General features: G+C 37.5%; 4 protein-coding genes across 5 annotated transcripts; 1 reads left to right on the forward strand and 3 right to left on the reverse strand.

Annotated features, from left to right (window-relative positions):
• Nucleotides 1-246: 246 nt before the first annotated feature.
• LOC120777955 lies at nucleotides 247-1,770 on the reverse strand. The gene has a single exon (XM_040109571.1). It carries the CDS (start codon nucleotides 1,423-1,425, stop codon nucleotides 289-291), a length of 1,137 nt encoding a protein of 378 aa, XP_039965505.1. The 5' UTR covers nucleotides 1,426-1,770; the 3' UTR covers nucleotides 247-288.
• A 749-nt stretch (nucleotides 1,771-2,519) lies between these two features.
• On the reverse strand, nucleotides 2,520-3,385 carry LOC120777332 (signal recognition particle 19 kDa protein). Its single transcript, XM_040108574.1, has 3 exons — nucleotides 3,227-3,385; nucleotides 2,984-3,161; nucleotides 2,520-2,922 (listed from the first exon to the last, which is right to left on the reverse strand). Exons 1-3 carry the CDS (start codon nucleotides 3,289-3,291, stop codon nucleotides 2,707-2,709), a joined length of 459 nt encoding a protein of 152 aa, XP_039964508.1. The 5' UTR covers nucleotides 3,292-3,385; the 3' UTR covers nucleotides 2,520-2,706.
• Nucleotides 3,386-3,754: 369 nt separating this feature from the next.
• LOC120777331 (geranylgeranyl pyrophosphate synthase) lies at nucleotides 3,755-13,537 on the forward strand. 2 transcript variants are annotated; one of them, XM_040108573.1, is made up of 7 exons: nucleotides 3,755-3,995; nucleotides 4,146-4,300; nucleotides 10,960-11,068; nucleotides 11,136-11,396; nucleotides 11,456-11,558; nucleotides 11,640-11,767; nucleotides 11,907-13,537. In XM_040108573.1, exons 1-7 carry the CDS (start codon nucleotides 3,912-3,914, stop codon nucleotides 12,030-12,032), a joined length of 966 nt encoding a protein of 321 aa, XP_039964507.1. In that variant the 5' UTR covers nucleotides 3,755-3,911; the 3' UTR covers nucleotides 12,033-13,537. The 2 variants fall into 2 exon arrangements, with proteins under 2 accessions (XP_039964507.1, XP_039964506.1); XM_040108572.1 differs by having other exon boundaries at nucleotides 3,756-3,995; nucleotides 10,924-11,068.
• A 2,303-nt stretch (nucleotides 13,538-15,840) lies between these two features.
• Nucleotides 15,841-85,671, reverse strand: LOC120778806. Its single transcript, XM_040110810.1, has 6 exons — nucleotides 85,014-85,671; nucleotides 29,636-29,811; nucleotides 29,424-29,556; nucleotides 19,997-20,282; nucleotides 19,644-19,924; nucleotides 15,841-19,551 (listed from the first exon to the last, which is right to left on the reverse strand). Exons 2-6 carry the CDS (start codon nucleotides 29,731-29,733, stop codon nucleotides 19,324-19,326), a joined length of 1,026 nt encoding a protein of 341 aa, XP_039966744.1. The 5' UTR covers nucleotides 29,734-29,811; nucleotides 85,014-85,671; the 3' UTR covers nucleotides 15,841-19,323.
• Nucleotides 85,672-144,179: the final 58,508 nt, after the last annotated feature.

Raw genomic sequence — 144,179 nt, forward strand, 5'->3', positions numbered from 1 at the left:
CTACAGGAAAGTTTAGATATCCAAAAAAGGGAACACAACGAGAAGAAAACATTTAAACCACTGTAGGCTACATGTATTTAAGCTTCATGATTACATTTCTGAGATGTGATGGCTTTATTAAAAGTAATAACGGTACAAAGTTCGTCAGTGTACATATTGCTACCATAATACTAGAAGTTCGTATACATATTCACCAATATAAGTAAATATTAAAAAATATTAATATTTCAATAAATAAAAGGGATATACTAAGTATATGAAGTGCTCTAGTGTTAGAGAGGTTCGGACTCAGTTAAGCGCCTGTTGCACATGTTGCAGAAAACGAACTGGACGGAACCAAGGCAGGAAGATATGCGGCGATGTGCGCGGTGGGACCGGAGATACCTCCACACTTGGTTCGGTGACTTGTTGACTCTTCAGCCACGTATCGAACACCTCAACGAAGTCGTTACGAAAACGTTTGGGAATCAGTTCTAAATTGCTGCTTTGAAATGTGTTCTGCAAGAGATCGCTGCTATCACGCAGTCCGGCGCGTAAGTTTTCGCCAAAGTCTGATTCCTGTATATTTCTGATGGTATTCTTTATTAGGTGTCCAACGCGTGGCATCGCAGTTTCCTCCGAGTTACGTGGTTCGTCTTCCAACTCTTCACTCATCTCTTGCTGGGGTTTATGTCGCCGGAAAATAGGCGCTGGCCGTAACAAACGATTGGGATGATCGCTAAACCATGAATTGGGCTTATCGCCTGCGGAGTCATCTTCATTGCGCTGCGTTTCGCGTTTCTTATTGCCGCCAGCGTCAGCAGCCTTGCGTAGCGGCGCAGGACGCACTAAAGTATTCGCGAAATCACTAAACCAATCTAGCTGATCCGTGGAGCGACGATTACGCGCTTCCATCGATCTGCTTGGTTTATTCTTCGCAGGCGTATATGGTTGATAAATAGCGATGGTGGAGCGCTTGGGTGGTGCATGGGTCAGCATGGCCGCAGCGCGCGCCTTGTCCATTTCGTATTTCATGGCGGTACGTATAAAACGCTCGCTACTTGGTCCTTGTATGAGTACATCGAAAGGCAGGCTTTGTTTGCGGGCTTTACTCTGCATTGCGGCAATGCATTCCCCCTCCGAGCGTGTGTTGACTTTTGTGCCGTTACGTTTGGCGCTATCTCCGCGATTGCTTAAACGCTTGTCATACTCACACAGACACTGCTCGCCGCAATAGAAACCCAGACAGCCACATTGTTCGCACAAAGACTTGCAGCTGCTCTCCAAGCGTTGCTCCTGCGCAGGACTCTTACCCCAATATTTTGCAAGTTTGGTGGATTTCTGTTCGCGCGGCGCCGCCGTTGTGATGACAATCACCCAAACTAGCAGCAAACCCAGCGTGTAAAGCCAAAAACAGCTGTTGGACATTGTCGCGGCAGGTGACATATTACAAGAAACGACACAAAATGAACCGTTATTCAAATTTCTGTTTTTTTAGCTTTTTGTTGAACGCTCGAGCGTTTGCGTTGCACTCCACGGTTTTTTGTCTACTCAATGTTGCTGCAATGCAATTAATTGATTTTATATCGCGTTCACAATCGTTGTGTTTTGGCCAATTGCATGTTCGTCAATTATATTTTTCACGTCATGTGTACTCAATGTTTATGAATTTCGCAATTTTCATATTAATAAATATTATTGTTTATTTTCTGTTTTCGTGTTGTCTTCTCAATGCTGTCTGAACCGAACTAAGCGTTCTGCTTTGAATATGCTTTTGGCTTGGCTCGACGGAGTGTTGGAGAATTTGTCGATCCAGCAAGTTGATATATTTGTGGAATTCACATATCGTTGGCCTTATGTTTAAATGGCTTAAGTCGATATAAGAAAAATTCGTAGTTGTTAGTTCTTCATGATTTATTAAGCTGTGAATGTTGTATGGTGTCACTTGGAATGAAGTTGTTAGCGAACAACAATGTTTGATAAACAGTTGTACACTAATACATTGCTCATTTGTCTGAACCGTTGATGTCCACTTCAATTTGTTTCAATATCCTATTGCACTTTTTGTACAATGGTGTGCAGTTTATGCACCGTATTTAAGATAAGGTACTGTTTGAGGCTTGAAGAACACCAGCAGTCGTGAAATCCATATTCACAATATTTTTGTAAAAGTTACAAAATACTGTCTATCTAAAATATTTCAGAAAATGTTATACCCAAGCAAAAATCAATGAAAACCTTACAGCATTCGAGCGACACTCGTTATTGACACTAACTGTTCTTACAAGGTGAAGATAGCGGCAAAAATGCGATACTTTTCATACAATCATGTTCAAGATAAAAATGCATATTTAAGTATAAGGTACTTAGACGTATGTATGTAAAGAAGCCAAACAAGATGCATTGTCACGTTTCTGTGATATTTCAATAAAAAAGTGCAAGTATCTGAACAAAACTTCCGAGAGGTTCTTAAAACACCATCAAAAATGCGTTAAGAAGTCTAGCTCTTATAATACACATATTTCACCAAAAGCACATCGAATTGTTCTTATATTTTATTCATAAAAAATAAGTTACAATAACAAATTGTAAATATGTAAAACAAAAAATGCGAATTTACTTGTTTCCGCCTGAACTTTCACATGTGCAATTTATATTTTTGTTATAATTGAACACTGAATGAGAAACACCCAAACAAAATGTGTATGAATGTCACTTTTTCCCTTTTTAACGCCTCTTGCCCTTGCCCTTTTTGCCACCGGCTGACTGTTGCGCTTGTACGTGCTGTTGATGATCACCAGATTTGCCTTGACGCGTTTTCAGTTGCGGTATTCTTGTTGATACATAACGCATCACATCTTCGCGGCTACCCAAATCGGGATTGCATGGCGTGCCATCGTCATTGCGCATTTGAACGCGTATGCGACCACGCATTTGTAGCTCCTTGAACCACAAATAAAAAAGTATTGAATTGTTTATTATCGTTAGGTAAGAGTTAATTTACCCTGCTGCGCTCCCTGGAGTACTGCTTGTTTTCCACAGCGACGCGCAAATTGGTCACCGATAGTACATCACGTATTTCCGCATAGGTTGGATTTTCAACGCAGATATCTTTTGGTAGACGACGTCCTTCTTGACGTGTCTTTTTACTATTTATATATGCGGGATATATGCAAATCCAACTGGAATGTGAAAGCAATTCTATAGTCAGGTGGGTTTAGCATGTGTAATATTAACAGTTGTTTACCGTTCAACATCAGTATGCTTTTTATTCGGATGCCAGTTTGTTCGTACGGGTTGTGACGCAGCCATTTTATTGTTTTACTTTTAATATTTTATTTCAATTTATTTAATTGTAATACAGAAAATCCAAAAAATTTGCACTTTTCAACAAAAAACTGACAGCAAAACAATAATTGACAACAAATTTATTTTGACACGTTGCATATACAAGTGCTGCCAGAATGAACTTTTTTATAATAAAAAAAATTTAAGAAGTCTACCATTGTTTTGGGAAGATGGTTATTGTTTCGCACTAACGCCTTTGTTATGATTTGTTCAAATTCGTCTTCTATATCGAGATTATCTTTAATTGCAATTTTAGTATTTTGGTACGACACTGTTATTTTGAGCATAAGTCAAATGATGAAAAAAGCATAATCAAAAACCTCAAGATTACGGCAACTCTACTTACCTAGCAACTGTCAAATTTTTACCAGTGACTCTCAAACTGCTTTTGTTTACATCGCAAGTAATTTGCTTGTCAAAGAATTATTTTTTCTCCATATATTTCTTTGCATTATTTTCTTCGGTCTACAATCTGTTCCAAGCAGACAAGTGTTGTCTGACAAGTCGATCAGTCGTGTGAAAATTAAGTGTTCTTAACACTCGCTAAATCAGTGTACTTATTTAAGTTATTTCATCGTTCTTAAATGCCAGTCATGAATAACATGGAAGAATTGTGCTCTATACTTGCGAAAACGCGTGATCCATCAGCGCAAAAAGAACAAGATGAGGTGATACAATTAGTGTTCATTCATTAACTTGACCTTTTACGCACCACTTTCAGATAACTTACATATATCCAAAGTGTGCGTTTGCGTAAATTTAAATCGCCTACGCTTACGTGTATCTTCCGCTTGTTTTTTTTGTTATCTCCTATGCAGATTCTGTTGCAGCCGTTCGCCTACATACAACAGATACCAGGCAAACAATTTCGCTCTGAATTGGCCTTGGCATTCAATCATTGGCTAAATATTCCGGCTGAGAAATTACACCAGATTGGCGAAATAGTGCAAATGCTGCACAATTCCAGTTTATTGTGAGTATTTATGTGTATTTTTAATGCATGTGAAATGCTGAACTTTAGCATACAAAACATACACTCTTACTAATTTAGTGTATGTATAATATTCAAGCGGTTTGGTTAATAGCCTCACTAGTTGGCCCTAGCATCCTAACCCACTAAATTATAAGCATGTCATTGTTTACGCTGCAGGTGTGAGTGAGTGGTATCACCAATGTGTGTGATTAGCGGCGCCGCACAAACTCATCTATATGTATGTGTATGAGTACAAAATATATATTTTTTGTGTATGTGCACAAATAATGATTTTTTGTTTAATATGTTGTTTATTTTTAGCTGCTATAATTTCCTTTGTTTATACGTTGCTTTTGAATTTGGCGGCTGGTTAAATTCGTTTCACACTGCGTCTTCTAATTGTTTACATTACGTTTTGTGTGTGTTGTTTTCCATTTTGGTTGTATAAAATACATGTGTGTTTATTATTTAAATTTAAATCCAAATTAATGAATTTCTAAGAAATCCTGCTGACTTTTCGGCGTTGAAAGATGCCGCGAATTTTACATGCAGCGCACATACCAAGTTCAATTGTTTTATATTTTAGGTATGGTTGTCATGCTTAAAAAGAATTGTTTAACTGTGATTCTGGGAATTGTTGCTTGTTTGTTTGTTTGAATTGATGTACATGCATGTCTTTATTTGTCAATAATCAATTGACGCGAGTCTCGGGCATTTGTAGGAATATGCCTTGATAAATGTTTTTTTATACATGAGTATTTATATATTATTGATAAAAATTAATTATTCTTTATGATATATGTATGTACATATATAAAAAAATATATACATATCGTCACCTGAAATGCAAAATAACGTAACAACATTTTCGGAAATTTACAGTGGCATGAATGAAACACGAAATAAAATGAAACATGAGTGAAACAAAATTTTAATATTGGTTAAAACTAGTTTATATTTGATCGGAGAACCAGAAAATGTTGAACATATGTAATATTATGTAAGTAATTTGAAGTAGTGAAGCGTAATCTATAAGACATTCAATTTCGAATTTTTTGATGATACGTTATTTTGCATTTCAGGTGACGATATGTACATACATGTGTATTTATTATTAGTATATTTGTGCCAACCCAAAAATCACAAGGAATAATATATTTCCAATTATTTATTTATTTATTTGTTCGTACTTTAAATATTTTCCACAAAAATATCAATATTTGTCTGTAAAGCAATATGCAAATACACCCAACCAACAGTCAACGTTCTGAAAGTACGACATTCGCAACTGGTTGAATGCATTTATTCATTATTCATATTCAATATACATACAAACATATGTACTACTGCTCCTAGTAGGAACAATAAAAACGAAGTTGCGGAAGCTGTAACAAATAATTGTACACTCTTATGCGTATGTATGTACATACATATGTATATATATGTATGTAGTTCAAATATTTCTCCTCGTCAAGCTGAATGAAGTATGTGTCTCATAGCAGCAGTGGCGACAACAATTAAAGCTATAAAATATGATAGGCGTCTGCATACGTTTGTGTATGGCTTCAAAATGTGGGTACTGAGCTCCATTACTACAAAAATGCCATATGAATAATAAAGAAAAACTAGCTTCCCCCACCAGCTGGTAACAAGCAGGCGCGTATATGTAGGATTTAAAAAATTCAATACAAAATATCAAACCCTGAAGGGAAATTGTAAGCAGTCAAGCTACAATATGCTACTGGAGTTAAAGCCATAAAATGAAGCTTGAGAGTATAACGCAAGTGTAAGACAGTCCGAAAGCATTCAAGAATTTTCAGAAGAGTTTGGTCTGCATAACCAGTTCTGATTATTAAGGGAAGGCTTCTCAATGTTAGCATAACATAAAAGATTTAGAATTCTCGGTTTAGATGACAGTTGGTTTGCATTTTCTTCGAAACAGGACTTAGCTGCTCGCTACAAGAACAACAACAGAACCCTTAATAAATAAATTAACCACTTCGGTACGATGATCGACGGCCATGACATGAGCCACGCGTTGACTGCAGGCGACAGCCAAGAATTTTATTTTATCTCTACGTTAAGCCTTTGGCACCTGCTCACAATTTCCTTGTGGGTACGTGCGTATGATAAATAATATTGCATTGAAATGTACATGCATCTATCTCCCTTAATGACTTGTTGAGGCCGTACGCAACGCATTTCAATTTTAATTCTTTGTCTTCAGCCGACTGAGCCCCCTTCGTCAATGATTTCATTGATCTGCCAGTTATGCTCACTTAATGAAATTCATATTTTGTTGTTATGTGCTGGCTGTGTGGCATGCATGATTATAGGTATGTACAATTTATGTTTGTATGCATGAATATATTTATACATACATATACATATGTATGTATATTATTATATAAATGCTTCGGGACGTTGGGACGTTTGAATTATTCTATACACTTTGGACAGGTTCCATTTGATGACTTGTTTCGACAGTTAAGGGATTGTGTGCTTGGCATATGAAAATGACTTTTGAGTAAACAAAAATTATGATAAAAGAAAATAATGATAATAACTTGTATCAACCTGGTTTTATGCATATTTGTATGTATTTGTTCTCTATTTATTCATCGCCGTATATGTTAAGATTAGCTGTGCATTAAAGTTATACATATATAAATATGATGACTAGTACTTTCTAGGGAACTTTATAAGCTTAATTTATTAACAGGGCATATTTGACAACCTTCACAGATAGTAAATTAACACGCTACGGTTTCTTTGTTGGAATTCTGTTTTTTTTTTTAATTTTATGTATTTAATTTCGCATTGTGTAAGGTTTTTGCACTTTGGCAGAAATGCAGATGTAAAAGTATATTTACGTACAGTAAATACGCTTTAATTGCTACTTAAAATAATTTTAGACGTTTATTGTGCTGAAAAATTAAACAGAAATGCATATAATTTTCAGAAAAAGTATTCTGGTTCACTAATCGAGGCCTCACAGTACATGCTTGAGCATATATGCATACACTTTTTTCCTTAACGTTTAATTTCACAGAAAAATTCATCAATTGGCATTCATGTTCATGCACATTTCCATACATACATATGTATGTATGTACATGCATAGACATTTCTACAATGGCATGTAATAGCTATTATAAGCAAAAAAATCACATTCATTGGTGACAATTCAATTGCATAGCTTTTAAGTCAGCCTTTTTCTTGTGCAGCCCATCTTTATTTCTTTGCTCTATTGTTAAAAAATCTTTTCTCGCATTTATGACTCATCCATTGTTTGCTAGCCAAGTGAAAAGCGTACACACACACGCCCACATTTAGTTATGCTTTAGAATGCGATATGGGTGATGACCATGAAAAAGTAAATTACGGTATATGATAAAAAGTAATGTTTTCATAATTAGTAGATACTGAAAAAGTTCTAGTGTTTCATTCGTTACTTTTTCAGGCGCCTAATTGTATGCAATTTCTTTTTAATTTTTTAATTTGTTATTCTAAAATTATTTTGAAATGTTTTTTGTGTGGTTAATTTGAAATTATTGTGGAAAATATATGAAAACAATGAATAATTATTCCACAAAAAATCTACAAAAGTATATTTCACGATCGTATTAATCCTTAAAAAAAAAATAAAATAAAATTTTTAATAAAAAAATAAAATAAAATTCCAAAAATTAAATACAAATAAAATTCTTACGGAAAAATTGAGAAAAAATATTGAAAAAATTATGATTTGTAAGGAAAAATTTAAATTTTTAAGAAATTATTAAAAAAAATTCTAAAATGAAACAAAATTAAAAATTTTAAGTAAATATAAACTTTGGGGAAGAAAATTAAAAGCCGCTAATCTAAAACAGCATTTCATAATCGTATTAATTCTTAAAAAGAAAAAAAAACAAATTTTAAAGAAAAAATAAAATAAAATTCGATAATATAAAATAAAAATAAAATTCTAACGGAAAAATTAAAATTATAATTTGTAAAGAAAAATTAAAATTTTTAAGAAAATATAAAAGAACTAAAATTAAAAATTTTAAGAAATTAAAATTTTGACGAAAATAATTAAAAGCCGCCATTCTATAAAAGTATATTCCATGATCGTACTGATTCTTAAAAAAAAAATAAAATAAAAAAAATGTTTTCGAAAAACTAACAAAATTTAAAAAAACAAAAAATTAAAATTAAAAAAAAAATCGTAAGGAAAAATTAAAATTTGAGTACAATAATTAAAATTAAAAAATATAAATAAAAAAAATAAAAAAATATATGTATATAAAAATTAAAAAATAATATGTATATAAAAAATTAAAAAAATATATATAAAAATTAAAAAAAAAGGAAAAAAAAAATAATTTTTTAACGAAAAACTTAAAAGAATTTGTAATTCGATATTTCGGTAATCACTAAATACACATTCAAAATCTAACTAAAGATAAAAGATTTTTATTCCAAATAGACTTCTTGCCTACACCAGCATATGATTATATGATGTATGATATATCCAATCCTCACTGCAATCCAAACAAAAAAAATGTCCTTAATCCGACTTAAAAGCTGTCTATTATCAATCTGTTTTTTTCGCTTCTACCTTACTACTAAGCCCGCTGAGCAAACTGCACACACACACACACGCACTTCTTCTGTCTTATGCTGCGCCTGACTAACTGGCTGGCTTGTTAACCAGCTGTCACTGTCGCCGACAACATGTTCCACCGTCGCTACCGGCTTTCGCACACAAGTGTTTGCCAGCTTCCAGAACATCTAATATTAGCTCATAGTAGTTTGCGAAGTGAATCGGCAATGTCTTTGCAGCGACAATGCAGATGTGTGCAAGATGGCGGGCGGAAATGTGTATGTGTTGCTGGTTGAGCAGGAAGCAATGATGCCTATAGACAGACCGACTATGCCAAAGAGTTCAAAGCAATATCTAAAGACATATACATATGTATTTATGTATATGCATACATATGTATAAGTATTGATAATGTTGTTTAAAATTTAAAAGAAAACAAGTTAGGAAGGGCTAAGTAAGCTCGGTTGCAACCGAATATTTTATACTCTTGCAGCTTGCCAGAATCAAAGCCAGGGAAATACCTTAAGGTGCAAAACGTCAACCAGAGGATTGGAAGTTCAAAATGGGGGTTCAACATATTCGGCACCCAGGTGCTTGAACGTTTTTTGCTGGACTTGGACTTGGAATTCATGGTCATAAGATGGCATACGCTAAAGGCATTATTCATGGAAAGCTTTATCGCGCTTTTTCAAAGTTTTCAGTGATTGGATTTGAACTCCTCTCTTCATTTATATTCATAATCCTATATCCATCTCTATTAGTATAGGTGATATGTAAATATTAGAATACTGTTTTTAAATTCGGTAAGGCAAATTTCTCTGAAATCGGCTTGAAATGTTCCTCACGGACAGACTTTCCCGGAGGTCCTGTAGCTAGGCTAAGGGGGTCAAGAGAATCTAAAAATTTTCAAAATGAAAAATACCTTTGTTGTCATAAAAATAGAGTTTCAACTGTTTTACTCTCCTAATTTGTTACCAATCCGTAACTAGTTAAAAATGTGGTTACTTTGTAACTAGTGTACTCTTAAGTTAACACGAATTTTGCTTCGTAGTCAAAAAGACAAAACAAAAGCTAAAAGAAACAAAAGCACAAATCTTACAATAGCAAAAGTATGACGTTGTCGGCATGAAAGGCAGCGCTGTTGCAACGAACACATACCCACACATAGATCAGCTGCAAGTGTGAATTTTAAATTTTTTTATTATTCTCATTCGCTTTGATAGTGCGCTTACAAAAACAACTTGACATTGAGTGAATGCAAATAAAGCAGGATAAAAATTGTTGAATCCTTAATGAAATGCACACATACACACACGTAGAAATATAACCATCCTTAGCACTTTGTGTAATGGCTGGTGAGTGATATGGCTATTTAAATTTAAATGAATGTATGTATAGATATTCAGTTGGAAAACCTCATTACACTTTACGGCGCTGTGTAAATGCACCAATTTATATTTTGCTTTGTTATATAATATAAAAAAGATGGCATGTCTCTACTGCAACTTTCTTTTTTACTTTTAATTTTCTTGTTTTTATTATTTTTTTGCCATTATTTCCGTGCACAATGCAGCAATGTGATTTATTTTAATTACTTAAGTAGCTGCTGCATTTCTTTTATGACACATTTCATTTGTCGCATTATTATGTCGGTCATATTTCAATTATCTTTCTTTCTTTGCTGACATACACTGAAAGAAATTGGCGCTTGCTTGTCAAATAAACGTCGAAAGTTTTATTTTTTTGCATTTTTGGCATGCTGCCAATTATAATTAGTAATTATTATTGTTTTAGTTTGATTTCATGTTGTTGTTGTTGTTGTTGTATCGGCAGAATTTTAATTGATTTGATTTCATGTATTCAATATCACTAAATTAACATATACACACTTTACAAGCAAGCTTGCACACACAAACCTAACCACACTTTATGCGCGCTTTCCATTCCAAACCTCCCTGAGTAACAGAATTAACACACTCAAGCATTGAATGCCATTGAATGTTGTTCGTCACGCATATTTACTTAATTCTTACAGAATTGATGATATTGAAGACAATTCAATACTTCGCAGAGGTGTTCCCGTAGCGCATTCGATTTACGGAGTTCCCAGCACCATCAATGCGGCGAATTATGTGCTCTTCTTGTCGCTACAAAAGGTGCAACAGTTGGGCCATCCAGAGGTTTGTATGATTTATTTTTGCATTTCTTGTTTCATTATTTAACCTTAAAACAAACTCTCTTCGGCAGGCTACCAATGTCTACACGGAACAACTGCTGGAACTGCATCGCGGTCAGGGCATGGAGATATATTGGCGCGATAACTTCACTTGTCCATCCGAATCGGATTACAAGCTAATGACCATACGCAAGACGGGTGGTCTATTCATGCTTGCCATACGTTTGATGCAACTGTTCAGCGAGAATAAGGAGGACTTCACCAAGCTGACCGCCATACTGGGCTTGTATTTTCAGATACGTGACGATTACTGCAATCTCAGTTTAAAGGAGGTGTGTAAATTAGTGTTTTATATTAAAAGCAATTTTAATTTATTTTGGAAAATATTTAGTATACGCAAAATAAAAGCTTCGCTGAGGACTTGACCGAGGGGAAATTCGGTTTTCCCGTTATACATGCCGTACGTTCGCAGAAACATGATAAGCAGGTTTTGCGTGAGTTCTTGCTCATTAATCAAATTAGAAAAAAATCATACTTATAGTTAAATTTAAATTTAAAATTAATTTGTAAAATAGATATTCTGCGTCAACGCACTCAGGACATAGAGGTTAAGAAATACTGCATTGGTTTGCTCGAGAAGTTAGGTAGCTTTCAATATACGCGTGAAGTATTGGAATCGCTCGACACGGAAGCGAGAGCCGAGGTAATTATACATTGAAAATTTTGAGGTTAGATCGGAAAATTTAAGTTAAGTTAAGTTTTACACATTTTACAGTATTAGACCTTTCTCTATTTACTAACCGTTAGCATTATTTACCAATTCTCCTTACTACCACCTGCAGGTCGCACGTCTGGGCAGCAATCCCTACATGGATATGTTGCTAAACAAGTTGTTGTCATGGAAATCCAATGAGAATCACACCAATCACAATGATTTGCCATCGCCGAGCAATCACAACAGCAATTAACAACCAAAGAGGCAAAAGAGGGAAACCTGAATTAACGCAACGGTTAATTCCACGCCCTCTTTTGCTGCTAAGAGTAAAATGAATCTAATCGAAGTTTTTTTGCAAAAACTTAATATTTTTTAAACTATTCAAGAAGCGTCTATTCAACCTAAATTAAATCTTAATTTAATATTATCATATTTACACAAACAAACACCCGGAAAGCAAAAGCGTGGAGTAGAAGCATGCGATCCACAATTTCTGGTACACTCAAGCGCCTAAAATAGATTTGTAAACAAAACTAGTTATATACATATATACAAGCAGAGTTGTATTCTCGAACTAACAATACCGCACGGGCCATGTAAATAATAATATAGAAAATAAGCGGGCTTCAAAAAAGTATCGTTCGACATTATGTATTTCGATTTTTTGAAATAACGGCATTTTGTGAATTCAACTATATTTTGTATATGTTTAGTTATATTTTTTTTTTGTATTTTGGTTATCATATTGTGTAGTAGTAGTAATATTAAGTTTTGAGTCCATTTACATAAAACACCTATTTTGCGCTGTTTATGAGGAAAAGTTTGTGAACAAAGTTTGAATATGCAATTTGTTAAGGCATTTCGATTCTACATAACATACACATATATTGTTGTAATGCGTGTTAAATTTTTACTAATACTTGTTGAAACCATATTGATTGTAAGCAAAATAATTCCAATTCTCTTTAAGTACTCGCGTGTGTACTTAAGATTCTAAATCGATGTATTTAACTTGAATTAAGCAATGTTTTATTAAAATTTAAGAACAAAGTTATTAAAATGAAAAAGAAAAAAAGAAATCACTAATTGACTTAAAATTCGCACGTTTAAAAATATATTGTTATCGTAATAACCATAAAACAAATGCATACTTATGTAAGTACACAAACACAATCACATGCACGCAATATAGTGAGTATGCCTGAGGCTTGCAAAATATCGTTTTAGGTTAACTTAACTTTATAACAAATTCACTTAACTGATTTCATTGTTAAAGTATTATAAATAATGCACACCGTATTATTTTTAATTTTACTTTTTAGCTGATTTTTAGTTTGTGTAGGCCTCAGATCACTTATCACACACACAACAGCACTCACATACAAGTAAAGACTTGCAGAAATGTTTGTAAAGCATTAACAAATATTTTAAATAACAAAAGTAATTTATATGTATTCGCAATATTATATATATACATATATATACATTTATAACTGGACGCACGGCTGGAGAATGTTAACTTTTTTCAAATGAAATGCACTGCAGTTTATTGCACATTGCACCACCTAAAGTATATAAGTATACATACATATACATATATTAATTATTACATAAATAAATATATTTTTATTCATATAAGTATTAAATACTTGCTACAGAGAGAATTTATGAAATTTATGGAGTACAGCCTATTGTAAGCAAAGAAAGTAATTATGAGATTGAAAGTAATAAAATTAAAACTAATAGAAAAAATAATAATGTATGCACATTTTATTTATAAATATAATTTTGAGAGCAGAGTGTAAAAATATGCAAGTTTTAAAGGAATTTTAACCCATACTAAACACTGGCAGATCTTGAAAAATGCAAAGGTGCCTTTTTCATACGCGTTTTTCAAACACAACCTCACTTTTCGCGTTAAATCGAATATTCGTTTATTAATTATATACCGAAATGCAGTTTATGTTTTCAATGCATTCTGTATTGTGTATTTGAATCATTTAATTACATATTGTATACATAACTAGCTATAAGTTTACATGCAGTACAAATATTTTTTAGTAAACATTTATAAATTCTATTTTATATCTCACAAGTAATTATTCATAACTATATATTTACGTACTTCACATATTATATATGCGTAAATCTATATTATATATTTACTATAGTATACATATGTATTGAAATTATTTATTTATTTATTTTTTCTTAGTATTTCGTTTATATAATATTTACTCAACTTAGACAATGTTTTAAAGCATATTTATTTTACATTTACTACTAACCAACAAATATAAAAATGTTTTTATTTTTATTAATTTATTATTTTTATTAATTTATTTTTTTTATTAATTATTTTTTTTTAGTAATTATGAATTTATGCGACTAACTTTCTCACATTGTGCACACAGAACATGTACATGTGTATATATATTCATGTAGCAAACATTATTTATAATTTTTTACATATTTTTTATAGTCCAACTTTGCTTTATAAGCATTCATACGTATATATGTTTTATTATTTAATTTACATACAATATAAATAAATTAGCGCAGCAGAGAACAGCTTGTAAATACATATATAAACACCTTGCACTATTTGAAATATTGCCACAACAAAAACAATTTGTTTACGGATATATACGTAAATTTTGTTTAATTTCTACTACCGTTGTTTGCTTGTTCTTAGCTATCTATAGCCTTAATTTTTATATTGTTAATTTAATTTAATTAAATATGCATACACACCAAGTCCAGGAAAATTAGCAAGTTTTGAATAATTTTAAATTCGTTTTTTAATGTCTAAGATATTCGCCCATAAATATTACATATATACATATTTTGAAGTTGTAAAATATTTAAGTGCACATATTTAGCATATACTCCTGTAATTTCAAGTTTTTTTCTCTTAGTGTAGCAGATACACATTTTTAGTTACTTTTAATTTCTTATTTGTGGCTTATCATATAACCAATATTTAGCAGAAATGGATTAATTTTTATTGTATGTTTATATAGAGTTCAAGTTATAGTTTCAATTAAAAGTGTCATTATTATAAGCAACTCGTATACATCTGTTTATTCAATAATATTTTAATTACGTATATATGTATGTAGCTGTATAAATTTAAATTTAATTTTTTTTTATTTATCCGTAGATGCATATTTGTCTGGAGAATTCGGTTAGTTTTATTTTTATTTTTATCCAAATTGCTATTCTAATTAAATTTATAAGTTGTATAAACATTTAGTTATTTTTTTTGGCTACTGTCCACCTGAATTTTCCGAAATAATTTATGGTGAAAAATGAACAGTTTAATATTTTGAAAAATATTTGGCAGAAAATGCAACGAAAATGTATGTTTATGTGTATGTAAGTATGCAAGAATGTATGTACAAATGTACTTGTAAAACAATAAACTCACAAGCTAACGTTATTGCTAATTCGCAGCCCTAGCGCCGCGCTCATTGCTCATCGCACTAAGTCTTAGCTAATAACCTATAAAAGTGCTTCCAATGAGACTTACCTTGAACTGGAATATAATACTTGAATTTGCAATTTCCCTTGATATTAGATTTAACTGATTTTTTCACAAAAAAAAAATATAGCCCGGCAGAGAACTTTTATACAATTTCACATTCATAACCACATTTAATTTGCTCTGTGGCGGCGTATAGCGCACTCCACTTTAGCTGATTTTTTCTCACAAAATATAAACACTTAAAAACATAGCCTGGCGGAAACTTTTACTTATTTTCGAGGCACAATACTTTTTACTATATATTTACGCATAAAATAACTCAATCACCACAATATTTAATGCGAAATTCACAATTTTGAACTGCAATTACGAATTAGAGTGAAAACTGTTGAAGCAGCGCGAACGGAAACTAACGGAGGCGGTTGAGATGACGTTTGTTTGCTGAGTACAGGGTGCACATGCAATTCAAGTATTTTCATGTGTATAATTATTTAAAACATATTGAATAATTTTTTTTATTTAATAAAATTAAACAAAAACTAAAATTTATAGTTAAACAAAAGTTGTTGTTTTTTAACTATTCTAAATTAATGTGTATGCATAATAAAATAATATGCCATAAAATTCAATTAATTACTTGAGCAATCTTAAACGTTTTTTGATAGCTAATAATGTATGTGAAGTAGTTGTGCTTTCGCTAATTTATATTTCATTTTTCAATTTTTACAGCAGCATGCTAACGTTAGCTGAAAATTAGTGTCTTAAACTACTTGACACTCTGTGCATATTCAGCAACGCCCGGCAAGGCTTCCGCTAGCTGTCAGTTTCCGTCTCGGGAGTGTAAAATTGTGACATTTTGAAGTAATGAAAGTAAAAATAGAATTTATGCAATAATTTTAAGTAGAAATTAATAATTAATTAATTAAGAAGAAGAAGAAGAAATTAATAATGTTTTAATATATCAAAAGTTGTCCGCATTTTTAAACGTGTGTTAATTAACATTTATTGCCGGCTGTATTTATTATACAAGTAGCTTGATTTTGTGAATAAAAAAGTGAGTGTATTCGATTGTATGTGCACCGCAGGCGAATGTGCTAGAAAGTATCTGAGGATTCTTAAATTGTGTGTCCAGCTGAGGCGTAGCGCTTACATTTTGCCTAGTTCAAGTGCAAGTGCTTCGCAAAAGTTGAGGAGGTAAGTCACAGTATTGAAGAACAAAAACTGAAAATAAGGAATCTCTTTTTATATGTGTGCATGTGCTTACTATGGCCATATGTATGTATGTATGCGTGTGTATTTACATATACACATATTGTCTGTTTTCGCTTTCCGCTTGGCTTTGCGGTCTGCATGCAACTGCTAATATGCAGAGGTGTTAACAACAGTGAAATTGATACAGATAATGTTAATTAACATTCAATTCTTCAAAATTTTCTTCTCGTAATTTGAATTTAATGTTATGGCAGAGGCTGTTAATGAAATTTGTTAAAGTATTTTAAAATAATTTAAACTGATTAACTAATTTGTTGAGAAAAAAGGTTACACGTGTTATTTTGTGTTCTTACTTATAATGTAAATGTATGTAAAGACCTGTATATATGTACATACATACATATTTCATGCTATTATGTGAAAGTTTTCGGAAAGTTGAGTAGGCTCACAAGCACATAATATAGTATTTCGAATTTGTTCCAAATTCACTGTATAGCTGTTGTTGTTGTAACGGCTTTTTAGTCCCCGTTAGGGTGGTAAAGTTCAGATATGTAAGTTGTCATTGAGATCATCCAACGGTAGGCTTAGGAAACGTGTTGTTTCGATGGGATCGGGCCATAGGGAGAGGCGTGTCAGATGTGTACGGTTAGCTGGGTATGCAAAGAGATGGTTAGAGTCATGCGGAGACTCGTTGCTTGCTGGACATATATTTGGTATGTGGGTAGCGGTTTGAGTCCAAGTACGACATTTAATGAGAGGGAGTCGGTGAAGGTGTCTATAGATTCACTGTGTGTGACGGTGAGTGCATGTCTGAAGTTAGTTGCATCTGAAGTCCAGTCGGTGCACTGTCTTATATCGTCGACGAAATTAAGGAAATACCTTTTGATGTTTCTAGGAGGTGGTTTTGTTAGAAAAGCAAGCAGGGTTTGTCAAGAAAGCAAGTAGGGTTTCTACGAAATGAGCACAGCAGAAACTGCTTGGAGAGGAGTTCATTATGCTACTTAACTGGAAGCATACGAACCTCACTATATTTTCTGTGAATGGGCTTTAGAGAATTTTTCTGTTTTCAGTCCTCAAAAGAAAATCCCTGGACAGAAATTAAGTGCATGTAAACTCTTCGTGCAACGCAGCGAAAAGGAAGAACGATTGGCGTGCTGTTGTAAGCTCGGTTATAATCGTGTAAGCGGTGTCTACGCCAATAAAGAAGAAGACTTTCAACTCATATTTGTATAAATTAAAAAGCATATTCTAAACCCTAAACACATTTTCCGGACTAATGAAAATATTTGAAAGCTTTAACTTAAATTTCAGGCCGGTGTCTGTGTAAGAAACTGTCTCCAATGCAGTTATTAACCGTTGTATATTTTGCAATCTTCCAAATACTTAGTTTACGCATGAGACATGTGGTTTAGACGTCTTAGTGGTACCACCTCTAATGCTTGAAGATTTGTATTGCTATTCAACTTGTCTGGCATTCGCCCCAAGTACCGTTCCTTTGAGAGGCAATACATACACAAATGCATACAAACTGACAACTTCACTTAAAGGCAATAAATCAATTACTGCTTGGCTTTGTTAAATTACTAAGCCACTTCCAAGCAGCCAAAAATCTTCACATAAAGCTCAACTAAATATTTTGGGTTTAACCTTGCTTACACGCACTAACTAATAAATTTACGTAGGTATTACTCGCATAGCTGGCGACTCGTTTGTGGGCCGTAAATCTTCTGTGATTCTGTGATTTTCATTAGCCAGCAATGTCTGCCAGCAATTTCATTGAATATGTTGCCCAATTAAAATAATTACTGAGCTTAATCAACAGTAGTCACTAAAGTTACACACACACACACACACACATTCGCATAGACAATGCTGACGACTGCAGTTATGCAGCTATTTGCCGTAAACTCTGCATTTTGCTAGAATTTCAACAAGTCATCGAGACTAAAGGCCCGGCCGGTGGCGGAGAGTGGACAACAGCAGACAGCAGTGCATGCGACGCATGAGTGGGAGCAAGTTGGCTGATTTGTGCAGCCTAGATTTCGTTTGTCGTCCGACATTCGGCTGCCTGGCTGGTGTCTGCTGCTGCTGCTGGTGTATCGCTTGTCGGTGTTAATTAATTAAACAGCACTTTGACTGTTCTGGGTGGATGTTACCTATGCGGTTGTGCCACAGGTTGCTGTTGTTGCCGGTACACTTTATATGTTTGTTGCAGGAAGAGGCTCGTGTGTGGCAGGCAAGTTGATAGTATCACTGTCATGGTCACTGTCAATGCCATCGGTGTAAAGCAGATGGTATTCGTAATAATTGTTGTTGTTGTTGTATTCGATTTTATAGTTGTTCTTGTTGTTCTTAGGTCTGCTGATTGAATAGTGCTGTAACTCTAACTCTGCGCTGTGATTGTAAATTACGCCTTGGTTGTTGTTGTTGTTTTTGTATTACATGTTGCTTGTAATTGTTGTTGTTTTTGTATTACACGTTGCATGTTCTCTTGATGATGGCTCGTTAACATTCGCATTGCGTCGATGATATATCAAATCTTGCAACGCTTGCAACACGACTACTTTAGCTGGCCACTGCGTTGTTGCCACAAACGACAAAGTGTGCGGTGGCATATGCTTTGTTGCTGTTTGTGACTGCTTTTCTTATTGCTGCAGTTTAATGTTGTGTTGTTGTTGTTGCTTTACACCTGAATTCCTCAACCTCGTCCACACCACCAGCGCCGCAGACAGCTGATTCGAGGTCAACTTGCTGGTGTTGCAGTTGTTGTTGCCGTTGCTGCTGTATCGCCTTGTCTACTTGGCGCCGTCAGTCCGTTGTCCCCGCTCATTGTCTCACTCAAAAGTCATACATTCAAATCGGCCATCATTTTGCGAAAATCATTTAGCGATCCATAAGTATCGAAATCATCACAGCCATCCAATTCACTGCCTCGTGAGCCATGTCGACTACCCGGTGCGCCTGCGCCCATATTCGTCGGCCGTGGTAATGCCAGTGGCACAGGCAACAGCTCGGGCATTACCGAATGATGTGTAATGAGCGCGCGCAACGAGGTGAACTCCTTGGTGAAGCCCTGTAAGAGCATGTGAAAAAATTTTTCTGTTATGAGCATTCCACTTCAGCACATTTCAATAAGGTTTCGTATTACGTCGGCATGTAACTAACCTTGATTTTGTAGCCACGCGGTGTACGCAGTATCAGGTAGTGTGCCACTTTGGGCGCGGGCGGTGGCACGCGCAGTGATAATGCAAAACAGCCGGGTTTGGTGCTACTCTGTCGCACCAGGAAGGCGCCAGGGCTCTGACGCGACAGCACCTCCAATGAGATCTCACGCGGAATGCCGGCTTGAAACCAGGCGGCGCCCTTCAGTTCATGCTGCTCCGCCAAGCTGAGATTGTCGAGCCGTAGCGGTGCGCTGGGCGCAAACATCTTTGGACTGGAGTTGGCTATAAGCAAAAAAGTTGTGGAATTTCTATATACATACGTACATATATACAAATATAATATTCTCGTCTTACCACTACATGTTTCACGCAGATACTTTTTCTTATAGCTAAATTCGGTGTGTTCCTGCAAGCCTATATGCGCCGCTTCCAGCGTAGGCAGCGCGGTCAACGACTGCCGACAGGAGTCGCCGAATTTCTGGGTTATCATTTTCTCTGGTTCGCAAATGGCTTCGTTCACATAGCCGTCGGAGATGGTTTGTGATGAGCCGGAATTGAGTGAAGATGAGGCTGTGTGCACCAGGGGACGACTGTCTTCGGTACCGCGCAGCAGACCCATGCCCATTGTGAGTCGTTTGACCTGAAAAGTATCGAAACGAAAAATGGAGTAAAGCTATTAAATATAATAGCCGCCTTCACTTATTTACTGGCCGGTATTATAATTGGTGGTTATTAAAGAGTACTTATGGATTTTTATTCGTTTCATTCTAGAATTCAAGTCAAAACCCGGTATAAACGAGGGGACGGTAGTGAGTTTCGAATTCATGAATCATCGAGTGGTATTTACTACTCAGCTATACATACATATGTATGTATATGACGACCGGAAGTCGAGTCGGTTGTGGCTTCGGCGTAAAATAACGAAGACAAACCGTAAAAGTAGTCGAGAGACATTGGCAGAGATCGACAACACTCAAATTTGACTCCTTTAGTAAAAGTTCATACAAAAATTTATAGTCCCTTTGGATCCTGCTTTAAGATAAAAAAAAACTCCGACGATTGGTTGCATCCAGTAAGTTCCTGTGCTTATTTTAAGCTAAAGCTAATTTTCACTTGAAGTATTTGCTAGTCCCTTGGCTCCATACACCTGAAGAACCGATGCATCACTGTGATGAATAGAGAACCTAGCTATTTTGTAAAATTAATCTACTCTTCTTGTTATTCAGTCTTTTATCCTCTAATTCATTTTGACTGAAACTTTCATGTCTCCTGTTTAACCCCCTGATCTACCAACCATTTGGCTCAAAGCAGTAAAAAGAAGTGCGAATGTTAAATGAATGCCACTAAACCAGTTCGATTTCTCAGTTTAAATGCAAATAGCGCCTCCAGCGGTTTTAATTCGAGTACTTAGCATCTGCAGCTGCAGGTTCAGTTCGAACTTTAGCGGCGAAATTGCAAAAGTTTTAGCGTGTCAAATTCGTGGTTAACCACAAACGCAGCAAAACTTTCGCACCCAGTAAATCTATTGCGTGTGATTTGTTTTTAATTTTCCTGCATTTACCGAACTACGAGTAAATGAATTGATTTGACGTTGAAATTAATTAAAGTGTTGGGTTTTTGTTATTTAGTCGGTGCTTCATTGCAGGTGCGAATTCGCTGAATTTATTCTGAAGTTGATAGTTGATAACGGTATAATGAAATAAATACGAATTCCACAGTAAATCATCTCTAATTGTACAAGTTCTGTAAGAGACTTCGTGTTAAGTTCAAGTTGAAGCCGACTAAAGGGATGCAAGAGTCATACATTGTCATAAATGTAAAATGAATACAATGGTTTATAGAATATATATATTTATTTATTTCTCTTTATTGGCGTAGACCCCGCTGACGTGGTAATAGCCTAATTTCCCACAGCGCGCCAGTCGTTCTTTCTTTTCGCTGTTTGACTCCAATTGGAGAATCCAAGTTTAGCCAAGTTCTTCTCCATCTGGTCTTTCCAACAGAGTGGAGGTCTTCCGCATCCTCTGCTTCCCCCGCCAGGTACTGCGTCGAATACTCTCAGAGCTGGAGTGTTTTCATCGATTCGGATAACTTGATCTAGCAAGCGTAGCTACTGTTTTTTAATTCGCTGAACTACATATGTCAATGTCATTGTACATCTCGGAAAGTTCATTGTTCCATCGACTGCGGTATTCGCCGTTGCAAATGCGCAAAGGACCATAAATCATCTACACCACCTTTCTCTCCAAAACACGTAACGCTGACTCATCAGATGATGCCATCGTCATGTCGTCTGCGCCTTATAACACGATCAGGATGATGAGTGACTTGTGAAGTTTGTGAAGTCTTTGTCCATCGAGAGAAGACTTTACTTCTCAATTGCCTTCTCAGTCCGAAGTAGCACCTGTTGGCAAAATACATATATGCTGCATTGCTGGTTCCAAGATTGATGAAATTATTTGGGAACCAAGTCGCGAGTGCTTGTCTGATGACAGGGAATATTTCGTCTTACCTTCATTCACTACCAGGTTCATTTGCTTCGCTTCCTTATCAAGGCTGGAGGAAGCAGAACTAATGGCGCCGTTGTTGAGGCCAATGATGCCAATATCATCGGAATACGCCAGCAGCAGGCAGTACAGTCTAATAAAAGATTGTGCCTTCTCTATTCATGCCCGCACCTCGAATTTTTTCCACAGCAGTAGATTGAAGAAGTCGCACGATCTAGTTGACTTGCCTGAAACCTCGTTTGGTAACGAACGGCTTGGACAGGTCTTTCCCGATCCTGATGGAGCTTTTGGTATTGCTAAATGTTAGTTTACACAACCGTATAAGAGTTGCTGGGAAACTCTACTATATAGTCTAAAGATATGATTCCCTGAGATAATAAGAGTTCTTCAGAGCTGCGTGAAACGAGGTTAGTCAGTTAGCAGTAATGTAGAAAGAGTAATTATATAAAGCTCCTTTTATGGAAAATATTTACAGATAGAGTCGGATCACTTAAAACATTGGACCAATATGAATTGAAAACTAGAGACGTTGAAAAACGATTTTGCATGTCTGAAATGCTGTATGAACTTTTTAAAGCAGCCTTAAGCAAAAATTGGGTGTCATATGAATTGAAAGCTAGAGACGTTCAAAAACGATTTTGCATGTTTGAGATGAGGTATAAACATTACAAAAAGAAGTCGTTTTGCGTCTGGTGGGGGAAAATGGATCTATACAACAATCTTAAACGCAAAAAGTCATATGTGAAACCTAACTAACCAGATATATTAACGGCAAAGCCGAATATCCATGACGCCAATGTAATCTTTGTATTTGATGGTATTATAGGGACGTGCTGTATTATGGTTTCTAAAACCGGGTTAAGCTATTAATAGGAAGCGCTACCCACGACAACTCATTAAATTGTCGGAATTTGTCAATAATCTCCCTCATGACAATGCTCGGCAATATGATGCGGTTGGGAAGTTTTGCCGTCATATAGCCCAGACTCTCTTCTGACTATCAAAATGTCTCCACTGGAAGACGGTTCACATTATAACAGAGCGTTAAAAAAGGAGAATGGAGTCGGTGGTGTAGAAGTGAGGAAAGTTCTCTGAGTGCCATTCACTTGGGAGTGGTCAGAAACGATTCTTACGCCCAGTAAAAGCATGAGTAACATCGTCTTACTGAAACCACGAGGCATCTACCGTTTTTTATATTAAAAAGTATGAACTCATAACATCCCCGGTATGAACACTGGTCCTTAAAATATCCTCTTCTGACTCTTGGGAATCCTTTCAAATTTAAAGTTGAATTAACATATTTGAGATTTCGATGGCTTGGGACTTAACTTAACGAGCTGAGGAGGTGATCTGCTGAGAGCCAGATTATGTTATAAAATTAATTTTCCTTCTACCCAAATATATATTTTTTCAATTTCTAACACCCTAACCCATTAAGGGATTATCCGATTATACGTAAGTAAAAGATTTTGCAACATTGTTGGAAGTAAATATTGTCACGTGAAATAAACTTTAAGACCTTAAAGCTAAGAAAACTTTATACCTTTCTTACAAACAAAAAAGTTTGACTAAAACCATACTATATATACCACTGCCCAACTAAACTAACAAAAAAGTGTACAAAACCATGTTCATTCAGCTAACAAAGCTAACTTAGCTGAAGTGCTGAACGGAAACGAATTTGAAGACAATGGCAATAAGAAAAGGACAAAGCGAAAAATGAGAACAGAGCAAACACTTTACAGCGATTTTTGTAGGCACCATACTATAAGGGTATATACATACATACAGATGTGTATATGGATATGTGCATGCATCAAGTGTGCAAGAAACAATGCCGAGCGTTCATTGACTGCAATTGAAGGTCGACTGAATTTTCGGGCTAAGGACACCAAATCTCGAACAGCAGATGTTTGTGTGATTGTGTTAGCGAGCAGTTAGAAAGCTTATTCAACCGTCTGGCAAATTGGGTAAATGCATGCCAGATAAGTATGTATGCTCGTACTTATGCAACCAGCGCACACATGCTTACATACCTGGCCACGTCTAAGACTGTCTAAAGCTTAGTAGGCACTCCGGTAGTTCAGCAACAACAGACCGAAGAGTGTCTCGCCGGCAGCTGTTTTGTTTTTAGACGACATACAGCCTTGTCAACCGGTAAATAAGACATGGGCACACACCAAAAAGAACGCATGCACAACTTGCCGCACACCAAATGAAGAAAAGCAAAGTTCCTGAAGTGCTTTTTGTGATGTGCATAAATGAACTAAAAAAAAGGGAGCTTATCGGGAGCCTATTAATCCTTTTATATCCGCCGAAGCGCCAGTGAGCATCTCGCACTTCAAGTGCATTTGCATGTTTTTGTGATTGCACTCCCGAAAGTACCCGGTAGGAAATGTTTCTCGCATGAGTTAAGGTTTTTTATGTTGATTGTTATTCTTAAGTGAGGTAGCTTCAAAAAAGAGACGATGTCTTTGAGAACTGGAAGCTTAGAGGTAAGGCTGGAAGAAAAACAAGAGGAGAAAAAATTGTCATAACAAAGATCAAAGGCGTGTGTCATGCGAGTTAATGCAGAACCTAGTTTCCGACAACCTTAAGTGAAAATATTATTAATTGAAACGTGGTGAGCCGGCGCAAGCTTTGCGATATGCCTGGCGGGGTTCATTCGTACTGTCAGCACGCTTCTGAAAGAAGTAATCGCTCAAAATCAGTCAGCTTCGGCCGATAGGAGAGTAATTGTGTTTCATCAGGACAACTCCGGGCTACACACTTTGGAGGAGACTCGCCAGAAGCTCTGGTAGCTTGGTTGGAAACTCTCATGTATCGCATTATTGTTTGGAACTGGCATCAATTGATTACTACCTGTTTGTGTCTGTTATGAAATTATGTTTGTGAAAGATTCGATACAAGAGAACTTTGTCAAAACCGACTGCTCTGGTTTTTTGCCAAAGCATGCGGCTTTCTTTGAGAATGACATCATAAATTATCTTAAAACAAGACTTCGGTAACTTCAGCTACAGTGTAGCTGCTATAGGGTGCTAAGATGTAGATTTAGGCAACGAAGCATGTTGCCATTTATAGGGTCAGATTAACAGTCAGAAATCTTACTGGCATCTTTGGAATATCGGAAAGATCAGCAAAAACCATTTTGGAAGATCATTTGGGCCTAAGAAAACTGAAAGCACGATTGGTTCCAAAATAACTAAATTTTTTCGAACGTCGCGTCAACGTCTGTGAAACAATACTTTCCGACTAACAGGATGTCATGAAACTTATTATTACTGGCAATGAGCCTTGAATCTATGCTTACGACCCGAAAAAAGACGATCAGTCGGCTGAATATTGTAGCAAAGATGTGCCGAAGCCTTAAAAAAACACGTCAAAGAAGGTCAAATCAAGGTTTTATTAACAGTTTTCTTCGATTATTGAGGTATGGTGTACTCCGAATTCCTTCGGATCGGCCAAACTGTCAACAAGGAATACTATTTGAGTGTTAAGCGACGAAGCTATTCGTAAAAAAGGTCGAAATTATGGGCCGATAACTCTTGGCCTTGCACCACGATAAGGCACCGTCGTATACTGCATTGATTCTTACTGAGTTTTTCGACAAATTTTCAACAATATAGTGCCGACACCACCGTGTTCGCCTATTTTGGCTCCGCGTGACTTCTGGCTATTCAGCAAACTCAAACGACGTCTCCGAGTAAACCGTTTTGAGTCAGTTGGAGATATTAAACTCGAATCGCTATGCGCATTGAAGGCTTTTCTGGAAATTGACTGTAACAACTGTTTGGAGGCACAAAAGTATTTTGGCCAGTCCCCATCGGCTTTGAAGAGAAACACATAGATTTTGAAGAATAAATTAAGAATTTTAAAATTACGAACAAAGTCTTACTATTTTTTGCTCATAGTAGTATGCAGTCTTCGGATTCAAATGATCACCAATTGCAAGATCTTGATTCGTCGCCTAATACTAAACTAAAATTGTCTTCATTTGTTACATAATATGAAGAGAGTGTCTCCATCAAATTAACCATATCATTTTTTCTATTTTAAGAAAGTGTGGGGAAAACCTCGATTTTCAATCCTCAATGTCATTAATCAGCAGATACAATTCCAACTTTAATATGTTGCTGGACCAACTGCGACAACAGCAACAATTTCATGAATTAATAAAGAAACCAGGCTTTCAATGAAGAGTTCCTTCCTTTATTTTGAATCAATTTGGGCTTTAATTTTTCTAGTTGGTTTAGGATCAGAGTTCAGAAGATTCAGGCCAAAACTATCATTTCAAGATTTCTTATTTCCTTTATGTTTAGAATGTTAAGAGTTTTACTTTTTTCACGAAAATTAAAATCTCGAAGTAAAAATTTCCTACATGGTCTGTATGCACTTGCTTGCGTATGTATATCTTAACCATTCTTCTACCTTTGACTGTGCCAAAACCGCTGACGGAAGCCAATTCACTTGCTTTAAATTTAATTTCATTTGTGTAGTCAGAAATTGGATCTTTCGTGTCTTAACTACGAGCATCCGCAGGCAGTGCATGTGAATGGAGCCTTTGCCCAAATGCAAAATGTCCACAAAGTGGCTAAACTTAATTTTATTTTTAAATTTAGAAAAAAACGGCATTTTTACGATTTAACAACAACGTCTATGGCAGTCTAACCCCGCAGCTTACCGCTGGCAGCGTGTTGCAACAAGAGAAAGGCGTTGCACTGCCATTCACATTCCGGGCCAAACTCACATCCGTATTGTGCTTCGCTCCGGCACCGCGCTCAGACAATACAACGAGAAGTGCCGCTTTCTGGGCCGCGTGTCACTTACAGGCGTGAAATTCAATTCTACACACACACACACACACAGTTAGAGCGAGCGTTTCTAGGCTTTTGTGTTGAGTGCATGCATAATTTTTCGACTGTGTCTCTAGTTCACATTTTTACAACGCTTTTATCGCCGCGATTTATGTGTGTCATAAAGTTTGGAAGTTTCTACCACACTGTAGATTTGCACTTATCTGTGTGTGTGTGTGTGGTCGTGTGTTCATTGCTGTGTAATTGAATGTGAAAAACTATAAGAAAACTTTTGACTTGTAATTCTGCGTCTCGGAGTACTTGTACCCTCTTAGTTGGCATAATTTGAATCCTAAAGTATGTGGTAAAAAACACGCACATACACACACGCATACAAACACCAGCCAGTGAACTTTGGTGTGATTGCACTTGAGTGCGAATTCCGAAAAGTTCGTTGCAATTGTTTGCAATTTTAATGTGTTTCACTGCTTGACGAGGCATTACATGAGTCTCATTGTTGCGCCGCAAGTAACACGAAGTCAGTCTCGTTTTGGATAAAATATATATTTCGTTTTCCAGTTCAGAGCTTCATTACTTTGAATCCTATATGAAATTTTTAGAACTTACACAAAATAGGTTTTAGAAGTTCTCTCATTTTTGTTCGTTCGTTAGAAATTTACTACGTGATCGGAAGCAGTTGAAGCTCAAACTATTACTCATTATCTTTCAGAAAACTCAGACTCAAGTAAAAGCTACCCAGCTTTGGTCTCTAAAATAGACTCTAATAGAGTAATATGAGAAAGCTTGGCGTATTCTTAATCTTATATAGAACCTTTTTTAAGTAACTGTTAAGAACATATAAATATTTTGGAGAACAACCAATCAGATGTAGATTTTATATCTTAGTATAAATTTTACATAAGAGTTGCTCATACAAAAATCGTTGCTAGATCGTTTGTTCGAAGGTTACCGTCGAATGATCGATGACGATGGAGCAGACGTTCCGTTGCCTACCCTGAAAAAGTTCGAATGATAATTACCCGTCTGAATAACAACAAAGCGGCGTGGTCGATGGATTGTCGGCCGAGCTATTCAAATACGGCGGCGGATAAGGATCATGCATCAGCTTCTTTGTAGAATATGGTCGGACGAAAGCTTGCCCGACGATTGGAATTTAAGTGTGCTCTGCCAAATCCATAAAAAGGGATACCTCACAATCGGCGCTAACTACCGTGGGGTAAGCCTCCTCAACATCGCATATAAGGTTCTATCGAGCGTATTGTGTGAAAGATTAAAGCCCACCGTCAACAAATTGATTGAAATTCATCAGTGTGGCTTTAGACCACTACGTCGATTTTAAAACTGCTTTTGACAGCACGAAAAGGAGCTGCCTTAATGCCGCTATCCCCACAAAACGGCTGTGTAAAATGACGTTGAGTAATACCTAAAGCTTCGTCAGGATCGGGAAGGACTTCTCCGAATCGTTCGATACCAAGCGAAGTTTCAGATAAGGAGATTTTCTTTCATCCGACTTCTTCAATCTACTCCTGGAGAAAATAATTCAAGTTCCAGATATAAATAGAGAAGGTACCATCTTCTATTAGAGTGAACAGCTGCTGGCGTACGTCGATGATATTGACTTCATTGGCCTCAACATCCGCACTTTAGTTCTGCTTCCTCCAGACTAGATGAGGAATCAAAGCACATGAGTCTCGCAGTGAACGAGGGTAATACGAAATATCTCCTCTCATCAAATAAAAAGTCGTCACTCTTGAAACTTGGCTCCCACGTCACTGTTGAGAGTCATAACTCCGAAGTCGTAGGTATTTTCGTCTATCTTGGAATCAGCTTTAACAATTGAGAAGTAAAATTCTCTCTCGACGAACAAAGACCAAATTCGACAAGTCACTCATCATCTTCGTCTCACTATATGGTGCAGAGGCATGGACGTTGACAACATCTGATGATTCGATGTTACGAGTTTTCGAGAGAAAGATTATGCTGAAGATTTACGGTCCTTTGCGCATTGGCAACGGCGAATACCGCAGTCGATGGTACAATGAACTGTACGAGATATACAATGATATTGACTTAGTTCAGCGAATTAAGAGACAGCGGCTACGCTGACTAGATCATGTCGTCCGAATGGATGAAAACACTCCAGTTCTGAGAGTATTCGACGCAGTACCCGCTGGGGGAAGCAGAGGATAGGGGAAGACCTACACTCCCTTTGGAAGAGGAACAGCACAAACATGTAACATACGGGACTGTTACTGTAGACAAACAACTCTGAGGCCAATTCTTTTAAATTCGTCCCTCAATCCTGGGAACAGGATTCGAATTGTTTCTTTATTATTTTCTTTTTTCGAGTGAACGTTCCTGTGGAAGGTTTAATAGTCTGTCGCCGTTTAGGAATTAAATTGCAGCGCTTACTTTAATATTTCCTTTTCTTAGCTTTATCGAAAATTAAAGTTCACTCACCAAAGGTGGCTTATCCGCCATACGCCGGCAATTATTCATTTCTGTGGGTGAGTTATCTTCCTCGGAGCTCGGTGAACGCGGCACTGCATGTTGACTGGGCTGCAGGTGCGCTTCCAAAGGCGGTTCATTGCAACTGTGTGGGTGAACACTTAATTAGCTTTAGCTTTACACTTATCTATAGAGGTAAAAAATGGTCTGTATGTGTAACATACCTTAAGCTTATTTGTGGCAGTAGGTGTATGGGGCGACGCGTCTGTGTGGGTGACACACGCGACATGGGCTGTTCGACGCGCAAACGTATGTCCTGCATTCTGATGGTGAAATTGCAACGAATTTATTTTTTCGCTTTTCTTTTGTGTTTTATGTTAAGAGATGTTAGTTTCAAGAGCTGTAAAGAGAGAAAAAAATTTATTTAGGTATTTGTGTAGGAAAAATATTACATATTTTGAGATACACATATGATCGCTATCCTTAGTTACCTTAAAAATTATTTTAAACTCTTTGAAGCACTTGCAAATTTTCAATAGAATCCTTTATTTACGCATAAAAGTGTAATAAAACTACAACAATACAAATATTGCAAAAACAAAGTAATGCCAAAACAGCGACAACAACTGAGGACGACAGAACTTAATTGCATCTGCGAAAGCAAAATCTTCAATATACATATGTACATACGGTACATATAATATATGTATGTATATGTGTTAAAAGTGCAAATATGTAGGCGTTCGTCCGCTATTCACGCGGCATCTCTGTTGTGGCAAATTGTGCGGCTTGTCAAAGTTTTTAGCTTCATTTAAGTGGCTCTAATGGTACTTTGCCACCGCATATCAGATTCTTGTCTCGCCAGCAACTGTTGTTGTTTCGGGTTTCAAGTTTTTTATGTGGTCAAATATTTTGAATACTGCGGCCAGAAAGAGTTGCTACGCTGATTTTCTAATATTGGAACAGCAGCTGTCTGAAGCTTAGGTTTGTTTAAGACACAGCGACCTATTTGGTGGTGTCTGCTGTTAAAGCGGTTAAACTTTTGTGGACAAGACTATTAATATTCAAATGTTGGTATAAGTGAAATGTGCCTACCAAAGCAGAGTACTATAAAATGTTTTATATCTTCTTGTACTTTCTTCTTTTAACTTGGTACTGTAGAGTAGGATACCTCATATTTCATATCGATGTGTTTGAGGACGTTCAGAGGCAATATAAATGTTTTTTTTTTAATTCGATCAACTCGAGGATGTGCTCCATTTATTTTGGCATGGGGTTAAAGTCACTGAACAAATCATTGAAAATGACTCTCAATCCACTTCGGTACACCGCAATGTTGTGAATCCACAGGCTAGAAACGATTCTTTTACATATGGCTCAAGCAGCTCACAACTTCCGGTCTTAGACCAAGTATTCTCTGGATAGCCAAAGAACATCCGTTTGAAGGCGAGCTAAAGTAAGAAGGCGAACCATCCCTGCCATGGGTTGTGTGCTGGGTTTGGGAACCGCAACGTGAAAAACGCCCGCAATGAAAAGGATAACTCGGCTATAATCGCGTAAGCGGTCTCTACGCCAGTAAAGAAGAAGAAGAATGCGTCTAGCAATCACTCATCTTTCGTCATTATCATTCAGTTATGTAGGCATACTCATATACATATTTACCACAAAATGGTTAAGGTGTTTTGATTCTTGTATTTAATTCGGCCATATACTATGGAAAATACTGCTCAGGATGCCTGAACCTCAACTTCGAAAAATTGGAAAACATTGGTGGAGATTATACCATATTTCCATCTATATGTTTTATTAGCGGCTTTCAATGGAGTTTTTGCTTACGATAAGTTCCTAGAAAGCCCTCGCATACTCCAGGATTTTTGATAATCGTTTTCGCTTAACCAAAACACAAATCGTGAGAGGTGTATCAACCTTTTCTGGAGAGAGTTGTCTTGCTTCAGTTAATAAATTCGTTAAAATTTGTACAAAAATGGCTTATCCTAACTTAAATCTTGTGTTTCTGCTCAGAACTATTCAATAGAGATCTTTTGAATTTAGACGAAGCTCACCGCGGTCCTTATGGTATTATTGTAAAAGTATTTTTAGATCATTTATGGATTCTATGAAAACTCGATCTGTAGTACCATTATTTGTAGTTTGAATAAGATTTGGAAACGCTTACAGATGGACCATCTCGTTATACCCTGATCAAGGTATATTGAATTTATGTCAAGTTTGTAGCATCCAGAAGCAAATATCGGATACAATACCGGTCTCTCAGTTTTTGTGTTAGCGATCTGAAATTTTGCATATGACTTTTCTCCTCAGGAAGCTTCTCATTTGTTGCAATCGATGTGGGACTACTTTAAGATATAGCTGCTACACAAATGGATTGTTCGAAATCAAGATAGATATATTTGTATACCCTTGTATGCTAGAAATGCTATGAAGGTTGTTATAGCTTGGGTGCGGCCGAAGTTAGGGATTCTTTCATGTTTTCCGTTTTTAATATTAATTATTTAATTAACGGCTTCTTATGTGAACCTTAGCTCGTTTCACAACTTAACAAAAACAAGGTAACCTTTTTGTCTGCGTTAATTCTAAAACTTTTAGGATATCTATTAATAGTGTGGTATTTTTAGAACTTATTTTAGCGAAATAATAGTCAGTTATGCTGAATAAACTTTATCATTTCCTTTCACCCAGACATACAAAGATAGATACAGATGTTTCTAATAAGAGTGATATGACTTCTTTTCAAAAAAAAAGAACGCTAATTGTTAAGGAAATTCAAATGGTTTTCATTTAGTGTAGAGTACTACCGATACAATTACGCTCTGAATATAACAACGTTCAAATGGCCTTCATGGCTTCTTTTGCAGGAAGGAATTCGATGAACCCAGTTTTGAAGTACTTTTTCCACTAAATCAAGTCGTATGTCATGAATATCATGTTCATGACTTCTAAAGCTTGAAGAGAGTCTGGTTTACTATTAAAGACCAATGACTTCCAATAACCCCACAAGAAGTAGTCTAATGGTGTTAAATCACAACTACTTGGAGGCCATCAATGTCACAATTTCTTGAAATAATTGAATCTCCCAACTTTTCTCGCAACAATTCGGTTGTTGCACGTGCGGTGTGGCATATAGCCATAACTTGTTGGAACCAGATGTTGTCAAGATCAACTTCTGCTAATCGCGGTCATAAAAATTTGGTTGTCAGCAGCTTTATTTCGAAATAATTATGGACTGATGTTTCCAACAGACCAAAATCACGCCAAACTGTAAATTTAGGTGAATATAATGATTGTTCATGAATAATTTGTGGATTTTTTTGTACCAGAATTCACAGTTTTGTTTATTTACCACACTACTAAGATGAAAGTGAGTTTAATCGGAGAAAATGATTTTCTTAAAAATATCTTTGTCGTTTTCAAGTTGTTCCAAGCTAAAATCAGCAAACTTACGACGTTTACAGTGAATTTTATACGGATGCAAGCCCAAACCCTTTCTCAAAATTCGTAAGTTTGCGGTTAGAGACAGTCCCAATGTTTGAGAACGTCTTGGAATCCACAAATTACTGTCTTCGGCAACACTTGCCTGAATGGCAGCAATATTTTCATTACTTCGAGCGGTCTTGAGCGGTGACTTATTGGTACTTACGCTGGATCGAGAACAGCTGGACGATTATTGAGACCAAAAAAAGCGCACACAAAGTTGCAATTGGAGAACGATTGTTTGAAAATAAAATTGAACAATTTATAAACGTTGAAAACAATACTAAAAATAATACAGATCATGACCATAAAAAATGGCCGGCACGACAATTGGAAATCAGATCATCCCTATTGGAAAATTCGTTATAATATTACCTTATCATCACAACTAGTTGTTATGAAAACTTTGCTCCAACAAATACAAAACGAACTTAAACAAAACAGGAAGCCACTTGAGTAAGTAGTTTGAAAAGCTTTTAATTTTGTTTTCTCGCCAAACCCAAAAGTTATCGATAAACCACATAAAAATTTGTTGCCAAATTTTATCCAATGCAAAGGCCAGCCAACAGATCGTCTCAATTTTCATAACCAAACTTCATCGAACAATGGACAGACATTAGTGGCATTATGATTTTATGGGCAAATGTGTGGCATAAAATGCTTAATAAGCTTAAAGCGTCTGCCGGCAGTTACGCAGTTATGGACTACTTTGTTGGTAGGTTTTGATATTTTATATGCCATTCATGAATTTTGTCCAGCTTTTGGCCCTTTTATGGCAGTTATTGTTTACACATCATTGAATTCTATGCGGGCATAGGAAAAACTTTCATTTAAGTGTATGTGTGATGTGATTTTATTGCTAATATTTGTTTATTATGAACCCAAGTTTAGCAATCCGATAGGCAGTTATGATAGAGACGCATACTTGTATACATATAAATTTTTATTTGTACAGTTGGTTGAATGGGCTTTATTAGGCAGTTGTTATTTAATATTGTTTAAAAACTAACTGTAGAATTTTGGCTATAAATGGCGTCGTAAAAGACAATTGTGTGCAAGACATTTATTCATTTTAACTTCGTTTTCGTTTACTAAATTCTTCGGATAACGGTTAACGAAATTTGTTTTGATCGTAAAATTTCACGCGCTACAAAGGTTTTGCTTAGGGCACTTGACTCGATGGCATCATAACTGTATAAAACTGGGTTACAATCTGGGGGCCCGGAGACGAGTCACGTTCATCCCGAAAGCTGGCAGGGTTCCCACGTCATAGTTGAGGACTTCAGACCTATCAGCCTCTCTTCTTTCTTACTTAATACTCTGTAGAGACTGATGGATTGGTACATAAGGAGACTCATTCTGAGAGACCACTTATCAGGAGGGCAACATGCTTATTGGAAAGGCAAGTCAGTGGACACTGCCCAGCACACTATCGTGTCATGGCTTGAGGAAGCAATTAGGCTTAAGGAATTCCCGTTTGGGACCTTCCTTGATATGGAGGGAGCTTTCAATAATGTCCTGCCGGAAGCAGTCGTAACTGATTTGTACAGTCTTAGGGTTGAATCAAACCTCAAACACCTCATTTTCAGTCTTCTGTGCAGCAGAGTGATTGAAACGGAATGGGAAAATGTGCTCGACGAAATGTAAGTGGGGAACCCCAAAAGGTGGATTTCTCTCTTCTCTTCTATGGATACTGGTCGTTAACGACCTGCTTAAAAAAGTAGCCGTAAGAGGACCTAACCAAGAGGTTTCAATCAATGGATTTATTGAGAGAACACTTCGGCGATCAGATAAAATTACGTTTTGGGCCGGTCGACAGACCACCAAGGTCATGTAATATCACACTGTTAGACATTTTCCTGTGGGAATATGTAAAGTCTAAAGTCTATGCGGACAATCGCAGTTCGATTCAGGCCTTGGAGCAATGCATCCCGCGTGTTATTCGCCAGTTACCAGTCGAAATGTTCGAACGAGTCATCGAAAATTGAACTCAATGGATGGTTACTTTCTGGCTGCTGTCCTTGTTTTCATTTAACACATAATACACTGCCTCTGAAAAAAATACGCGATAACCTTAACGTTGTTTATTTTTAAAAGAGCTTTACCAACTTTCCGCTGCGAACCCAAAAAGCTCATAAGTTAAAAAATTAAAAGTGCAAAGCTTCGCAAAGTTTACGATGTGGAAAGTTCTACGAAGGTGTTTTTCCAAAGGCTTAACTAATAACGCTGGCTTCAAGCAGCCAGTGTTGCCAATATGCATATATAGGTATATACAATGAATGTTTACATTAGCCACTTATGTAGGCCAAGTTGTATGGCTAAAGCTGTAGCTAAAATTGGTTGTTACCTGAGCGCTTAGCAAGTTATAAAAAAGATTATTTGGCTCACCGACTTGGGTACGCAGGGATGCATTAATGGCTATTACAAAATTTGTTGCAAGCAGCTGAGTGTGTGTGTGCGCGGGGTTAAAAGTTTCTTCAAGAATAACAACTCAAAACAGGAAGCAACGAGGCAAATGACGCGCAACAAACTTTTGAACCGAAAACCAAAAATAAAAAAAATTGCAAAAATATACTAAAAACGTTGCGTTAGAAGCGTAAAAAGTTTTCGTTGTTGCAGTAAACAAATTGCAGCAAGGTGCACTTCGATGACGCCACCGAAGCGGCGCGGCAGCTTGCAGCTCACGGCAAGGCAAGGTAATTGCTCGTACTTAGGTTCCTGATAAAACTTCTTGTTGTTGCTATTGTTGTTGTACGCTGATAATATTTTCCTACGTTGTTATTGTTGTTGTTTTGTGCATTGCTGCCGTTTTGGCGCAGAACTTTCGCAATCGCAACCGTAATTTATGATGTTGCACGGTATTTATGCATTGTGTGGCAGACAGTTTAAGTTCACTTTCGACGCTTGCGTTGTTGACGCCAATGATTTGCGCTCTTGTCGCCTGCAACTGGCTCTGCCGTGCTTCAAATTGTCGTTTTTATTTCAACTTTATGCAACCTTGCAACAACGGCAGCAGCAAACGTGACCACCTACGCTGCGGCGCCACTGAGTGGTTGTTGTTCTTGTACTTTAGTTACTAATATTGCAGCTGATGACAATAGCATTGAAATTAATGACTTAGACAGTTTTTTTACCGTTAAAGTTTTGTAACAAAGTGCTTACAAAACAATGTTGCAAGCACAAGAAACCCGCAAAGTCTGCGCGGTAAATATTATCAGGCACAAAATTTATGCTTCGCTTTCACCTCCTTGACTTTCGAGGGCGCACAATGACTTCATGACATGGCAGACATTTCGGTTGCAACTGTAGTGGCAAGTGTTGCAAGCAGCTGACATGCCTTTGTTATCCTGCCTCAGCGCCCACACATTACCGAACTGCTACAAATGCAGTTGTTGCCATTTTATACATCAATTATGACACATCATTGTTACTCTGTCGCGTTCGTTCTGTCAGTGTTGCCACTTAGTTACGTGTAGCGCTGTATGTGAAGCGAAACAGTGTGGCTCACCACACGATTTTGATGACTTTTGTTCGGCACGCCGACACTTTTGACACAATCATCGCGCCTGCAACTGTGTTCCGTTGCTTGTTTTTGTTGTTTATGCGACTCCTGTGTCCTAACTACATGCAGTTGCAATTGTAACATACTTCATTTTACGTCGCTTTTGTTGTTGTTGTGCAGTCTCTAGTGGAGTTGTTTAGCAAGATGTTAACACGACTGGGACTCGCTTTCGAAAGTGTCAGCGCAATTATTTGCTCCTTCTCTTGTTATTCGGGTAGTGTTGTTGTAGAGCGTTGTTGCCGCTTTCAAGCTGAGTTTCTTAATTAGACTTGAAAGTTATTTAGTAAAATTTTAATTATCGAGAAGTTTATAAATTTGATGTTGCCTTTTGAATTTAATAAAAAGTTGGGGTTTTACAGACTGATCAAATTTGACCCGGACTGGTCGCGCGTAAATCGAATCAATAAATAATATTTTCTATTATGGTACAACCTTCCTTATGTTCGTGTGAAGTTTTTTCATCTTCATATGCTTTTAGTATGCGCTTGTTGTGTTTTGGTTGGAAAGGTTTTCCGCACAATTTTTGCAATGGAAAATAATTAAATCAGGAGTTTGCTTGAATTTTGGTATTTCCAATAAAAATACGACTATGGAATCGTTGAAAATATTCCGGAAGTTTTCGGAGAGTATACTTTACTCCAGGCACAAGTGTTTCAGGGGCACGAAAGCATTCAGTGAAAGTACTGACTTTGTATCCTTGCAGGCAAACAACTGGTTCAAGTGGTATATGACGTCTTGATTTCAGATGAAGGTTCTCCCATCTTAAAAATTGTGTAGTGGGCGGAACAAGTAATAGTTTGTAGGTGCCAGGTCAGAAGAATATGGTGAATGTTGCCAGATATTCCATTCAAGCTGTAAAAGCTTTTGGGCGAATCATCCAACTTGTATGAGGTCTCGCATTATCCTGCTGAAACACTACACGTTTTTTATTTTATTGTTTGAGGGCATCATTTAATTGGTCCAGCTGATCACAATACACTTCATAATTATTCCTGATATTGTCCGCCAAAAGCTCACACCAAACGATCCCGTTTGAAATCGCACCAAACAGACAACATACATTTTTTTTGGCGACTCGAAGGCCGGATGTGGTTTGAGCTGGTTCCTCTTTTTTAGATTGTGAGCTCTTGCGCTTTACATTCTTGTAAAAAATGCACAATTCGTCTACTGTAACAATGCGTTTCAAAAATGGATCACTTATTGGGCGTTTGATAAGCCTTTCGCAGTGCGATGAACCAAATTTCGTTCTGTAAGAACATGAGGAACCGATATGTCACGATTCGAAATTATTTCTAGATGTTTCACGCGCTTGTCAACGGTTATAGAGTAGCGTTTGGACAAAATTAAAATTTCAGCAATCGTTCAACAACTTTATTTTAGCCACATTGGCTTCAAGAGGCCTTCTAGGACTGGTGTGGTCTCTTCAATATCGGAATTGCCGAAACCAAATATTGCAAATCAATTTTGGCATTGGTGTTTGATCAACACATCTTCTCCACACACAGTAAATAATTTTCGTCTGGTTTGAACTGCATTTTTACCCTTCTGATGACGAAATAGTAAAATATGCCGAATATACTGCCTTCGATCTTCCATCTTTGGTAGTACTCCAAACAAAAAATCATTTGTATAATATTAAGAAATTTAAGATTTTTTTTTAAAACAAGCTTTTCTGTATCAGGTGTTCAAATGCAATATATAACGGTAAAGCGGTTAACAGCGAAGTTGGCTGCGAAAAAAATTAATAAGATCAGCTATTGTCTTCAAACAAAATTGCTTAGTGAACGACCCAATAAAAAGTTGCTTGAAATTTGACGACTTGCCATTAGACCTAGCCTTTGGATGGTACCAAAAGATCCGAATCTTGTGCAAAAACGTAAAAAAGGTCTAACTTCAAGCTAAAAGCTTTCATAAACTCAGCCATAGTATATACATATATTACCTGAAATCTGGCCCATAATGGAGGCTCTGGAAAATTAGCCTTTAGTTACACACACACACACATATGTAGACTGATAATTAATCCACAATAATTGTTTAAATATTCATAAATTAAAGAACTATGCAGACAAAAATCGCAAAGAAATGCACTAATGAAAGCTCTATTCAAAGCTTTTACTTAGTTCATTAATAATGAATTACTTCTGCTTACATCCAGTTGACATCCAAACCCACAAATTCCTTTTTGAAATACTCCTTTAGTAGGAATACTGTTATAAAAGCACTGTGAAAGCTTTTAAAATTGAAATACAAAATTAAGTAGTGAAAAAAGTCGAAATAAGACTCTTCCAAAAACAGCTATTATCACACTTCCTCAGCAGTTTTGTAGACAAAAGTCGACAAGTACATAATTTATGAATTTTGCCCTTCGCCAACTTACAACACAAGCTTACACTTAAATACTCACACACATATAAAAGCATATAAGTAAATGCATGCGGCTGCACACACGCTTCTCTGGCTAAGTGGAGTAGAGCATCGAGTCAAGTCGTTTGGAGAGTACTCCACTTGGCTTGCCTTAACTTGACTGACATCAAGTGAAGATTTTAAAAGCGCACAAATAAAAATGCCAAAGCTAAGAGAGTATTACATTGTATAGGGTAGCGAAATATAAGTTTGTGTAGGTTGAAGAGGGTACTGGACTTGTATTAACCCCTTAAAAATATTTTGGAAAGATTTTGTTAAAAGTTGGTGAAAGCTCAGTGCCAGAACTTTTATCAGAATTTTCTTTATGAGAGCTTTGAAACTTGCTTTACCGACAGACGTCTTTCATTCTAGGTTGAGAAAGTGGTTGATGTTATTGAAAGTGAGGAACTGAGAGTGAAGAAAATATCTCGTATTGACTTTCTCTTAAAATCCATTTTTACAATTTTTTCACCTTTGAGTCTAAATACGATTAAAATAATCATCTGATGAAGTCTTTTGGCCGGAGTTCTATAGAATCTCATATCGAGGATGATTCCTTTCAAAGTTAAGTATACAAGATAAATGCTATGGGACCTAACTAGATGATCTTTGACACGCCTGTAATCTCACTGCCATTGAAATCATTCATTCGACGATCCAGTTCAATATCATTCAATGGATTTTAAAGACAATTACAGATGAGACTACAACTTATCTGTGACAAGAACCTTCAAGGCTATGCTTTTCCTTTATTTGGTTCATGTCTAGGCTAAACTTTTTAAGATAATTTTCAGATATATATTACAGAAAAATTTTCATTGGATTCAAACATTTTTAAATACTAATGTAAAACGATCAAAATCATCCCTGATTTGTCACACAAAGAATTTACTCTGGCATTCCTATATGAGATATGAGTATGTCACAATTTCAATTCATCTTTTCGTTCACATTACGTAAACTTTAAAATTTTGCTCCAGTTTTACAGGTCACCTATTCCACATGCATCAAAGTGCCTCCTCTCCTCCTCCCCTTGCAACAATTGCTTAATGCGTAATAGACTCCATTTCAATGTAGTAACGAGACAGCATGCGACTACAAAGCATTTGGCTGACAGCACGACAACATGAAGCACGGGGCATGAATTCTTTTGAAGTCATTGTTTTGAAGCTTATAAATATTTACATGCAACATGCTCACTCACATACTTACAAACATCTGGATTGCAGTTTTTCCATTTCTTTGTTTTCGCTCTGTACTTTTCTGTTGTTTACATTTTTGTTGTGTGGTAAGAGGGTACTCACCAGCCTAGTTATGATTGCAGCAGCATATGCAACCTGCAACTTGCAATCTGCAGTCTTTGTGTGTGTGCAAGTGTATGCGCTTTGCTTTTACCCGGGCGAAAGGCGTACTTGACAGACATTCGCTCGTTGCATGAAAGTCATATTGGCTTAGCATACTTTTAGGCGATTGAAAGCTTTGTCTACGTTGTTTTTTCTCACTTTGACTGCTTGAAATAGGGTCGATTAGTTGTGGGGCAGGCCACAAAGCGAAATTAAAGGGGAGTCTAGTGCGCTGGAAAATTATATGCATAGTCGGTAAAGTGAGGAGGGGTGAAGGGTAACATGAAAGTGAGGGATTTTTCTTTTGAATAAATTTTTCGATTTCCCACCATTAAAATAAAAGCGCAAAAGAAAACTTTTGGGATTGTAATTAAAGAAGGTGGACTATATTCAAAATGTGGTTTGTTAGAAGACGGTAGAGTAGAACCCAAGTGGGAGAGTTTCGGACAAAGTCCTGACTTGGTTTAGCATCACTAACTGATAATTAAATGTATATCGATGTGCTAAAATTAGCTAGTTTCACATTTGAAGGTTATAACTCGGATTTTGGCAAAGATCTTTCGACTCTTGTAGGACTCAAAGAGGTGAACTAGTGTTCAGAGCATATTGAAGTTACGGAGAGAACACTGCTCCAGCCTGCTGAACTGCAGTGGACGTCTAACACCTGGAGATGGCGAACCCAATTGTCCAACTGATGACTAGATACTCCACTGCCCGGTTATGATGAGGTTCGAATAGCAATTACCCGCCTGACAGCAAAGCGGTAAGGGACGATGGATTAACGCACGAGCTATTCAAACACGGCGGCGAGGAACTGACAAAGTGCACGAATGAGGTTCTTTTCAAGATATTTTCGGATGAAAGCATGCCCGAAGATTGGAACCTAAGTGTGCTCTGCGCAATCCACAAAAAGATGATCCCACAATCTGTGCCAATTACCGTGGGATAAGCCTCCTCAACATCGCGTATAAAGTTTTATCGAACCTAGTGTGCGAAAGTCTGAAGTCCACCGCCAACAAATTGGATTGGACCTTGTCTGTGTGGCTTTAGGTCTGGAAGATCTACTATCGACCAGATTTTCAGCATGCCCGAAATCTTGGAAAAAACCCGTCAAAGGAAGATCGACACACACCACCTCTTCGTCGATTTTAAAGCCGCCTTGGACAGTTTGAAAAGAAACTGCTTTTATGTCGCTATATCTGAACTTGGTATCCTCTCAAAGATAATACTGTTGTGTAAGCTGACGTTGAGCAGCATCAAAAACTCCGTTACGTTCGGGAAGGACCTCTTCGATCCGTTCAACCAGACTTCCTATTGTGTGACTTCTCTCCAAGCACTCCAACTTTGAGGTTTTCGATTCAGTACCAGCCGGTGGAAGCAGAAGAAGAGGAAGACCCCCACTCTTTTAGAGAGGTCAGGTGGAAAGGACCTGCACTTGGTAACTTGAATTGGCTTTAAATAGCAAAAAAAAAAAGTAACGACTGGCGCGGTGTTGTTAACTCGGCTATAACCGAGTAAGCAGTGCTTACGCCAGTAAAGAAGACCTTCCAAAATAGTTCTTCGAAATCCCGAAGAACTTACAATTCTCTTAAACCTGTGCAACCGAACCGTTAAAGATAAAAAAGTATTATCATATGACTCGATCAACATGCTTCAAAGTCTAAAGTGGGTTCATTAACATAAAATGATTTATCAAATATTAATAATTTCTATGTTACCAAAGACTTCTTAATAATTTCTTGTATTTTCATATAAAACTCCAACTACACGCCTTAAAATCACATTAAATTCAAAACTTATATTCAACACTTTTTTTTAACGTCAACACATCGCATATCCTGTTGCACAAAGCGCCAAAACGAAAAAAAATCAAAAACAACATACACGCTAGTATCCTTTTAACGAACTTCTCAACTACTCAAGCGCTCGGTTGACAAGCGTGGAAACGAAAATCTCATGTCCCGGACAAGATATTTCCAAACGATTTAACAACTGAATTGAATTTGTTACGCTCCCCCGCACCATGTCGCCCACCAACTCACCACAATTTACAGACATAAACGAATGACGAGGATAATAGAGAAATCGGAAGCGGCTGCGACAGTCTGCTACGAGCATAAATACATACCAAGCGAGGGCTTAGACCGTGGTCATGTGTGTCGGTCTACATAAATACATAGACTAAATGGTCGGACGCAGCGTTGCCGTCGTTATCACTAACTTTTACGCTCATACTTATGTTTATTTGAGTGTGTGCGTGTGTGTTTGTGCAGGTCGTACTCCCATTTCTAGGTTTCATGTAACAATGCCATCATATCAATTTCAATAAACTTCATATGAATGTGTTGAAAAACACGTTGGCGATACTACTTACAATATTTTGAGTTTTTATTGCTTGCTATTGCTGTTGTTGTTCTACTATTTTGTTATGAGCCCTGTGGGGAAAAGTTGGATCTAGAAAAAGCTCTTTTTACACTGGATTCCTGATGGGAATATGTAAATTTTTACATTTTTACAACAACAGATTTTTTTGCTAAATACAGCCCTGTATAGTTTTCGAAATAATTTTTAAAATTTTGTAGTTAACATTTATATAAAGGAAGGATGTAACAATAACGTTTTAAACGACCTATCTGTTTTCTATTTGTATAATTGTATATCATTTATATATGATTATTATCTGATTATCAAATCTAATTTTGTATTATTTTATACCTCAAGGAGTAATAAACTTTTGAAAAAATGCTCTGCTGAAAGCCCACATATTAAGAAATTATTATAAGAGATAGGGGTTTTTGTACCAGATATGACCTGTTAACTATAATTTTTTATGACTGTCAGAATCTCATTGATCATTATCACGTTAAAAATTGGTAGTCGAAAAAGTCTTTTCGTATTTTGTCAATAGCTGTTGTTGCAGTCGTTTATCTCCAGTTCTACCAACCACATTGTGTCGTACCATATAGTGTTGGAAAGGTGAGACTTTAAGATTCATTTAACCAAAAAAACAAATTAATTTCGGGAAAGTTGAAAAAAGTTACAGCTGTTCAAAAATGAATAAAAGTAATGAAGAATTCGCTACATTTTGAAATTTCTCAATAAAAAAGTGATGAATGCTACGTCAGCCACCAAAGAAATTTGTGGAATCTACGGAGACGAAGCTGTATCAGTTCGTGTAGTTCAACAATGGTTCGTTCGCTTGAATTCTGGAAATTTAAATTTGAAAGATACACTTCGCGCTGGTCGATCTATCGTGGAAAAAGTCGATGAAATTATGGAAAAGATTGACCAGGATTGTCACATAAGCAGCCATGACATCGCTAAGAAACTTAAGACTCATCATCAAACGGTTTGGAACCCTTCAAAAAAAATTAAAAATTCAATGGACCGAATTAACATCTGCGATTCTTTGCTGAAGCGAAATGAGATCGCACCATTTCAGGGGACGAAAAGTGGATCAAATACGACAATAATGCGCGAAAAAGATCATGATCGAAGAGTGGTAAAGCTCAACAAATGGTCGCAAAACTAGGATTGATGCCTTGAAAGGTTATGCTGAGTGTTTGGTGGGATTGGAAAGAAATAATACACTATAAGCTGAACCCAGCCTGGTCAAACGATTGACTACACATTTTGCTGGCAACAACTGATGAGATTGAAGCAAGCAATCGAAAGAAAACGGCCAGCACTGACCAACAGAAAGGGCTGCGTCTTCCATCAGGACAACACTAGACCACAAATATCTTTGATGACTCGGCAAAAACTGGGAGAGCTTGGCTGGGTAGTTTTGATGCATCCACCATATAGCGCTGACCTTGCACCATCGGACTACCATTTGTTTCAGTCAATGCAGAACTTCCTTAATGTAGAAAAGTTGGCTTCAGGAGAAGAATGTGGAAATCATTTGTCGGAGTTATTCGCCGAGAAACCATACCAGTTTTACCCTGATGTAATAATGTCTCTAGTGAAAAAATGGCAAAAAGTGTTCGATCAGACTAATACATATTTGGTTCATTAAAGTTCGTTATAAATATAAAAAAAAGAAGTTGAAGTTTGATTAGAAATATTGAAGAAATTTTTTGGACTACCCAGTACAATATATCGCTCTTGAGTTTGGTTTGACGAATCGAAATTTCGATAATGAAATGGTTTCGAAAAAGACTTAATTAAAAATTGCAGTAACAAGGTTAGGATAATTTTGACATTGCTTAGGTTTTTAGTACACAATTAATATAGGACAGTATCTGACAGTTATCAGTTAACTGTAAATCCATTTTTTTAAATTGCATAGCGCATAAGACCTGAAAACATCGTAAATGGCTAAGATTACTAGCCTAAGCAAGCTTAGGTTTTTAGAAATGAAGTTATGTATGCCTGTTAGATTTGAAAGGAATCGGAGACTCAACGCTTCGGAATTTTAACTTTTTTATTATGCTATTATATAAAACCCTAAAATAATGACTTCTCATGGCATAACTCTCGGTTTGTTTTCAGAGTGTTTTCAAACGCTTAAGATACTTATGTGAAATATTGGAAATTGTCGAATCGAACAACAACTAGTATAAATTATACAAACTGGCATAATAAAATGAAAATAGAGCCGTAAATGGCTATACCACTTGGCTAAAGGTATCCACATATTTTCTTATTGTGAGCTCAACTGGACAACTTCGTTAAGACAGCACAACTCAAATTTGACCAAATTTAACGAGCAGCGCTGTGGCGAATCGAAGATAATACTCTCAAATTCTTTTAGCCACATATCTAACTCAGCCCCCGCATTTTTGATTCCGAAACAACAGTTGCTGCAGGGTAGCCTGTTTGCCTTTTTTGTGCCTCTCACAACCAATATAAAAGCAGCTAATATGCTGCGCAGACAATCGTAAAAATGTGAGTATTATGAAGTTTAACGTAGGAGACTGTCAAGGTATGGCAGCACTGACGCGTCACAACAATGGACTAGAAACTCTATTAAGCGGCAAACTCTCGTGTGACATGTGAACGCCTGTGTGTGTGTGTGCGTGTGTTTCATAGCAAACTGCCATATGAAGACCAAAACTGTCTAAGCAGTAAAAAACAAAGAGAGTGGTGCGCTCAGTTGACAAAAAAAAAATTGGACACACACACAGACATACAGGCATATATGCACATATGACAAGCTCTGTGGAATAGCAGACATTTCAGAGTGACATGCAATCTAAGCTACTTGTGCAAATAAAAACGGAATTTTTATTTTGTACTTTATACATTTGGCTTTAAGCTGCGCTTCGCTTAGTGCCTTCTCTTCTTCTTCTTCGCCTTTTACACATTTGTGCGCCGGCGACAAGCAGCATACACTTGTGATGTCAGTAGTTTAGCGCAGATCTGCTATTCTGCAAAAGAGTGCGTCTGTGCGTATATGCGTATATGTGTATGTGTGTACATGTAAGTATGGGTGTGTGCGTGATTGTAAAGGTATCCTGCTATCACATTTATTTCCGGTAATATTTGGATTGTTTTGATTTTTGTTTGTTTGGGGTTTCTTTGGCGAATCTTTCTGTGTATGTGTGTGTGCGCGTTGGTTGGTTATGCCTTGAAGGGGTCCAGTGCGCATACAGTTCAACTTTAGTATTTTTTAATATAACGGAATTTGCGCTGCTTGCTTTACTCTTTGCGGACTTTTGTGTACCAAAAAGAGAAGAATCAAACGCTTTGGTAGTTTTTGTTATTGTTTTACAAGCAATTCATTGTTTACCGGGGACTCTGTGAACTTTGCTACGCTGCCTGGTAAAGCAATTGTCCGGTAAAATTTTTTTGTGTTTTTCTTCTCTCATCTATGGTATCCCTTTTTATTCTATTCACTGCCCTTGTTAATTTTCATTTGTAGGGATTTGTTACAAATTCTTGTTAAGTTTGTTTGGGTTGCATTTTTTTTGTTTTTGTTTTTCCTCAGTTTATTTGATTTTCTGTGATAATGCTGAAAGCTTTATATGGACCACGAAATAGGGGTTTGCATTATTTGCAGGGCTTACAGGTAATACGCTCACGTGTGCAAAAGCAGTGAAAAATTATTGGAGATATTTGTTTAAGTTTACAAGCGTTACTACAGACACATATATTCACATATATGTATGTATATCTATGAATTGGAAATGTAAAAATTAAGGCTAAATTTAGAAATATAGAAAGCTTCAAAAACTTTGAAGTTTAGGTGTTTAAGCTATTCCTTTGCGAGTCTACTCTGTAGTGGTAGCTAACCGATAAATAAATAAAAGGTGATTCATTTCGAGGTTCCCTACTTTTTTAAAGAAAAAACACAGAAACTTAAAATTTAATGGGGATCCTTTATTATCATTCGAAAGAACATTCTTTGGCATTTATTTTTTGACGACTATTTCTTTCAAATGTTGGCGACGCGACGTCGTCTGAGATCGTCCATCCGTTAAGACCGATTTTCGATGACTCGTTCGAGCTTTTGGACTGCTGACTGGCGAATGACACGCATGAAGTTTTGCAACAAGGTCTGAACCGAAGCAGGATAGCCTGCATAGACTTTAGATTTTATATATCTGTACAGAAAAAAGTCTAATGGTGCGATATCACACAATCTTGGCGGCCAAATTGATCGAATAAATTTATTGATTGATGCGATATGTGCGAAGTAGCGCGGTTTTGTGGAAACCGCATCTCACCGAGATCATGTGACTAAATTTCAGGCATCAAATGGACGGTTATCATGGCACGACAGCGGGCGGCATTGACGGTGGCGTTCTAAGCTACATTATTTATGATGAAATATTGGCCCACAAATCACACCAAACCGTTCTTTTCTGGATGAAATGACAGCTCTTAAATCTCTTCAGGTTGCTCTTCGTCCCAAATGTGCCAAGTTTGCTTGTTTACATACCGAATGAGCCAGAAATGAAAACGTTGGATCTTCTTGGAGCTTTTCAAGAGCGCATAGACCGAAACGCTGTCGCTTGGGGAAGTCGAGCGGCTCAAGTTCTTGCAAAAGCTATATTTTGTATGCTTTCAATTTAAGATCTCGACGTAAAAGTGTCGTTCCATACGTAAGTCCGAGTCGACTCTTCACGATCTTCGTGTACACTCTCAGCTACGGCTGCTATATTTTCTTTACTGCGTAATGGATGTGGTCTTTTCGGTCAAATATTATCCAATAATGAATATTGGGTCTGGGTGATGGTGTAATAAAGTTGAACGATTTGTAATAGTTGTTCAGGTGGAAGTCTTTCCATGATGAAATGCCAAACAACACTGAACAAAAATAACATGGCAGCTTGATACGACTCACGTGTGGTCTGTCAGAAAAAGGCCATTGAAAAAGTAAATCTACTTGGATCAAGCGGTCATTCACAGAGAACGTGGAATACTGTTTCCTTATTCCCTTGCTGCTTGCAGCTTTTATTAACGCATATTCTACAAATGTCTAATGACTCAGTATACTAGTAGCTGTAAGTCTGTATATGCACAGAAACATGGTCGACGACGAACCGAGATGAGAAAGCACTTGGAGCAATCAAGAGAACTGTTCTTCACAAGATCTTTGGAGCCCACCGAATGAGCGATGAATATCGAAAAAAATAGACATAGTTAAGCAAAAAAATCCCAACAAATGCGTTGGCTAGGCCATGTCGTTTGCATGGAAGAAGATGCATAAGCGAAAAGTTCCTTCAATCCGGGACCCATGAGTGGGCAACACATGTTAGGGCGCCCACCCATTTATTGGAAGGACATTACATAGCTGTCTCACTTGGGATGTACAACTGGTGTGACTTCGCAAAGGATAGAGGCCACTGATGAAGTAATGTGTTCTTGGCTCAGACCAACTCACGGTTGGAGATCCAAAGAGGAAGAACAAGATGTATGTATATACTCTTCCTGAACCTATTTAATAAGTTCTTAGTTTTTGTCTCGTCATACTGCTTCGTAAGTTTGCATCTGGTTATAACTCTCTATCTGTTCGAACCTATTTCTTTAATTTGTGTATAGAACTCCATCTTGATCGTCCCTAGCGGGCATCTGTCTCAGATTCTTCTAGAGAGGATCCTGATCCCATCAGCTTTTTGGTTGTCGAAAGTGTTCCTGAAACTGAGAGTCTAGGTGATGAACGAAATAAATGACTTGCAAGTGAGCATAAAGCTTTCTCAGTAATCTTCGACGAAGAGGATAGCAATACCGAAGGATATCTGAATATAAGGTAGGTTCCTGAATCCTCTGAATCGTCCCGTAGTTATTCAACAGAGTTCAGCAAGTATTTTCCATGCCTAGTACTGCTTAGCTTGTAAGATGCCAGCTGAGAGCTGAAGATCTTTAGAGTATACTGCGATCCCTACTTCGTAGTCAACTTTGAACCCATTGTTATAGATTGAGATAGTATCCACCTGTCCCCATTTATAAATAGTACTGAAATTCAACCTTAAGAGGAGATAACCTGATTTTGGCCTATTATTATCATTGTTATTACCGCTATGTCAGTCTGGTTCTAAACTAACACAGTTTTTAAGGGAAATACACAAAATGATCATAACAAGCCCACTCGAAACTAATGGGAAATCATATGCCAATCATTACATTGTTCTTAGTAGAAATATGGAAGCCATGTTGATGCGATTCTATTGATATTGCTGACTTGATCCGGAGTAGCATATTTTATCATCACGATAGTCTGTTAATATCAGATTGGTATTGAGAATCTATCAGTGCCCTTAGAATAAGAATTTTGTGGTTTTATGGAAGTATAGGGCCCGGAGTTAAGGTAGAGTTTCGACTACTCAGAACTGATGGATTGATACCGGCTCGGTAAGTATTTTTTCCAAACCACTTGTTGAAGTTACCTGGACTCTGATGAGTTACAGTTATATCAGCACATACCTCTTTGGCTTCGAAACCAGGGATGAAATAAGTAGTGATCCCATTTCGAATGTTAATTAGTAACCTAGATTAGGAAGCAGTCACAGCTGTTTAAATCTTAACAATGAATGAATGTAAAATAGATCGTTGCCTCCAATTAGGCGCTGTTTTCGTTGAAAATTTCTTTCTCTTCTATGGTATGAAACAGTTCACAATTATGATTGTATGAGTAAAATCAAGCTCATATATTTTTGGAAAAAAAGCGTCACCGATTACTTAGTGATCCTCCTAAAATCATATGCCCCCATAACTTTTGTTTAATCTAGATCACACGAAATCACTTTCAGAATTATTGGAAATATTCAATAAATCTTTGCTTCGAATACGATTATCAAAAATATGATTTTCATGTGCACACTCACATAAGCAAAGTTGATTGCAATATGGAAGAGTGTCGCAAAATGATATATCCGGCCAACATATGTATGTATGTATGTCCATATATTTTTGCAAGTGTTGAAGAAACTTTTATGGAAAACATTTCTGAATGCACATCAACATTTTTGGTTAGGGCTGTTCTTATTTGGATAAATGTATTCTGGATGGATGGGTATTCAGTTAGGCTGGTTCATAAAGTAAAAGTCAGTGATCCACATGTGGTTCATATATGTATGTAATATATTAAATCTCCAAAAAGACATTAAATATATTGGGTAGTCGAAAAACTCTTTTCGAAATACGAAAATACTTTTTCGACTACCCAATATTTAAAATGTAAACATTTTATCTATTATCTAAATTTGCTAGATTTTAAATTATAGTCATATATATGTATGTGAAATATCAATCCTTCAAGATAAGTACCACCCTAATAAGTTCACATCGTTTCGTTTGAATTGATTTCATCGCGCATCCATAACGTCGCAGCAGCTGCGAACGCGAAATGCGAATGAAATATGTGCCGAAGCGTTAAAGCCAGGAAGCGGGCACATAGCGAAAATCTGTGTCAGAGCCAATAAGTGGAAAACAGCGAGGCGGAAACAACATTTTCGCAACGTATGGATTCATATTTTCACATATGCCTGTCAGTGTGTGTGTGTCATAAGATTGCGGGCGTATCACAGAGTCGTTGCTGTGCTGCCAAACAATATTATTGCATTAAGCGGGTGTTGCCAGGCGATTGCCAAGCCTTGATGGCATAACCAAATGAAGCATTAAATGCGAGAATTTGTTTGCAAATTTAACACATGTGAAGAGGAAAATACAGAAGATTTAAGCAAAGGGGGAGGAAAATAATATACAAAAGCTGGTTTGAGAGGGATTTAAATATTGAAGAGCAGTTCTGATTGTCGAATTCGGAACTTTCATTTAAGTTCAAAAACTGCGTTTTCTTTTTCAGATAAAAGATCGCACATGGCTTGGAAAATCCTTCAAATATTTTGATTGTTTTGTGGCTTTTAAACATTAGGGTTCATACTGAGTCATTTAAGAAGCATCCAGGTATCAATTCAGATTTATCGTACTCTAGGGTTGTTCTTTCATCCAGGTAGTTTCAGTTTATTTTTGATAGTCCTGCTTTGAGCTTTGTACTTGAGCCTTTGAATACAGGCTTTCGACTTATAACCCGTTTGCTGAGAAGCTGGGTGTAGAGTCTTGGGAACAAAGCTTATACATTGTGACAAAAAAGTCTCCGGAAATTGTAAATTTATTATGTCGCCTTCAAAGTAATCCCCAGATATAATACGCTTATGTCAACGATTCTTTCAGTCCTCGAAACACTATCATAAGCACTTTTTGAGTTGACTTTCAGCTCCTTCAGCGAGTTTTGATTTATCTCTTCGACCGACTGAAAACGAGTTCTACAGAGCGACAATTTTAGTTCAAGGAACAAAAAAAAATTACGTGGAGCCAAATTTCATGAATACGGTGGTTGGTCGATGGTATTCAAAGCGTTTTTGGCTTTAAATTCGGTCACAATCGAAGCTCGATGAGATGGTGCATCATAATCGTGTAAAATCCGTAAATTGCTCTTCCAGAATTCTGGCCGTTTTCGACGGATGTTCTCACGCAAATTCCTCAATACGCCCAAATAGAACACCCTATTAAGCGTATGTCCCTCCGGAACAAATTCATGATACACCAAACCACTAGCATCGAAAAAAACAATGAGCACTACCGTGATTTTTGAGCGGCTTTGGCGTGTTTTTTTTGGTTTCGGCTCATTTTTTTCTCCATTCCGATGATTGTGGACTTGTTTGCTTGTCAAACTTATAAACCCATGTCTCATCGGTTCCATGAATGTGAGATCAGAATTCGTACGATCCTTTTACGGTACTCTTTTTTCAAAAAAATTCCGCTTTATCGGGACGAGTCCAGCAAGAGCGCATTTCATACCCAAAATATCCACCAAAATCATTCCAACGGACTCCCGAGAGATGTCGAGATCTCTTGCCTTCTCTCTAATATTTACCTGACGGTTTCGCAGCACCACTTCCTCCACTTTTTTAATATTTTCATTAGTTGAAGAGGTCGCAGGTCGTCCAGAATGAGGCATGTCTTTAATGATCTCTCGACCGCCTTTGAAGGGTTTGTACCACTCGTAGGCTTGTGTTTTTGATAAAACTGAATCACCGTAAGCTTTTTCCAAGGTTTGCAATGATTCCGCGCACAAAATTTGGTTAGAAATACAAAATTTGAAACAAATTCTTTGTTCGACATTTTTATCGATTGTTAAAATTCCACCGCACTACTAAAGTGTACCGAGTTAAGCGGATGTTGTAAACATAAAGGTTGACAGATCGAGCGCATAGTAAGGAAGGGCAGTTCAACCAACTTAGCAAAATAGATTTTTGAAATATAATTTACAATTTTCTTTTACTTTTTTGTCATAATGTACATATGTATGTATATACCTATGACCTATCGCATGCTTTCCACACTCAACCCAGCTACTCGCAGTCCAGTCCATGTTTGAAGTCTTACTCCAACTGTACATTGCATAAGCTCTCATTCATATAGCATGTGAAATGCCCTCTTCCCTCGTTCTCTCTTGCCAAGTGTCGTTTGTGGGTGTTGATGTCAAAATGCGTTTGTCTCTCCATAACGAATTGATGCGAAATAAAAAGTAAATCTTCGTTGCTCCTTTTTCAACTATCTATTTGGGTATATTTTTTACAACTTTCCACTATTTTATTTGACTTTGCAACACTCTCCGCTTCAGCTGTGGGCATGATCGCCCGCGCATCACCACTTTGGCAGCTCTGTCCACCGCCAACTGCACCATGTTTATGTATGGCATCGCGGTTTAGTGAAGTGTAAACCATTGAACTGTCATATATGCCGCATGTTAAGTGTCAGCGAAGTTGAATTGAAGTTTAAGCTACCGGAAAAGTGGTGCCACATATGCACAGCAATGCACACGCACTGCCACAACACATGCAAGCGCAGCAACATACCAAACTCGTTTGTATTCGCTTTGGTGCATTCGCACTTGTTGGTGTAATGGACTGGTGAATATGCACTATATGAAAATGTCATGACATTTTCCACCTTTTATACGCTTTTTAAGTGAAGTGCAAAAGGCAAATCGATTGAATGCGCAAAAAGGCGATATTTTTTCCATTTATTTGCTTTTTGCAGACACTTTTTTTTTAGATTCTTGCTATAACTGCGTAACGGTTATGCAAAAATATGTATGCATATGCTGAGAGTTGAAAATATGCATAAATGTAAAAATGTTTATATGTATATGTGTGTGCCTTTGGAAACTTATGTGTCTATATTTTTTTCGTATGTTTGTGTAAACAATTTTCCCTCTCTCATGTCCACCTGCATTTTCGAGTGTGCGACGGCTATTATTTTTCACATTATTGCCGGAGTTGACATACTTTCAAGTGTTGTTGTTGTTTTATTTTCACTTCCGTTATATAAAATTTTGTTGCCATACATCATTTTGTCACTTGATTATGACAGCATCAAAAATAGAGCAAACCCGCAAGGATTAAAGTGAAAACACTTTTGAGCCGATACACGCATCCATTTATTTTTATTTAAAAGAATTGATGAAAATCCAATTGATGCAATACCAAAGTGATGTTTTCGGATTAAATTTTGAATCAGTGTGTGTTTTTCACTTTTTTATTTATTTATTTTTATTAACACTTTTCTATCTGCATATTTGGTAGGTTAGCTTAATCTGGTAGACCAATTTATCCACGCATACACCAGTTTGGTATTTTGCGATGCCAGATGGAGTTCACTTGCTAAATCCAAGAGGGTAGTCATTCTTTAGGATGCCTGCGCTCGACGAGAGTTTTAACAGACTCTGTGGCCTCACTTTGGACATCTGCTCCAATAAATCATACCATGGGGACCCCACATACTTAGTCTTGCCTTTTCTGCAGTGTCCTCGTTCTGTTGACCATTTCGAGGAGCTTTAAACGCCTTTTTCTCCAAACTGTCTTTATCAAAACGATAACCACGATTTATCAAGTTCTACCGATTTAACTGAAATTTTTAGAGAGCCTTCTTTATAGATTTGTCTTTGTCTGAAATTATTCATATCTCCAAATTTCATACTATTTTTAAGAAATTCGGAACAATCAAAAAATATGGTACAAAATTTTTTTCTTCTTTTTTCCAACTTTTCCCTAGAACCAGACATTGCAATATTGTTATAGATTAATAATTTTTATACCCTGAACAGGGTATATTAAGTTTGTCACGAAGTTTGTAACACCCAGAAGGAAGGTCGGAGACTCAATGAAGTATATATATAAATGATCGGTATGTCGAGCTAAGTCGATTTAGCCATGTCCGTCTGTCTGTCTGTCCGTCTGTCCGTCTGTCCGTCTGTCTGTATACATACGAATTAGTCTCTCAGTTTTTAAGATATCTTTTTGAAATTTTGCAAACGTCATTCTCTCTTCAAGAAGCTGCTCATTTGTCGGAACGGCCGATATCGGGCCACTATAACATATAGCTGCCATACAAACTGAACGATCGGAATCAAATGCTTGTATGGAAAACTTTCACATTTGACAAGATATATTCACGAAATTTGGTATATGTTATTTTCTAATGCAAAATAGTAATATTTGAAGAAATTGTTTAGATCGGTTAACTATAGCACATAGCTTCCATACAAACTGAACACATAGTTACTAACAGAAATGCACCTGTGAAGGATATTCAGCTTCGGTGCAACCGAAGTTAACGTTTTTTCTTGTTTTGGTTTCAGATTGTTATGAGGGTTGAAATACTGGGTATGGCTACGTGCCAATTTTATGAGAGCTCACTTCATTAGCTGCAAATTTCTGAAAATTTCACTTTTTTGAATTTTTTTCTATATTTTTGTCATGTTAATAAAAAAAACGAATAAAAAATAATTTGTAAAAATATGATTTGCATTTTTTACATTTATAAAATTACCAAAAATTCATGTCTCTGGACCATAATAACCCATAAAGCTTACGCTTGATTGCGATAATTTGCGTTATTTCATTATATTAATTACGTAAGAAGATTTATTCAATGAACAACTAAGTACAAATAATACCGATGCCATCCTGGGCACTGACCACATCTTTTGTTCTGGTTAGAGAACTCATTACTCTTCAAGAATAATATAATTTATAAATAAGTTTATAATCGTCGAAAAATATCCACTTCACACCGATTTCATAAAGAACTTTTTAAAACATTTAGCAAATGTCCTAGAAACCCCTTAGACGAAAATCATGATATGACATACATATATGTACATATGTCTTATGGCCTTATTACTTCTATTATTATTAAAAAAATTTACAGATTTTGAAAAAAATGATTTTAGCAGATCATATGTGTATATATGTATGGTTGTAAAATAATTTTGAAAATTTGTAAATTGAAAAAAAAAAAAAATTAGCTTGGCAGGTATTATTCTATTTACTTAAGGAATAATTTGATATATTCATATGTTTATGTATTGTAAGCTCACATAATCTTCAGCTTCGTTGGCTTGTCTTCTTTCTTTCTATTTTACACGAGTTCAGTGTTTTGGCGGTGTTCATATTCTAACCTCTTCATTTAGCAGCAGAAGTAATTAATTACCCGCATACCCAAAATTTTAAGCTGAACTAATCACATAAAAAATTTTCCATCTGCCAAAAATATATATATAGATTAAAAACAAAAATGATAAAGTACTACTAAAGCATTTAAATTAAGTTGCTCTTCCAGTATTTTCAAGCTCATTCATAGCTGTCAATATATTTAAGCAAGAAGATCGATTATAATCTTGCAAGTTATGCTGGGCACTTCCTGATGGTTTCATACATTTTTTAAGGTATATATGTATACAATAAGACAAAAAAGTACCTGGAAATTGTAAATAGAGCGTAAAATATTTAACTATTCATCAATATTTATTTTGTCGCCTTCAAAGTACTACCCACCAGTTTTAATACGATTTTTCAAGTCCTCGAAACACTTTTCATAAGCACTTTTTGGGATGGCCTTCAGCTCCTTCCTTTTGTTTTATCTCTTCGATCGACTGAAAACGGGTTTCACGGAGCGGCAATTTTAGTTTGGGGAACAAGAAAAAATGACACGTAGCCAAATCTGGTGATTACGGTGGTTGATCGATGGTATTCAATGCATTTCTGGCTTTAAATTCGGTCATAATCGTGGCTCGATGCGATGGTGCATTATCAGCGTGTAAAATCCATAAATTGTTCTTCCAGAATTCCGGCCGTTTTCGACGGATGTTCTCACGCACATTCCTCAATACGGCCAAATAGAACTCCTTATTAAGCGCGTGTCCCTCCGGAACAAATTCATGATACACCAAACCACTAGCATCGAAAAAAACAATGAGCACTACCGTGATTTTTGAGCGGCTTTGGCGTAATTTTTTTGGTTTTGGCAATTTTTTTCCTCCATTCCGATGATTGTTGACTTGTTTGCATGTCAAACTCATAAAAACATGTCTCATCTTCATTTATAATGCTCTCCATGTTTGTGGGATCTGAATTCGCATTTGCAAAGAGATCTGTTTATTGTACCTACTCTTTTTGAAAAAAAAACTCATCGGGACGAGTCGAGCAAGAACGCGTATGAACCCAAAATATCCATAGAAATCATTCGAATAAACTCGTGAGGGACTATGCGCTCCCATGTCATCTCTGTAACACTTGCCTGACTATTTTCAAGCACCATGTCTTTCACTTTTTTTAATATTTTCATCAGTTGAAGAGGTCGAAGATCGTTCAGAATGAGGCATATTCTCAGCGATCTCTTGACCATCTTTCAAGGCTTTTTAACACTCGTAGGCTTGTGTTTTTGATAAAACTGAAACTTCGTAAGTCTTTTCGTACACGAAATTCGGTTAAAAATACAAAATTTGAGACCAATTCTTTCTTCGATCTTTTTATCCATTGTAAAAATCGCTATGCACCACTGAGGTGTACCGACTTAAGCAGCTGCAGTTAAGAAACTGGTAGACAGATCGTGCTCATATTTAGCATAGTAACTAAGGACAATCCTAATAACTTCGAAAAACAAATTTTTTTGAAATATCATTTACCCGTAGAATTTAATACAATTTTCTGGTGATTTTTTGTCACAAAGTATAAACAAGTCCGGGTCAAATATGATATTGAGTGTTCAAGCAGAAAATCTTAGTTTCATCATATGCGCCCATATACTCTTTCTTCACTCATGCGTATTCCCACTCTGAATACAATCTAATGCTATCGGTTAAAAGACTTATTTCTTAAGATATAATTTATTTTTTCCTCCTCACTTCCGCTCTGCGACAAATAAATAGAAACAAGCAAAACGTTGCTTTTGACTCTCTTCCGCTAAGCGAGTGGAAATCTATAAGTCGCTAATTCTACGTTATTGTCACGTTGAAGATTAATTTTTATGCCAACAACTTGCTAACAACAACATAAAACAAAAAAGTCTGCACATCAACAAGGCACCACAAATTAAAATCCCGGCAACGCCGCAATTATTTACGCTCAATGTGAATGCAACGTAAATATTGGCTAACATTTCATGGTGGTGTGGCGAATTGCGGTGAACATAATCAAGATCGATGGGAATAGGAAGCTGGCAATCAATTTGATAACAGCAACAATTGCTAACCACATTCAGCAGCTCTTTCACTTTATGCGCCGAGCACTACTTGCAACTTTAGAGCCGCCAGAGCCTGAGAAAAGAAAAGCTCGTTTGACTTGCATACAATTTCCACACAAACAACTTCCACTATCAATTGGCTTGTTTTCAGCGACTTGCAGCCATGCAAGCATGCAACATGCCACATGCAATGTGTTGCAATCGCAACTAGTTAGCGATAATGGCAGCCGGAGTCACTGTTTCATGGCCAAGCTAGCAGGCGCACAGCAATTGCCGCACAACGAGCAGCTGCCGCGCAGAAACAAGACGCCGCCTGCTACTGCGGCTGCTGCTGTTGGTGCTTGTTGCCAACGATTGCATGTTGCATGCAATGCTAGACAATGAGGTAAGTGAAACCCATCAACCGAGCCATCAGCGGCAAAAACTAAGACTAAGTTGGCGGCGGTGGCAACAACCAATGGTAATGTGCTAAGCGTCATTATGAAGTGTTGCAACTACTAATGATCCTCATCATCATCATCATTGTAAGCAAGATCACCATTATGATCATCATATTCATCGTCATTATCACCATCAACACCGACAACAACAATATACACCCGCCAGCATTTACATATAAAATACGCGCCGCATTCGGTTGCAAGATCACTTCGAGCGCGCCATAATTGTACTTTTCAAGTGCGTTTGCGCCAAAGTGTACTCCGGTTGTGGCCACAGTTGCCGTTCCACTGCGCATGCGCGCTCTACATACGAGCCGCAGTAGTGCCTGTCAGCGGCTTGTGTTATTGTTGTTGCGCTTGTCAGCCGATTATGGCAGTTACAGCATTCTACTTGTGCCGGCCATCATAACCGATCGTCGAGTCGCTTGATTGAAGTTGTTGAGACGCTTGTGATGTGACGGAAGATCTACAAACAAACATATAATGAAGTACAATGAAGTGGAGGAAGTGAAGATGCGAGAGATTTGTTGGTTTGTTGAGTTGCCAGTCAGTGGAAGAGGATCATAAGTGGTTTAGCGGTCGCACAATACGTTCAAGATCAGTAGTTAGTATTCGACAACAACAAAAATTAACAATTACAATTACAATAATAACAATGACACGCTATATAAGCTGAATAAGCAGTTTGTGAAGTGGTTGTTAAAAAAGAGCCGACACAACGACCCCTACGGCGAAGAGAGCTTGCAGAGTTTGAAGAAAATCTGTGAAGGTCGTACCACTTGAGGAACAGCAGTACGAGCAAGTGGTTGCGATTATCTGCAATGATTTGGGTTTCATGGAATTTAATTCATTGGCAGCAAGTGAGGCATGACTCTGATAAAAAAGATAAAAGAACTCTTTCTAATTTCTATTAGATTATTGTCTAAGCTTTAGATTTCGAAGTAAATAGCTTGAATTAGCTAGAACCATACAAAAAGCTTGGTCGGTTTACCTCTGGGAACTCCTTTGAATTAAGTGTAGGCTCTCAAAATCATTCAAACAACGCCGATTTGTTGGAGGCGAAAATGATAGAAATCAGGAGTAAACAGTGAAAAGTGTAAAGTAACAATGAGCAACAACCCTAAAACCAATTTTCGTTTTTCGATAAAATTTAAAAAGTAAAACTATTTTTCTTCCCGGTTCTCCCGTTTTTTTTATAAGCCTTACTATACCAACGCAAAAAACAGTTACAAAGCTCTGAATCGAAGAACTTCAGTTCCGGTAGAAATTTGCTCTCTGTTTTATATACATATCTATTGCATTTTGCTCTGCACTTTCGCTCGCTTTGCTCCATGGACTCTTGAAAAGTTCCAAGAAAATTAAAAGTTTTCGAGCCAGTTTTCAGCGATGAGCCCATTTCTCGCTCAATGGGTATGTAAACAAGCGAATTTTCACTGTAAACGAAGAGCTACCTGAAGAGGTTCAAGGTTTATGGTCTGGTTGAATCATCGGGCAATATTTTTTCGACCGTTATCGCGCCATTATAAGCATCTATTTGATGTCTTCAATTGAAGTCCGTGATCTCGGCGACATTTGGTTTCAACAAGACTCCGCCACTTTTCACACATCGCATCAATCAATGGATTTGCTGAGAGAACACTTCGGTGAGCAGATAATTTCACGCTTTGGACCGGTAAATTGCCCGCCAAGATCGTGTGATTTCACACCGTTAGACTTTTCCTGTGGGGATATGTAAAGTATAAAGTCTCTGCGGACAATCCCGCTTTGATTCAGGCCTTGGAGCAAAGCATCACGCATGTCATTCGCCAGTTACCAGTCGAAATGTTCTAACAAGTCAACGAAAATAAGACTGAGCGGATGAACCATCTGAGACGTAGTTGCGGCCAACTTTTGAAAGAGATAATCTTCAAAAAAACAAATGCCAAAGAATGTTTTTTCGTATGATAATAAACATTCCCCATTAAAGTTAAAGTTTCTCTGTTTTTCCCTAAAAAAGTAGGGAACCTCGAAATGAATCCCCCTTTTTATTATATTTCGTAAATATTTTTATTGAGTTAAAAACCAAACCCTTTTAGTTTCGGCGTTCTTCCATTCCACATTTTGTCTCTAATTGTCAATTAATTGCTGTCATGACTTGCTGACATTTGTTTCGTTTGCCTGTCCTGTAATTTTCTGCATTTATGGCGAATATGACAGGTAAACTTCGACAATGTGCAGTTGTTTTGTGCTTCTTTATATGAGTGGATATGTATTTGTGGATTCATTATATGCGATGAAAACTGTCGTGCAGGACACATTGACAGCAAGTTTGATCCAAAGCATTTTAGTTCCGTCATATGTCATATTTCGAAAGTTTATAAACTTAGTTAAAAAGGAAGAATGAGACTAAAAGGCTTCAACGAAATCGAACTAAATTAAATTAGTTTGATTAAAAGACTGGAACGAAATTGAATTTTGATTTCTTTCAACGTTTCTTAAAATTAAATTAGTTTGAATTTATTTTAATTCATACTCAGATTTCAGTTAAGAAGAAATATAATCATTTTATTGAGAAACCGTTTCGTCGCCGAAACACAAGCAAAATGAATTTCGAATATCTTAAGTTTTCGATTGTAGAGATTTATGCTTTTGGGTAAAGAATTTGGAAATATCATTGGGTTATTTAAATGAACCTAAAAAGAAAGAAAAGCATAACAATTATTGTTGTAGAAGTTTCTTTTAATTATTTGTAGTCTAAGGCATAAGCCTTAGAGGTAGGAATCTTATACTTCATAAGTATAACTCTAACACCCAGAACATGAATTATGTGTATTTGACTAGGACGAATATCGGAAAGAAATCGTTAACCCTTTTTAAATGATTTAGGATGTTAGGTCCGATATGTGTTGTGTAATAAATCCGACATATCGTCGGTACATTTTTGGAAGACATTTTTTTGAAGGGTTGATGCTATCCATGCTCTCGTAAGTATTCCACTTTTTTAAGGTCTTAAACTTCATTTCTGACCGTGTTTTACTTTGGATTTATGTCTACATTTTTTACTGAGATCAAATATTAAATTGTAGAAATCTTTTTCTCCAAAAGCAAGAATTCCTCGGTACCACTGTAAGGCATTTGAACTCGCGCCAATTTTAATATCTCAATATGAATGCTCTTTGAAACTTCGAAATCTGTACAAGGGCTTTAAAGCCATGAGATCAGCTCTTTATAACATCTTTTCTCTATTATTAAACCATCTAGTATTAATTTATAATGCTTAGTCGTTCTATACGTTCTAGAACACGCCTTTAAACGAAGCTGGAGAACAATTATGAAGAAATTCCACAAAACATTAAGTTTAATGAGTTTAAGTTACAGGTATATATATTTTAATTCATACAATGTAGTGCTAAAAGACTTCCGATTCACATGTAAACACTGATGCTATAAATATGGCAACACTAAGACACCGCATAAGCTGAAAATGGGCAACGATAATACCGCGTCCGTATGTGATCTTCTGTGGGTATGTCGCAAGTATTTGTAAGTTCACACATGTCTTCGCGCAGCTTTAAGACAGCTGAGAGGTTGTTATAGACAGAAAAATGCATACGCCACACCGCATATTAAAGAAGCTTAACCGTTTAATTATTTTATATAGAAAACTTACGACCCCACTTTTTACGGTCATATAATTATGGTATCAACATAAGAGCAACAAAGAAATCTGTAACAACATTTGACCATAAAAATGGTGGCCTACGGCCTCGAGGTAAAAGCGCGTACATTAATCACAGAAATAATCCCGTCTTTTCCACATAAATATCGCTCATAATTAGCGGAGCGTCGTTGCAGCGAAATGTTGGCGCAGCCTTAGCCATAAATGGTCACAACAAACCGTAACTAGTTGTTGCATTCACGGCGCGCGTGGCTGTGTGGCAAGTTTGTGCTGCTGCTATGTGCCTACCTTTAGTTTCATAGTTTGGCTCGTCAAACACAATTGCGTAGCCAATCAAGCGCACCGATTGACCGACAACAATTACTGTTGCACGCTTTGATGTTTGATTTTGCGCTTGACTTTGATGAAATGCTGCAGCTTTTTATTCATTACAACTGCTGCTATTGTTGCTGTTGTTCCATTGCCATGGCAGCAATTTTCGTTGACAGCTGCACAGAAGTGGCCCCACCTCGTCTTCAACCTACTGCGTCGCACTGTCTGTGTGTGCGTGTGTGTGTGCGCTGCAGTTATTGTTATGCCTGATTACACCTTTATTGCATTCTCGCTATCCACCATCTTCGGCTCAAGCTGAGTTTTGTGTTTTTTCCACCAGTCAACAAAGCCTTTATTGCTTGCTTAGTCTTGCTAGTTATTGTTGACTTCGCTGGTTGGCAACAACGATGAACTGTGCTAAGAAAAGACGCGCACGAAGGAGCCACAACAGCGACGCGAACCGCAGAATTTATAGGCAATTAATTTTCTATGCAATATGAGTTTGCGGTTAAGTAATAGCATCAGATATCTATGCGATTTGTATGTATGTTTATGGGTTAGTTCCACTTATAGCTCGTTTTTCAAGCTTCTATTGCTTTCATATATGTATCGTCGAAATTTACACAAATTGGCAGACTTTTGTGCGAGATTCTTTGCTTGCGAACCACCATGACTCGACTCGTCTTTGAATCCTGCCGTTTTCAGCCAAAATCATTCTAGTAAGCTTCTCTGATCTCTTAGACAAATTCTCAATTATTCTCACGGTAGTCGTGAAATGGAATTGGAGTCATGAGTAGAAGATCACGCGAGGGAGGAAAGTTCTCTGAGCGCCATTTCACTTTGGAGTGTCCAGAAACGATTCGTTTACATATGGCTCAAGGAGCTCACGACTTTCGGTCTTAGATCAAGTATTCTGTGGGTAGCCAAGGAACATCCATTTGAAAACGAGCTAAACATGCGCTGGACGTGGGACCCGCCTCTTCTATAAGAGTGTACAGTTGCTAGCGTACGTCGATGAAATTGATGTCATTGGCCTGGATAAGAGAGCGAAGAAAATGTGTTTGGTAGGAAAAGAGGGCAAGACGAAATATCTCCTGTCATCAAATAATCAGTCGTCGCACTCGCGACTTGGCTTCCACGTCACTGTTGACAGTCATAACATCGAAGTCGAAAATAATTTCGTCTATCTAGGAACCAGTATTAACACCAACAACAACGTCCAACGCGAAATAACTCTTGCCAACAGTTGCTGCTTCCGTCTGAGTAGGCAATTGAGAAGTAAAGTCCTCTTCCAACGAACAAAAACCAAACTCTACGAGTCACTCATCATTCCCGTCCTGCTATGTGGTATAGAGGCATGGACGTTACGAGTTTTCGAGCGAAAAGTTCTGCGTAAGATTTACGGTCCTTTGCGCATTGGCAACGGCGAATACTGAAGTTGATAGAACGATGAGCTGTACGAGATATACGACGGCATTGATATAGTTCTGCGAATTAAGAGACAGAGGCTACACTGGCTGGGTCATGTGGTCCAAATGGATGTGCATATTCGACACAGTACCTGTCAGGGGAAGCAGAGGAAGACGAAGACTTCGCTGCAAAAGGTTTGCGACTTAGCTTGCTGCTTAAATATAAGCCTAAATGTATGCTTCATCCTTTTCCCATAACTTTATCAATGAGATTAAACGTTTGACTACATTTAGGGCTTTATCACAATAGCTAAATTATCCACTATGAAAGAGTTTATATTAAGAAAGACGTGCAATTAAAAAGTATAAAAATAATCTTCACTAATGGAAAATTCATTTGTCAATTATAACTGTAAAGCGCTTCCACTTAAATGAAATTGAAGTAGTAATATATTGATATCAATTAAAAAATGTGTGGCGAAAGCAAAAAGTGGTGAGTTAATCGGAAAATCGCAGTCGTTAAAAAACACATAATCACCGGTTGAACGAACAAAACCACTAAGACAATTTATACCCTAATTCCATATGTGTATTATGTATATATGTTTTGGACATGCCCTGTAGGAAATTTAGTTTTATTGCGTGAAAAGTAGTGGCGCACTGCGGCGAAAACTGCTTCAGAGTCGTTGTAACTGGGGATCAGCAAGTTTTAGACATCAGGGGAAACTAAAATCTACAGCTTCACAACTTTTACTTATTTTTCCATTTTCTAGATCACAGTGGTCCGGTGGGTTTCTGTTCTGGTTACGCTTGTAAGGAAAAGACTTGTGGGTAAGAGCAGGGCTGCTGGCGAAACTGTGCAGTAAGTTTTGTCAAAGATAGATCAAGGCTTAGGTGGAGGGAAACTGGAAACTCGCTATACATTCGAGCTTCAGGTTGCCAGACCACAGCGACATTTTTCAAGTGGACGTGACTGCAATCAAGTAAAGATCAAGATAAAGTGTAGATCTGTTTCTGCTAATCGATGCCTTCTTTTGCGAAGTGGATATGGACAGCAACAGCAGAGCAGTAATATCTTCTTAAGCTCGGTTTAGATCGCAAGATGTCTATTGAAGTTCATTCAGATTCTCTCGACTGTCCAGCTTTCGTAAAGTTAAGCTTGAAATATTTGAAATCTTATACTTGGTATATATGTAGGTTGTCAAATATCTCCTTCCACCTTTTTGTCTTTTGAATTTCGCGGCTATGTATAAAGCGCTTTCTCTTTCTCTTCTCTTTGAAAGGTCGTGACATAACCTACAAAACGACCCTATGTATGATTAGTTCGGATATTGCGTGCAACAGTTATAGACGCGTAAATATGGAGTTCACTAACGCCGAAATTCGCGCTATTTTAAAGTTTTCCTTCGTTAAAAGCAAATCAGCTAGAGAAACGTTCCGTTAAATTAATGGTGTTTTGGGGGATGGTACTCTATCACTTCGAACTGTGGAGGAATGGTTTCGATGATTCAGAGCGGGTGAAAACCACCAACAGCATGGATAAGCCAGCCGGCCGATGACCTGTGACGACGAATACCGATCAAATCATGGAAAACATCGAGATAGATCGGCATGTGGCATCTCGTGACATCGCCCAGAAGATGGAAGTTAGTACCCAAACCAATTTAAACTATCTGCAGAAGGCTGCATGCACAAAAAAGCTTGCTGTTTGGGTCCCGCATGATTCGACGCAAAAAAACCTTCTGGACCGAATCAACGCCTGCGATATGCTGCTGAAACGAAACGAACTCGACACATTTTTGAAGCGGATGGTGACTATTGACGAAAAATGGATCACATACTACAATATGAAGTGAAAACGGTCGTGGTCTAAGGCCGGTGAATCGTCCCAAGACGGCCATAAAGGTTTTGCTGTGTGTTTGGTGGGGTTGGAATTGAATCATCCACTATGAGCTGCTCCCATATGACCAGACGCTTCATTTTACCATTTACTGCGAACAACTGGACAACCTGAAGCAGGCTATCGACCAGAAGCGTCCAGAATTGGCCAACAGGAGGGGTGTAGTGTTCCCACACACTTCGTTGATGGCTCGTTAGAAGCTACGGGAGCTCGGATGGGAGGTTTTATCGCATCCATCATTTAGCCCGGACATAGCGCCAAGTGAATACCACCCTTGGCGAACGCCCTTGTTTGTGTAAAGTTGAACTCAAAAGAGGCTTGTGAAAGGTTGCTCTCCGAGCTCTTCGCAAATAAGGAGGGTGCCTTCTACGAAGGGGGTATTATAAATTTGCCATCTAGATGGATACAGATCATCGAACGAAACGGCCCATATTTGAACTAAATTCGATCACTGTAACACTTATATAAAGCATTGAATAAAGAGCAAAAAAGGGAAAGGGAGATATTTGACAACCTTTTATGAGGCGCTCCATCTATCTTTGAAAGGAAAAATTACCGGATTACTACTGGCCGCTGTACTCCTTGTATATCGCATATTCGATGACTACAAGGGTAGTATCATTTACAATATATAATATATAAAATAATATTTTCGATTTAAAATATTCAAATCCAAACGTCACGCCAATTTTCCAGCTGTCTCGTCAGCATTCAATTAATTTAGCTTGTCGCATTTGAGTTTTCTTCTCCTTTTTCACGAGCTTTTTGTGTGAGCTCGCCACTTTTTCATTACTTTTTCTTCAATGTGTATTTCAATAAAAATAATTGAATTGCAGTTTAGCGTCGGTGGCAGCTAGTTTGCTCATAAAAGGCCAAGGTACGTAGGTATTTTTACAATTTATTTAGTTGCCCGAATCAGTTAGCGGACTAAGTGTTCAGCAGCTTTCAACGGGCGTAAGCATATGTAACGGTAGATATAAATGCCTGTGAATATCCTGTGGACGTGTGCGATAAAATTTACTAATGCGCTAAGTGCACGGCAACCATCTCACCCACACAAACACACCACAAACCTAACAAACACCCAGAGAAGTAAGAGTGTGTGTGTGTGTGCTGATTAAATAAATGCGCTCAGCCAGTGGTAATTTGTTGTTTGCGCTAAAAATATTCGCACAACGCCAACGGTTTTATAAAAAATGAAGATACCGTGCAATTTATTACGAAAGTGTGTGGGTATTGGTGTGTCGCATGAGTGAGCACTTTCGCTTATGGTTCAAGCACTTACCATATATAGGACTGCGGATCTTTTTGGTTGCTTGTAGCCGTTGCTGTCTGTGCGTCCGCTGCGGCATCCTACTTGCTACTTGCCTGATGCTCTCGAAGCTATTATTATAATTTTGTTTGAATAATTTGCTTTGTTTTTTGGAAAATTTCGTACTGTGCTCATTCGAGTACTTCAGTCTGGGAGCTAACCGCTGAATGAAATGCAATTAAATTTGGATACACTGAGGAATTTTTAAGGTCGGAATTGGAAATTCAAGAAATTTTATGGAAGATAGAGTTAACTGATCTGTTAAACGTAATCAATGAACTTTACTTGCGATTGCTGTAGTAATGAAATGGTTTTAACACGGTTTTCAAACGGCCGAGACTCATCAATACCCCATCGCATGCCTCACCAAATGTCAATGTGGGTTTCGCCACATTTCGTGATCCTAGGTAAAAAAATTTCCTTTAAAGGATCGGTCGAAAATTGGAGACGTACGAGTAGCGGGTGGGGGTTTACCACCCGGGGTAGACAAGATAACCTTTTAAACAGTATATTTCAAACCGAAGTCTTTGGAAAAGTCGCGGAGCACACTTGTAATGTATCAGGCAGTAATGTGTTCAGGGCGACAGTGGAGTGTCCCCAAGTACAAGCGGTTTTACTTTTCCCAAGAGCCAGGACACAAAGGTATCCACGACGGCGACGGCCTAGAGTGGTGTACGGCTGTCATCTGAAAACGCGACCGATATTGGTAAAACCAAGCATTGTCTTAAAGTAAGGCGGAAGATAAAAATATAAAAAGTTTCTACTGGCAGTTGATAGAAGGGACTGTAGGAATAAGGTTGTAATGCTCCCTGTTCATAGCCTGGTGGCGGCATACGCCTGTAGCATTGGGCTGACTGGCCGAGAAGACTGCAGGAAATGTCAAGAGTAAGGCAACAGAGTTTAAGAAATTTAGGGCTCCGAAGTATGAGACATCAGAATGTAGGTATCTTCTACCTTTAGTCTAGAATGATTCAAGTGTCTTCTTTAGTCAGAAAGAAAAACGATCTTATAATTAAGTCCAATGTGGAAGATTTCATGATTTGTGGGCTTGCGGGATATAATTTTACTTGAAATTGAGGCCAGATAGCAAGCGGCCTCACTTAGGCTAGTAGGCCTTGTCCAGCAACTCAGTAGATTGGGTAATAATTTAGTACTTATTTTTGAAAATTTTATGCCATCAATTAATATAATTGAGGGTAGGTGCATGTCTTTACTTAAATGAAAGAGAGGACGCAAACCAAAAGAGAACAAAACAGAAAATAGAGGTTAAAGAAGTATTGAAGTGGTATTTAACGCTTCCAAAATTTGTTAATTATTCAATAAAAATACCAACAGTGAATTAGGTAAATTCAGGCTCGTTAATTAATACCCTAGTCTATATGTCACATGTTAAAATCGAGCTTTAAGCTTTTCTATCAAATTCTTGAAATTGAAGCACAATCGGCGAATTTAAAATCGGAGTGCATCGAAAAAATGTTTCGCGCATTATTTGGGGCTTGTGGTGTTAAACCTTCGACAGCATTCACTGCACTTTGTAGGATTCTGGTCTTAGGAAACAGTTATAAGAAATTACGTCATTTGTGGCCAATAAAGAAATCTAACCGTTCGATGTAAATGAGCTTTAATGAGGACTCAGAGTCTGTAAACTGCGATGTCTGAAAACTCTACTCTGGTTAGGAGTGTTTTCAGCGACTTTGTTTGGAAAATTCGGACTTTCAGAAAGCAATATAACTTTGAAAAATCAACATTTCACAACCTTTGTGAGACTCCCGTAAAATTTGTGAGTCCTTTTATCAAAAGTCATAATCATATGTTTCTTTTCCGGTCAGCCATATTAAAGGCTTCATTGGTTATACAGAGACTTCTAATATTTAACACCAACCAGGCATGTCTAAATTATGTATAAAAAAAAAAATTCTTTCAGTGTACATATATATATGTATACAAAAAGCATTGCGCACAACATTCCGTATACATTTGCTCTCCACAATACTCCTTTGGTATGCCAAAAATTTGGATAATTACATTAATATGATGAGCTGACTATACAAATTTGCCGTATACATATACACATAATAATCGCAGTGCATAATGTGCAATGCATAAGCCATGTGCACGTGTGTGTGTGTGTAGGTAAGCAAGAAATTAAGCAAATATTTAACAATTCTCGCTGTAAGTATTCCACTTCTGCTCTACTCTGCATTCTCAGCTTTATTGCATACTATACGGCACACATACACACTCACACGTATGTGGCACACATACCTACGAAGCCGCTGCAGTACTAAACCGTTATATGTAACGAGCGGAAGCTAGCGCTTTATTTTGCTATAAACATTGTAATTATTCATGCAAAAGTGGGAAGCCGGCACTTAATGCCTGCACATGAGGCCACACCAACACACACATATATATTCAAATACGGGAGCGCGCTTGGGAATTTGCATATGCACTTGCATGTATGTGAATTGGCGCTAAGGTAGAAGTTTTATGTTGCACGTTATCAACGCATATGTGTGTAGTAGAAGTGTGGATGTATGCATGTAGTTGGTAAGAACTCATTTCACAAGTATAACGGTAATAGTATTGCGTTTATTGAAAGCATTACTTTTTTAATTACACTCGTTTGGTTTGAGGATGTGCGCATAATTATAGCATACATTTCTTATACGGTTAATGCAAATAGTTGGGAAATCATGCACGAAGGCTCCAAAAACCAACGAAATGTGGCAAGTAAAAAGTTTTAATGAACAACCTTGTAACAAGAATGGGGAAATAGTTGGCTACAGCGAACAGTAATAATTGCAATGAAAAGCAAAAAATTAAAAATCGCGAGAAGCCCCAAGACAAATACATCAATATTCCATGAATTTGGAGGAAGAATATTCTAATCTTTGATCATTTTGTGCTAATTCCCAACAAGGAAGAGCTAAAACGCTCTAAAAATTTTTGGAGCAATATCGCAAAAAAAAAAAAAAAAAAATATTTCTTGGCTTTTGAACCATATCATTATAAGCATAATAGATCTTAGGTCGAAGAGGAAAACTCAATTTATCACATTATACAGGCTATTAGGAGTGCCTCTATTGCTTCTTGCGGCTATAATTTCTTAAGTTAGTTGGTGGTTCAAATTGGCGGCATTCAAGTGAAGCTAAGCCTTGCACAACTTGCCTATTCGAAATTTGGGATTCTCTGTTATTGTCGTTTAGAAGTGCTATATTTTATATCATCTGGTCAAAATTGATCCGTACTTATCCATTTTAACTGTGCGGGTTAGCTGAACATTTTCAAGTGATAATAGTTACCACAGTACCATGACTATGCCAAGTACGGAATGGGAACAGTTCGCCTCTGTTGTACTTGGAAGGCATCCGGCTAACATCTGACTTTTTAGCTGGGTGTTCGTCACTCCTTAATAGCCCACCATTCGAATGTGAAGTCTTTTTATGGTTGGGGATACCAAAAAGAGCAGGTTGGCGTGCCGATGATCAGCCTGGCTGGGGCCCTTAAACATATCAGTTTCGAACAGAGCTTACGAACTAGTGCCCTCTCTAATAAGATTGCATTGGTGTATGTTCAAGAGGATTTACTTCCCCCTAGACTCATTAAGAACTAGAATAACAATAAGTGAGGAGTTTGGCTTTCCTTGAAAAAACAAAAAACTTGAAAAAGGTTGCGTTTTCAAGGTGCTCGAAAGCAGTCAGAACAAAAACAGGAGCTAAGCTTGGTCCATGTGTAAGGGAGTTCACTAAATCTGGAGCTAAAGATCAAAAAATCAGACCCAAGTCACAACACCAGCGGCAGTCATATCCAAACCTTATAGTCAAGGTATGACAACAAGGAAGGGAGGGAAAAGATATACCAGATAATGACATATTTTTAAAGTTTAATATTATGGTTCTACACAGCAGTTATGAGTCCGGATACACAATACATTGATATGGTGGCCAATAATGGAAAAGAAATACGTGGTAAGCATACAAAGTGCAGCTGGTATGCTTGTCTGAACTTGTTCTCTTAGCAACTGGCAGCAAAGTTAGCTCTTAAACTAAGGATTTCTCCCTATTGCTCTTCTGAAAGCCATCCCAGCCGAAGCTAACAAAAATTGTATGGAAAACTGAATTAACCTTTGGCACGCTTGTATTGTTTCACGATTCTATTTTGATACAATGAAGACTCATTTTAATCGATCATTTTAACGAACGGTCTTTCTAATGTAAACTAACCATAAATTTTCAGAAAATTGAGAAATTTTCTAATCTGCTATATTATGGTATTCATTGCCCTTCTTGTTCTGCGTTTTAAACAGCGGAGAGCGTCCTTAAGAGTCAGAGGCTTTACTTCTTCTGGGAGCGAGTCAAGTCACAGAGGCATCGAGGGCTACAAAATATTGCCAAGAGTGGTGTACGGTTGTCTAAGTGTAAAGTGCATGTCAAATAGTAAGTTTTGTTTTCATAAATAAAAAAAAATTACAAAACCATCAGCAAAGGAGCTGTTTAGACTTCATTAAATCACATTTAATTATCAAACTTTGTACATTATTACGCAACAATTAAAACCGACCAAACATTTACGAAACCTACAATCTAACCTTGTACTCATCGTTACACTTACATTACCTCTCTTCATTATTTTCATTTATTGTGTGGCTGATTGCATTTTATTTGTTTCAAAAAAAAACTCGTCCAGTCGGTTGAATGAACCTGAAACGGCGAGTATTTCTTCTCGATAGGCGACTTATTTTCATGTCAACTTGTGTGCATAAATAAATAAATAACTATATAAGTAAATGCAGAGTCGCACAAAGAAATAAGTCGATCAATAAAATTTGATGGTGGCCATGCCGCACAGCGTGTGGTCAAATAACTCGAAAATATTTTGCTTTTGTTTTACGGCCAACAGAAGAGCCCACAACAATGAAGAACCGCTTGCAATGGATTTGTTGTGGTAGAAAACCAAACGCCTGAGAGAGGGCACGAAAAATATGAAATATTCAGTGGAAATAAGTAGGTTAACGGATTTTACAATGTGAAGTCAACCGTTGGCATTGCAAGAAAATATAATATTCTTAAATATTTAAGTCGAGAGATGTGCTGGTTTGCCAATGAGCGCATACAAAGTATGTAGAATACATATATATATATATATATATAATCACAAATATATTGTTGTATACCTAAATAAAGGTGTGTTAAGTTGTTGTTTTAGGAATTTGCGTTTAATTAATCTTAACCCTTATGTGCGCAAAAACTTCTTTAGTAGGCAATGTATAATTGCATTTTCAATTAACATTTCTGATATGCAAAGCATCATAATTTAAATGGCATTTGACCTTTTTACACTTATCGGGTCAGTAGGGTAATCTGGCCTGTTTTATTGACATTTTTTTCATAGAAATTTTTATTCTACAATAGAACTTTTTCCACATATCATGAGGTATGACGTAGAGTGTATAAGCAAATTTTTTCGGAATTTTTCGATGACATCTGTCGGAGAAATGTCTGGGTGAATGAGATGCGTTTTTTTACTGGCGGACACGATTTCTCATATTTGGATCATCTGAAACACAAAAACCCAATTTATTCTTAAAAAGTAATTAATGGTTTTTTTAATTTTTCCCCATGTTTCTTTACATAAATTTTGTGATAACATTGTCAATAAATTATAAAAAATTATGAATTATGAAATAGGGACGATAGCCAGGCGTTTTGTGAACATTTAAAAAAAATATATTAAGCAAATCGGTTGAGTAGTTCGACCGGAACCATGTCCGCCAGTTTAAAAAAGTGTGTTTTGAGATAAACGCGTTTAAAGTTTGAGGTGTGCACTCCGAGCGCCTCGAACGTAGAGCGGTATTATTATTTTTGGGCCTTTTTCGAAACCTTCCAATGGTAAAGTGGGTTTCGATATTAGGTCGAAGGGTATAAGGGAACAGAAAATGTAAAAAAAAATTTTGTTGAAAAAAGATTACCCTACTGACCCCTTAATAATTCCAAAAAACAATAATTTAGGTGTTAAAATAAGGTGTTAATTCACTTGCAAGTAGGACCCTCTGGTCTAGGAGAATCATCAAAAAAAGTACTCTTGTGGTGCGGAAGATTTTTCTGCTTAAAATTATCTCAAATACAAAACCCAAAAAATTAATATTACTTTAGCTGATTACAGGTAATGATCGCAAGACTTGTAAAGATTTTGATTTTTTGCAAAATGGCATCTTGCCATAAAAATGTTTTTTTCTGAAAAATTTATTCTTCAGAGTGGTTCGAAAAATCAAATTTATTATCAGAAAAACACATTCTTTCGATCATTACTGAACAAATATATCTTAGAGAAATTTTGAACGAATCAGTCAAGCTATTTGGAAGAAATTTTCCTCGCCAACTCTGAATCATCACGAATCATTTTTCCGAATAAACTTCATACTTTCGGAGCATGCTTTAACAAAAAAGCGATTTTTTGACAAGTGGATATAACCCCTTAAAGCAAAAGGTGCTTAGAACTTTCAGTTGAAAAAATGGTTTGAAATCTTTGAGAAACAATCAAAGTACTTTTGATTGGAAGATAGCCTACAGAGTTACCTTATAATTAGTCGCATTCTCAGTGAGTAAGTTGTTCACGTATCCCATAAGTCAGAAATTAAATATATCGTTGAAGTCTTCGAAGTGCTCCCTAAACTTGCCATACAAAATGGTTGCAGTTATTTGATATTCAAGTTTAAGGGTCATATTCTCAATGTCTGGTTAGCAGCCATGGAATCTTAGTTAAGTTAACCAAAACTGAACCGACAGATGACTGCTACCCAGACATTGAGTCTTGGTCAAGTTAACCATAACTTAACAGACGGATTATTGTTAACCAGACATTGAAATTTGGTTCAGTTAACCGGATCTTAAATGACATATCACTGTTAACCAGACATTGAGTGTTGGTTATGGTAACCAGCACTTAACTGACATATGACTGTTAACCAGATATTGAGTGTTGGTTATGTTAACTAGGACTTAACTGACATATGACTGCTAACCAGACATTGAGTCTGCTAGATGACTCCTAACTAGACATTGAGTTTTGGTTAAGTTAACCAGAACCAGATGACTGGCAGGCTTCGAAAAAAAGTCCTTAAGTATTTGCATGATAATTTGTCAAAGAACGCTGATAATAAATGTTAAAAGCTTACGTTCACTTTGACAGCTGGTGACAGATATGCGTCTAGGAAATTATATGCCGTTGAAAACACCATATAACTAACCATGACTCTAATCATTTTTCAATTAATGTATTGGTGTATAGAGACCGTTTTTAAGCTGCTAAGTAGTTAATATATATTTTAAGGCTCATATTGCATTATTTTAATTACTTAATTAATTTTATTGAGTTAAAAAAATCCATATAGGTGGCAATTCTCATAAAAAATAAACTCTGAATTTTTTATGCAAATTCCATAGTTTTAGGTGTTTATTTAACAATTAATTTCTAATAGGTGGCAACACTCTGTTTTTTAGTAAACCTTATAATTATAATTACCAATAATACAAAAACAATAGCAATATTTTAATTACTTTATTTAATGTATTGAGTTAAAAAATTCCGAACAGGTGGCAGCTCCCATAAAAAATATTTCAAACTCTAAATTTTTACTGCAATTTCTATAGTGAGAAACAAAGTCAATTATGCATATTTGCCTATATTTTTAATTTTTCTGCCTAAAACTTTAGCTATATTGTTCACACAAGGGTTAACAAAGACTGGTTTAATTAAAAGCAAATGGGCTGCTTACAATTTTTTGATGATTTTATGGCCGCAATAAAATTCAATAATATTTAAATCGTATTCGTCTGTTTCTTTGTTTTGTCTTACAGCGTTCAGCTTGTTGAAAATGGAATAGCAATGGACCATTGTTTTCACCAGCGCGTTTCGCTGATCCACGAATTGCTCACAACTCGAAATCAGATAAGGCGACACAAAGCCACTCAGCGCACCGAATTTGACACCAAGCCACGACTACACCTCACATTACGAACGCACTCGTCACTTACAAAAGATCAACAACAATAGCAACAACAACAGCAATAATGGAAATTCCAAAGGTAAGAAGATATTGGAGCGATCGTTTTTATGTATGTATGTATGTACATATGTATGTGTCTCCAACGTTGCATGAATTCAATAGAAAACAAACAAAAAGATAAGTCGATTAGTGTACAAATATTTACACATTGCACACAGTGTGATTTGAATGAAAGAAAAAAATTATATTTAAAGAAATAAAAAAGTGAAAATGTGTACACTCACACATATACACTAATCCAGCAATAAACAGCGATATGAGCGATACTGTTGGTCAAAGCATTTGATAACATCAAACGTGATCTGCATAGGCAACTCACACGTATGTACACATCCATACATACACGAAAATTGCTACATTCACACATACATACATACGTTTTTTATTAAAAAATAATAATTTCTTGTTGACAAGCAAGCAAGCAACCATGCATTGTGCAACATTAACACCTCACCTCAAACACACATATACATATTTCCTCACAGACAGCCAAACGTTCACACACACATTACATATCAGCTATTTACATTAATTCCTCTGCATGTATTGGTGTAGATAATGATCAAACGCACCTCAGCATGTAACAACAAGTCAAAGTCATGTCAAACATAACGGTGCAACTGTCAATACGCACACGTTTTCTCTTTCCAAAGTGCAGCCCAAGCTTCTACACATGCAACCATGTCTTTTATGCATTCTTACAACCTTATTGGTGCTCAACTCCACTAATCAGCCGCTGGCCTGGGTTGGCTGTGCAGTCAGGTAGCGCGTGATTGAATAATAATAGTTCTAGCTGCATTTAAGCCGCTAATAGGTAGCTCAAAATGTGCGCTTCCGCTTTCAACAATTTCTCAAGTCTGCCGAGCTGACAAGTCACACGATCAGCTCGTAAGCCTCCGAGGTGAGTTCATCAAAATGAACGTAGATTGGAGATTTTCTATAAATGGTAAACATACGTGCCACAGAATATACTACATATATGTACATATCTTTGAACTATACTAACGGCCATACACTTAGAAAAAATTTTTTTCGAACAACTTTGAGAGCCTTAGTTCAGCGCACTAACTTTAAGTCTTGTTCGTCTAGATTAGTAATTGAAGAAGCAATTTCATAGTGGAAATTTGCAGGAAGGAAATTGAAAACTTTTTTCACTTTAGTCTGACTGAACTACTAATATGTAGTATAGTGGTGTGAAGTAATATCTCGTTTCACGCTAACACCCTCAAAAATTGTGACTTGAATGGTCCTATCGAGCGAAACTACATCTTCTTAGAATATATTGATAGTTGAAAAAGTCTTTTCGTATTTTATCAATAGTTGCCATTGCAGTCGTATATCTCATCATCTCTATAAGTTCGTGTAGCACAACAATGGTTCGGCCGCTTCCGTTCTGGAAATTTAAATGTGAAAGATACACCTCGCGCTGGTCGTCTTACCGTTGAAAAAGTCGATGAAATTATGGAAAAGTTTGACCGGGACCGTCACATAAGCAGCCATGACATCGCTAAGGAGCTCAACATTCATCATCAAATGGTTTTAAATAAATTAAAAAATGCTGGCTACAAAAAGAAGCTCGATGTTTGGGTAACACATGAATTGCCTGTGAAAAATTTAATGGACCGAATTAAAGTCTGGATGGAACCATTTCTGAAGAGAATGGTAACAGGAGACGAAAAGTGGATCAAATACGAGAAAAATGTGAGAAAAATATTATGGTCCAAGCGTGGTGAAGCTCAACAAATGATCGCAAAGCCATGATGGACGTCTCGAAAGGTTATGCTGAGTGTTTGGTGGAATTGGAAAGGAATCACCCACTATGAGCTGCTTCAGCCTGGTCGAGCGATTGACTCTACATTTTACTGTCAGCAACTGATGTGATTGAAGCAAGCAATCGAAAAAACGGCCAGCACTGGTCAACAGAAAGGGCTGCGTCTTCCATCAGAACAGCGTTACACATTTTTGATGACCCGGTAAAAACTGGGAGAGCTTGGCTGGAAAGTTTTGATGCATCCACCATATAGCCCTGACCTTGTACCATCGGACGACCATTTGTTTCGGTCAATGCAGAACTCCCTTAATGGAGTAAAGTTTACTTCAAGAGAAGCCTGGGAAAATTATTTGTCTCAGTTTTCGCCGCGAAACTAAAAAAGTTTTACACTGATGGAATAACTGTAATGTCTCTAGCGGAAAAATGGCGAAAGGTGGTCAATATTTAGGTGATATATAAGTATTTAGTTTATTTAAGTTCATTATAAATAATAAAAAGTAAGTTGAAGTTTGATTAGAAATACGAAAAGACTTTCTCGACTAACCAATACGTCATTTAATATAAAGAGGTTTTCTCTTACAGCACACCGAACCTCTCCAACTGAGAGCTACCAATAAGAATTTAAGTTAAGTAGAGTTAATAGTATAAACAACAGTTAGTTGTTAGCAAGAACTCGCACAAATTTAAAAATTTAAACTGTTTTTGGTTATTTTTAAATTTTTAAATTTATTACCAATTTATTATGCCACGGTGACCTCTTTTCACCACTTATGAAGTCCAACGATTGAGGCCAATAAATTTCACGGTGTAGCATAAATATTACAATTTAGTTCATAAACATTAAATTTCTTTATGTGTGTGCGTTTGTAAAGAATATTGTATTAAATTGGCCCAATTGTTGTTGCTTTTGGCATTACGCTCAATGTATTCAAAAATACAAACACACACCTACCATTTATGTATATAGTTTAAGCGCGCATTTTCCGCATCTGTTTGTGCCCTCCGGCGTGCAGTTCACCTCAATCATAATCATTATGATTGTCTTCGCCTGTTCGTTCCTCATCAATTTGATCGACTTGTTTATGGGTTGTCAGTGAATTTTTGGCATATCTTCCGCTCCACGCTGCAGCAGCAACACGAGTAGGCACTGCATACACAAACATGCACACATACATATAAGTATATAGCAATTTTGTTTTTGTAATGGAATTTTTATGTTGTAGGCTTCAACAGCCCACGAGTGAGTGTATGTATGTGCGTGTTTGTGTGAAGATTGAAGAGGCGAGTGAAAAGGCGAAATTTGCATTTTTGTATTATTTTACCGTTTTTTCACTGCACTCGCGGCACAATGAGACGGCTGTGAGTGGCGTGATATGAAGCAAGATTAAAAATGCATGCATTGAAATTGAAAATATAATAAATTTATTCTTCAAAATGAACTTTTCGTACTCGCTGATTGGTTTTAAAAATCCTCTCAAGGTGAATAAATGAAAATTCGATAGCACGTGGGTTATTATGTTAAAATTGCGTGAAAATGCTTATCGGTGACATTTATTTTCTTTTCCACTTTTCGTTTGCAATCCACTGATCATGATTTGGAGCCAAAAAAAATTGGTATCAACTTTTTCTTTCTGATAAATAGTCTATATAAAGGTGATCTGGTTCTTCCTTAAGTCAGTATATATTTTCTCCGTCTACATAGCATAATTAACCGTTCCCTAGCTATTGCTGGGTTCTCTCCTGCATCATTTTGTTTACTCCATCGAATATAGTGCTGCAGCTTAATTTGCTGTGCATAGTAATTTCAGTTCTCTTCTCTTAAAGCAAACTAGTACTATGATTTTGGCTCGAGTAATGTCAAGTAGTCTCAGTTCTTTTGGCTTTAATTATATATTTTTGCGTATATATATTGTCATGGCGTTTAAGAAAGCATTTTCGGTCTTGTGACCTAAAATCACACTCTTATGACGATTCTCTCTCTTTATTTTTCAACAGAAGCAAAAGTTGAAATGGAAAAGAAGGCGTCCAATATCTGCTGTTTTGAGTCGGATTGTTGAGGTACTAAAAGCCAAAATCTTTAGCAGATACTCAGCCATTCGAGAAAAGAAATTTGAGCTTCAAATGAGCTTTCAGCCTTGCTTTCTTCAACTGAATGGAGTAAAAGTTTTAATTAAAAGTATGAAACACTTTGACTTAAACGAAGATATCAAAGTCGATGCCTTCGTCGGTTCCATCTTGGCCTCCTCAAGTCATAATTTTTGAAATATGTCGTCGTATAGCTCATCGTTCCATCGACTTCAGTATTTACCGTTGCCAATGCGCAGACAACTCGTAACACCGACTCATCAGATGTTGTCATCGTCCATCCCTCTGTGCCATATAGAAGGATGGGGATGATGAGTGACTTATACAATTTGATGTTTATTCGTCGAGAGAGGACTGTACTTCTCAATTGCCTACTTAGTCCAAAGTAGCACTTATTGGCAAAGGTTATTTTGCGTTGGATCTCGAGTCTAGCGTTGTTGTTGGTGTTAATGCTGGTTCCAAGATAGGCAAAATTATTTACGTCGCCGAAGTTATGACTGTCAATAGTGACGGGGAATCTGGTCGCGAGTGCGACGACTGTTTGTCCCATTTGCTTTGCTTTCTTTTCAAGCGAACGCAGACAGCGCGGTTGTTGAGGCGAATGATATCAATATAATGGACGTACTCTTTACTATTGCACCGTCTCTATTATGATCTGAAGCTCGCGTTGTCTGAATCTTCAGAGTCAAGTATAGTGAATATTAGTTATTTTCAAGTGCTGAGAAGTAGGCATAAGAGAGACGCTGGAACACCACCTATACTTCAGGTCAGCTTTATTGAGAACTCCTCTTAGAGCTTCGCTGCTCTAGGGAATAAATTAGATATCAAAATTAGACATCAAGTGGTTCTTAAAGTTCGTAAAAAGCGATGACAGCCGAATGATGAATACTTCTGCTCTAATTAAACGGAAGCTCCATCTGATATTACTAAGGGTCAGCAGGTTTGTTTATGACCTGACAGCCAGTTTGCAGTATAACCTAGCCTAACCTAAAGTGCTCCAACCAGTAAGCGAAGTTTTGATGACTGAAATTGGTTTCTAGATTTTCATGTGATCATCTATTTTAAATTCATCGAGAGACACCGAGCTTCATTCGAAAGCCTTTTCGTAAGGTTGTGCCGGGGATAAATTCTCGCCTCTCTGCATCGGACACTTTTAAAAGAGATTTCTACTATTACGCCAGTCATCAGCGACTGTTTTGAGGTTAGAAAATATGTTGTGCAAATATCTCTTGGAACAACTACGGACCGCCTTAATGTGCGCTCACTCAATTCTTGCCGACTATCAAATCAGCTCTAAACAGGTGGTACAATTCTAAATTATCTACATTAACAGATCAAAGTCGGTCACAATTCACCTTGAGTGTATGCGAATAACAGAAACAGCAGCAACAACAACAACATATTTGCAACTAAAAAGCAGTTATAAGAAATGAAAAGTTGAAATTATTGCGCTCTGTGACCGGTCCAGGTTGGGGCAAGCAGCAGCAGCTGCCGCAAGCCATACAAAGTAAAAAAGCCACAAACAACAAAAACAACGTTAAACAGCCAACAAGGTGGTAGCTAAGCAACCGAATATTCGCGCTGTCGAACAAATCTCGCCACAGAACGGGTAAGTGCCTTTTGGGGCAAGCAAGTGGCAAGCACAGGTTGACGACGCCGCCAGCACGTGATTTGTGTGCACTTTGCAGGTACGAGTGTGTATGCCGGTGTGTGTGTGTGTTTTGGCGCTGTTGATTGCAATAACTTTTAATAGGATTTTTCTAGTTCTCCGACTACTGGCCGCGCTTTGTGACTGGCGGCATATTCCCAATGCTAGTTAAACACGGTTTTTTGCGCACCTGTTGTTGCTATTGTAGTGCCACCACATACATACATATATGTATATAATATAATATGTTGTCAGCAGCTTTAATGGTTGAGGTAGTTAAGCGAGTTTTTTATTTCAACTTTTTTGCGCAAACTTCGTTGTTGGTGTTGTTGCAGCTGCTTAAATTCATGCCTTGCCTCAAATGAGCACTCAGCGGCATTTTATTTAAAAACAATTTACTTCTCGCTAATTTTGTTGACTTTAATTTCCCTGCATAATAAAAGTAGTTGAGACAATAGTTGAGTTCATGTATATTTTGGTTTTTATATCCGTCTTTGGATATTACCTATATTTTATTGCGGAAATAACCTGCAATATTAATTCGCGATATGCTAATCACCACACGCATGCGCAGCCTCAAATGCGTGTATAAATACATTTTCACGCTTCCCAACCGCAACATTCCACATTTCCAATTTTTCCCATGCTTCTCATGCTCCAAAGATCGTTTTTGTTGTGGCTGTAAATTAACTGCCGCGCATGCGCAACCGCATTCCGCAAATGAAATATACAGGCGCGAATATTCGTTAGTACGTTTTCGCTAAAAATATCGAACATACAATGCATTTCTTACTGGTATTCGCTTACAAACACATTATCTGCTTCTTCTTCACACAGTTTTTTTGTTATCTATTCATTTGTTGCATGCAACATTCTAAGAACTGTACCTTAAAAGCTTATAAGTAAGCAAGAAATTCTTCTAAAGATGTTTTATTTGTCTGCTGGCATGAAAAGTGGGTTAAATTTGTTTGAAACATTTTCGTAGTTTTTTTTTAAATATATTTTATGATTTTTTTTATAAATTTCAAAAATTAAATTTGATAAATTTTCCGAAAAATGTGAAGATATATATTATTATTATTTCATGGATTTTTTAAAACCAGTAAAAGGCAGGTAATTTGAATAACTACTTAATTTTTTTTGGAAGCCAAAAGATGTTTATTCTGATACTGCTTTAATTCAGAGAATATCTGCTATTGACTGGTCACTGGTTGAGTGCTTGTTGAAAAATGAATTTTTAGGGGGCCTCTTATAAAAATAATGTGCTTCCTCAGGATCGGGAGGGACCTCTCCGAGCCGTTCGATACCAAAAGAGGTTTGAAACAAGGCGACTCCCAATCGTGCGACCTCTTCAATCTACTTCTAGAAGAAATAATTCGAGGCGCACATCTATAATCTTCTATAAAAGTGTACAGCTGTTGGCGTACGCCGATGATATTAATATCATTGTTCTCAACAACCGTGCCGTTAGTGTAGTGTTCAGTCATAACTCCGAAGTCGTAGATAATTTCATGTATCTTGGATCATTAACATCAACAACAAAGTCAACCTCGAAATCCAAAGCAGGATAACTCTTGCCAACAGGTGCTACTTCGGACTGCATGGGAAATTGAGAAGTAAAGTCCTCTCTCGACGAACAAAGGCCAAACTCTACAAGTCACTCATCATTCCAGTCTTGCTATTTGGTGTGGAGCCATGTATGACGACAACATCTGATGAATCGGCCTTAGGAGTTTTTGAGAGAAAGCTTCTGCGAAATATTTATGGTCCTTTAGGCTTTGGCAACGGCGAATACCCCATTCGGTGGACAGATGAGCTGTACGAGATATACGACGACATTGACATAGTTCAGCGAATCACGAGACAGCTGCTACGCCGGCTAGGTCATGTAGTCTGAATGAAAGAGAAAACTCCAGCTTTGAGCGTATTCGACGCCGTACGCATCTGGGAATGCAGAGGAAGGTCTCCATTCCGTTGGAAAGACGAGGTGGAGAAGCACCTGGCTACACTTGGAATCTCCAAATTGTACCAAACAGCGAAAAGAAAGAACGATTGGCGAGCTGTTGTAAACTCCACGCCAATAAAACAGAAGAAGAATAAAAGATAATGAATAGTAAATACCTGTATCACCTATAAATTATGCCCCGAAGAGCCTATAAAATATATATACTATATATGAATGACCACCATGACGAGCTGAGTTGATTTTGCGATGTTCGTCTGTCTATCAGTATAAACGCAAACTAGTCTCTTAGATTTCGAAAAATTAATCTGAAATTTTACACTCGTGCTTTTCGCCCCAAGAGGCTCATAGCTGAATCTGCCGCTAACGAATCACTCATGCTCGTATATATGCCATACAAACTGTGCGATCAAAATCGAATTCTTTTATGGAAAACTTTTATACTTGACGAGCAGGACATTTGGCATGAATTATTTTTCAATACAACGCTGGAAAAATGGCTTTAGCATCCAAAGTTTTGAGAAAGATATTGGTATAACTGGAATAAGTTTAACAAATTTTGGACTATGTGCATGATCTTGAAGCTTTAGTTGTCCCATTTGAATTTTCTAATTCTGTAAATATAAATCAATTAAACAATGCTGTTAAAATTCATAATTAAGACACAAGAACCTGAGTTCTGGGTTATTAGGAGCATTTTACTTTATGTAGTACATATTTCATTTTTTAGTTCTACATATATCGGCCGAGTCGTGATTCATACGACGTTGAACCCGGTTCTGAGTACTTCTTCACGCATTTTTAAAGTTTCCAATCATATTGTTCTTTTAGCTGCACCCTTTATTTAGCTGAATTAAACTTTGTTTTTAGCATTTTTATTTATTTATGAATCGTGCCATTTTCACTACAGCGCCAGTTTTTGCAATATTTTCCATGCCTCAGATGTTTATTTGCATTGTTGACATGAAATTCGCTGTTTTTGTTGACGTGTGGGCGGTTGTTTATGGGTATTCGGCTTGAAGTTCTATTGTAGGTCAGCATGCATGTAGTTGTTGTAAATTATATTTAATTAGTGGCAGTTTTTTCGGAGGACAAATTGTCATGCGAATAGGCACAGGTGCTGCATGGATTGGTAGAGAGAGGTTAAGGAATTTTTCTAATTTATTCAAAATATGATTACAGATTGGCGAAAATATTACCATTCGAGGGAAGTGAGAGACTCATTGATCATAAAATAAATTTTTATTTCGCTCATTACATATTTTTCCCTTGTTCTGACTTTTAGACTTTATTTTTTTTTTACGATATTTCTTTAAAAATCTCCTTTACACAGTCTGGCGATTTTTGCCATGAGAAAAAGTTAAACAACGTGGTTGCTTCAAATTTTATGCTTCTAATGGAATTATGGCGTAGAAATCGTTGAAAATGTTCCAGAATTGATTTGGGAAGCCTACATTATCACGAGCGCCACAAAACATTATCTGCTAACCACGGCAGCGGAGTAATGGAGGATCTCAATAACTCTTTTGGTTAATGTTTTGAGCATAAAGCGTGTCCATGTAGAATAGAGTAAATCGCTGAAGTTGTTGAAGGCACTGAAGACCATCCGGGCAGAAGCCTACAAACAAGTTTATGGTAAATTGTCATGTTTTTATTGGCTCGGAAACCAATTTTGAATGTGATGTTAAAGCATTATATTCTAATAAGTGAAGATGTAGATTTTTGTCAGTCGGATGGTATGAGCACCTTTTCGAACATCGAAATTTTCATTAGTTAAATTTGGAGGAGGTCAACATGTTGTTCGATTCTGATTTATTCAAGCGCAAGTCATAGGTGTGATCTGATGCTGCTGGTGATGTGTAGAAAAAATATTTTTCAAAAAGTTTAAGGCACTTCCACTTCCTACGAATATTTTACGCTATTAACGGGTGATCCAAGCTGAGGTATTTTTTTCAATAGCATTTTGCTGACAGATCACCCGTGAGTTGTGTCAAACTGTCACGTTATTTCTGTTTTGTATTTTTTGGTATTTCATCATGAAAAGACTTACGCCTGAGTAACTTTTACAAATAGTTCAACTTTATTCGGCGTCCTTCACAGCAACTCCTACTGACGTATGGAACGACGTGGCGCATTTTACGTCGAGATCTTAAAGTGAAAGCGTACAAATACAGCTTGTGCAAGAACTGAAGCCGCTCGATCTTCCCAAGCGACATCGCTTTGTTCTATAGGCTCTTGAAAAGTTCCTAGAAAGTCCGACGTTTTCGAGCCAAATTTTGTTCAGCGATGTAGCGCATTTTTGGACGAAGAGCGCAATCTGCGGAGATCTAAGAGATGCCATTTCATCTTGAAAAAACAATGGTTTGGTGTGGTCTGTGGGCCGGTGGAATCATCGGCCTAAATATTTCGTCTAAAATGATGCCAGTGAGAACGCAACCTTAAACGGTTATCGCGCCATGATAACCGACTACTTGATACCTGAAATTAAAGCTCCTGATCTCGGTGACATTTGGTTAAAACAAGCCGGCACCACTTCTCTCACATCGCTTAAAACAATGGGTTTACAGAGAGAACACTTTGGTTAGCACACAATTTCACGTTTTGGGCCGGTGGATTGATCACCAAGATCGTGTGATATCACACCGTTACACCCTCTCCTCTGAGGATATGTAAAGTCTAAGGTATATGCGGACAATCTCGCTTCGATTCAGGCCTTGTAACAAAATATCATGCTTGTCATTCGCCAGTTACCAGTCAAAATGCTCGAACGAATCATCGAAAATTGCACTCAACGGATGAACTATCTGAGACGGAGCTGCGGCCAATAGTTGAAAGAGACAATCTTCATAAAATAAATGCCAAAGAATGTTTTATCGAATGATAATAAACATTCCCCATTAAATTTGAAGTTTTTGTGTGTTTTTTTTTAAGTAGGGAACCACGATATGGTTTACCCTTTAAAAACAGAACAATTGAAGTACGTGCAACATGTTGCAAGAGTAAGACAAAAGTATCATCCTACGTACATAAATTCGAATTGGAAATTAATTGAAGCACTGAGTCTAAAATATGTTTTATTCACCACCGAAATTGTCAAAGAACATAGAAATATTTACAATATTTTCTATATTTATTAAATGTGATTCGCTAAAAAGTTTTTTATGTTTTTAGCATGAAGAAAGAGTCTTTTCTACCAACACATTTGCCAGTACAAGCAAGAAGCTGCGTTTAAAGATGACCGCTGGCTTTAATTTCTTACCTTAAGTTAGCAATGCTATTATTTAGTGCCTTCTATTCTAGTGGCTCGCTGCAATAATATATTTCGTTCATTCCACATGCAATTCAACAGCGGGACATTTTTTGTTGCATGCAACACACACTGCAATAGAATGAATGCACTCCGTTTGTGATGGCCACGGAGCGTGTGAATGCAGCACCGAGTGCAACAGGTTTTTCCGGAGCGCGGACACAAAAACAAATACAGACACACAGCAACAACACACATACACATATACACTTGTAAGGCCGTGTTGCATGTGTTTATGTGTCAAACTCGTTTAATGGAAGTTTTGCAACATTTTCCATTTATTTTGTATTTATTGCATTTATTTGTTTTTTCTTTTGTTGCAACCGCAACAGCACACACGTATTTTAGCACTAACTGCGGCGGTGGCGGGGTTTACGGCGCGAAGTAGCTGGACTGGCAGGTCTGAGACTTGGCGTTACATTGGTTGGCGTGGCTGCCGCAGTGGCCGATGGGCACGTTGAATGCCAGCTTAGCCGGTTACAAATGTTGTTGTTATTGCTGTTTGAGTGTGTAACTTGGCAGTTTGCGCAGTTGTTGCAATTTGCACTTTTTGTTTAATTGATTGGGGTATCAACACTCGTAACGGGTGGAAAAATATGCGTGCACAATTTTTTTTTATTGGAAAGCACCAAATTAATTATTTCTTTTTTTAATTTTTTTTTTTAATAATTTTTTTTTATACAAAAAAATCATAAACAAATAAACTTAGTTATTTAAAATTATATTATTTTCTGATTATTTGCCCTAAATTATCGTATTAGAAAACACAACTTGCCACCGCTTGGCTACTTGACTTGCCGAAAACTCACTTTGCCGCATCAACACTCCAACTGAAGCGAACAAACGCTTTCGAATGCTCAACAATTGTCTTGCGTACGCGCACGTTAACACTCGCAGACTCGTCGTAATGGACTAAAAAGAACATAAATTTTATGCACATTCAATCTGCTCGATATCAACAGAGGCCCCAACCACCACTACCACTACTTCGTTGGCGATGGCGACGACGACGGCGACGCCAAACGTAATGTCGACGCCAGCACCGCTGACAGCGACGGCGACCAAGCAGCGAGCCACTCAGAAACAGTTTATAATTGTCGGCTACACGAGCACTATGCACCGCGTTGCCAACAGTCTCCTGGCACTATCTCCCTACTATTAATGGCAAGCACTGCAAAGCAATAATAATTGTGTAAACAGCGACGTCGACTGCGCAGCTCATCGCGACAGCGTCGTCTTTTATCTCCACTACCACAATGTGGGCGTGTGTGTGTGTGTGCCTTGTGGAAGGTATCTTCTAATTGCCGACCAGCTGTGCATCCAACTACACCATCAGCATACAAATTCTACATTGGCTACAAGTGTCTTTTGTATCTATGAGATACAATTGCGTTCCATTGGAGTGGGTTTAGGACGGCGCTCTCAGCGCAGCGCCATGTGGAATGCATTGTAGAGTGCAAGCGCAACGTAAAATGCTGATTACTTGAACGGCCTTCCGCATTAGAATTGCCTTTAGCGTTTGCTCTCTCGCTTATCTTACTCCCCGCTCTCGGTATCACTCCTTGTTTTGCTGTCGTTGTTGTTTCCAGTTTCCACACGTTCCAATGCTTGACTTTTGTGTGATATCAAAACAAGTTTGACCGCAGCAGACTATGAACGACCGCACTTTGGTCGGTGGATGACTTTTGATAAGATACTTAGCTGGCTTGGCGCTCATACCTATGTATAAAGTATAAAGGACAAAGAAATGTGAAGTGAGCTATAAGTATTTACAGTCGAAATACCTTTCCATTGACTAATGTCAACGGAGTTAGTAATTCCCAGGCTTTACAGCTCCGTTCCAAATATTGATAGGCATTTCAAAAAAAAAACTTTGTTCTATATAATTATTTGAGTTTACAGAGTAGTTGTATCCCGAGTTCAATGAAGTAATCAAGTTCGGTTAGGTCTGTGGATTTGTTTGAAGAATGGATATAACTTTTTCAGTGCAATTCCGTTTCTCAGTAATGATGTGAAATCCAATCGTTATGGATTTTAAGAGATTCCGAAGGCTCGTAGTTCCGAAATGGTGAGACACTTATGAAAAATCAGGGTATAGGAATGCCATCTCAGCTTTTTTCTACTCACCATTTGATCTCCCCTTAGCAGACTAAGAAGAGCATAATCCAATGAAGACCATGTTGTCCACCCATATCTGCCAATGTGACCGGGAATACCAATCCGGAAGTATATGTATTTTATGGTTTTTGCATTTGTTGCAGGTTTTTTTCCAATGAAATTTTCTGGCTGGCAGCTCTTTGAAGTTAATGGAAAGGCTTGAAGTATTCAATTCGCCGAGCTTATTGTTCACGCCTAGATTTTTTTATATCAAAACGTCTTACTGTACACGGTTGGCTTTTGCAAGACCCACTTATACTGAGCTCGAGAGAATTTCCTTAAATTTGTTTTGAAATATTTCGTAAGTTTTAGGTTTAACCATGTCTGGCCGTTCATATGGACATTGCCGAACTAACGAGTTTTCGCCGGCTTGTTAGCATATGACCATAGATTCGGCGTAGCCTCACAGCAAATAGTCTAAATCGCATTATCGAGGCGGCTAATAGACTGGGCCATTTCGTGAGATAACAGGTTCACCAAACTTTGTTTTCAGTAAATCGATTGTGACACTCGCTGTGTGGCTTGTGGCGCTGTCGTGTTGGAACCACCTATTGTCTTAGTCCATATCATCCAATTCAGTCCAAAAATATTCGGTTATCATTGAGCATAGCGATTCCCATTCACAGTATCGTGCCGGTCTTGATCATCACGAACGAAGAACGACCCAATGACGACGCCGGCTCATAAACCGCACCAAACCATAATTTTTTCGGGATAATATGGTGACTCATGGAGTACGTGTGGATTGCCGCCTGACCAATAATGCATATTTTGTTTATAGACGAAGCCAATCAGCCAGAAATGAGTCTCATCGCTGAAGACGATTTTTCGATGAAAATCCGGATCATTTTTAAGTTGTTGCTCAACCCCTCAAGCGGGTTCAGTTCCTGCGTCAATTTAATCTTGTAGGGATGTAGGCCAAGATGCTTTCGTAAAATTCTCCACAACGACGTGTGAGAGACTGATTTGGGTCCTTTTCAATTGATGCGCTAGCGGCAGAAAACTTCTCGACACTTCTGTGTCTCACTGGCGCGGGAATTTTTTGTACGTACCCGTGGCTTAACATGTTTCCACATTTCCTTTTAGAACGTTCGAACTACTGATTGGAATTATAAAAAATGCGTTTCCATTATTTTCTGATAGTCGAGACACACACCTATTGGGTGGTAGTGAAGCACTCAACCAAATCAGCGAAGGTGGTTGGAAAGTTACTGATAAAAATAAAGAATATTACGTACAAATTAGCATTGTTTTTCAGCAACACCACAGTTTTAAGTGCCAAATGCAAGTACTTGCCCTGAAGCGGTAAGGTCATGAAACTTATTATTAGCAGTTAAGTCTTCCCTTGCTTCGAAAACTTTAATACGATTTAATTTTTTTGCAAATATTCCACACATGCATGCTGAACATAGATATCTCATATGCCATGCATACCAGCCAGCCTACAAATGTGCCATTCTCATTCACCATTTCCGATATAAATTCCATTTGGTCTTCAAATCTGTCGAACACGGCTGAAAAATCTGTTCCCGGCATGCGACATTCACGCGCAGCAGCCACCACCATCAACTGCAACAGGCGAACGTTCCGCTGTCTCATAAGATTTCTGCGCTGCGGCATGCAAGTCATCGCATAGCTCAGCGCATTTTTTCTAGGCCCAGCATAGCGCCGTTGGCGCGGCAACAACGCCGTGGCAAGAAGAAACGTAGAATCTCATAAGAAGCAGCCGCATATGAGAACGTTGAGTTCTTGGCTGATGACATGCTACCTCCCCTATGCTAGTTTATGGGCGCACACACGTATGCATGAAGGTGTGTGTGTGTGTTTCATGCACCAAAGCAGTTTGCCGCTGTCACAGCGCTGGCATGACACACTAGCAACTTGCGCCCAATGGGGAGGTGGCACTGGCAGCCTGTGACTGCATGCGAATACCCAAACAGCAAGGCAAGCACACGCACGCACACACACATGTCACAAAAATAAACTCGTATTTATTGCAGATATGTCACAGTTTGCAATATTTTCCACAGCCATGCGACTTTCTTCACATGCAACGCATCTGCCTACATCCACTCGCAAGCGTTTGCCACCTCACTCCCTTCACTCCTAGTTCCCACTTTGCAGCTTGCTTGGGAGTTTCGCCACACACACACACACACACGGGCAGTCGCAATTTATATTCACAAAACATTCCTTTCTATTGTCGATTTCCTTGCCTTGCTTAGATTTTGCAAATATGCATGTGTATGTGTGCGTGCGTGTGTGTGTGCTTGCTCTTATAATACACTTCCACAAGCTCATACGTATAAAAATGTATTTGGTATAGTCATGCATGCATGTGTGTGTGTGTGTTTGTCTATTACACTTTTTGCCATTTTTTGCGCCCATCTGATTTAACGTCTGCTTGTTGGCAAATATTTTGCCGCCTATTTATACACACTTATTCGTACATACATATATACTTACATGTGTTTTCAGCTACCTTTTGTGAGTATCTGCGAGCCCAGCCATGTGCGACGTCTTGACTTCATCACAGATGCGCTGCTAACTGCGTTGCCATTCATTTTATTTGTCGTTGTTGCTGGTTTTGTTGTGGGCTAATGTTGCCTGATATGTGGTAGTATGTAGACTCACCGCCATATGGTTTCGTAAATACGCACTTAGGTGTGTATTGAAGAAGCTCGCTCTAGCATGAACCCGGTACGCGGTCGCTGCACATTTGGAGCGAATATTTAGGTTTGTACCTTTGCCTTATATATCTACAAGTACTTTTCCAAAATATTAGGTTTTTAGAACAAACCTTTCTTATGCATACTAATACTTTAAGAAGCAGTTACAAAATAACAGTTCAAATCTATCACTTTAATCTCAAGGCATTGCAAATGCCACGATTGGTCCGCAAGTATTGACCTCTAGCGGGTTCGGAGGTTCAAGTACCAAAAGAGAAGAATAATCGAAAGCGTAAGACGTAATTCCTTACAAATATCAATTGTTCCTCATTTCATTTTCACATTTTTTTTTAATACAAATCATTATTATCGCCTTCAAAATAAGCTCGTAATCCAATATACTTGTAATATCCAAACAATATTAATCAAAAATTTCCTTAAACTTGTTATAAGTCTCGACTAGGATGACCTTAAGTGTCCTCAGCGAATTTAGCCTTTTCCGTTTCGGCTCATTTTCGTATTGATAAAGGTAGGGTACTCCGCGACGTTCTCTTTTCCGACCTCCACTCGACTTTGTTCTTGAAAAAGATCCAGGTCTTTCGATGCGAATCGAGCCTTGACAAATCTTATACCCGAAACATTAACAAAAATCAGCTGAACCTTTCAGTAAGATATGTTGAGATTGAATACAAGATGATTTTTAAGCCTTGTTTCCTTTAATTTTTTCGATATTATCGTCATTAATGGAGGTGGAATGACGATTCGCTTGAGAGAGGCTCCCGATGACTTTACGATCTTCGTTCAATCGTTTGTATCACCCAAATACTTCTGTTTACGATTAAGAAGATGCTCCGAAACTCTTCTACAACATTTTCTATGATTTTGTAGCACAGTTGATATGGACCAGCCCGAATCATCTTTGATTAGTTGGCATTACAGGTAATAAATACAGGGTAGTCGAAAAAATCTTTTCGTATTCTAATCAAAGTTCAATATATTTTTTATATTTATAATGAACTTTAATAAACTAAATACATACCATTTTCGTCGACCACCTTTTGCTATTTTTCCGCTAGAGACATTACAGGTATTCCGTCAGTGTAAAACGTTTCTGGTTTCGCGACGAAAAACTGCGACAAGTAATTTTTACAGGATTCTCTTGAAGCCTACTTTACTCCATTAACGAAGTTCGGCATGGACCGAAACAAATGGTAGTCCGATAGTGTAAGCTCAGCGCTATATGGTGGATGCATCAAAACTTCCCAGCCAAGCTCTACCAGTTTTTGTCGAGTCATCGAAGATGTGTGTGGTCTAGCGTTGTTCTGATGGAAGACTCAGCCCTTTCTGTTGATCAGTGCTGGCCATTTTTTTTCGATTGCTTGTTTCAATCTCATCAGTTGTTGACAGTAAAATGTAGAATCAATCGTGCGATCAGGCTGAAGCAGCTCATAGTGGATGATTCCTTTCTAATCCCTCCAAACACTCAGCATAACCATTCGAGACGTCAATCCTGGCTTTGCGACCATTTGTTGGGCTTCACCACGCTTCGAACATGATCTTTTTCGCACATTACTGTAGTATTTGATCCATTTTTTGTCTCCTGTTACCATTCGCTTCAGAAATGGTTCGATTTCATTTCGTTTCAGCAAAGAATCGCAGATTTTAATTTGGTCCATTTAATTTTTCTCAAACAATTCATGTGGTGCTCAAACATCGAGCTTCTTTTTGAAGCCAAGCCTTTTTTAAATGGCTCAAAAACCGTCTGATGATTAATGTCACGTTCCTTAGCGATGACAAGGCTGTTTATGTGACGGTCCTGGTCAATCTTTTCCATAATTTCATCGACCTTTTCAACGATAGGTCGACCAGAGCGAAGAGCTTTTTTCACATCAAAATTTTCAGAACGGAACGGAATAAGAGTGAAATTGATACGGATACGCTAAATTTCTAATATTTTTATGAGAATAAATAGTATTTAAGTTTTTAATTTTTTTCTAATAAAAGAGTCAAAAAATTAATTTTTTCCTACTTTTGTGATAAAAAACTTCAGTCATTATTCAATAATTGTGTGAGCTTAATTAAGTCAGTTTGAACACCAAAATTAAGAACTTTTTTCAATTCGTGGCTTAAATGTTTTATCTTATTTAGTTGTTTGATTAAATTATTATTAATAATGCTCGCAGAGTGGAAATTCATTCTAATATTTTTCAAACCCAAAAGGTATATTGTGTTAGCAAAGCATCGTCTAGGCATAACGTGGGCGTGATTCGGGACTTCTCCTTGATGACATTAGTAAAATTTTTCTAAAACAATTTAGGCTATACTTTCCAGGTAACACTCAAACTTGGTCTGTTACCGCTAAACTATAATCCAAACTCATCAGATTCAGATTCTCGTAAAAGTTTCTCAATTGAACTACATAAATTTTTCAGTTTTAATAAAGTCTCCAAGTACCTCTTTTCAAAATTTAATTTTTATATTAAGGTTCTATAATTCTTTTTTGAAGCGCGAAGCATTATAATTAAAGCTTTCTTACTCGTTTGGTTAATTTTTCCATACAAAAAAGACATCTAGAGAAATTTAGGAGCCCTAAAAACTAAAGCGGCTAATTTCTTTTCTCTCTTATTGTTTGTGCGACGTATCAGGCTGGCATTTTAACAACGCTGGCATAAAAAAAATTCTCTATTTTTTTAATTTTTCTCATTTACTCTAATTGACCTTAAATTCCAGCGCGTTAGAAGTCTACCACACTCAAATAAAAGTTTGTGCCTTTAAGTTGTTTTCATCATGAAATTATTATTTAACAACAGTTTAATTCATGGCGTGTGTAGATTTGTTAATTACAACTTTCCTGCATAGCTCGGAAACTATTTTCGACTAGCTTTTCACATCCTTCACTGGTATGCGTATGTGTTCTGTAGAGGTGTCCCAGTAGGAAAAATTTTGAAAAGAAAAAAAGTGAATTAGTGCTAAATGTTTTTATTTCTCTGCTTCGAAATTTTTATTACAATATTACATACGAGTTTTTATCTGCAAAGGAACGCTGTTTTCGAAAATATTTTTTTTATCAAAAACTTAAAAGTTATTTTGAATATTTAATTTGTTCTAAAAAGACCTTCTTATTGGCTTCAACTGTAAAATAATATAAAATTAAAAAATCAAAATTCCTTAATTCGTTTGCCATGGTCGTCATGAAAAGCGGGGTCACTCACCCGAGACTGTCGATTAGTTTTCATTGGTAGTGTTTGTTACGTGACGGGTCACAAACCCAGCGCACAACCCTTTGGATGGGGATATTTCGCCTTCTCACTTTAGCTCGCCTTTAAACGTATGTTCTTTGGCTAGCCAAGCTAGCCTTGCTTTAGGACCGGAAGTCATGAGTTGCTTGAGCCATATGTAAAAGAATCGTTTCTGGCCACTTCCAAGTGAATGGCGATCAGAGGACTTTCCTCACTTGCGTGAACTCATGACTCCATTCTCCAAGCCATACATTTCCACAACACTCTTAATGATCGTAAGCAAATTGCGAACGTTTTAAGTGTAAGAGAGTGTTCCAGCTTTAAGGTAAACTTCCTACTGGGTCTACACATACATTCATGACATCCACAAATCTCCGCTTGCCGCACACGCAAAACTTCTCACGTTGCTACGCTCGTAAACATGTTTTGCTTCAGCAGCGGCGTGTTGCATGCTTCGCTTTCGTATTTCAGTCACGTACAGGTAAATCTCAATTGAATCGAATGTGATACCGGATGTGAGCACAACACTGGCGGTTGTTGCTGTTGTCTACGCTGGAGCGGTGGAGGCGCTGATGAGCGAATTGGTGGTAGTGGCATTAACATACATATATACTCACTTCTGTTGTTTACCCGCTGGCAGCACCCAGGCGCAACAACACTAAATGCCCCACGTTCATGCCACATGGAGCTTAATGTTTACCAGAGAACATTCACAGCAGAGCTCAAAAAATTTTGCGCTTCGATTCCTGCCACAACACATCAACAACAGCAACAACAACAAGAAGAGCACACAAATTGTCACCATTCAATGTGGCATGATGAATTCAGCAGCACTTCATGCAACTTGTGTTGTCCATCAAGGCAATGGCCGTCATGTAAACAATACTGTTGACGGTGAAAAATCTCACTTTTCTCGCTTTAAGCCACCTTCCCGGACACATACGTTCATGTATATGTGAGTGTGAGTGTGCCATGCATACAGAGTTGATTCTTGTTAAGAAGTGTCTTTTTGTTTGTTTGCTTTTCACTGGTGGCTGGTGCCTGGTGGCTGGTGGCAGTCGCCTGCCTTGTTTACAGTACGTGCGTTTCGTGTGGTGTGTTGTTGCTGCCTTTTTTCGCTCCTCAGTATTGGCCACTTTTATGTCGATCATTTCAATCGATTTCCTCTTCCCACACCGCTAAGCGCACCTAATAACAACAATAGCTACAACAACAACAATAACGGTGAAAGCAACAACTTGTCATCTACATAGGTAGCCGGTTGCATTGCTGCCACTGTGTTACCCATCGGTGTTACCCAAAACTGGCTGTGTCACTTTTGATGAGGGGCTTGTAAACAGATTTCGGCGTAGAATGGGACACGAAAAAGTGGCGAAAATGTCTGGCGACAGCCGTTGCTTACCAACTTCTTTTGGCCTTTGTCAAATGCCTCGTTCGTTTTTCATTTCTTTTGTGGCATTGTTGGCATTGATTTGGGGCTTGCTTTGTCGCTGTCACCGCGATTCGTATTGCTTTCAAACGGCGACGGATAGTCGTCAGTCGGCGTGATGGATGTCAAATATTGACACAATGTATTATCGCGGTATGCAAACTGAAAAAGGCGACACTTCGAATTTCATGCGTGGAAATTGTTTCTATTTTCAGTGTTTCAGGTTGCTGCCTGTGAGTCTTGTTTTTGTGGTCATATAAATATCGTTACATTGTTGATTAAAAATTTTTCTTCTTCTATCAATCATGTTAGATTTGGGGATTCCAGAACAACAGGTTAGATGTAGAAGATCAATATTCATCTTCGGTTTACGCCAGAGCTGACCTTATAAAAGACAAAATAAGTTTTGGAAAACTTTGTAGCCTTAAAGAAATTTTGTTCATCTTGCAGCATTTTTCTTCCTCTAAATTGTCTGCAAAGAACCTAAATTAACGGCGTTGAAAAAATATCTGTTGTACAGGAGACTTTCTTTAAGACTGCATAAATTGTATTCTTAAACATCATATTTTTCATTGAAGTCAAGGAATCTCTATAAGAAACCTTTGTTGCCATTTCTGAATAGATTATCAGGTAAATCTTAGACTGCATCTTAATGCCTTCTAAATCAACTCTGTTTCTGCAAATATTTTGTCGTTTCAAGTCACTACTTTGCCTACAAAAACCATATAAAATTTGTGCAAGAACTGAAGCTGCTCGACATTCCCAAGCGACATGACTTCGCTCTATGGACTCTTAAAAAGTTCCAAGAATGTCCGACGTTTTCCAGATAAATTTTGTTCAGCCATGAGGGCCATTTCTGGTTCAATGGATATGTAAACAAGCGACATTGCCAGACTTGGAACGAAGAGTAATCTGGAAAGATTCAAGAGCAGCCATTTCATGCAGAAAAAACAACGGTTGTGTGTGGTTTGTGAGGCAGTGGAATCAGCGGTCCACATTTCTTCAAAAGTAATGCTGGTGAGAATCTAACTGATTATTTGATGCCTGAAATTGAAACTCGTTATCTCGGCGAAATTTGGTTTCAACAAGACGGCGACACTTCCCACACATCGCATCAATCAATGGATTTATTGAGAGAACACTTCGGAGAGCAAATAATTTCACGTTTTGGGCCGGTGGATTGGCCAAAAAGTTGGTGTGATGTCATACAATCGCACTTCGATTCAGGCCTTGGAGCAAAACATCATTCGTTTCATTCGTTAGTTACAAGTCGAAATGCTTGAACGAGTCATTGAAAAATGAATTCAACGGATGGACCATATGAAACGTAGCCGCGGTCAACATTGGAAAGAAGTGATCTTCAAAATAATGTGCGAAAGAATGTTTTTTCGAGCGATAATAGACATTCCCCTTTAAATTGGAAGTTTCTGTGTTTTTTCTTTAAAAAAGCAAGGAATCTCGAAATGTAACACACTTTTGTTGCCTTACAAACTAATCGATCACAATGAAGTCCATGTATTTTCGTTCACAAAAATTATTTTTTTTGAAGGCAACGGTGTAATCTTCCAAGAAATTGTTCAGACCACGTCATTACATCACATAGCTGCTATACAAACTATCCGATCAACATCTAGTACTTTAAAGAAAGCTTTTGTTTAAGTGAAAAGTATTATGGTTTCCGAAGTTAAGGCCTTGAAGTTAGGGTTATTTCTTGTTTTTTTTTTTATATTATTTTAGCTCTGTCCCCATTTTCATGTCTTGTACTGTAGAGCATACAGGTATTAAACTGTAGATTTAATTTGCGTGTTTTTCGCATGCGAAAATATGCACCTAGTTATATATATATACATATGCATGTATGTATGATATGCAATAATATAAAACTTTAAGTAATCAAAAGTATTAAATTTTACGTACAAACACTTATTAGCTTCTCATTTGTACACACATACATAAACATAAGGACGAAAATAATGATTTTGTAAAAAAAGTCGAAAAGTGAAATTTCAATTAATCAAAAAGCGTAAATGATCTGGCTGAGGGCATGCACATTAAAAGCTTGCTGCGATGGTAATCACACGTCAACACATGCTGCACCACAGCCAGGAAAAATTAAGTACACAACCGGGTGGAGAGAAAGGGCCAATAAATTGCAGAGGAGCAGAAGAGAGCAAATACAATTGAAGTGAAAACAAGAAAAAACGTTAACTTTGGCTGCATCGAAGCTAATATACCCTTCACAGGTGCATTTCTTTTGGTAACTGTGTGTTTAGTTTATATGGAAGCTATATGCTATAGTAATCCGATCCGAGCAATTTTTTCGGAGATTATATTATTATCTTAAGCAGTAATCCATGTCAAATTCGAAAGTTTTCCATACAAGCTCTTGATTCCGATCGTTCGGTTTGTATGGCAGCTATATGCTATTGTAAGCCGATCTGAACAATTTCTTCGGAGATTACATTGTTGTCTTAGAAAATAATCTATACCAAATTTCGTGATATCTTGTTAAATGTGAAAGTTTTCCTTACAAGAACTTGATTCCGATCATTCAGTTTGTATGGTAGCTATATGCCATAGTGGTCCGATGTCGGCAGTTCCGGCAAATGAGCAGCTTATTGAAGAGAAAATGACGTTTGCAAAATTTCAAAGCGATATCTTAAAAACTGAGGGACTAGTTCGTATATATACAGACAGACGGTCGAACGGACATGGCTAAATCGACTCAGCTCAACATACTAATCATTTATATACATATATACTTTATAGGGTCTCCGACGCTTCCTTCTGGGTGTTCCAAACTTTGTGGCAAACTTAATATACCCTGTTCAGGGCATAAAAATATAGCAGTTTTAAAGGGCAAGGGCGTTGAAGCGTTCCTTGAACTCGTCATTTAATTTGTCTTGTTTGTATGATATATAAATATACATATATATACATGTATGTATATTAGAGTGTTTTGTTTTTTTTTGAACTATTAATTTTTTTCAGTCCCGTCACGAAATGTCCTTAGAAATACCCTAAAAAAAGTCCCCTAAAAATTTAGCCCTTAATATTAACATTAAGAAATGGACCATTTTCCATAGAAAATACACTACAATCGCGAGTTTTTATCTTTAAATTCCTACAGATCAGAGGTATTTTATGGCATCGCTTTGACTTTAGTCGCATATTTCTCAGAATTGTTCACTCTACAAAAGTGCCCAGTGAAACAAAGTCGTAAGTCGTCGGCGAGGTAGTACGGGGCTCTAAACCCGATTTTTTCAAGAATTTCGCAATTTTTTGTATATATCTCGTAAATGACAGAAGCTATAGAAAAAATGTACATGACAAATTTTGTAGGAAATTTTATTTGCTATAAAAAAAGTCCGAGGTCAAAATCGGTATCATTAATACTTCTCGAGATATTCAGCTCCTGATCCCTAGAGATCATTTCTTTAAGCAAACCTTGGAGGAGCTGAATGCTCTAGAACAGCATAGTTGAATTGTGTGACCTCAGTTTATTGAAAGAGCTTATGTTCATAGGCCTCTAGTCTCCATATCCTTTCGCACCCATCCCTATTAGGGCGAAGTGAAATCAATTTCCGGTGATTTATTTTGGTCGCTCTTAAATTGACGGTCTTACCATTTACCTTTGTCGATACCGACCTCGGCGGTAGGAAACTGTTCTTAAGGTTTATTTAGAAAAAATTAACACTAGTATTCCTTCTCCGAAGCTTAGTCATTGAGCACAGACAGATTTTTTGTGGTCATTAACGTTCTTTAGTTATTCTCTATTTTATTCGAATTTCTGAAGATCACTAATAATTTTATGGAGTTGCCGTGGATGAAAATGGTCGTCAGAATAAAAACACTTAAAATTATTCAAAGTGAGAATCTGGTCTTCGAAACAACAGTATCTGGAGTTGGATTGACATGCTTAAGAAGCACATTTGTAAAGAGCAGAGAAGCTTAATAAGCTGAGTCACCTAAAAATCAAATTATATCAGTACTATAATAATTTCATATCAAACTTAACCTCAAAACAAAAACACACACACATAATATATTCATCTTCTGGTAAAACTGAAAGCAATAAATTGGTAAAACATGCAAAAATATAAATATCTACTCTTAGTGCGTCTTTAACTTACCAAAACACAGCCGATATGTCGTACATTAGTCAAGTGGCAGATTCGTTGCAAAGACATGTTGCTCGTTGCTTGTTCGTTGCAACAACGAAAAATTGCACTGCTTTGCCAGGCAGCCTGTTACCGAGTGCAGCAGATACTGGCTCACATATATCTACATGCAGAACCGTTATTACTGCTCACATGTCTGTATGCACATCACAGTAGCAGCGCAGCAGAGTAGAGGTAAGAAAGCTCCGTACCGACGACTACGAAAATCAGGTCAATCATATCTGTGCGCCTCTGTGGCGAATTGCGGCAATTGGCGCTTCTTTGGCCAACTCGTACGCGTACTTTTTGCTGTGGCTGATTTGGTGCTTGATTTTTGTCTTTTGTAGTTGTTGTTGTTGCTTTTTACCCAAACACCTTATCGCTCAGTGCGCATCGCGGCTTTGGTGTCGCCTTTTTTAGTTTGGTGACCTGTTTTTCGCGTGCTATTTTCACTCGCTTTCATTGAGTTCTTGTCACTTTTTTTGCCACCACCAACAACAACTTGTCTTTGATTTCTTTGTTGATTCTTCTTTATATATGTTGCTGTCATTTCTTTTTCGTGTCTCTTATTACTTTATCGTCGTTTTGGGATTTTATTTGTCGTGGGTCGGTTCGAATTTGTTTGATTTTCGTCGGAAATGATTGATTGCGGTCACGCCTCAAGTTAACGGCTTAGCTTCTGCAAGTAGCTGACGAGTTGTTGTTGTGCGCAAAAGGTCGCAAAAGGTTCGTACATTTTTTCGTTTGTCTGCTGTAATTAAGTTGCCTGCAATTTGCATGGTAATTACTCTTGGACAATCCGCCCTTTCTAATGCTTAATCGAGCAAGTGTAATTAAAATTTATTTGCGCAAATAAATTCGGGTTATGTGCTCGTGTATTTCGGTGCACAAAATCCTTGGTGAGCAGTAAGTATTAATTTGGAGAGATTAAAGCAGATATTTCTTTTTTTTAAATGAGCTATATTTTTGATTTGATGGAACGTGAAAATCCAGAAGAAGAAATTTAGTTTGAGACTTATTCTCACAACAGTGGAAGTGAAGGAGTTCTTATTTCGCTATGCTATCAATCTTAAGGACCTTTTAAACAAGCTGTACAAACCTTATGACGACGTCGACAGAGCGCCTGAAATTCAAAATAGTCCTCGACCTGCACGCTAATCAAACTTGACTGGGGCAGGAGTTCAGTTGCCAAGTCCCAGATGAGTAGTCATCGCTTAGAATGCATCCGCTTGATGCGAATTTTAACAGATTCTGCGGCCTCACTGTTGATAGCTTCTCCAGTGTATCATACTGTAGTGACCTCGGATGCTTACAGAGTTGCCAATGCACAAGTGCACAAGAGATGCTTCATTGTTTCCCAGTTTCACGATCTATCAGCCCTATCATGTCGGCGTGTGCTGCCACCAGACAGTGACCAGTTGGTATGCCCATCATGTTCCTACAGTCTTTTCTATTGACTGCCAAAAAGAATTTTTTGTACTTCCGATCTACCGTCTTGTACAAGACTTTTGCAGTTTTGCACCCTGGTAACTTATTGATCACGTTTTTGGATGTTAGCCGTACATCATTCTTGGCAATCTCGTTCACTATTTCATTGGCCTTTGTGGCCTGGCACCCAGTAGCAGTAAAGTTGCTTACTTCTGACAACACTTTACACTGCTGCCCTGCTTCCCAAGACACTTCTGGCTGATATGAGCTACGAGTTTTAGGTTAGGTTAGATGGAGAGATCGCAAGTGGACTGTAGTTGTTTGTGAAGCCATAGAAAAGATGAACTATTTTGTTCGATCTTATAAGTTAGCAGAACGCTTAATCAATCCAAATTTGCACAGGCGTTTAATTTATATTCCCGCAAGTTTGGTAGGATGTCTGAAGTTATGCGCTCCCAAGTGTTTAAGTCTTGACCTTCCAAATGTGGGACAGAATGTTTCCACTTCATCTTTTTCCATACAGCCTCTGTAGATGGCGTTTGGCCTGTTAGAATCCCCACAATTAGGGACAAGTGAGCCCTACTGATGGCAAAGAAATTACTAGATCTTTTGAGTTGGATCTTGTGCCAACTGAGGATCTTATATGCGTTAAAAGCAGCATTACTGGTGACGAGACGTGGGTGAATAGGACGTTGAAACTGTTCAACAATCTAGCGAAAGGCGCTCCAAAAATGAGTCGAGTCGATTCTTATTTTTGCAATTTGACGCTAATCCGGTATACCAAGTGGAGCCAGTTCCTTCTCAACCTAGTCTTTCCAACGTAGTTAACGTCTTCCTCTTTCTCTGCTTCCCCCGGCGGATACTGCGTCGAATACTTTCAGAGCTGGAGTGTTCTCATACAATTGGCGACATGACCTAGCCAGTGTAACCGCTGTAGCTTAATTCGCTGAACTATGTCAATGTCCTCTTATATCTTGTACAGCTCATCGTTCCATAAATCTTCCGCAGAACCTTTCTCTCGTTAACTCGTCCATACCCCTGCACCATATAGCAAGATGAGGATCATGAGTAACTTGTAGAGTTTGTCATTGATATTTTGACTGAAGCTTTCTCCTTTATAAGGTATTTTCCATAAATCACAAATCCAATACTCACACAGACCCCAAATGAATTCAAGATATTCACACTGAAGCATTCCAACATAGATTTCTATGCAGACTCACAGACCCCGGCAGACAGACACGCGTGACTGCAATCGAAAGCCATTAAGGCGTAGCGAGCGAAAAGCAACTTTAACGGCGCGTTAGTGAAGCAAGAATTACAAGCGGTGCATAAAGAGTTTGTTGCAGCGACGATTGTCATAGACACACTTGCAACTGCGCCAACAGCAGTGGGCGTTGCAAAGACTCGGCAAAGTGGCGCATAAACACACCGACCAGGCGTCAAAATTATGAGCAACTAGGCAGTCAGCGAGGGCAGAAACTAGGGAGCGGGCATGTTGGGTGGGGGCACCGAAGTGGTGACTAGCAATTTCCGTTGGCTGTCATTGCCATTTTGGCGGACACTCAACAAATTTTATCGCCGTTGCGTGGCGTTGCGCCACTAATTGCAGCTGCCAGCTAGCGGTAGGAACAGAGAGCTGGGAGTTGTCGCTTGCGGCGCTGAAGTGCGACCCTTGGCAGCACGTCCTCAAAATGCAGTAGCAATTTCGCGGGCATATTTCATAAATTGCTGTGCAATGACCGTGTCTTCGATGCCAACATTTGGCTGCAAGCCAAGCGCTCCCATTATTTGTGTTCTATTGCGTTTTTTTTATGCTCCAGAAAAGACTGGAACTGCACATTGTCGGCGAGTAATTAAAAGACTGCAATTTACAGCGCTTTGCCAAAAACGTTGGCGATTCGCTCGGCCAGGCGCTCCATGCGTAATTGCAAATAATTTGATAATTAATGCGTTTGAGTTTTTGCGGTCGCCAAGCAAGCGGTTGAGTGTGGTGTGAAATGCAGGCGTTGCCAGCCAAACTTTCGGCTGAAATTACTTTGATGATTTACTGTCTGCGTGACAGCCGAGTGTTAGGCCAATATGCACCCAGTGTTGCTGCCGTGATTTGTTAAATTTACAAACTCAAAGTGCGTGGGTTCATTAGCTAAATTAATGGCTCACTTGATATTAATGGCGTCCGATTATTTACTGCGCCGCTATTTGAATTTTGCATTACAGTTTTGCAGATATTCAAATAAAATGCAATTTAAATACTAGTTGCGCTGCTGGAATGCTTTAATTAGTTGTGTATGAGTTGATATTGGCAAATCAACGCATTAATACTGTAATCACAGCTTATTTGCATATATTAAATGGAGTTTTTGCGAACACGCGGGTAGCTGGATAAGTCTATGATATGCTGTGAAATTCTTTGAGTTGGTTTCTAAGCGATAGCCGGACATCTCAACAGCTCGTTTGGATCAAATCAACAAATTTTCTGATATTTTGGTTAAAGTTTTGGGTATAAAGCGTGTTAATGCTACACTCGTACCAAAATGCTTGAATCTTTCTCAAAAACAACATCGAGTAGAGGTCGCCAAAGAGATGCTTGAGAACGTGGTTGAGGATTCTACATTCATCAAGCGCACTTCAACTCTTAACGAGAGTTGGTTTTACAAATATAACATCGAAATTTGGACCATGAATGTAGGGTCTTCAGCTTTGTTGTTAAGCATCTATCGACCTGTCGTATGGCGCTCGAAAAGTGAGCTAAAACCGAGAAGACAGATTAAAGCCGGTTGCTGAGTGGTTTTCGCACGAGGATTGGAGCCGGTTGAAGGTTGGGTGGAGGGGGGACTGATCAGAATGGGAGTCATGCTGCCTATTTGAGCAATTATGAACCGTGGAAGTCCTCTGCTGCCCACTCTGGTGGAGTGCCGGTGCAGTGAAAGTGCGTTGAATCCTTTTGTGTATTAAGGCCTGAGCTGGTCTTTAGATGGATTCATCTCTTTCATGTATTACACCTAACCGAGGTGAAGTTTGTATGGAGCCTTTTGGCGCAGACGCACAAGAAAAATTGTTCTGGGCTCGGGTTCGACTCATGCCAGCCCACTCCAAGGGGCTTTACCCCGTTAAGATCGGTAAGTCTTAAGTTTGGTCGAAACCCATGGTGATGCTTATCGTTTTATTTGATTACTTCGCATTATTTCATTCCACAGGGTTAAATGGTCAATTAGAAGTGCTATTTCGCCGTTTTAGGAGCCTATGTGAAGCAATTCGTTGTAAAAGACCGGGTTTGTGGGCCCAAAATGTATAGATTTTTCACCACGATAATACGTCATCGCATTCTAGCTTGATTGCGGCTACCTTTTTGGTCGAGCAACAAACAAGAGTCATTCCCTAGTCAAGCGTATACTCTAGATCCTGGCTCCCTGGGACTTTTTCCGGGTTTCCGAAACTTAAGAATCCGATTGGTGGAAGGCATCATGAGTCCATTGAGGCCATTTTACTGACTGAAATTGCTGAAGGCCATTTCTAGAGAGACTTATAACGCTTAATCTGGTTAGTACGTTTGTGTTGGCTCAAGAGCCTGTTTTGAACACGATAGACGATAATAAAGATTTGTATTAAAATTCGTAAAAATTAATATTTTTTCAATCTGGTTCAAATTTGATCACCTGAACGAGAAAAAGTCGAATATTTTTTTCTTTTTTATAGATTAAATTGTCAAAAATATGTAATTTTTAAGCCTCTAAAGCGGTTGTACCCTTAAATGTTTTTCACAGAGAGTAAAAGTCTCAAATCAACTTTTAGTTCTGTTCTGTGTGCTGTTCCATTTTCTCCTACGCTTTCAAGTTTGGATTCAATAGCCCACATACTTATCGAACGGCCTTCGTTTTGCGCGTAGTTTTCGAATTCATTGCTCTCATGAGCGCACAAGCTGAATTAAATTTCACTTAATTTTAAAATATTTTTCTTTTGGCTGGTTGCGCACAAATCCCAACGAGAGTATCAATATATGCTTTGTTAAGCCCGCAAGAGTCAAATAAATTTCTATAAAAACATACCGAAAGGATTTATGGCATAAAATAAATTCTGTAATATTTTAATATAAATATTTATTGATGAAAAAGTTAGATCAAAAATGTTTTCAGCTTACAATTTCAGCATAAATACTATATCATATTTCTAGCTATAAAAAATTGTAATTAATACGCAGTAATTACAACTATTTATTTTAACTTATTTTTTAAAATATTTTTTTTTTGTTTATTTGCCACTAAAGCGTGAATCAAAGCGATTGCAATTTATTGGTTGACTGCTCGATTTATGGCGATGAACGCACTGGACAGACAAAACTGATTTATGAAACCAGAGCATGCTGCCGGAGTGCATTATGTCAAAGCTCTATGGTGACTTCAAAGGCCAACACTTACACAAATATTTGTAATCCTTTGTGACTCTGTGAATTACCGCTATTCTTTGATAAGCGCGATAATTTTAATTACTGCGCATAAATTATGACACATTAATGTGAAGGCATTTTATTTCATGAAGCTAATAAATACCAACTTTGACATTAATTTGTGATTTAATCGCTTAATGTTGTGTAATTAACAGTAAAAACAAAATTACAATTAAATGTACATATTTTTGTAACACTTTTTTACGCATTATGGGTATAACGGGTTTTTCAATAAGGGCGGTGCAAAAGTTTTTCATAAATAAAACAAAAATGGTTTGGGATATCAATGAAATTCTTTATTTTGACGGCATGGAACTCGATTTCTTTTGCTTGGTCACCACGGGCACGTTTGCAGAAGTCCAGATGCTGAAGCCAATTTTCGACAGTTTTCAAGCATAAATCGGCCGATACTGCTGGAATTTCACCTTCGATATTCGTACGTAGTTCAGCAATCGCCGCTGGCTTGTTGGCATAGAACATAGACTTGTCGTAGCCCGACAGGAAATATTCTAACGGCAACAAGTCGCACGACCGAAGCGGCTAATTGACTGCATCATTTCGTGAGATGACACGTTCACTAAACTTGGTTTTCAATAAATCGATTGTGACATGCGCTGTGTGGCTTGTGGCGTCGTCCTTTTGGACGTGGCACATACAAGTAGTTTCCAAGTCCATATCATACCGGGCCAAATTCGGGATGTAATGGTGACTCATAGAGTACGTGGGGAGTGTTGCCTGACCAATAACGCATATTTTGCTTATTAACAAAGCCATTCAGCCAGAAATGAGCTTCATCGCTGAAGATGATCGGATTCGATGAAAACCCGGATCATTTTCAAGTTCCCAACACATGAACAAACGACGATTCTAGTGGTCAAGCGGCTACAGTTTTTGCTTCAATTTGTTCTTGTAAGTAGGCCAAGATATTTTAGCAAAATTTTGCACAACTACGTCACAGAGATGCCCAACGCTTGAGAACGACGTGTGAGCGACTGGTTTGGGTCTTCCTCAATTGATGCGCTGGCGGCAGCTTGAAACTTCTTTATCTAACTGGTACGGGAAAATTTTGTACTGTGACTGTGGATTCACATTTTTTTATTAGACGTTCAATTGTTGATCTGATTGGACGCTTATGAATTGGACGTAGCGCTCTTAAAGTTGAGACCACTGACTCCTAATTTCGGTAGCATATTTTAATAATTTCGACTCGTTGTTGCATCGTATATCTCTTCATGATGAAATAGCAAAACTTACTGAAGAGAAATGTCAAAAGAGCAGGAAGAAATATAGCGTCGTTTGCTATCTATATTGATATACTTTTGTAGCGTCCTATTGAAAACCCCTTTATATAAATATATTTTTTGGAACTTTTTGTTTATTTCCAGGGAAATCGATTTTAAGAAGCATCTGACTCGAATAAATGAAGAATTGTCATGCTATTCATATTGGATTATTTTCCAAACTTATTTCCGTGAACTTCAACATATTTTTTCTAAAAAAAATCTTGGAGTTACATTCTGTTATTTCACCTTTTGACAGCTTTTAAATTCCTAACCCCATAAAGAACCGCATATTAATGCTCGAACCCTGATTTTACTGCTAAGTTCTTTTATTATAAAATATCATGTATGTAGATGTATTCCTTTACGTGTAATTTCACCAGCTCTAAATTCCCTGGTATTTCACTGTGGAATGGTCCCGATATTAGTCGTATTATGAAGTACTTGAAAGCCATTGATAGAAAGTCTAAGCTGTCTCAACTGATCTCGAGCGCACCGTTAATGGGCTCAAGACGTGAAGCATCGCTGTCGGAGAGGAAAGCTAGATAGACCTATATACATGTGGAGATTATAGTTAGGCTTGTCTAACCACGCTTTAACTTTGGCTACACCGAAGCTGTAGTATCATTCGTGGGTGAATTTTTTATAGCACAAAGGATATAAAAATATGTTTTTTGTTGTGGTCTGGTCTGAATAATTTATTCGAAGATTCTTGCAATACCTCGAGTAACAATATATGCTAAATTTCGTGACGATAACATTACGAATGAAAAAAGATAACCATATGAAGACTTGAGTTGGATCAGTCAATTTGTAAGGAAGCTAGATGCTTTAGTGGTCAGATCCAAACAATTTCTGATTGTAGTGGTGCTTGAGATAATAATCCTTGACCAATTTTGTGAAGATAACTCATCAAATTAAAAAGCTTTCCGTACAAGGACTTGATTCCGTTTGTCAGTTTTTATGACAGTTATATGTTATAGTGCTCCGATATCTGCGGTTTTCGACAAATGAGGTTCTTGGTGTGAAAAAATCATGCACAGAATTTCATTACGATATCTCAAAACTTGAGGGAAGTGTTCCATATGGGAAAACTAGTAGTAGCGCGAAAAATTCTAAAACTGTTACCTTCGTTGTGCAATTCGCTATTGAATTAAGACTTTTCCTACTATTTAATGTCGCTATCCAAGGCTCTGCGTTCCGTTGTACTCTTCCTAGCTTCAATAGAAATTATAATATAGACTATTTTTCCACTATTACTAAATAGTTGCCTAGACTATTTATGCTAACTACTTTTCGTTAAGAAATTTCGTGAAATTTTAATATTTAATTTTGTTGCAAGTTGGACAGAAATGAATGCAAAATACACTTTAAACGAGTCAGTCCAGGCTCATTTGTCTTCCACTTTGTTTTGCGCTCTTCTTAGCGGTAGACGAAACTTACAACTACGCATTACTCATTCGTCTCCTTGCCACTTGCCCATTAGTTGCGCAAAGTTGCTCCTCGTCTTTTATTATTCCGTTACTTTTGTTGCGCGCGAAAAAACTTACCAAAGCCGCGCCGCCCCTTGCCTGGCACCATTTTGCGCTGTTTACAAAGCTGTTAAGCATTTCGCGTCCTCCTCAGAAGTTCATGCGCCAAGTATCCTTTGTTTACCTCTTTCGTTGTTTTGCTGCATTTCGGCAACGTCATCAACTCGACTGCCAATTGCAACATCAATACCAACATCATCATTACCAGCGCGAGCAGCGCGTAGCGAGAAAGCGAGTGTCATTAGATTGTAATTTTTGCATTTTTAAAATTTTACTGCAACAAAGCATTTTGTTGTTGTTAGTTTGGTCATTGCCTTTGTCATTGCCACTGCCATTGCCGTTACCATTGCCACTAGCTGTTGCAGCTGCGAAATTAATTTTTAAAAGTTTTAAAGCAAGTCGCTCTGGCAGGACCTTAGTCATGGCCAACAAGAAAATTTAGTGGGAAGAATAGAGCAAGTCGTCACAGAAGCTAAGGGGAGTCTGTTTTACAGTTTCATAGAAGCTTTGCTTTTACTAGGGAAATCAGTCAAATAAATTAGTAAATGGTTGCGTTTAAAGTAAATATTTAGAATTTGTTTGTATGTAGTTTGTTGGACTATTATAGTCTAGTAGTCGCACTCTGAAGATATATGTATTACTTATAGAGAAAAAATAAAATTTTTAGCCATTTTCCGAGGACCTTAGAGTTTAATTTATAAGGATTCCAAAAATTTACTTGTAATTTTAAAAACTTGTCTAAACATTTTCCAAATTTTTTTATATATATGATCTTACTATAAAAGTGAAATTTATAACACAATCTTAAGTATCGGCCCGATTTTGGCAATTTTTGCTAATATCACTACTAACATAAAAGAAAAGAAAATGTTCCTTGGGTTTCATAAAGTACCTCACATACAATTACCAATCATATGGAGTAAAGTCAGCTGGATGTTCGAAAATCCTGTTGTTAGTTATATTGGGACCAGGCCAAGCTTTCGTCCAATTTTATTCACTTTAGGCACAGAGAGTAATGATTAGAGGAACAGTTATGAGTAAAACAAGCTCTCCCAATTTCATTGCGATAACCCATATATTGGCCGATATTTGCGGTATAAAGTCACCCGGATGTTCGAAAATCTGTATATTTGGTATATGGGGGCTCAGAGCAGTATTGACCCGATTGAACATTGCATTATTCGTGTAAAGTTGTATCACGTTATATTAATAGCTTTTTGATTTGGACACTTGAAAGAAAATAATAAATAAAATAAAATAAAATAAAATAAAATAAAATAAAATAAAATAAAATAAAATAAAATAAAATAAAATAAAATAAAATAAAATAAAATAAAAAAAAATAAAATAAAAAAATATAAAATAAAATAAAATAAAATAAAAGAAAATAAAACAAAATAAAATAAAATAATTAAAAATTGTGTTGAATGGAAAGTAGGCGTGGCTGTAGTCCGATTTCGCCCGTTTTCACATAAAAATATCAGAAGAACGTGGCATACTATTTTTGGTTGAAATCGGTTGGTAGGGTCTCGTCATGAGTCCTGACTTCATGACTTCATGAGGAATCGAAATAAAGAAAGAAGCCAGTATATTTTACTGGCTTAAAAAAACCAAAGCTTACTGGAATAAAAACCTGAGAAATAAAACTTGTATTGATCAGAGTCAAGAAAAAGTTACTGAATACTTTATGTTGTCGATTAAGGCGGTGTTCTTAGTTGGGATAACCAAAAACCTTATCAAATTTGACTCGGACTACAAAAAATAATATGTTTTTATGTATTTTATAAGAAAGTCCTAGTTATCAAAATAGGTTCGGAGCCAATACCAGCATGCAAACGCTGAACCGAATTATTCATATACTTTTTATAAGTCTCGGCAGGGATGACCTTCAGTGAATTAAATTTTTTTTCGGTTTCAGCTCATTTTTGGAGCACCATACGCAAGATTGTTGAACAGTTTCGACATCATTTTCATAAACTCATGTATGGTCATCAGTAATGATACTTTTGATGAATGTTGGGTCCTCAGCTACTTTGACAAGCATCTGTAAGCAACTCTACTCGGAGTCGTTTTTATCGATTCATGTCGTTTAGTACTACTCTAGTATAGACACATTTCACAACCAAAACATTAACTAAAACATTAAACATAACATTAACCATAACTTTAACCATGACATTAACCATAACATTAACCGTAACATTAACCAAAACATTAACCAAAACATTAACGAAAACAGTAACCAAAACATTAACCAAAATTAGCTAATCCAATCCATAAGTGATATTGAGATCCTCTGCTATGCCCTTCATGCCAACAGGACGGTTTGTAAGCACTTTTTTTTTATCCTCTCGATGTTATCGTCATTAAGAGAGTTTGATGGATTGTTCACATCAGACAAGTTTTCGATAACTTCATGATATTCATTGAATACTTTATACCAAAATGTTTTGGAACATTTTGAAGGATTCCCCAGCCGTGATTCCATTGTAAACAAAAAAATTTCAAGCAATATCAGCATTGTTTTGACTGACTGTTGCTTCTTCTACGAATGTAAACCAACATCACATATCTCGAATAAATTGTAAGTTTTTAAAGATAATGACGAAGGTAAGACTCTATTATAAAGTCTCGAATTTTAGAAGCTTTTAGTAAATCAGTGGACCTCCACCTAATAAGATCAGTGATTTTCGAAGCTCCTCTTTAATTGCTTCATAAAAGACTCTTCTACAATGCGTTGCATTTAATACCTTTCGAAGTAAAGTAGTACGAAATACAATATAAGTATACTTGTAGTATACATAGGTATGGACATAACATGTATATGTAGGTGTGTATGTGTATGTGTATATATGTAGGTGTGTATGTGTATAGAACAATTTATATAAATAACCACTTGCAACATTATATAAAACACGGTTTACTAAATATATAGAGCACTTCTGGGCACTTGTGAATAGTTGTGTACGTATAGCACCAGAGTGCATTGTTGTTGTTATTATATTGCAGCGTTGTTGGGTGAAAAATGCGATTTCTCGCTTGGAAGCATGAGAGAGCGGTATGTTAAAGAGGCGTGCAGCGTGCAAAGTGTAAAAGTACTTGCAGACACTTTATTCGATGAGCATTCGCCAGCGCGTACGCGAGAGTGTGGTGGGCAGCCCAAAGAGGAGAAGAATTGTTGCGAACGCCGTGTACATGGTGCAAGTTCGTTGGCGTTTGCTGTGTTGCAAGAGGGCATTGTGCATTATGTTCAACACGATGTTTACTAATTTATTGCTTGTTGTCGCATTATTAACGCGACTTAAACTTGCCAACATTTACATGCAAATGCAAGTGCAGGCGGGGGAGTGCTTTCCACGCGCTCTGTCGAAATTGCTGGTGACTTTGTGGGTGATAACAAAAGTTGTGATAGAGAGAGAGAGAGAGGGGTGGGTGACTTCGAAATAATGGAAAAGTTTGTATATTGGGATAGAGGAGTGAATGAAAATTATCGTAGATGGACAAGAAAAATTGGAAAGAAAGAGAGAAGGGAAGATAGGGACCGAAGGCTTTAAAATATTGTCACTATAAATTGAACTTTAGCCTCATAAGATGCTCTTTTCAGGATGAGAATAAGATAAGAAAAGTTGTAAAAACTATAAAATGTTGAACTTATTTCTATAATCGTAAGGGTTGCCACCTAATTTCTAAAATGAAGAAAAATAATGTACAAATTTATTTTTATATGTAAGAATAAGCTAAGAAAAGTGATCAAAACTAAATTAAGTGGAAATTAAATTTAGTATCATTAGGGTTGCCAGCTTATTTTAATATGAAGAAAGAAGTCCTACAAAACTCAAAACTATAATTTATATTTAAGACATATTAATAATTGCTTAAAATCCTCATTCAAGTATTATAGTGTTGCCAGACATATACAAATGTGTGCCAGAATGACAAGGTTGATATCAAGAATTCCTATTACCTGATTTAGATAAATGAGTATTAAAGCGCATCAGTGAACTTTCGGCGAGGATGATAATCTGTATCTCGTAGAAAACTCATTCTGGAAGCAGGAACCAGAGCATTTTCCGAACATAAAACAGAGGCAGTTCTACTAATTAGTGTGAACCTGACTAAATCGTGATTCTTTTCCTATTAATCCATATCTTAAATACCCTCGCACAATGTCAAAATAGTACTTGATGACTTTAACGACTGGGTGGGCAAAGAAGGTACCTTTGGCGCAACAGTCGGTAAATTCAGCCTCTTCGAGGAAACATCCCTAAATGGGTTGAGGCTGATCGACTTCGCCGGGGCTCAAAATATGGTCATCTGTGGCTGGAATCTAGCAGCTTAAGAAAATACACCAAGCTACCTGACTCTCTAGGGATCGAAACACCACAAACCAGATCGATCTCGTTGTGATAGACGAAAGACATGTCTTCAGTCTTCTAGTCGTGCGTACGCTCCGAGGTCTTAACATCGACTCGGACCACTATCTTGTTGCAGAAAATATATGCAACCATCACTGTGCAACAAAAAATGCACGTCAACAATCGGCAACTCGGTGTAAGCGAACTGTGGGACGACATTTCAAGCTCTTTACGTACAGCAGTGTCGTGTTGCAGTGCAGAGAAAACAGACAGACGTTAAAATCGACCACAAGACGTGCGGGATGTCATAAATACCAAGAGTTGAACAGGGAAGCAAGACGGATTTGCAGACAACAAAAAGAGAGACGCCGAAATGCGTGAGTGCGAAGAGCTTGTCAAGCTGGCCGACAGGGGTAATGCTCAAAATTCTATGAAAAGATGCGGCGACCAACAGAAGGTTTTAAGACCGGAGCTTACTCTTATAGAACCCCCAGAGGTGATCTAGTGACTGATGTCCAGAGCTTACTGAAATTATGGAGAAAACACTTCTGCAAACTGCTGAATGGCAGTGAAAGCTTAATACCAGGATATAGTGAGCTGGATTCTCCAATTGATGACAATTTAGCGAACGTTTCATTGCTCGACCATCAAGAAGTTCGAAGAGCAATTACCCGTCTGAAGACCACCAAAGCAACGGGAGCCGATGGATTGCCGGCCGAGCTATTCAAATACAGCGATGCAGATCATCCCATTTTGTGGATTTTGCAGAGCACACTTAAATTCCAAACGTCGGGCATATTTTCAGCCTACAATATTCTATAAGGAAGCGGTGTTTATGCCAATAAAGAAGAAAACGATAATTATGCCCAAATCATGAATGGAACTCTTGGACTTAAATTTAAGATACTAACTTCACATCGTAATTAGTTTGAGTTTGTGACTTCTTTCCTTCCTTCACATATCAGATTGCATTTTTCCTGAGTAAAAATACGGTTTTCCATAATAATATATTATCTTTGAATGCCATATTTTGATAGCATTTCGACATGAAATATCATAAAAATATTTACATTCGCTAATTAGCAGAAAATGAGAAAAAGTTGAAACACATTTCAAATGAATGTGCAGCACAAAAGCGCTTTAAGCTATAACGGAAAATAAAACGGAAATAAATTTACACGTTTCCGATGAAATAAATACTGAAAGATAAGCTACATGTAGCGAAATTGTGATAATTGCATTTTAATTTAAATTTTCACGCCAATAAATGTAGAGAAATGACATTTCAATGAGGCAAGCAAGGCTACGAAAATACAAATGAAACTGGAGTTTAAAATAGCGTAAGTCGACTTAAATTAAAGCAGACAATTTGGGTAATTTTCATAAACATAAACTGCATTGCAGTCCTGTTTTATTTAAGATAAAATCTGCTATTCACTAGCCTCAAATTATAAAGAAAATTTAGTGCTGGAAGTGTTGGAATGTTTATTTGAAAGCTAAATATGTACTTTCACTTAAGTCGACTTAAGCCATTTTAATATATAGCCTAACAAATATCCATATACTTTCGGTGCTAATGGGTGTGAGGGCGTGCTTGTTAGCGGCGTGTTACAGTGGCAACACAATTTGCCACAGTTCAATGCATAATTGAATTGAAAACGCTAGTCGATGGTTGGAGCAAATGTATTGATTTTTAATGAAGCTGTGCAGCGAATTAAAATATTTGCATTTGGATTGAATGCGAGAGTTCAAATTAATGTGGGTATATTTGTATATACATACATACATACATACATATGTACATACAAAAGTTATATACTTGTATGTTTGTGTTACCATAGGAACATTGGGTATCGTTGTGTTTATTTGAATTTGTAAGGTTTTTAAGGTTAAATGCGGGTTCACATTTCACTGTGTGGTTGCCATCAAAAAAAAAATAATAATAAATAAAAAATTATTTATAAAAATTTTCTATAATATTTGTTTAATTTTTATTGTTGAGGCGCAAAGTAATTTTTTCTTTCATATTTTCATATTTAAAAAATGGCAACACTAAACTTTTTTTGTTTTTATTTTCTTAATACTTTATTGTTAGCATATGGAAAAAAAGTTTCTTGATTTTTCATAATTTTTTTTTTATAATTTGAAGCTAAATATGTGGCAACTCTGAAAATTTTATTTCATTAATTTTTGTTAATAATTTTTTTGAAATTCCATATTATTGTAATTATTAAAATTCTGCATGTTACAACAATTAAAAAAAAATGTTTCTACTAATAATTTTTAGTTAAAAACGTGGCAACTTTGAAAATTTAAATTTCAATAATTTTTGTAACTTATGTTGACGTGCTCGAAGTAATGTTATTTTTAATTACAAAATTTTTTTTAAATAATATGGCAACACTTAAATTTGTTAAGCTATATTTTTGTTTTTATTTGCTTAATACATTATTTTTGGTAAGAAAATTAACCGTTTATAGATTTTTTATAATCTTCTTTAATGTTTCAAATTGAAAAAATGTGGCAACGCCAAACTTTTTTTTCGATGAATTTTTAATAGTTGATGTCAGTGCGAAAAATATCAGTGTCTGACAAATGTTTGTGCTTTAATCTCACGTTCTGCAGTAAAAGTAATGATTACTTATTTGATTACAATTTAGCATTTTTTTTAGAAAATCTGTACATTTTCGAGAAATAAGTGCCACTGCACGATTATGCATATACTGATTTATATATGTATATCTACATATGTGTATCCGCCAATGCTGCTTGTCCGACATAACTACATTGCACATGTTGCAATAACAAGCCATTACGTCATGTATTTGTCATCTACTCAATACGCCACGTTTGTAGTAACTTAATAAATATTTAATTATATTCGCGCGTGTCATGTAAATATTTTATTATGCTCATTTGAAGCGTGTTTGCATTAATACATATGTCTGCGCATATGTGTGTCTGCTACAATGTTGCAGCGCAAACACGATTATAATTATAAATGTAATGTTAACGACATCGAATTACTGTCATGTACCTGACAATTAAAAGAATAAAATAGAAGAGTGAAATCGTGTTGTAATCAATGGTTAAGTGATAAAGTTGGCAGAATAAATGCATTTTGCTTGTAAGCGATGCGGATGTTTTGTAGCGCAGCAAATAACTGTAATTTTGATAGACAGTTTCTGTCTCTTCAAAAGGTAAATCATGCTACTTTTTAAATTTAATAGATAATTTTTTGTAAAAAAAAATATGGCAACTCTAGCAAATAAAAAAAAACTAAAACTAATTTTGATTTTCTCAAAAATGGAAAATTATTTTACGTTTTAAATGTATTAGTTAAATTTTACTTTTTCAAAAAAAAATAATAATAATATGTGGCAACTCTTAAATCTCTTAAATTGAGAATTGCAGAATTTTTTTAGTATTACTTTAATTTACGAAATACTTCGCTATAAATAAAATGACATTTTTGTGGTATTCTTAAGAATTTTTAAATTAGTGGTAACTCTGGTCCAAAATACACTCGAGTAATGCCTCATAGATTAACTTACCAGAGTCATATTTAAATATCTTGCATTAGATATACTAATGAGGTTGTGATAACATTTGGTCTATTTAAATTTTTGAAAATATGTGGTAACTCTATTCCCAATATTGTTCAACTTCCATAACACGAACTTCTATAACTCGGAGATCGGCAAAACTCTAACTCTCGAATTGGCAATAGAAGTCAAATTTCTTGAGTGAAGTTTTCATTTTTTCGATAGGTGGCAACTCTGTTCCAAAAATTTGTCTTAACTGTATATTTTCAACGTTTGGTTCTGAAAATGCCTTTATTAACACTATATATTAAACACAGTTTTTGAAACTATACGACTATAGTATACGTCCATTGGCCCAAGTATTAATGTTTTTATATAAAAATTATAAAAATAATTCTATACCTCACTATCTTTAAATTTATTAAAGTCAACATAGTTTATTTCTCAAGAAACCAACTTTCTTCAGGGTTATGCTTTAAAATTCATCCGTCCATATACACACTATCAGTGCGCCGGTGCGTATGAGCAACACAAACAGTAGCAAATCTATGCTAATTTATGCAGTGCGACAGCTAATAATGCGACAATTTTGTAGCATAATGACATTACAACAAATAGCATATGCACTACAACAACTACTCACACATACTTTGTAAATTTTACTTCGAGCATTATCAACGGCAAATAAAAAGTCATCTTCATGCGTATAGTAAGTGTGTGTGCAGGCTTCCGCCAGTGGCGCTATATGTCTAGACAATGCGCTCATAAATAATTCGCCAGCTAGTCGATTCGAAGCAGTTCGCCACCATCATTTGTGCGGTAAAGCAAAATGTTTAAGTAATTTTGAAAAATTGCTCTTTGCTTCCGGTTATGTGACCTGAGTATGTGGCAAGGCTCGCTTGAGATATTAAAGGCAGTTGGTGGGAATTTGTTTTTTAAAGTGAATTTTCATATGAGAAGATTAATTTTCGTCTTGAAATTCGGAAATCAAAGACAACGAAATTTTATTTGAGGCTTGGAAAAGTTAAGAGTAATGTAAAATTTACTTCTGGTTTCCTGTTTCTTAGAGCAAAGTAGTAAAATAGGCTCTAAAATTAAGTTGCGGGTATTGTGAATAAAACTAAAATAGTTTCGGAGTTTATTATGGTATTTTAAGAACACCCTAGACACTTCCAAAATATTGTTTTGTTATGGCCACAAAACTTTTAGAAGAAATTTGGAGAGTTTCAAAAAACCTTCCGTTCGTGCAGCGTCGTCAATACAAACAGAAATGGAGCATTTGCTTTGCTTAAAGATCGAAGGCTTTGAAATTTTCTTTTTGAGCAGAGATGATATGACGCCTGCATGCAAATGAAGATACATACAACATGCCTTAAAATAGTTTGCGAGACCTTTGCCATGAATTTTTATAAATTCCAACAAAAGAATCGAAAGTCTGGGAAAAAAATCTGAGTAATTTAGTTTGAAGAATTCTCTTGATTTTATAAATCACACACCCACGTATAAAACAACTTCTAAATTTAAACTGAAAATTTTGAGATTTATTTCAGAAAAAAGCTGACTACTCCAGAGGCAGCCCACTCACACCTCGCGTGCTTCGACTTTTCATTTGTTATTATTTGTGCGCCAAATCAGAGTGGCAACAGGCAAAATCACCGCAGGATACAATCGCACACACACATACATAAATATTGTTTCATGCATGTTGTATTTGTTTGCTTTGCCGTGTCTACCTTTTGCCACGGTGCAAACAACAAGTCAGGTCAGACGAAGTGGAAGCTACGGCACTTGAGCATTTTTGCACCACTTGTTTGCCAATTAAATTTAATGATATCGAATATTTCGGTGCCACTCACACACGATGCTGCGCGTTCAAGTGGATTTACGAGCCGACAGCAAAAAACAAATAATACAAACAAAAAAACATGAAAAAATGTAGCAAATAAAAACAAATAAATAAATAACACAAACATGAATTCTAGAATAACTCAACAAATGAAGCGAATTCGGAATTAAATTCCGAGCAAAGTTTAAAGTGGCAACACCAAATATGTTTGTGCAACTTTCAAAGGGAAAACTGCAAAACATAAACAGATTTTAATGGCGCATATTAGAAAGCTACACGCACACACACAACTGCTGCCAAATGGTGAATAAACTAGGTAAAGCAAGCAGGCAACAAATCGCATCGACAGCATCCGCAATTGCAACTTCGCCAACAGCTTCAACAATAGCAACAACAAAAGTTTACTTGGTTACCAGCTTGGCGCTTGGAGTGTGAAGTGTTGCTTGGTAAATGCTTCAGAAAAGTTGAGTAAAAACTCGTTAAAAGTTTGCCTAACAACTGCGGTGAATAGTGGTGTGTTAGGTTGGAGAGGGTGGCTAGTGAAGCCCTTGCTTGCTGCTACAGTAAGTAGGCTTGACTTAAAGGTTCTTTAATCAATCTTTATTTCATTTGATTTGCATTTCAAAGGCGTTGAAAATATGTAATAAGTCACGCATAGAGTGGAGGATACCTATGTATATACAGTGTTTGTCCGGAAAGTAATAGGGCTGAGTCGATTAAAAAAAAAATTTGAACCAATCGTTGCAATTCTTCAAAAACTTTCAAATTAATCAAATAAATCAAGCATTGAAGGCGTCACGGAATGCATTCTCCGGAAAAGCCTTGAGAGCCGAGAGGGATGCTACTTGTATCTCCACTGTCGTCTCAAAATGCTTGCCTTTCATCGGTCTTTTCAGGGAAGACAAACAAACAAAAAAAGTCGAGGGCCACATCTGGGCTGTAGCGCGGCTGCGAAAGCGCTGGGATGTCGGCCCTAGTTAGGAAGCTGTTCACAAGAAAGGTGGTGTGAGCCGGGGCGTTGTCGTGGTACAACTTCCAATCGGCTGCAATGTCTTGTTGAACTCGATTGACCCTTCGTTTGAGTCTCTTGAGAACTTCCACGTAAAACTTGCCGTTGACGGTTTGTCCCGGAGGAACAAATTCATGGACGATGCTTTTGATGTCAAAAAAGACAATGAGCATCGTTTTCACTTTGGATTTGCTCATTCATCTGGTGCCACCGAAACACAACACTTTTTGCTAAAGCAACATCTGGGTAAGCTTGACCATATCAGACGTCGCTGTCCCAAATTTATCGAGTTTCACACTATTTAATAGCGTACCTCTGCTCTACGGACGCTGAATTTTCAGCTTGCACAACTCGCAGAATCACGTCGGCCGTAAAATGTGTTATCTTGACTCCCCAGGTGATCGTTGGTTAGCTAGGAACGCCCTCTACCGAATCCAGTCGGTGCGCGTCGAAGTACAGTCGCGGAGGAAGAAATCAGTTTATTACTTTCCGAACAAACTCTGTATGTAGGTAAGTATCTTTGCAGGAAGAAGGTATTTATGTTTAACTCTTTCTGAAGCTACTCGTTTCGCTGAATGGTCTTCAAAGTTAATGTTGAAGACTTCTTCGTGGAAAAATTTTCTCGAACTATAAGAAGAGTGTGGTGAGTAATTATAAATTATTGTTTTTGTTTTATTTAGTGTATCTGGAGCTCATAATATGTACTCAGTTGTAAAAAATATTAACTCAGTCAGAAGAGGGTTGACAATAAAAATCCTCAATGATGAAAATATACTTTGCTTTGCTATACTAACTGATTTAACTCGGCTTGGTCACATTCTACTGGAAGTCTCTCAAATTTTTCAACCAAAGTAAAATATTATTGAAAGGTCTCTATAAGTACAAATCTATATATTTTTGGTGGGTTAGTAGAGTGGAGAGTCTCTGCTATAAAAATTAAGGCCAATTAATTTATTACTCAGCACAATTGCTCAACAGTGATTCCTTGTGGTTTCAAGCGAGATAAACATCCTTTAGCGTCAACAAGTCCTTCAAAACGGAAATGGAGTCTCAGTTTTTCACTTAAAACCCGCAGAAATCTCAAGCGTTTATTTATTAACTTATGATACAACTTGCGAAACCATCCACCAATAACTCTCCTGTTGTATTCTGTTTTTCCACCGCCACCTTATCTTCATCTCATACCACAAATCTGCCGCAGCCATCAAAATTGTTTGCCATTTTCCACGCCGCCATTTTCGCTTAACAATTTTATATTTTAGAAACACTTAACGGTAAATGGATTCATGGGAATACGCGATTTGCTTTAAATGGGTTTGCTGCCATTACCATTACCGCTATGCGCCGCTGTGAATTATTTAGTTTGATTGTTGTTGCGTTTGCTGCTTTTGAGGATTCATTACTTCGTGGAACGCGTTCGCCTCCGGTCATTCTGCAAAACTTTCGCTGTTCAAAGTGTTTCACATCGGTTTACGGAAATTTATAGGCGCATGCAAATATGTACACATATAAACGGTGATCCGTAAAGAAAAAACACAGAAACCTCAAATTTGATGGGGAATGTTTAGTATCATTCGAAAGAACATTCTTTGGGACGTCTTAGAAGGTCTATCCTTTGTTCCCAATATTTGATGACTCATTCGAGCATTTCGACTGGTAACTGGCGAATGACTGATGTTTTGCTTCAAGGCCTGAATTGCAGACTTTTGACTTTAGACTTTACATATCCCAACAAAAAAAGTCAGGAAAAAGTCTACCAATGTGTTATCACACAATTTTGGCGGTTAATTGTATGGCCCAAAACGTGAAATTATCTGCTCAACGACGTGTTCTCTCAATAAATTCGTTGATTGATGCGATGTATAGCAAATGGCGCGGTCTTTTTGAAACAAATGTCACCGAGATCACGAGCTTAAATTTCAGACATCAAATAGTCGGTTATTATGGCGCGATAACGCGATAACATTGACGGTTACGTTTTCATCGGCATCATTTTTGAAGAAATATGAACCGATGATTCCAACGGCCCACATACCACACCGAACCGTTGTTTTTTTCTGAATGAAATAGCAGCTCTTGTACGTCTTCAAGTTGCTCTTCGTCCTAAATGCGGCAATTTAGCTTGGTTACATACCCCTTGATCCAGAAATGGGCCTCATCGCGGAACAAAATTTGGCTCGAAAGCAACGAAATTTTTTTAAACTTTTTAAGATCCCATAGAGCGAAGCGATGTCACTTGGGAAGGTCGAGCGGCTTTAGTTCTTGAACAAGCTGTAGTTTGTACGTTTTCAATTTAAAATCCCGACATAAATTGCGAGAAGTCGTTCCATACGTCAGTCCGAGTTGCTGCGAACTGTACCGAGTCGACTCTTCACAGACTAAAAGTACACTTTCAGCTACGGTTGCTATATTTTCTTCACTGCGTGCTGGACGTGGTCCAATCTGTCGAATATTATACAATAATGAAAGCTGGGTCACAAGATAAGCGATGGTGTTGCGAATAAGAAATGGCGATTCTTATAAATTGGTTTATAAGTAATAGGGAAAATCCTGAAAAAATTCACGATCTCTTGTTGGCGAACCGCGGTTAGAAAGTACGTTAGTCAGAAGCACTACTAGGCAACTCAAAAGGCTATGGGATCATATTTTGCATGAGTTGTTTGGGCATGGGAAGCTGTAGGCGTTGGATATCGCGTTGTACCCTCCGAAAAACAGTGAGACTACTTCACAGCAAGGATTGATACTGTTTAAATCCAATCCGAAAGCATTTCTGCATCGTTCTGTGACCGTCGTTGGAAATTGGATCCATTGGTATACCCCTTATATTTGAAACAGAAGTTTTCTCCCGTTGAATTTCTTAAGGACCGGAGAAAACTGTACTATTACTCGTAAAAAGATGGCCACCGTTTTCGGGGCTTATGAACTTCGACTATATGAAGACAGTCACAGATTTCTGCTTTCCGGAATTATTGAACCAATTCGACGCGGCAATGCAGTAAACACGGCTGCTCTATCTTAACTCACTGACATCGCCACAGTCAGCTTCTCCGATTGAATTGCACTCGCCGAAAAAACATTTGAGTCAAATGTGGATATTGTCGCTGCCACGGAGACCGACTTTGCAGACTTCTTGAAAACCTTTTTTGAAGCGAATTATTCGAATTATTTTAAAAGAGGCTTGAGCATCACTAAGACAAATATGTCGAACTAAACGATGACTTTCTTGAAAAGTAAATCAAAATTTTTTAAAAAATTTCCATTCCACTCTCGTAGAATGATTAGCACTATGCTTATATTAAAGTCACTTTACTGTCCTGTGCTTTTGGCTCTAACATACGCCTCTTAACTGCTAAAAGCTTTGTTGCTTACAACTTAAATTTCTTCAACATTTTCTGCCTGTGTTTTAATCCCTATCCTTACTAACCTAAAACAATTTTCCTGTCCTAAATTCCAACACACAAAAGCAACGAGACAATGGCAAACTTGCCGCCAGCAAAAGCAAACCTAATCACAGAGTAATACCGAGCCCATACATAATGTGGACCAGCAGTATCAGCCGGCCGGACTGCCGGCCAGCCGATGCTCACACAGCACGAGAACACGAAAAGAACAGCCGACAGTCCTTAACGAAACCATTTCATTCAATTTTCACAAATTAAATAAATTACTAGAGCAAAAGCGCAAAAATTCAATCAACTCGCCTCAAGAGCTTTACGCCCAAGCCCCAGCAACGCCGCAAGTGAGCACAACGAGGCCATGCAACAAGGCGAACGTTAAAGAAAAATTACGTTCCACTACGATGGTCACTGAAACGGCACACGTACACAACCACACACACACACACACACACAGCTACATGAAAAAAGTCGAGAGAAAATAAGACAAGCAACGGATGAGTAACTGTCGGTGGCGCTGCTGCTGACTGGTGCGCGAGGCTGTGCCGGCAGCTGGAGCGTGGCATCAGCTGTTGTGTGCGCACCCATTCGAGATGATGCAACAGCGGCGATTGAGCAGCTGTGCCAAGGCGAAGGGATGCGCTGCCACGAGCTTAATAATAATGAAAAAGCCACCAACTAGTCAAACAAGGAAGCGAGCAACACAACACGGTGCCTGCGTATGTGTCTGTTTGTGTGTGTGTGGCACGGAAAGGAGTGCAGTGCAGCGCTGCAGTGAGCCGTGTAACCGTCGAAAACTATGTCAATGGTGTCTTCGACCACGGCGCACGTGCTGGTGCCACTGACCGCTGCTCGTGGACCTCGTGGCAGCTCCGCGCAACGCCCCGCCAATGGCGTCTCCAACGTGCCAGCCGTCAGCACTGCAATTGCTCACCCGACGTCTGGTGACTAAGTACTACAAAGTTGTTGACTTCTCGTTGTGGCCGCTTGTTGGTTGCTCCAAATACGCGGCACGTCCGCTCGCCCGTCGAACGTGCAACGCCGGCGTTGAAATAATCAAATGGTTCGTGCAACGGACAGACGCATGAACGGTCGGTTTGTAGGGACCATGGCGACACCGAAGACCCTCGCACAACAGACATGGACTGATTGTCCTTCGCGTGTATCCTTTTTCGTTCGTCTGATCATTTCTATGCAATTTTCATGCATATATAAAAGGTGGTGAAAAGAAAGCAAGCAAAATGTATCGTTTGACTGTGCAGCTGCAGCCGTGCTACGTGATACTATTCCATATCCGTTGGTCAAAGCAGCAAATGACATGGTTGTTGTTGTTGCCGCTGCTATTGATGGTGTTGCCACAGTTGTTATTCTAAATGTTGTTGCTGCTCCTGTTTTTGTTCTTATTGTGAGCGACATCGCCCGGAAGCGTCGAAAAGGTAACAAAGCATGTTGTTAGAGACATAAACTCCTGCTGCCGCTGACAGCTGCGCATATTCAAAGTGCTTCCTGTTGCACGTGCTGGACTGCGTGTGAGTGCTGCTGGTGTATGTGTGCGTGTGGGCGTATGAGCGCACGTCCACGCTGGCTGGCAGTTGACAATTCAATTGGTTTTATGCTGATAAAGTTGCAATTGTCCTCGGGGATTGTGTTGCAGTTGCTGTTGCACTTCGATTTGCCGGTTAGGTTGTTGTAACAACAACAACATTGCATTATATTGCTATGCTGTGGCGTTTTCCTTTGGGCAACAGAATCATTTACGAGTTCATGAATAATAATCAAGGCATTTCGCAAATTACAATTGCAACTAATGGCTCTGTTCGCATAAGGTGGCAAGGCCGTAATAGACGCAATAGATATGGTAAATTAACTGTTTAAATATTAATGCACCGATGGCATAACAACAGTAATTGTATAATTTCATTGACAAACAAGTGGGTGCACTTTGTTGCAATATGAGTGTTTCAAGCATTTGCCGTGTTGTTGTGTCAAAGTTGTGAAGTTGTTGGTGAACCGTGCCACGAGAATATGAAAGTGTACTTGAACGGTACTAACTAGAAATACATTCTCCTTATATTGTCTTTTAATGTTCCGTTTGCAACAACGACAATTTTTATACTCTTGCAACATGTTGCAACATATGGTATATTAGTTTTCTTCACCTAACGGTTGTACGTATCACCTAAAACAAAGCGAGATAGATATAGATTTTTATATATATAAATGATCAGGCTGACGAGAAAAGTTGAAGTGCGGTTGACTGTCTGTCTGTCCGTCTGTACAAGCTGCAATTTGAGTACAGTTCCCTAGTACAATATGAGTTCGTAAATGGGCTCATTCGGATCACAGCCACGCCCACAAATCGACATTAAGTGAAAACCTGCAAAGTGTCATAAGTAAGCACTAAATTAAGGTATAAAACTGGGAATTGCGATAGCAAGGGGTACCTGTGGTAAAAAAATTTTGAAAACAGTGAGAAAATGGATGAAACTGGGCGATGACCCTGCTCACTCCCCATACAACGATACTGTTCAAAACTATGTACTAAAAGCGCATAAATTACTAACTGAATACACCAGAGACATTAAACTTTACCTTTGAGATGGTATGAGAAGGCGTAATGGGAGCCGGTGTGAAAATTGAACGATGAGCGCCCTTTTCGGTGAAATCACATATCTCGAGACCCTCCCAACCGATTTCAACCAAATTAGGTACGTGACATTCCCTAATATTTTTATGTTACAGCGTGAATGGGCAAAATAGGACTACAGTCATGCCTACTATATGTACTCGTATTTTCAATATAACACAATTTTAAATTCCATTTGAATTTTTCACTTTCCAGTACATACATATACATATATGTATATAAGGAGCCGATGGTATAACGGGCCAAAACTTTGCACTAATAATTTCTTAAAAGCATGCGACCTTAAAATTTTTTCAAATCCAACCAAAACTGTTCAAGCCTCGTGGTACCGAATATGTGGGCTCCAGTATCTATAGTTGACTTTCGACCGAAAATATGGGTCAATGTATGAAATATACAATTGAAATTCCGAGAGAATCCTTTCCTGTATATCGGTTGCACACAAACTTAGCTCTTCCTTAGTTGTTTTTAATTCGCTTAATTATATATATGATACTTCATATTAACACTCAGCCAGTATGTGCTTTATTCCCCTCAGTAAATTTCTCTTCTTGGTCATAATAGAGCCATAGCCCGTCACTTGGGTCAAATATTTCAGTTTCGGGACAAGAAAAAGTTATAAGGATCTTAATTTCTTTGAATTTAAAACCGATGCTTTTTATCCAAAATATCAACACATGTGTCTTGAAGTTGATCCATTATGGCCGATTCACATACAACTTCCCTCGCTTAGCTACACAATTCATGTTTTAATAACGAATAAACGGTTTGCTTTCCGCTCTTCAAGTGAGGACTGTTACTTGGCAAAGCGTAAAAATACAATGTGAGAATTACCCAACATTTTGCTTCACCTGGCTGCTTTACACTTCGATGTTAATGTATTTATACAAAGGTTTACATTGAACTTTAAAGTCAAAGAAAATTTCTGAAGAAAAGCGAAACAAAAGTTCCAGGTGAATCTAAGTGACGGTGAGATATTTTTCTACCTCTCAAATTTTAAATTGCCGATTTTCAAGATCAATTTTTCTTCATGTTGATGTTTTGTTCACATCCTCATAGAATATACCGTGCCACTAAAATACTTAGGTCGAGAAGAGGAGGAGCGTGGCTCAATTTTTAAGGGTTAGGATTAGCCGCCGAATCTATAGTCCTAAAGAAACAAAGTTATATGGGAAAGTTGTAACTTTTGTATGCAGACTTTTTTACATAACCTCAATATTTTTATAAAAAATTCAAATTATCAAATTTTTGGGATTTTTTTCTTGTACAAGAAAAATTTTTCTTTCAAGAAATTTGGTGGAAACTTGCCTTCTTATGTCCTAAGCATACTGTATTTTTTTAATATTTATTACTTTTCATTATATTGACCTATAATTTAAATTAAAAAAATTCATTTCAAAATTTAACATTCAGTACGCCGTATATTTTCGGCATTTCCTACTTTCTGATTGATCATATATATATTTTTGTGATAAGTTTTCTCTTTCTTGTTAATTATGCGAATAGAATACTCTAGTTATTTGTCTATGCCAGTCTGTCAATTGTTTATTTGTTCGATTGGTCACTCTCTAAGATCAGCCCAATAACCGCCGACTCATTTTGTCTCATTCGCCCTTGTTCAGTTAGGCTAGAATGTAAAATGCTCCTCAACAAATGTAATATACTAACAAGAAAAAATGTTAACAATTTCTTCGGAGATTGTACCGGTGTCTTAGGTAATAATCCATGCCAAATTTCGTGAAGATAACTCGTCAAATAAATAAGTTTGCCATATAAACACTTGATTCCGACCGTTCAGTTTGTATAGCAGCCATATGTTATAGTGGTCCGATATCGGCAGTTAAGACAAATTAGCAGCTTCTTGAAGAGAAAATGATGTTTACAAAATTTCAAAACGATCTCTTAAAAACTGAAGGACTAGTTCGTATATATACAGACAGACGGACGGACGGACATGGCTAAATTGACTCAGCTCATCATACTGATCATTTATATATACTTGTATACTTTATAGGCTCTCCGACGCTTCCTTGTGGGTGTTACAAACTTCGTGACAAACTTAATATACCCTGTTCAGGGTATAAATATCTGACTTCAGCTTTATGAAGCTTACATGCTATAGATACTAGCATTTACTATATACTAGTAAGTTATCTTACGTCGGGATTATAAATGTATATAAGTATTTACATATACATGAGCAATGTACATGCAATGTCTCAAAAGCATTTCTTCGTTTTCGTATTACGTCACTTTATAAGCCGTGAAATGTGCTTCTTAGTGATGTAGAAACGTAGCAATTTGCACGCACATTTAACAGAAATTGTCATTTGATTTTTACGATATCACAGACAATGAAATGGCAAGCATTTGTATGCCAAATATTGCGGACTTAAATCTGTAAGGATTTTATAATTTTAAGCAATACGGTGTTTTGTAACCTCAATTGGGTCCCAATATTTATGTATGTATATAGGACTCTAAGTGGTTATTCAGGAACCAAAATGCTTTTATCGAACAAAGGAAGGAATAAGATATAACTATAATAGTAATAGCGTCAACTGATAATTTTTCTATATTTTTTTTAGTGTAATTTTTTTTACAAATAGAGTCACCAACTATCAATTAAAGTAAAGTTGATCCAAATTCCAACGGCTGGTATCTTTTCAATCTTCTACGTTATAAACTATAAACTTCCTTTACAGTGAACAGCTTTAGATCCCACGTTCGAAGAAATGAAGATAAATGTTATTGATCTAATATTTGCACTCAGTACATACATATTGTGTATATAATACGTAAGTGAATGTAGTATAATCCCATGCCTAATCTAACTGCGCTACTCCAGAGCTTGGCAATGCGGCAGCCATTGCTAGTTGGAGAGCCAATAGCCTTACGAAACCTTAATTCCACTAATTAAATGATCGAAGGCAGCATTAGAGCTTTCCAAAGCAGAAAGGAGAACTATAGACTTTCAAATTCACACACACACACGCATACACTCACGAAAGCGCCTTGTAGCGCAAGTCACGTTAATTGCACGCCAAAGGTATCAAATGCCACATGTTGTTGTTTTTGTTGTTCTCCAGACGAAACTGAATTATTATAAATATAAATTTCAAAAGCTGCAGACGTACAAAGCTTCAACAACCACACAAAATCGAATGTTTTACAATAACAACAAAAACAACAACAACATGGTGATAATATCGTTAAACACGCTGGTGAGTTGAGTGAGCCAATGCCAACAACAAAGGATTAATTGAAGCGCAAAGTGGTAGAGGCATTTAGTGTGCGTGTGCCATATACATATGTGTGTGGGCTTTTATATGCATATGTGTTTGTGTTTGTATAAGTATTTGTATGTGTGTGTGCGTGTACGTGTCGGGGCAGAAGTGCGGTAATTTGTGGCGAAATGAGATTAACGGCAGCTCGAAGCAAACTTGCTGTGGAAGCCAGATAAATCAAGCAGCAATGCAAGTATGCATGTGTGGGTGCACGAATGTGCGCGTATGCGTGAGTGTGTATAAGCATACATGCGGTGTGTGTGAGTGTTAAACCATTAGAAGCGCTGATGGTGCTGAAGCTGCAAGGATTTTCACAGCTAATGGTGAGCAACAGCCTAAACACACAGCCAAAAGCACACACACATGTACGTTTTCTTCATGTATATGTAAAGGCATTTGTGTGTGTGTGTTCGTGCACTTGAAGTGCTTGCGCAAATACTGGTGTGAACCCAAAATATTACTACAAATATCTGCTCTTGAAATATGAAGATTCAGATATACTATATATATACAAGTATATACATGTACTTGCATGTGTGTGTGTCCGCAAGGCTGCCGCAAGACAAATTAAGATGAACAATGGAGTCACAAGACGAGCTGCCATGATATATGCGAGGCAAACGGAAGCCTTACAAACTCGTTATCTTAATTACTTTTATTGCTTCGATCTTTGTGAAAAATCAGCACAACAACAACAGCAACAACAGCAAAGAGCACAAAGTAAACAGCAACGCTGAAGCGAAGCCGCCTGCAGGCAGTAAAATGAGTGCAAGGACTCTGAAAATGATTTACAACGGCAAAGTGTGGCCGAAGCGCAGGCAGAGCATTTAGAGAAGAAGAAGAAGCAGCAGCCGCCTCAGGACTTTTCAACGCCGTGGACGCGCAGCAAAAGGCAAAAGCAGAAGATTTACAGCACAAAAACGGAAAAGTGGCTCAAGTGTAGTAAGACTGGCAGCCAGTAAGGGCTTAAGGCACACACACACACATACATAGACACAAGTGTATGTATGAAACTAACTGAAAGGATACTCAAAAGCAGTCGGTGCAGTGCTTAAGCCTTGCGGGCGACTAAAATATGTAGGAGCGGATGAAGCGTGTGCTTGTTAAATAAACGATAACATCTTAACCTAAATTTCATAATGCTCAAGCAAGACTCCACACACACACACACATGTAACTACAAGTGCACCAACACACATACATTTGAGGCGTTGTAAATTTTCTGTATTTTACACAAGTTTAGGCTCGCATTACACGCTTATTTCTCGATTCCAGCAACTTGAAGACGCTTTGCTGAAAATGGAAGACAGCACAGCCACACAAAATTAATGAATAAGCCTGAATTTACACCAAAGGGCATGTGTGATCTTTGAAGCGGCCACTGAGCGCTTTGTGCGATATATCAACAAAATGTTTGCCAATCTCGTGCACTAGCTGTAAGTAAAGTTTTTCATTTCAGTGGCAACCCTTTGTTCCAATTTCTATACGCTCCCGCTTATCTGTGTCATTATCCGTCGCAAAAGAGGGTTTAAGTGTGTTTACATACTCAAGTTGAACGAAATATAATACATGTATGTGGCATGCCACTATAGTGGGAGTTGCCACATAACGCCACACATAAATATATGAAAAGTATACACAAGTGAGCTTATCGCGACCGCAATTAGTTTTAACGACCGATAGCAGCTAATGAGCGCTTTTGAAAGGGCGTTGCCCACTTGCGGCGTTACATAACCTATGTGAGGTGCATGCAGCTTCTTTTCATAGCTCAGCACTTTAGCATAAACTTACCACAATATTCCATTTAATTTATTTTGTAGCAGAAAGGCCCGCCGGTTACTAGATCATTAAATGTGAGCCTTTAGTTTGTGAGGGAGTTGATACTCATACATAAATATTTATGAGGGAATTTGTAATACTGTCAAGATAGAGTTTGTGTTGACCTTGGAGGTGATTTGTGAATAAATTAAGAAAAGTGCCAATTTCCGTAGCTAGTTCTATAGTTCATAAGTACATCCTATCATAATCACTGTTCTTTATATAGTTTCGGGCGCAGGTTTTAAATTTCATTCAGTTATTAATATTAACTTGCACTTCTCAGCTTGTTTATTAAAGTTTTGTAGATTTATGATTATTATTAAATCGAGCTGCAGAACTAAATAGAGTGTACAGTTGCTGGCGTACGCCGTTGATATTGATATCTTTGGCCTTAACAATCGCGCCGTTAGTTCTGCTTTCTAAAGATTGGATAAGGCTGTCAAGCAAATGGGTTTGGTGGTGAACGAGGGCAAGACGAAATATCTCCTATCTTCAAACAAACAGTCGTCGCACTCGCGATTAGGCTCGAAATCCAAAGCAGAATAACTCTTGCCAACAGGTGCTAGTTCGGACTAAGTAGGCAATTGAGAAGTAAAGTTCTCTCTCGATGAACAAAGACCAAACTCTACAAATCACTCATCATCCCTGTCCTGCTTTTAGATGCAGAAGCATGGACGATGACCTGATTAGTTGGCGCTACTAGTTTTCGATAGAAATATTCTGCGGATACCGCAGTCGATGGAACGATAAGCTGTACAAGGTATACGACAATGTACATTGACATAGTTCAGCGAAATAAGGATGAAAAGACCACGTGGCGAAGGACTTGGCTACACTTGGAATCTCCAATTGGCGTCAAACTGCGAAGAGGAATAACGACTGGCGCGCTGTTGTAAACTCGGCTGTAACTGTGTAAGCGGTGTCTACGCCATTAAAGAAGATGTAGACTCATGAAGCCATAGAAAAAAAGAACTCCTGAGAACGCTGAGTTTCTGAGTTTAATTTCCATTACCTCCAGTTCGGTGGGATTTCGGAATGCGTGCGCTGCCAAGTGCTGAAGTCTTGACTTCCCAAACGCGGAACAGTCAAAAATGAAGTGTTGAGTTGTTTCCACCTCGTGTTCTTCTCTACAGCTTCTGAAGATGGCGTCTGTCAAAATTCCCAGCCTTATAGCATAGACGCCAATAGGGCAGTGGCCTGTTAAGAGCCCCACAACTAGCGAGAGGTTAGCTTTACTGAGCGCAAAGAGATCACTATATCTCTTGCGATCAATCTTGGATTAGATACCTAACCACCCCACGTTCCCTACCAACGTAATTTTCCGGCGGCTTTAAAACGGTCTTCCGCATCTTAGTGCTCGTAGAATGGCCTGATATAGAACTTCCTACTGGCGTATAGGCCTTATTACTGCATTTCGCAACCGACGGTTTAATCGCAACAGGAGTAGCACTCCCCCCAGGATAGATCTTTTACGTCAACATTTGTGTTTTTATTTTTGTGCATGCAAATATGGTTTCCACTTAGATCTGCTATACGAGAAGGTAAAGGCCTTTAATGATCTCAAAACTGTCTCAGTAACGAGGGCAAGGCGAGGATTGACGCACGCTCTTATGAAACTATATGTGCTAAGTTTCAAAGCGGCGATATGAGCACGGAGGATCATACAAATAGTGGATGCCCTCAAGAGGCTGTTACCGACGAAAACATTAAAAAAGTCACCAAAATAATTTTGGTTTCCCGTAAAGTGAAGTTGTTCGAGAAAATTGAGACTCTGAGGATATCATCGCAACATGTTGGACATAATGTGTATTAATATTTGGATATACGAAACCTCTGTTGAAAAGTGGATGCCGCGCAAGCTCACAATCCAACAAAACAACAATGATTTGATGATTCTGTGGAGTGCTTGAAGCTGTTCCATAGAAACAAAAGCGAATTTTTTAATCGATAGGATGAAACAGTGCTCCAGCATTTCACACCGGAGTCCAATCGACAGTCAGCCGAGTGGATTTTTGGGCTAAAAACAAATTGTTTTTTAAAAATTGTATTGAAGAACTTTATGTCCGCTATATTCGTTGTATCGCCATATGCGGACAATCTCGCTTCGATGGAAGACTTGGAGCAAAACATCACACGTGTTATTCCCCAGTTACCAGTCGAAATGCGCGAACAAGTCACCGAAAATTGGATAAAGTTCTTTTGATTTTCTATTAAATGTGAAGTTTCTGTGTGGGAACCTCGAAATGAATCACTCTTTATATTGACTAATAAAATGAAATTTTATGAAAACAATAAAAAATTCTAAGTTAGCCTACGAAATTTTCAGCTTTTTCTAGTTTTTTTCTAGCCATGTTGTGTTATAAAAACGACCTTCCGGTCGAATTAATAAGGAAAACATATTTTATGAAGTTCTTTATGTTTATTCTGATCGATTAGTTTGAATGGCAGTTACACGCTAGAATGGTTCGATCGGAGCATTTTTTTTAAGTTTTTTTTGTCGTCAACAATTATTCGGGCCAATTTTCCTTACAAGAACTGGGCTTCTTGACAGCTTATCATACCACATTCATATAAATGAGTAACCTGAGTTACCTTTTGCCTTTACTATGGCCTTGCGACGGTCAAAACACGAATCGCAAGCTGCCCGAATGTGACTTGCCGGTATTTTGGCCCACTCACGGACAATGGCTTTCTTCAGCATCTCGAGACTGGTGTATTTTTTACTTCGGACCTTGCTCTCCAAAATGGCCGAGTGTGAATAATCCATTGGATTCGCATCTGGTGAATTCGAGAGCCATTGTGTGGTCGTAATGAAGTTCGGAACGTTGTTTTTCAGCTATTCTTGGTTCACTCGCGCTTTGTGAGACGGTGCTGAGTCTTGTTGAAACGTCCATGGTTTGCGACCGAAATGTTTCTTTGCCCACGGCTTCAAAGCAGCCTCCAGAACACTTTCCCGATAATATGTCGCATTTACTTTGACGCCAGGCTCGATGAAAACAATTGGAGAGTGCCCATCTGCGGTGACAGCGGCCCAAACCATTATTTGTGGCAGGTGCTGCCTCCTGGTGGCCAACCGATGACTTATATTCTCGTATGAACGGTCGGTCAAGTAAAGCCTATCGTTTTGAGAGTTTACGAATTGCTCAATTGGAAAAAGTTTTTCGTCAGAAAACACAATGTTCGGAATTTGACCGCTCTCTCAAGTCTTACTTGTTGCTGCTTCGCTGTGAGATCGTGGGCCTTTTGGAACTTATAAGGCTTGACCTTGAGCTCATTTTTCAATATGCGTCGGATGCTGCGGTCGGATATTTTCAGTTCTTTAGCCATTTGATCGCTTCTTCACTTTCCGAACCATCTCACGTGACGTTACAGTCTTCTGATGACCACCTCCATGGCGTTTTGCGATGCAACCAGTATCAATGTGACGAGTGATGATGCGATAAACAAAAACTTTATTCACATTAAGGTGTTTGAGCTCACGAACAATTGCTGGCTGTGTTCTTTCAGCTAAATATAAAGCATTCACACTATTACGCTTGAATTCCATCGCTGATTTGACTTTTTTGCTGTATTTTTATTTTATACGCTTTAATTAAATTCAATCCATTCCTTTTTTATTATCTTAAATTTTCATAAACTCATTTCAAATCTCAAGTAACAACTCATAAGACTGTCATTCAACTAGCAAAGAAAATAAAAATGGCAGAACAATAAACCGGAGCACTTAAATTTGTATATAAATATATGTAAGATACAAAAGTATTAAGAATATTAACAAAGGAAATTGATGAAAAAAAAGTCAAAAAGCTATAAAATAAACAAAATCGCTGCATTAAAATTTATTTCGAAAATTTGTCCACACGAATTGAAGTGCATTTAAAATGACCATCCAACAACAAAACCATGTTAAAACTTTCTAAAAAATATTTGCAAATAAAAAATTTATAACAATGCGACAACATTGCGTAATATGACTCCCAGAGCAGCGCTCAAGTGGCCCATTTGATAATTTACATAGCCTACTGCGTTGAAAAAGTTAAGTGAATAGGATGAAACTTGCCACTGGCCTAACTGAGTTTATCCTCACACACATACATGCATATATATGTATTTGCGTTAGTGTGTGGGTGCGTCCAGCAGTTGGTCACAGTGCCATTGCAAACAGCTGAGCAGTGGAAGATTCTCCACATTTCGCCGCTATTAAAACTTGCCCCTATTCATAAACTCACACCAATGCAAATAGACGAAGGAAAACTTTTTATTTTTCAAGATTTTTCTTCTACTTTTATTTGTATTACTATTTCTTCAAATGACACGCAAGCAAGGACCCGAGGGTTTCTAGTTTGCAGTTATGTAAGTGGACCGTGGCGATTGCTGTTGTTGTTGTTGTTGTCCAGCGCGCAAAGAAATGGCGATAAACAGCGTATACGCAATGCTTTATTGAATAAATTGAAAAGTTTGTCGCCAACAATCGTTATTCTCATGCTTATTTTGCTAAGCAAAAGTTTCGAGTTTTTATTTGCTTGTCACACACACGCATACATACACATATACACAGCTTTTTCCCCACCCTACTTGGAAATTGTCCGCTGCCACTTTACTTACTTTTTCTACTTTGCTATTCATCTTGTTGCGGAAAATTATGTAAACATTCTGTTTCTATGCTACTTCATTTCTATCTTCTACGCTTGATTTACTTTTTCAGCTCGTTTTTTACCCACTGCTATTTAACTTCTCTCTTTTGCATTCGTTTATTGCTCTTTTTCGCAGCAAAGTTCCTATTTACCAAGTTAAATGCGCTGATTTCAATAGCGAAATGAGGCTAACAACTCACTAACTTTACACATAAACAACAACAACTACAGCTACAACAAAAAAAAAAAGAAAAACAACGGCTACAACAACGAAGAAATACGAACTTGCTTAGTAGCAGTGGCGACAAAGAGATTTGCAATATGTTACGTATACGCACTGACTGTCTCCATTCAGTAGTTAGATTAGAAGAGAAAGTTACGAATGATTAAGAAAAGTTTTTGTGTGTGTGTGTGTGGTTGTTAGTAGAAAGTAACACTACATACATATATATATATATATATATTTGGATATTTAAGTTTACATATGTTGTGTATTTCTTTTCTAACTTCTGCAAATAAAACATATGTGAAAAGTCCGATGTACAGGGTGTTTCAAGTGAATTGGAATTATTTTTAAGAATCCACTTTTCTTTTGCAAATTTTGTTATAGAAATGTTTATGAAATAATTTTTATTAACAACTTTAACTGCACCTTTGTCATTTACTCAGTTAATATATTTATTTTTATTAATTCGTTTAAAATTAGCATTTCAATAAATATTTGTCGTTTTTCGGTTTAGTTGACATATTTTAATTAAGTACTGGATGCTTATAAATCAAATAATGCATTTTTTTATTAAATATTACGGTTTTAACGAGTTACTTAGCACCTGATCAAATTTGACCCGAATTTACCAAATTTTTTGCGTATTTTTAGAAAAATCTTTACTATCGTCGTCTTAATCCAATTTTCCATGAGTCTCGGCTGGGATGACCTTCCGTGCTTTCAGCGAATTTTGGTTTATTCGGTTTCCCTTCAGTTTTTTTGATTGATGTTGAATAGGCGCCACATTACGAAAAGAAGAAACGACTGGCGCGCTTTTGTTAACTCGCCTATAAACGCGTAAGCGGTGTCTACGCCAGTAAAGAAAAAGAAGATAGCTTCGACGTCACATTCATAAACCCAAGTCTCATTTTTGCAAAAGAATTAGGTATTTTGATGCTTGTCCAGCATTGACACGCTTCATATCCACAACATTAACCAAAATGTGACAAAATATGTTGGGTCAATCCATAAGAGAGGTTGAGATCGTTTGCTATACCGCAGATGCCAACACGACGATTTTGATGCACTGTTTCTCTAACGTTTTCGATGTTATCGTCATTAACTGAGATGGATGAACGACTTGCATAGAAGACTTCACGACCTTCACTGAATGCTTTGTGTCATTAAAATACTTTGTTCGTGGCAAAGTAGACCCCCATAACCCCTTGGCCACATTTTCTGCGATTCCCAACCGGGTTCATTTACATCAGATGATATTATTATTCTAAGTTTTATATTTGGATGCCATTTGGTTCGATTGTTCTTATTTTTTCAAAATTTGATGTGCCGAAGAGATAAGAAAACTTTACTTTATCTAATTTAACTGTTTGTAATGCCTTTTTCAATATTCTCTGTCGCTATGACATTCTATTATTTATTTATATTATAATCAATCGATATTAAGCAGGCGAATGCCTGCTTATTCTTATCTATGGATGAAGATTATGGCATAAGAATATCTACCATATGTAATCATTTTCTTTATAAATCTTCAGAAAACCATGAAGTATTTGAAACTAAGTCTCGCATATTCTTTATGAAAAAGACAAATATGCATTTCAACAGAAAATTCTACTATGAGCTAAAAATAGGAAGACTTTGTTCATAATTTTTAAATTTTTAATTTATTCTTCAAAATCTATGTCGTCTCCCTCAAAGTAATCTCTCTTGTTCCCAATACACTTGTGCCAAACCTTTTTCCAATCCTTGAAACATCTAACAACAGTAGCGATGAACGTTTAATTGCTCAAAACGCTTTCACCGAATCAGTCGTTTGAATTTGCTGAATAACCAGAAGTCACACGGAGCTAAATCAGGCAAATACGCTGGTTGCGGCACGATATTGGTTGAAAGTTTGATGAGAAACTCACGAAGAATCAATGCAGTATGCGACGATGCATTTTCGTGGTGCAAAAACCAAGCGATGTCGGTTAATAATTCGGGTCTCTTTTTACGAATAGCTTCGCGCAAACGACGATTTACACTCAAATAGTATTCTTTGTTGATAGTTTGGCTGGTCGGAAGGAATTCTGAGGGCACGACACCTCAATAATCTAAGAAAACTGTCAACACAACCTTGATTTTTGATGTGCTTTGACGTGGTTTTATCGGCTTCGACTTTGCATGGTCGATTGATCGCCTTTTCCGGGGTCGTAAGTCTTGGATCTGACTCATCGCCATGGCGCGCCAGTGATAATACGTTTTGTGACATCCTAATAGTCGTAAAGCATTGTTTCACAGACGTTAACGTTAAGTTGTTTTTCGAAAAAAACTTTGGAACCAATCCTGCTTTCACTTTTCTTAGGCTCAAATGATTTTCAAAATGGTTTTCACCATTCTTCACCGTCTTTGAATAATTTGCACCAATCAAAAAGACTTGCTTGCGACAAACAATTATCACCGAAGCGTTTTTTTTTAATTCCGAACGTTTTAGCACCAGAAATTTGATTCCGCACACAAAATTTAGTGGAACTTCTTTCTTGAATAATTGCATTCAACGTAAAAGTCGCCGAGTGCACTTTTTATACTTCAGAAAGACAAGAGTATACCAAACACTAATGATTATTTTAGTTTGGTGTTTGGCATAGATTTTGCGAGATATTTAAATTATAAAGTCTCACTATTTTTTTCCTACAGTGATATGTACAATTATGGAGTGGTTTTCTTAGGTTAGGTATCTAAGCTGATACCGATCATACTGGATATATTTGATACCAAAAACTTCTGGGTTTGAATCAACAATCTTCAGCCATCGACAAATCCCATCAAAAATCGGTTGAAGTCGGTAATTTCGATCTCTGGACACGAAGAATCCTGCAGCAGCGTGAGCTCTGGTTGTTTTTTCAAGATTAAAACTTTTAGCTTTGGGTCAATATCACACCCTATATCCCACCTAGCATTTACTTATGTGGCGGTTTTCTACAAAAGAGTATACTTTAGATTTAAAAATTATATATAATTTGACTCAGTCGATCTATTTTTACAGAATTATCTAAGAAAGCACTTATTTCATGAAGCTGAATTAGTAGCTGATGATTTTGCAATAGAATAATTGCGCTTTAGCGGAGATTCTTTTCTGGTAGCAGTAATATTTATTTTATTTTTAGTAAGAATTATTGCCATAGAATCAGGTCAAGTGATAGGTCACAACTAACGTCATTTTATTAACATTTTTATATACTTAGAAACAACAAAAATGCTTTAGAACCACCATATGCCTCTTTGCATGCCACATAGTTAAGCCACCCAAGCGCATGCACTTGTAAAGCAAACGTTATTAAATTGTGTGGCAAGGCATTAGTGCTCGTATTTACAAAAGTGTCCTTTCACTATTCAGCAAATAACGGTTCGCAAAAAAAGTGATGAAGCTCTTATTTGCTTTAGTTATTCAGTCGTATTAATGAAGTGCCTTTTATACTTGCCACACTATTCCACACACACGCCTATGCTTTTATGTGCACACACATACATATAAGCCAGGCTGTGCCTATGCAAATGGCAACTGTATTTCTCGCATTTCAATTGCTTTCATTTCAAAAGCAAGCTGCTCGCTGCTCGAGCTCATGCTGGCCGCTCAGCTGTTACGGTCACACGCTCACACACATATGCTTTAAGCGCTTAATGCCATATATACAGACACACACACACAAACATACACATTTGATGATGAAGCAGAGCACTTTCACTTGCATGCACGCTCAAATAAAACTGTACTCTTGCTTGAGGATTTTCACACACTAACACACACACACACATATGCAAATTACTTGTGACAGTGTGGGTGCCGAATGAGTATGCTGGCCCACAAGGACGAGTATGGCACTTTGTTTTTTAATTTTATTTGCATTTTTTCTTTCATTTTTTATGATCATGCTCTAATTAGTGCTGCAGCAAAACGTCTGACTGACTGGCAGCCTCAGAATTGCTGACGTAGATTTTACTTGCAGCTTTTTCTCGATTTTTTGCTCGTGTTGTTGTTGCTGCTGTTGCTTATTTTCTTTTGCGCTTGATGAGCGCACATTCAAGTTCAACAAGTTGGCATACATTAGCAGCAGCTACACAAGTCGACTAATCACTCACCCACACACAAACATGGACGCACAGCAGTTCATTTGTTTGTAATTAAATCTGCCAGCCGCATGTGCGTGTGTGTGTGAGTGGCTGGGAAATTATGACTTTCACCGCATCGCCGTTTCAAATTTGTTGCAAGATTGCAGTGACTTACGGGCTTTGGCTTTTATTCACCACTCACCCGCCTTTAACTGCTCAGGCCCCATTTAAGTTGCTTATTGAGTTGTTACGAAGGATACATCTGAGTGCCTTTGAACGGGCGCATTACATTAGCAGAGAGGAGAATTGCAACTTGAGTTATCGATTGGCTTGGCTGCCACCGCAAATGTTCACATCAAGGTTAATGTGCTGCACGCAACGTGTTGTGGTGTAAGTGCTAGTAAAATAGCATTTAATAGACCAGCAGTTATAGTTTGTATCGCAGTCAATTGAATTTGATCGATTGTGTTCGAGGAGAAAGTCATTACAGATTCATAAGAATTTTGCACAATTGTTGTAGGAGATCATCGGTATGAGTCGGACATGAAACGGTTGAGTTTTCAATGTAAATTATATATATAGCCACCATTCGACCAGAACTATGATATAAAGCAGAATCATAGACGCCAGTCGAAGAGGACAAAATCAAACTAAAAATTTCACGAGAAAGATCAAAAGAAAAAGTTTTGGGTCAGTAAAAGATAATGACGACTTGCTCATGGTGCCATGAGCTCAGTGACTAAGATGACAATAAGAGAGAATGGGCAAGAGTGCAGTAGAGTAGAGGCCACAGTCTTTACCACTAAAGCGAGGAGAAGACGCGATCTAGATGGATAGACAGACCCGAGGTAGGTAAAGAATGAAAAAAAAAAAAAAAATTGAAAAAAAAACACAAATAATGGAGCTGTCTGGTCTTTAAGATTATGAAAGAAAATTTTTCATTTCAAAAATGCTTGCTAGACGCTATATAAACTGTCGTTCTTGTATAAGGAAATCATTTGCATAATCCAACCAGCCAGCCGAATTAAGGACAAAGCCGAATATCCATGGCACCAAAGTAAAGGCCCTTGTAAGATGTGACGAGAAGACCGCATTGTATTATGATTTTCTAAGCCCTCCAAGTAATGCGATGGACGGTATGAGGACTGAGGCGAGTAGGTCCTTGGGGCATTTACTAAAGTGGCCATATAAAGGGGCGCAAATTCGGTGTGGGATTCGCGGTGGGAGAGAGACTCCGTCGCCTAGTCCTGATTCAGCCCAGTGGATGAATATCTAGCCACAACCCGTATCAAAGCCACGATGTCAAAATCGTGCTTGGCGACGGAAAAGAATGAAATGATGAAAGATCCCCAAATGAGTTAAGGTTGATCGACTTCTCCGTTGCTCGAAATATGGTTGTCTGTAGTAATAGATTCCAGCATAGCAAAATTTATCAAACTACCTGGCTGTCTCCGGATCGAAAAGCCACCGACCAGATCGATCATGTTGTGAAAGACGGAAGACACGTTTTCAGTGTTTCAGCGTCAACAAACATAAGGAAGGTTCGACGTCGAAAAGCTGTACTTACAACAGTAAGAAGCGAGACACAGACGCATTTGCAGACAAAAAAGAAGGGGGGCCCAAATGTGTGAGTACGAAGAGCTTGATAAGCAGACCGACAGGGGTAATGCTCGAAAATTCTACAGAGTATACTCTTGAAGAACTCCTAGAAGAGATTTAGTGACCGATGCCCAGATTATATTAAAATTATTAGAAGCACTTCTCCAGCCTGCTGAATGGCAGTGAAAGCATAACACCAGAAGATGATGAACTCGATTCCCCAATCGATGACGATAGAGAAGACGTTCCATTGCCCGACCATGAAAAAATTCGAATAGCAACTTTCCGTCTGAAGAGTAACAAAGCGACTGGGGTCGATGGATTGTCGGCCGAGCTATTCAAACACGGCGCCGAAGAACTGATAAGGAGCATGCATCAGGTTCTTTGTAGAATATGGTCGGACGAAAGCATATCCGACGATTAGAATTTGAGGGAAGACTCTGTTGGAAAGACAAGGAGGCTATTAAAGACGAAGAAGAAGAAACCGGGTTTTGTTTTATGGGATCAATGACCTCTTTGTTTCCATTTAGCCAAGTTCACAACCTTTGTTTACATTTATGGTCGATGGCCCTTTTATTTACATTTTATGGGGTCAATGGCCCCTTTGTATTTCTTATTTACTTTCTGCCAAAGTCAATTACCCCTTTGCTTACATTTTATAACGTCAATCTACAATACCGACCCTTCTTGTGTGCAAAGGTCTCAAGCAAGTTTCATTAAGATATTTTACGGACGCATAGACAGTCACCCGGATTTCATCTCGTCTAGACATCTTGATAATTTATATATTATACATATATAACCCTATATCTGGCTCTATTACTTTTAAGAGAGACGTGCAACCATTAGGTGAATGAAACGATTACACTTCGTAGCTATATGTTGCAAGAATACAAATACTGCCGACTTTCATTTTCGGAATTAGCAGAAAATAAACGTTTATTGTGTCATTAAATAATTTATTTGCAATTCGCCTGTATTAAAAACCATTCAATAGAAATTGTTATGAATTCTAACAAAGCGCTTTATTGACTTATTTTGTGCAGAAACTGCACTTTTTTCGTTCATAAATGGCTGTGACATATTGACACACTCAGCGAATACTGGCCAATATACTTTTATTGGTGTTTTCCTTTAATTGTCACAAACACAGCTGCTGAAAAGATGCGGTCACTTGCAGGAAATACGATAAAGTATATATTCATTGCCGATTTAATTGCTTTGTTGTCCGTAAGGTTGAGAGGGAGGGTGTTTTATTGTGTGGCTGTATTGCCCGAGCATGTCTTGCCAATATTCTTCAATATTCAGCAGGAAAATAAACGCCATTTATTGCGACAATAATTGTTTATTGGTAGTCTGTGTCGTATGGAAGTATCCTGTAGGAAATTTTATTTGTCGAAATTTTCAGTGATTTGAAAACAGTTATTTTTGTTAATTTTTTTGAACCATTGTGGGAAAAAACTACCGTTATATATATATTTTTCAGTGGATTACATTAAACTGTCGTTAATTTTAGTTTAAGCTTTTATGATAAACTTTAAATTTCCGAGAAATAATTATAATCATATATAATTATCTATAATGGTGGATTGAATTCGCTAAGAAAGTTAGGATTCCATTTCGAAATTAAGCACTTAGGAGCTAGTAAATTTTTCCACTATCTAAAGGCATCAACTTTAGTGATAATTTTAGTAATCATAGGTGAAGAAGTAGAATCGGGTTCGTAGTCTCATTTACATATGTATATATCCTATATTCATTGATATATTCGCAGTTAAACAAATAACACTATGAGAAAAATCTTCAATATGTCGGAAATATGTTTAATCGTAAGCCGCTTCACAAATTTTAGGTTTCAATACTGTTCATTTTCGGAGCCAATGTGCATTTAAATCTTTTTGTTTTTGGATATGTTTTTTAGTGATTGAGTTCTACTGAGATAATGTAAAAAGCGTTGTTTTAGCTAATAGAAACTATGAGGGTCCGAGTTTGCCTGTGTGCCTTTCTTGATAATGTCATGTGAGAGCCATATATGTACCAAATGTTGTTAAGATCGGTCAAGGGGATCAAGAGTTGTGATAGTTTACTTAAGAATGGGTACTTCTGAAACACTATATTTCTCTCAATTTTTGAGTAATTGCTTTCTAAGTATCAAACTTTGTGAAGATTGGTTGAGGGATCAAGAGTTGTAATGGTTTACATAAGAATGGGTTGTGCCACGGCATTTAAAAAAAGTTATGTAAGGTTCTGAAACACCATATTTTTCTCATTTTCGAAGTTTTTGCTTTCTAAGTACCAAATTTTGTTAAGATTGGTGGAGGGGATCAAGAGTTGTCATAGTTTACATAAGAATGGATTAAGCCACGACAGTAGCCGCTATTTGGGAAAAGTTATGTGTACTTCTGAAACACTAAATTTCTCTCAATTTTTGAGTTATTGCTTTCTAAATAATTTTGAGCAATACCGTTACTTTGAGGTAACTTGTTCAATGACCGATCTACGCATTTTTAAGATAATTTCTAACCAAAAAAGATTAATTTGAAACTTTTCTCGTTCTCATAAATTTCCTGCAGGGTAGATGTGAGTACGTTAACTGACTATAGATAACTGAAATAAATGAAGAAGACGGCCAATAAATAAACACTGAAATGAGTGCAACGATAACGGTATGAAGCCAACGAGCAGCAACGTTTCAATTAAATAATTTAATTAAAATAAACGGCCGAATGAGAAACAGTTCATGTTGCGGTTAAATCACAATGCAACAACAATAGCAACAATAAATAAGATAACAGCAACAACAATTGCAACGACAAACAGAAGAGACAACATAACAATAACAACAATAAATAAGTTAACAGCAACAACAATCACAACAAATATGCCGCAAATTGACAATCTCACTTTGCTGCATGCCACATTGGCCATAATCAATACTATCAGCCAATATCTCCGTTTTACTTTATTGTTGTTGTTTCTGTATAGCTGTTAATTAAAGCACTGTCAAAATTGTGCAACTCGCATGCTTTATTTACTTTACAGCGCGCCGCCAGTTTGTCGACCATTTCCGCACATTTAAATGTGGCATGCAACGCTTCATTTGACCGTTAATTCACTGCCAATAAAGTGGCAATTGCTCAGGCCATTTAGAGCGGGAATATCGCAAACGAAAACAGCGCTGCCAAAACGCTTTTATTGTTGACGATCATAGGCCAATTCACAAAGCAATAAATTTTGATTGCGCAGACCGGCGGTCAAAGGGCGGAGAGCGAGGTGGCGGAGAGTAGAGTGCGCGAGCCAACTTTTGCAACTGCAACTGCGGTTGCGGTTATCAAGCGTGACCGCTCGCTGACCACCAACGCGCTGAAAGGATATGCCGAACAAGAAACACACACACACATATATGCTTGCATGTAAATATAAAGGCTCATACATACACACCCACACTGACATACTACGTCGTACATCCGTTTGTGTTTGCCTGTCGTTTGCCGTGCCTGCAACCATTTTTGGTGCTCGAAACTGTTATTTTGACTACGGTGTGCGCTGCACAGCGCGTTGGCGTTACATAACCTCACAATTTATTATATTTATTAAATTTATTACCATAATTAATGCTTATTTGGCGTCGCATGGCCTGTGACCAGCACATAATTGTATCATAGCTACATTATGGCGTTCCGTGCGGCTGCAAGTGGCCATTGGTGGGTGCTTTGAAGCCGTTGTTTTTACGCAGAATACCGCTACACTTTTCCCACCGTGGTATGATACATTGCTGCCGTAGATTTATACTGTTATCCTTTTATCGCTGCCAAAAGTTGTTTACTGCAATGGCATCGGTGGCAGCAGCTGCAATAGTTGGCCTTGTCGCTGCTTCTGTTGTTGCTCGGTTATTGGCTGTGCGTTATTGATTTTGGCTCGTGTGGCGATATATGTAGTTGGGTTGCTACACATACATTTTAGCACTGATATGCATACAAGGACACTCTTCAAAATATATTTTAAAGGCCAGAGTGCTATTTTCGTTCGTTTAAATCATTATTTTGACTATTTTAACAATCTTTGTTGTTACAATAAATATTTTGACTGCCTGTTGCGTATGAAAATATGTTTATTGCTATCCGAAAAGCTTTATTAGAGATTTTGCAATATTTCACCTGTGTTTATTTGCCAGAAATTAATTAAAATTTTAATTAGTTTGTTATTTGCTATTATGTGTGAGTCAATTATGCTGGTTTTGAGTGTTTGATTATATTGCAAACAGTCAGCAAATCGAAAAAAAATTTCATATTTGGCAATTCAATTAAGGGTTTGTATTCACTTGTGA

This window comes from Bactrocera tryoni, chromosome 5 (assembly GCF_016617805.1).
Source record: "Bactrocera tryoni isolate S06 chromosome 5, CSIRO_BtryS06_freeze2, whole genome shotgun sequence".
Lineage (NCBI taxonomy): Eukaryota > Metazoa > Arthropoda > Insecta > Diptera > Tephritidae > Bactrocera > Bactrocera tryoni.

Bases quoted from the DNA above. Each gene is read 5' to 3' on its own strand.
- LOC120777332 (XM_040108574.1), bottom strand. From the start codon at position 3,291: ATGGCTGCGTCACAACCCGTACGAACAAACTGGCATCCGAATAAAAAG. The intron at 3,162-3,226 runs GTAAACAACTGT...TTCACATTCCAG, and splicing joins AAGCATACTGATGTTGAACG to TTGGATTTGCATATATCCCG. The intron at 2,923-2,983 runs GTAAATTAACTC...TTGTGGTTCAAG, and splicing joins ACTCCAGGGAGCGCAGCAGG to GAGCTACAAATGCGTGGTCG.
- LOC120777955 (XM_040109571.1), bottom strand. From the start codon at position 1,425: ATGTCACCTGCCGCGACAATGTCCAACAGCTGTTTTTGGCTTTACACG.
- LOC120778806 (XM_040110810.1), bottom strand. From the start codon at position 29,733: ATGCAGGACATACGTTTGCGCGTCGAACAGCCCATGTCGCGTGTGTCA. The intron at 29,557-29,635 runs GTATGTTACACA...TCACCCACACAG, and splicing joins CTGCCACAAATAAGCTTAAG to TTGCAATGAACCGCCTTTGG. The intron at 19,552-19,643 runs GTTAGTTACATG...ATGCTCTTACAG, and splicing joins CGCGTGGCTACAAAATCAAG to GGCTTCACCAAGGAGTTCAC.
- LOC120777331 (XM_040108572.1), top strand. From the start codon at position 3,912: ATGCCAGTCATGAATAACATGGAAGAATTGTGCTCTATACTTGCGAAA. The intron at 4,301-10,923 runs GTGAGTATTTAT...TAATTCTTACAG, and splicing joins CTGCACAATTCCAGTTTATT to AATTGATGATATTGAAGACA. The intron at 11,768-11,906 runs GTAATTATACAT...TACCACCTGCAG, and splicing joins ACACGGAAGCGAGAGCCGAG to GTCGCACGTCTGGGCAGCAA.